The sequence below is a fragment of the Trichosurus vulpecula genome, chromosome 5 (assembly GCF_011100635.1).
Source record: "Trichosurus vulpecula isolate mTriVul1 chromosome 5, mTriVul1.pri, whole genome shotgun sequence".
Taxonomy (NCBI): domain Eukaryota; kingdom Metazoa; phylum Chordata; class Mammalia; order Diprotodontia; family Phalangeridae; genus Trichosurus; species Trichosurus vulpecula.
Genome location: NC_050577.1, coordinates 265,329,432 through 265,473,610, shown reverse-complemented (window position 1 = coordinate 265,473,610; position 144,179 = coordinate 265,329,432). Strand labels below are relative to the sequence as shown.

General features: G+C 42.1%; 4 protein-coding genes and 1 long non-coding RNA gene across 6 annotated transcripts; 2 read left to right on the top strand and 3 right to left on the bottom strand.

Moving 5' to 3' along the window:
* Positions 1-37,361: 37,361 nt before the first annotated feature.
* SDR9C7 (short chain dehydrogenase/reductase family 9C member 7) lies at positions 37,362-60,993 on the bottom strand. The gene is made up of 4 exons (XM_036761180.1): positions 60,693-60,993; positions 54,299-54,557; positions 52,616-52,779; positions 37,362-37,582 (listed from the first exon to the last, which is right to left on the bottom strand). The coding sequence occupies exons 1-4, from the start codon at positions 60,991-60,993 to the stop codon at positions 37,362-37,364; spliced, it is 945 nt and encodes a 314-aa protein (XP_036617075.1).
* Positions 43,310-45,786, top strand: LOC118851668. The gene is made up of 3 exons (XR_005010502.1): positions 43,310-43,393; positions 43,561-43,847; positions 45,582-45,786. It is a non-coding gene; the product is annotated as an uncharacterized LOC118851668 (long non-coding RNA).
* A 21,194-nt stretch (positions 60,994-82,187) lies between the features above and the next one.
* RDH16 (retinol dehydrogenase 16) lies at positions 82,188-96,423 on the bottom strand. Of its 2 annotated transcripts, none has more exons than XM_036759658.1 (5): positions 96,319-96,423; positions 94,099-94,413; positions 85,070-85,328; positions 84,287-84,450; positions 82,188-83,316 (listed from the first exon to the last, which is right to left on the bottom strand). In XM_036759658.1, the coding sequence occupies exons 2-5, from the start codon at positions 94,409-94,411 to the stop codon at positions 83,084-83,086; spliced, it is 969 nt and encodes a 322-aa protein (XP_036615553.1). In that variant the 5' UTR covers positions 94,412-94,413; positions 96,319-96,423; the 3' UTR covers positions 82,188-83,083. The 2 variants fall into 2 exon arrangements, with proteins under 2 accessions (XP_036615553.1, XP_036615554.1); XM_036759659.1 differs by lacking the exon at positions 96,319-96,423 and adding an exon at positions 95,256-95,442.
* Positions 96,424-127,499: 31,076 nt separating this feature from the next.
* On the top strand, positions 127,500-132,384 carry GPR182 (G protein-coupled receptor 182). Its single transcript, XM_036759474.1, has 2 exons — positions 127,500-127,749; positions 128,651-132,384. The coding sequence occupies exon 2, from the start codon at positions 128,666-128,668 to the stop codon at positions 129,782-129,784; it is 1,119 nt and encodes a 372-aa protein (XP_036615369.1). The 5' UTR covers positions 127,500-127,749; positions 128,651-128,665; the 3' UTR covers positions 129,785-132,384.
* On the bottom strand, positions 132,328-140,130 carry ZBTB39 (zinc finger and BTB domain containing 39). The gene is made up of 2 exons (XM_036759473.1): positions 139,968-140,130; positions 132,328-138,601 (listed from the first exon to the last, which is right to left on the bottom strand). Exon 2 carries the CDS (start codon positions 138,503-138,505, stop codon positions 136,361-136,363), a length of 2,145 nt encoding a protein of 714 aa, XP_036615368.1. The 5' UTR covers positions 138,506-138,601; positions 139,968-140,130; the 3' UTR covers positions 132,328-136,360.
* Positions 140,131-144,179: the final 4,049 nt, after the last annotated feature.

Genomic DNA, 144,179 nt, shown 5'->3' with positions numbered 1-144,179 from the left:
TGTGTCGAAAAAAAGCAAGTGAGACCCGGATATAAATTTGGATGTGGATTTATTCAAGCTCGCAACTGTTCGGAGTAAGTACTCAAATTGAACAGCAGCGAGTGGGGGAAGGGAGAGGGTACTTAAGGGAAAGAACACAATTTGATTTCTGTGGAGATGGGAACACAAACATCGGGACAAGCTGAGGCAGTTTTATTTCCGTGGAGAAGGGAACACAAACAGTGGGGTACGTGGAGATGGGAGTAAAAACAGTGGGGTGAGCTGGGGCAAGATGGAGAAACTGGAGGGGGGGAGCAGGGCATAATATTCCCCAATTTTTTTTTCAAAGTGTGTCAATTTCTTGACACATTCTCAGGGGATTTGTCACAAGAATCAGGGGGACTGGGATTTGCCAATGGGTAATGGAGATCCCTAATCAATAGCAGTTTAACAGAGTTTATGCAGGACTTGACAAATTGCAGAAAACGATTAATGAGGCAGGGGCCCACAACCAGAGCTATAATGAAGAGGAGGAGGGGGCCAGCCAGGGTCATCACCAGAGTAGTGAGCCAAGGGGATCTACGGAACAGGGTTTGATACCAGTTCTCAGAGTTTTTCAGCTCCCTTTGTCTATTGGCAATATTTTGGCGTACCAACCTCAGGCTTTCCCACACCACCCCAGAGTTGTTAGCAAAGAAACAAGCCTCTCCCAAGGCCACGCATAGGCCACCCTGCTTGAGAAAAAGAAGGTCAAGGACTCTGCGGTTCTGGAGGGCCACCTCCGCCAATGAGTCCACTTGTTTTTCTAGGACTGAGATGGACTTCTCTATGTGGGAGAGGTCAGTGTTTACCTGTGCACTTAAGGCCTTATAGTTGAGATCCCCTTTGACTAGGGCTGCTGTCCCAGTGGCGGCGGAGACCACAAGCCCCAGGCCCACTAACATGGGGCTGAGGAGTAGTATTACTCACCTTTGACAGTAACTCAGTTGCCCTTTGGGGGAAAAATAGTGCCAGCCTTCCTCGCCAGGGAGGAGGGAAACCTGGGGAATTATGGTCACCAAGATGAACAGGGGGCCTTCTGGATGCTGTTGGTCCCTGAGGAACACAGTAGCAGAGACACACTGGGTAAGGCCATTGTGACATGCCCACCAGGCTCCTGGAGGGGCCGGAAAGTAGTCTGAGCTGGAGGCCTGAATCTCCTGAGTTTGTTTGCAAATGGAGCCATACTGAGAACTGGATAAAGTGGTGTTAGATGATGTAAGGCAAAGGCCTGTTCCCTGCACAACCCCAAGGGTGAACCGTGGTTGGTTCCACTCGAAGTTCTCTGTGTTGCAAGTAGGGGTGACAGAGGCATTTAGTGCCACCACTACATAGTAAGGAGGCTGAGGCTCCAACAATTTTTGCCCGGTATGTGGTTAGAGCTGTTAAGTGTCTTATAGAACAGCCGATAAAAGGGCAAGCAAGGAAACCTGATAGGTGTGGGGTTCCCTGAGTAATAGGTGTTGGGGCAGGGATGGCTAGGTTCCCTAATAGGGCAGGGATGGCCAGGTCCCCTATTGGGCCAATGGGATGGGGACCTGGTAAAAGCTTCTTAGTCACAGTCAGGGTCACCATCTCTCCCGTGTGGCAACCCCATGGTCTCCCAAGGGATAATAATGAGTCCCAGTACCTGAGAGACCGGGCCTCTCCAGGCAGGGTCGAAAGGATTTAGGACAATAAGATTGAGTTTGGGGTGCCAGGGGTCAGACTTGATTGTACGGATATGGAGTAATGGGTCTGAGCATTGGTCTGAGCCCCTAATGCTGCCCAGTGGGACACACAGGGAGTCGCTAAGGTCAGTTGAGGGGAAGTTGTAGGCCATGATAGAAGGGCAGGCACATGTGCTTGTGCATCCTGAAGTAGAACAGAGCAGGTAGCCTGTGTCTGCTGGTGGGCCCTCAAAAAGGGTATTGAGGGGAGATGTATGTCTTCCTGACTTTGGAAAGTCCAGGACTATTTGTTCCCTGTAGTGATTACCCAAGTAGAGCTTGGTTTGGTGGCACGGGGATTGTGAAGGACCATGGAAGGGGTTAATAGGGCGATTAAGAAGGGGGTCAGAACAGTCTTAGCTTTATGGGGTTCTCAAGGGGCTCTGCCTTCCATTGTGCCGATGTAGCTGCTTTCACACGGCTGTGGTGGAGCCAGACAGGAACAGGGTTAACCTTGAATGCAGATGGGGTGATCAAGAGGACAGTATAAGGGCTCGAGATCAGAGGCTGTATGTTTTCGGACTAGGACAGAGTCCCCAGGCTGGAAGTGGCGGAGGTGGTCAGAAGTTGGAGTAGGCAGGGCTTCCCAGACAGATTTATGAAGCTGAGACTGGGTATGTTGCAGACCCTGTAGGAACTTAATGAGGGAAGTGTTAATAGGAGGGGGGCGGCCCAAAAAGAATTTCAGAGGGGTCAAACCTGGTTTATTAGGGGTGCATCGGCTGCAGAGCAGGGCCAGAGGGAGCAGAGTGACCCAGTTCTCCTGAAACTCTTTAAGGGTGTGGTTTACTCGTTCAAACTGACCAGAGCTCTGGCTCTGGCCATACTCTGAGATACTTTGGCAACAAAGCTAGGGCCACCATTATCTGAGCCGATGCTAAGGGGAAGGCCTAGACAGGGGATCAGTTCATTCAAGAGTTTCCCAATGTTCCCTTGGTTGCGCTCTCTGCAACCTTACCCCCAGTGGAGCTGTCTCTTGTCTGTTTTGCGTTCATTTGGGCTCAGGACTCGCATCTGGTGATTATGCTGGTAAGGATGTTATCTAGGTGGGGGATGTAATATCTGTCCATGAGTAGCTCCCCCCTCAGGGGTGTGAGCTGATGGAGTCTTCCCACCCAATCCCTCCCCAAGACCTCAGGAACAAAAGTTTGGCCATCTCCCAAAACCCACCACTCGGACTCCTTCTCCCAGCCCCCTTTTTTTCTTTTGGCCGAGAAGGAATCATCTGAGGGTGAATGGGGCGGGGGAGGAGGGGTGGCAGAGGGAAGGGGGTCTGAAACAAGAAGAAGGGGGGAGGCTTCCGAGAGAGATGCTGCCCGGGCGGGGGCATCAGCTGCGCGGTTGCCAATTGCTTCAGGGGAGTCGCTGAGTTGATGACCCGGGCAGTGGATAAGAAGATGTGAGGGGGCCCCGTTCCTTGTAAATAGACAGAAAAATCATGGAAGGCAGGAAGGAGAGTGGCAGGGTTAAGGGCAGAAGACTTAGAAAGGGTAGAGCGGGGGCTGATCTGCCACAAAAAGATGAATGGGCTTAGTGATGTCAGGGAGAGCAAATGCAGGGGCAGAGGCAAGGGCCCTTTTCAGGGAGTCAGAGGAGTTTTTTTTTTTGTTCCGCCGGGGTCCAGACTAGAGGGCCAGACCCAGCAGCAGCAGAGTAAAGGGGTTTAGCAAGGTCAGCAAACCCAAGGATCCAGAGACGGCAGTTCACGGACCTGCTTCTTGGTAGTAGGAACAGGAATGTTTAGGATGGCCTGGATACAAGCTTAAGAGAGAGAGATTTCTGGCCTCAAGGCAGTACCCAAGGTAGAAAACAGAGGTGCAACAGATCTTCGCAGTAGCCGAGGGAATTGAAAAGAGAGAGTGAGTAGCTTGAAAGCAACCACCCTCAGTGGTTGTAGCTAACAAGAGATCATTAACATACTGGATGAGGGAGCAAGAAGGGTTAGATTCCCTGAAAGGCAAGAGATTCCAGTGGAGGGCTTCATCAAAGAGGGTGGGGGAATTTTTGAAACCCTGGGGCCACCTTGTCCAGGTCAACTGGCCAGAGAAGCCTGAAGAATGTTCGACCCAGGTAAAAGCAAAAAGGGGCTGACTTGCCGGAGCCAAAGGAATGGAGAAGAAAGCATCTTTAAGATCCGAGACAGTGTACACAGTGTGGGTGGGTAGCAAGAGGCTGAGGAGGGTGTAAGGATGCCTTATTGACCTCCCGAAGATCTTGCATTGGCTGAAAGTCAGAAGTGCTGGCTTTCTAACAGGAAGCAGAGGGGTATTCCAGGGGGACTGGCATGGGACAAGGATGTCAGCCTCCTTGAGGCAGGAAATATGGAGAGCTACTGAGGAAAGAGAATGAATCTGTCCGAGGCTAGAAAAGCAGTTTTGGGTCCTGGGGGAGGGTCACTGGAGGAGAGAAAAGCAGAGAGCTATGCCCCTGTGGGCTTCAGAAGGCATGGGAAACTAACGAATGGAAACCAGAGAGGCCATGGCTAGAAGTCAGGAGGGTTAGATTTGTCCCAAACCCCAGGGACCATGGAAAAAGGAGGTGCAGGTGGGGGCCGGCTGAAGCTGACTCAGTCGGGCTCATGAAGCAGGAACTCAGCACAAGAAAGGCAGGTCGGGAGGGGAGGGCATGGGGCGGGGAGGTCGGGGCTAGATTCAGGGAGGCTCAGATAACTCTGTCCTTTTTTTTTTGAGTGGAGGTTATGCCAGAGCCTCAAGATCTCGGTCTTAACACTTCTCAGGCTTTTTTTTCCCTCACATACCCTGTTTTCTCCTGTCTTCAACATAAATCAATCTCCCCCCCACAACTTGACTTTAACTTGTGGGTATTTCTCTTTACGGTGGTAAATTTTTAACCCAACTATGGACTATATAGCCTGCTCTGCTCCCTCCTCAGGAATGCCAGTGTGATAGGGAGGGGCAAGGGGGGAGTTTACTGCCTGCTGCTGCAGCTGACAGGCTACTCTCACTCATTCATGGACACACACACACACACACACACACAGGCACAAACAGGCAGACAAAAACACACAAACACAAAATAGAGAGACATGCGGGACAGATACCAGAAACCAGAAACGGGCAGAGGCCTAGACTTCTCTTTTAGCATGCCTGGGAGAGCGGTACTTTTTCAACCTAGTCTGGCCCAGAATCTCCACCAGAACCAGAAGGGAATTCCCACCAGAAACCAGAAAACAGAAACCTGACTCAACTTACCCTCTGGGGCTCTGGAACATCTCAGAGACCAGTTCCCCTAGAGGTCTGGATCCACAAAAGTCCGAAAAGAGGGCAGGTTGGCGTCGGGATGGGGGGGAGGTTAGTTCTCCCTCTTGAGCTCTTGGGGCTCTGGGACGTCTGGCCTAAAAGCCAATTATTAATGTCTCAGAGGCCGGCTCCCCTTAGAGGTAGGGATGAGATGCCCACTTCCCGAGGACAAAACCCTACCTGGCCCAGGTCTGGGGGGGGGGTGTCACAGGCCACCCCCCAAATCTCGCTGGGGCCTCCAGAAATGTTGTGCCAAAAAAAGCAAGTGAGACCCGGATATAAATTTGGATGTGGATTTATTCAAGCTCGCAACTGTTCAGAGTAAGTACTCAAATTGAACAGCAGCAAGTAGGTGAAGGGAGAGGGTACTTAAGGGAAAGAACACAATTTGATTTCCCTGGAGAAGGGAACACAAACAGTAGGGTCCGTGGAGATGGGAGTACAAACAGTGGGGTGAGCTGGGGCAAGATGGAGAAACTGGAGGGGAGGGCAGGGCATAACAGTGGTACCTTTGAGAAGGATAGGGAAATTCAGCAGAGGAGAGGGTTTGGCGGGAAAAATAATGAATTTGGTTTTGTTTAAGATTAAGTTTAAGATGTCTATTAGACATTTAGTTGGAGATGTTAGGAAGAAAGTTAGATATAAAAGATTGGAGTTTAGTTGAAAGGTTAGGGCAAGACAGGTAGATTTGAGAATAATCAGCATAGTCATGATAATTAAATCCATGGGAGCTGATGAGATCACTAAGTGAAGTAGATTTAGAGGGAGAAGAGAAGAAAGCCCAAGACCATAGACCTGAGGGACAGCCACAATTAGAAAGCAAATGAAACTGAGAAAGATCAGTCAGATAAATAGGAGAAATAGGACAAAATAGTGTCATGAAAACCTAGAGAGAAGGGGGTATTAAGGAGGAGAGAGTGATTGGCAGTGTTAAAAGCTTCAGAGAGGTCAAGGAGAATGAGGATTGAGAAAAGCCATTGGATTTGGCAATTAGGAGATCATTGGTAACCGTGGAAAGAGCAATTTCAGTTGAATGATGAGGTCTGAAGCTGGATTGTAGGGTTTAAGAAGAGATGGTGAAGTACAGGCAACAACCCAGCTGAACTCTCCCAACATTCCCCTCTAAAACATTTAAATAACTCCTCAAATCCAATTTTGGATTGGTAGAGCCAACAAAAGGTCAGAGTGAGACACTTTTCCAGTGTCTTAGGAGGTTGGTAGGAGAGGTCTGTGACACTTTGTTGGGAGCTGGCCTGGAGGATGGCAGGAGCACCAGCAGCAGCCTTGGAGGTAGCAGTGACAGCCACAGCAGCTTTGGGAGCTCTCAGCTCAGACATGGTAATGGGGTCAGAAAACTGGACAGAAAGATTTCAGGGGATCCTTTGCTCACACTGTGTACAGTTAGCAGTGATTGACAAATCTATTGTTCATATGTATTTCTGGACAATAGCTCCAGGGCTAAGAGGAGTGCCAACTCTTGTGACTGCACGAGATCAGGGGCCCTTCTTGGGTAAAGACCAGAGCACAGACTAGGAGAGCAGCAACCACACATCACTCAGTATCCCACCACCTTGGAAGCAGCAAAAATTTTCAGACCTCCAGAACCAACTCTGAAAACAGCAGCATGAAAAAGCCTAAAGTTTTGGACAGTATCTCCTTACCCCCAGGTGAGCAGAGCTCAATATTAACAAAAAGTTCAAAGTCAAGAAATAGGCTGGAATATGAGCAAACGGAAAAGAACCTGACCATTAAAAGCTACTACAGTGGCAGGGAAGACCAAGACAAACTCAGAAGAAGACAACAATGTGAAAACAGCTACAAAAAAAACCTTAAAGAAAAAGATTAATTGTATTCAAGTCCAACAAGAATTCTTGGAAGAGTTAAAGAAAGACAAGAGTAGTAGAGGAAAAATTGGGAAAAGAATTTAGAATAATACAAGAAAATTATGAAAAGAGGGCTAACAGCTTGGTAAAAAGAAGCACAAAAATTCACTGATGAAAAGAACTCCTTAAAAAGCAGAATAAGCAACATGGAAAAAGAGGTATAAAAATTCACTGAAAAAAGAACTCCCTTAAAAGCAGAATAGGTCAAATAGAAAAAGAAGTACAAAATCTCAGTGAAAAAAATAATTCCCTAAAAATTGGAATCGGGCAAGTGGAAGCTAATGATTCCACGAGATATCAAGAAACGATAAAACAAAGTCAAAAGTGTTGAAAAAAATAGAAGAAAATGCGAAGTATCTCATCAGAAAAACAATTGACCTGGAAAATAGTTTGAGGAGAGATAATTTAAGGATTATTGGAGTGCCTGTAAGCCACTACCAAAGAAAGAGCCTCGACATTATATTTCAATAAATTATCAAGGAAAATGACCCTGATATCTTAGATCCACAGGGTAAAATAAAAATTGAAAGAATCCATTGATCACCTCCTGAAAGAGATCCCAAAATGAAAACTTCCAAGATTATTATAGCCAAATTCCTGAGCTCCCAGGTTAAAGAAGAAAATACTTCAAGCAGCCAGAAAGAAACAGTTCAAAGATTATGGAGCCACAGTCAGGATCACACAAGATTTAGCAGCTTCCACATTAAAGAAATGGAGAGCTTGGAATATGACATTCTGGAAGATAAAAGAGCTGGTATTACAACCAAGAATAACCTACCCAGCAAAGCTGAATATAATCCTTCAAGGGAAAAATGGACATTGGAGGTTAGAGTATTTTAGGGAGTGGCAATATGTATGTTGAAATCTCCTAATACAAGGGTAGGAGATAGGGAGGAGAGGAAGATTGTGAGCCAGATGTCAGACTCATTGAGGAAGAAACATACATAAACTGGAGGTTTATAGGCAATAGTTATTAGTATTTTGATTGGGTGGAAGATGTGGATTTTATGGACCTCAAAAAAGGAGAAATTGCTGAGAGAAGGAGGTAGAGAGAGAACCCCGAAGTGGCAATGAGCCATAAGAAATATTCCAACTCCCCTACCTTGACCAATGAGCCAAGGGGATTGAGTAAAAGAGCAGTCAATATCGGAAAGGGTAGCTAAGGAGGCGATGGCATCAGGGGAGAGTTAAGTCTTAGTGATTGCCAGAATTCGGAAGGAGTGGTAAAGGAAAAGATTTGAGATGAAGGTAAGTTCATTGCTTATGGAACAAACATTCCAGAGAGCACAGTGGAAGGAGTGGGAGTGTTTGGTTGGGACTTTGAGGTGGGAGTGTTGAGGAGGTTGGGAATAAGAAGCAAGAAACTGGGATGTTATCAAAGAAATGTATGCCTCTTTGAAATCATCTTTTCCTCATTTTTTACAATGCAATTGTATTCCATCACATTCATGTAGCACAAATTATTTGGTCATTCCTCCATTGATGGGCACCTTTTATGTTTCCAGGTTTTCTGTACCCACAAAAAAGTCATTACAAATATTTTTCTACATATAGAATCTTTTCCAAAACAATATTCTAATTTTCCTTGTTCAAGATTCCTCTAAATGTTATAGCAAATGGAGAATTTTGCTATTTTGAACACCTCTATAGGCTAGAAATGCTTAGATATTAGAATGTTAAATTAACAAAGATCATTTCTCACAGATTTGTGCCTAAAACAGAGTGTAGTGTTGAGTTTTTATCTTCTTTTTTTCCTTTTAAAAAAATTATTTTTAATTTTCAACATTCATTTCCACAAGATTACAAGATTTTGAGTTACAAATTTTCTCCTCATCTCTACCCTCGCCCACCCCAAGATGGCATGTATTTTGATTGCCCCTTTCCCCAGTCTGCCCTCCCTTCTAACACTCCACTCCCCTCCACTCTGCCTTCTCCCCTTTCCTCTTACTTTCTTATAGGGCAAGATAGATTTCTATACCCCATTGCCTGTATATCTTATTTTCCAGCTGCATGTAAAAACAATTTTTAACATTTCTTTTTAGAACTTTGAGTTCCAAATTCTCTCCCTTCTTCCCTCCCCACTCACCCTCCTTGAGAAGGCAAGCAATTCAATGTAGGTTATACATGTATCATTATGCAAAATACTTCCATAATAGTCATGATGTGAAAGACTAACTATATTTCCCTTCATCCTATCCTGTCCCCTTTATTCAATTTTCTCCTTTGACCCTGTCCTTTTTCAAAAGTGTTTGCTTTTGACTATTTCCTTCCCAAATCTGTCCTCCCTTCTGTCATCGTTATCTACTTCCCCCCTACTTTTCTGTAGAGTAAGATACCCAGTTCAATGTGTATGTTATTCCCTCCTTAAACCAAATCTGACAAGAGCAAGGTTCACTCATTCCTTTTTACTTACTCCCTCTTTCCTTCCATTATAACAGCTTTTTCTTGACACTTTTATGGGAGATAATTTACCCCATTCTATCTCTCCCTTTCTCCTTCTCCCAATATATTCCTCTCTCACCCCTTAATTTTATTTTTGTAGGTATCATCCCTTCATATTCAACTCACCCTGTGCCCTCTCCCTCCCTCCCTCTCTCTCTCTCTCTCTCTCCCTCTCTCTCTCTCTCTCTCTCTCTCTCTCTCTCTCTCTCCTTCTATATGTATATATATATATATATATATATATACACACACACATACACATACATACACACACACACACACACACACATATATATATATATATATATATATACACACACACATATATATACATACATATGTTCCCTTCAACTACCCTAATACTGAGAAAGGTCTCATGAGTTACAAATATCATCTTTCCATGCTGGAAGGTAAACAGTTCAACTTTAGTAATTCCCTTACGATTTCTCTTTCCTCTTGATTCTTGTATTTGAAAGTCAAATTTTCTATTCAGCTCTGGTCTTTTCATCAAGAATGCTTGAAAGTCCTCTGTTTCATTGAAAGTCTATATTTTGCTCTGAAGTATTATACTTAGTTTTGCTGGGTAGGTGATTATTGGTTTTAGTCCCAGCTCCATTGACCTCCGGAATATCATATTCCAAGCCCTTTGATCCCTTAATGTGGAAGCTGCTAGAGCTTGGGTTATTCTGATTGTGTCTCCACAATACTCAAATTGTTTCTTTCTGGCTCCTTGCAATATTTTCTCCTTGACCTGGGAACTCTGGAATTTGGCCACAATATTCCTAGGAGTTTTCTTTTTGGGATCTTTTTCAAGAGGTGATGAGTGGATTCTTTCAATTTCTATTTTACCCTCTGGTTCTAGATTATCAGGGCAATTTTCCTTGATAATTTCTTGAAAGATGATGTCTAGGCTCTTTTTTTGATCCTGACTTTCAGATAATTTTTAAATTTTCTCTCCTGGATCTATTCTCCAGGTCAGTGGTTTTTTCCATGAGATATTTCACATTGTCTTCCATTTTGTCATTCTTTTGGTTCTGTTTTATAATTTCTTGATTTCTTATAAAGTCACTAGCTTCCACTTTCTCCATTCTAATTTTTCAGGCATTTTTTAAAAATTAAGATTTGTTATTTTTAGTTTACAACACTCAGTTCCACATGTTTTTGAGTTCCAGATTTTCTTCTCCTCCCTCCTCTTCCCCCTCCCCCTACCCAAGACAGCATGGAATCTAATATATCTTCTACATATACTTTCACATTAAACTTATTTACACAATAGTCAAGTTGTAAAGAAGAATTATGACCAGTGGAATGAATCATGAGAAAGGAGAAACAAAACCAAAAAAAGAGAGCAAATAATTTGCCTCAATTTGCATTCAGACTCTTTATCTGGATGTAGATAGCTCTTTCCATCATGAATCCTTTGGAGTTGTGTTTGAACCTCGTATTGCTGAGAAGAGCCAAGTCTATCAAAGTTAGTCATCACAGAATCAATATATCTGTAGTTGTGTACAATATTCTCCTGGTTCTGCTCCTTCACTCAGCATCATATCATGTAGTTCTTTCCAGGTTATTATGAAGTCCATATCTTCCCCATTTCTTATAGCACAATAGTATTCCATTACATTCATATATCACAACTTGTTTAGCCATTGATGGGTATCCCCTTGATTTCCAATTCTTTGCTACCACAAAAAGAGCTGCTATAAATATTTTTGTACATACAGATTCCTTTCCCACTTGTGTGATCTCTTTGGGATACAGCCCTAGAAGTGGTATTGCTGGGTCAAAGGGTATGCACATTTTTATAGCCCTTTGGGCATAGTTCCAAATTACCCTCCAGAATTGCTGGATCAGTTCACAACTCCACCAACAATGTAACAGTGTTCCAATTTTCCCACATCCTTTCCAGCATTTATCATTTTCCTGTTTTGTCATGTTAGCCAATTTGACAGGAGAGATGTGGTACCTAACAGTTGTTTTGGTTTGCATTTCTCTAATCAATAGTGATTTAGAGCATTTTTTCATATGCCTATAGATATCTTTAATTTCTTCCTCTGAAAATTGCCTGTTCATATCCTTTGACCATTTCTCAATTGGGGAATGACTTTTATTCCTATAAATTTGACTCAGTTCCCTGTGTGTTTTAGATACGAGGCCTTTATCAGAGACACTAGTTGTAAAGATTTTTTCCCAATTTTCTGCTTTTCTCCTAATCTTTGTTGCATTGGCTTTTTTATACAAAAACTTTTCAATTTCACATAATCAAAATTATCCATTTTGCATTTTGTAGTGCTCTCTATCTCTTGTTGTATCATGAATTCTTTCCTTTCCCATAAATCTGATAGGCAAAGTATTCCTTGCTCTCCCAAATTGCTTGTAGCATCAGCCTTTATATCTAAATCATGAACCCATTTTGACTTTATTTCAGTATATGGTTAAGATATTGGTCTATGCCCAGTTTCTGCCATACCATTTTCCAATTTTCCCAGCGGTTTTTGTGAAATAGTGAATTCTTAGCCCAGAAGCTGGATTCTTTGGGTTTATCAAAGAGCAGATTGCTATAGTCATTGACTACTTTGTCTTGTGTACCTAACCTATTCCACTGATCGACCACTCTTTTTCTTAGCCAGTACCAAGTAGTTTTGATGACTGCTGCTTTACAGTACAGTATAATATCTGGCGTGGCTAGGTAAGGCATTATTTTCTTCAGTGATCTTTTGGACTTCCTTTTCCATTTAGCTAATTCTGCCTTTTAAGGCATTCTTCTCCTCATTGGCTTTTCGGACCTCTTTTGCCATTCGAGTTAGTCTATTTTTTTAAGGTGTTATTTTCTTCAGTATTATTTTTGGATTTCCTTTAACAAGCTGTTGACTTGTTTTTCATAGTTTTCTTGCATCACTCTCATTTCTCTTCCCAATTTTTCCTCTACTTCTCTCACTTGATTTTCCAAATCTTTTTAACCTCTTCCATGGCCTAAGAGCAATTCATATTTTTCTTGGAGGCTTTTGATGTAGGATCTCTGACTTTGTTGGCTTCTTCTGGCTGTATGTTTTGATCTTTTTTGTCACCAAAGAAAAATTCTATAGTCTGAGTCCTTTTACATTGCTTGCTCATCTTCCAGTCAGTTACTTTGACTTTTGAGCTCGTTGTCAGGGTATGAGTGCTTTCACAGTGCTGTGCCCCAAGCATCAGGGGTTTTGTGCTGCTGTTTTCAGAGCTACTGTCTATTCTGAGGTGGTATGATACTCCTCTCCTGGCCTGTGCTCTGTTCTGTGAATGCAAGCACTCCTTTCTGCTGTGTAACTACCAGGAGGACTCCCTCTCCACAGGCACAACAAGCTCTGCCACCCCAGCACTCCTCCTCCCCCAGTGATCTCCAACCAGGACTGTGACCCACATCCAAGCAGGGCAAAGCAAGAGAATGCTGCCTCTGCACCAGCAAAGAGATCCCTGGACTCCTGCTCTGATCAGCTGCCTGATTTCCCCCACCATCTGTGGCCCTGGAGCTCTGGAAATAGCTGCTGCCACCACCGCTGCAGCCACCTCTGCTTCCTGGGCGCTGGGGCTGGACCATGCCCCTCTCTCACCCAGGTCCAACAGTTTTCCCACTGACCTGCTACATTGTCTTTGGCATTTGTGGGTTGAGAAGTCTGGAAAGCACCACAGCTGCCAATGATTCAGTGACCTGAGGCATACTCTTCCAGTTCTCCAGCCTGGTCTGTCCTGGCATGGCCCACACTGGGCTGTGCTCCACTCCCAGTACGGTGCGATAGACCCTTCCCAGAGACCATCGAGGTTGTCTTGGGCTGGAAGCTTGTTTCACTCTGTCATTTCGTGCATTCTGTAGCTCTAGAATTTGTTTAGAGTCATTTTTTTACAGGTGTTTGGAGGGATTTGGGGGAAAGTTCAAGCGAGTCCCTGTTTTCATGCTACCATCTCGTCTCCACCCCTCTTAATAACTTTTTTCTTCAACAACTTGATGAGAAGGAGACATAACCAACAGTGTTAGTATCCATTAGTTTCCATGTGATATCAAGGGAATGTGAGGAAGGCCTCCTAGACAATTGTGACCAACCTATAGGAGAAAATGGACAAGACTCACACCAAATGAGCAGGCTTGGATAGATCCGTATCACTAAAGTGAATAGCCACATCACTAAAATCACAAAATTATTGGAATACAGGAGTATTTGGACAAAGAAGTATAAGAAAGACTGGGGAGACAAATTCTGTACTCAAAATATTGTCAGTTTGTAGGGATACAACTGGGGGAACTGCATTTTCCACAGTGTTCTAGCTGGGAGAGCTTGTTTATGAAGGGAAATGTTTTGTGGGCTCCATTTTCTGGAAGGCAATATTTTGAGCTCACAACATGGAGATGCAAAGAAGGGCAAGAGATAGTTCCTGCCCTCAAGGAGCTTAGAGTCTAATAAGGGAGGCTACAGGCAGACTATATATAAACAAGGCATATCCAGGGTAACCTGGAGCAGTGGATAGAGGGTTATCATATAGACCATATATAAATTACTGGTTGCCAAAGAATTAGAAAACAATCCAATAAATTCCACACTTTCTTTACTGAATGGGGCAGCTAGGTGGCACAGTAGATAAAATGCTGAGCCTGGAATCAGAAAGGCTCATCTTCCTGAACTCAAACCTGTCCTCAGACACTTACTAGTTGTGTGACCCTGGGCAAGTAATTTAACCTTGTTTGCCTCAGTTTCCTCATTTGTAAAATGGACTGGAGAAGTCAATAGCAAACTACCCCAGTATCTTTGCCAAGAAAACCCATAATGGGGTCACGTGGAGTAGGACACAGCTGAAAATGACTGAACAACAAGAAACTGGAATTAAAACTAGGGAAGGCATTAGAATTAAGGCGATTTTGGAAAGGCCTCTTATAGAACATAAGCTTTTATCTTGGACTTGCAGGAAGCTAGGGAAGCCAGGAGGTGGAGATAGAGAGAAAGTTTCAGGTATTTCCTATACCTGGCTGTTTTATACAGTCAGTGAAATGCCCAGAACATCACTCCAGAGTGGAGGAGAGACTTAAGGCATGGAGACCAATCAGGAGGCTATTGCAATATTCTTGGTGTGAGAGGATGAGGGCCTGTATTAGGGTGGTCGAGTAGGCAACTTTTAGTATACCTAATTTTAAGAAAAGGATTAGAACTTTTAGAAGGGTCCACAATGTTCTGGGTTCATGCATAGCCTGATATGACATGTACGTTAATAAGAATACTAAAAGCTAGATTGTGGCAGGGGCAAAGGATAAACAAAAAATGCTGGAGAAAAATTTTGAAGAGAGGTTACTTTGAGTTTGGGGAACCAGAGAAGACTTTATGGATGAAGTGGTACCTGAGCCAGGATTTTAAAGCAGAGAGTGATGTGAGAGAATGAATTCCAAGCATGAACGTGTGGGCTCTGAAAATACACAAGCAAGGGAGTTTTCAAGATGAAATAAGAGAACAGTTAATTGTGCAATGGTTAGAAAGGTTAGAAAAACAGGTGGAAGCCAGATGATGGAAGATTGCTCTTTAGGCAATGGGATCCATTGAAGCTTTTTTGGTTTAGATTTTTTAAAGTGGAGTGACCTATGTATTGTAATAGACTGTATTGAAACCTGTATGAAGGATGTATAACTCTTGTGTGATAAGCTCTCCCCTCACACAATAGCCTGGATACATTTTTGTGGGAATTCTCACTTCTTTGGCTCATTGTCCCCACCCATATAATCTTGGAACTTCAATAACTTATGGCTCATTCCCATCTACAGAGTCTGTCACCAACTCTCCTTAATGCATACATGTTCACAAGGGTCAAAGCATTAATAGATTTATAAACAGGACAAAGGAAACAGAGGTCATAACAGTTGAATAAACATTTCTGAAAAGAAGAGTGGTAAATCATTAATGACTATACGAAAAAAATGCTCCAAATCACTAATAGTAAGAGAAATTCAAATAAAAATAACTCTGCAGCTTCACCTAACACCCAGAAAATTGGCAAAGATAGTAAAGGAAAGGAATAATAGAAGTTGGAGGGGTTGTGGAAAGATGGCATTGTTGGTGGATCTGTGATCTGGTACAACCACTCTTAAAAGCAATATAAAATTACACAAAGTGACACATCTTTTGATCCAAAGATTGTACTACTAGATGTATACCCCAAGGACATTAATGATAGAAAGAAAGGCTTTGTGTATACCAAAAGATTTATAGCAGTACTTTTTTATGGTAGCAAAGAACAATAAATGAGAGAATTGTTTTGCTTGACTATGCATATTTGTTATAAGGATTTTGGTCTGTCCCCCCCCCCCCCGCTTCCTGCCCCCGCTCCCGCCTTTTAATTATGGTGCTGAGGAAGAAGGAAATAAATACTTGTTAAGTGAAAAATTAAATTAAATTAAAGAACTGGAAACAAAGTAGATGTCTATTGATTGGTGAAGAGCCAGACAAATGTAGTACATTGTTCTGTAAGAAATGATGAACGTGATGAATACAGAGAAACCCAGAAAGGCTTACATGAACCGATACAGAGTAAAGTAAGCAGAACCAGTGAGGGGATTAGAACAGCAAGTGGTTAATTATGGGAATCCAGTGAATCATACTGCCTCCAGCTTTTGACTCAATTCTGGAGTTAGCTCAGTTCCCTTTCTATTCAATGATGGGTCTAGTCCAACTTCTGTCCTATGAGAAAACTTTGTTCAACTGTGGGAACTGAGAGAAAACTGTTGCATTGTTCAAACCTAGTGGCTTGGAAGCTCTGCCTAACCCTAAAAGCATGCTGCTTAGAGGCCTTTAACCAAGGACACAGGTTATGCTGACTAGAAACCCAGTCAGATGCAAAGATTGATGCAAGGAGTTTTCACACAATTGTACATCTCAAGCAGTCTATGTGTCTTTATCTGAAACCTGGATCCATATGGATTAATCAGTTGTTGTTTCCACGTTCCTTTGATTGTTCACAGACACTTGGGGGGGGGCGGAGTGGGACACCTCTTTTTCTGATTTCAGGGAATTGCACCCTTCCCATCTTGAAAAATCCCTAATCTTTCATCCAATTATAAATCAGATTACCTAATGTTGTACTGTTTCCTTTTAATTAATTGGATTTTTTAAAATTAATTGTCTTTAATGTATAAAAGTCTGTTTTCCCTTGTATTCAGGGTCTAGCCCTAAGCTGAGGAGATCTGATCTCACTCTGTTAGGCAATTGACATGCATTGCTTAATAATTCTATATGCTCAGAAGATCTAACCCTTGTTTGCTCAGTCATTTTTTCTTTCACCTGCCACACCAGGAAACCAATATACACAATGACTACTACAATGAAAATGCATAGAACAACAACATAATCAAAACTAAATGCTCTGAAATTATAATGACCAGGGATAGCCCTGAATAAAAGATATGAAAAGATACCTCTTTCCTCTAAAACTGTCCTTTCTGTAAGTGGAGGACCACGGCTATGAGATATTGCATGTAATCTCAGACTTTTTGATATGTTGTTTAATTTTGTGGAACATTTTTCCTTGTTCTTTCTTCATATTTCTTCCTTTTTAGGATGGCCTTGTGGGAAGGGGTGGGTGGATGGATAATACAGTGGGAAACACGAGTGATATAAGTGCCTATATTTCATAAAGCATAAATATTCATGAAGTATTCATTTCATTTCATAAAGCATATAAATTAATTTTTTTTAAAAACCCTCAGATCGGAGTCCATGGAAATAGTACTCATTAGTGAGCAGCCCTGTCCAGAGGCCTATACCTCACAAATGGGTGTATCTGTCCAATTCCATGTTGGTGCAGGGTGACTTTCTTTCAATCCAATGGCCTCCTCTCAACATAGGGTGTGGGGGAAGGGAATCTGTGAGGGGGGGAGAGAGAGAGAGCGGAAGAGGAGGAGAAGGAGGAGGAGGAGGAGAAGGAGAAGAAGAAGAAGAAGAAGAAGAAGAAGAAGAAGAAGAAGAAGAAGAAGAAGAAGAAGAAGAAGAAGAAGAAGAAGAAGAAGAAAAGAGAGAGGGAGGGAGGAAGAAAGAGAGAGGGAAGGAGGAAGAGAGAGAGAGAGGAGGGAGAAAGGGAGAGAGAAAGAGGGAGGGAGAGAGAAAGAGGGAGAGAGAGACCAAAAGGCGGGGGAGAGACAGAGACAGACAGAGAGACAGAGACAGAGACAGACAGGTCCTGGCTGGTTTGTTGGTCTGCAGAATCAGAAGCGCATCCAGTAGGGGAATGAAGCATAGCCACCCTGGCCTGGTCTCTAAAATAGAGAGCTTTGGAAAGAATTCATCAATGGGAGATGGAGACTAGTATGATGAAGGGGTATTCCAGGGTGAAAAGATTCTAGGCTCTAAGGCAAGTTCTAGGGTAAAAAAGCAGCTGGAGCAGTTTGGAGAATCAGAAAGCCCTCTAGTTCAATTGCAGGAAATATGTACACTTATAAATGCAGTCAAAATAAAAAGAAGTTAATTTGGGACTGAAGGGGAGGGGGACCTAGTTTTGCCCTAATGGCCCAGAGTACAACTTCCCCCTGTTTTTCAGCTCCCTTTTAAATGTAAGCTCCCTGAGGACATGGATCGACTGTCTTTCACCTTGTTTTTGTCTCCCCAGTGTTTAGCCCAGAGTCTGGCACATAATAAGCACCTAATTGGTGCTTGTCACCTGCCAGCCAAGGGCTATTTTCTTTTTGTCCTTGTATCCCTAGCTCCTAAAGCAGTGCCAGGCACTTAGTAGGTATTTGATAAATGCTTGTTGATTGATTGGCTTTAATTTATTGTTCCAGGACGTCAATGGGGGTTTCACAATGAGGAGTAGCAGGGCATACACTCCTAATAATTTCACTCAGGACTGCTATTTGAATGTGATACCTGCTGAGTTCTGTGCAACAAGAGCTGTTCATCTATAAGTGCGCACATATTTCATGTACCGATGATGAGTGGAATCATCTTTGGAGACATTTTTGTACATTTTTTTAATGTTTTGACCACAAAGTGGGATTCCCTGCTTTCTGCGGTAATTGGGCCAGGGTTGAATAAGCAGACAATTTTTAGGGCACCTTTCCTAGCCCCTCCCTCATGCCAGGAGGTGAGCAGTGTGATCTTTAAAAAGCTGCTCAGACATCCAGGGGGCTGCTGAATCCCACTGCTGCTCCTAGTGAGAAGATGACCCTATGGCCTGGGCCACTTCTGTGCAAGTTTGTGACTACAGCTCCTAGTGTATCTGCACCTACTGCTTTGTCACTTGCTTGTTGCCACAGGACTTTGAGGTAGGTAAAATATAACTTCATGGATGCACCCTCGTGGCAAACATTGGTATTTAATAGACTATGTGATTGTAAGGAGATGGAGAGTCAGGATGTGAGAGTGACGAAGGCAATGTATGACACAGAATGCTGGACTGATCATAGACTTATCCTCTCCACACTAAATATTTGCATCAACAAAAGCGGCATCCCCAAGGCAAAATGACTACCAGAAGAATTAATGTCAACATATTAGAGCTCATCTCTCTGTGGGAACAGTTGGTTGCTAACTTGGACGGAAAGTTGAGCCAACACACCCTTGGCAACAGTGGAGCAGAAAAGGAGTGGGAAGCTTTCAGAGATTTGGTGTATAGCACTGCATTTGCTCATCTGGCTCAGAACACTCGCAAACACCAAGACTGGTTTGATGAAAAAGGTGGGGAAATTCAGAAGCTGCTAAATGAAAAATGAGAACTCCATAGGGTTTACCAGTTCATCTATCTCTAAGAAGGCAGCATTTAATTCCATTAAAAGTAAAGTACAAGCAAAGCTTAGAGAGATGCAGGATTCTTAGCTCAGTAAGAAGGCAGATGAAATTCAGTTTTATGCTGTTAGTAACAATACAAAATATTATGCCCAGAAGGCTATTTATAGGCCAAAGACTTATGGTGCATCTCAACTACTCAGTGCTGATGGATTCACATTGATTAGCGATAAGGATATGATCCTGGAGAGATGGGCTGAACACTTCCATAGTGTTCTCAATAGACCATAATCAATCAGTGCTGAGGCCATTGACCATTTACCTCAGGTTGAAGTCAATCCCTCCCTAGCTGAAGTTCCAACTGAAGAAGAGGCTTTGAATGCCATTAGGCTCCTTTCGTGTGGCAAAACACCTGATGCTGATTCTATTACATCTGAGATTTACAAGGTAGGGGGTCCATTGCTCATACAAAAGCTGACCGAAATTTTCCAGGTTACATAGCAAGAGGGGATTATCCCCCAGGAGTTCAAGAATGTCTTCATTGTCCATCTCTATAAAGGCAAAGGAAATAGATTTTCCTATGACAGTCACAGGGTCGGTCTTTCTTTTAGTCATTTCTGGCAAGATTCTTGCCAGAGTCCTCCTTAATAGGCTGATCTTTCACCTGGAAGATGATCATTTACCTGAGAGCCAGTGTGGCTTCAGAAGGGGCCAAGGAACAATCGATATGGTGCATGCTGCCTGACAACTTGAGAAGAAGTGCCAGGAGCAGAACAAAGATCTGTTTACAATGTTTGTAGATCTGACCAAGGCCTTTGATACTGTTAGTCATGAGGGTTTATGGAAAACTATGTCAATATTTGGTTGCCCTGAGAAGTTCATCAGCATTGTACATCAATTTCATGATGGCAGGCTTGCCCGGGTTCTACATAATGGACAATGCGCTCGTGCTTTCCCAGTCACTAATGGAGTGAAACCCGGCTGTGTGCTTGCTCCCATGCTTTATAGCATGATGTTTTCAGCCATGTTGTCAAATGCTTCAATGAGGATGAACACGGCATCAAGGTCCACTACTGCACTGATGGAAAATTCTTCAACTTGAAAAGGCTACAAGCCAAGACCAAAGTGGAGGGGGTGTTGGTGCATGATTTTCTGTTTGCAGATGATTGTGCACTCAGTGCAGCCACTGAAGCTGAGATGCAATGAAGTATGGATCAATTCTCTGCTGCTTGTGCTAATTTTGGCCTAACAATTAACATTAAAAAGCACAGGTGCTCCATCAGCCACCACCACACCATCCATACATGGAACCATTGATTATAGAAAATGGAGAAGTTCTGAATGCTGTGGACGAGCTCACTTACTTTGGTAATGTACTTTCCAGGGATGTACACACTGATAATGAGGTTGATGCATGCATTGCCAGAGCTAGTTCAGTGTTTAGGAGGCTCCAAAGGAAAGTATCGGGGAGAAGAGGTATTAGACTGACTACCAAACTGAAGGTCTACAGAGCCGTTGTGCTGACCTCATTGCTGTAGGCCTGTGAAGCCTGGACAGTCTACCAGAGCCATGCCAGGAAACTGAATTGCTTCCATTTGAATTGTCTTAGGAAGATTCTGAAGATCACCTGGCAGATTAAGATCCCAGACACTGAGGTCTTTTCTCAACTAAACTGCCAAGGATTCCAACTCAGCTCAACTCTGATGGGCTGGCCACCTTGTTCTAATGCAAAATGTACATTTGCCAAAAAGACTATTTTATGGAGAACTCACACAGGCCAAGCATTCACCTGGTGGTCAGAAGAAGCAATACAAGGACACTCTTAAGGTCTCTCTTAAGAACTTTGGAATTGATTGTGTGACATGGGAGACACAGGATCCCTCGGCATGGCGTGCCCACATCAGAGAAGGTCCTGTGCTCTATGAGGGTTTATGGAAAACTATGTCAATATTTGGTTGCCCTGAGAAGTTCATCAGCATTGTACATCAATTTCATGATGGCAGGCTTGCCCGGGTTCTACATAATGGACAATGCGCTCGTGCTTTCCCAGTCACTAATGGAGTGAAACAGCTGAAAGGAAACGCAGGATGTGCAAATTTAGAATATCTACCTCAAATGTTCACACAGAGTATTTGTGTCCATCCTGTGGCAGAGCATTCCGAGCTCATATTGGTCTGATTAGCCACAACTGGGCACACTGAAACTTGATTGTATCATAGTGATGTCCTTTGGGAATGAAGGACAACAACTACATAGATACATATATACACAATACACATATGTGCACACATATTACATAAATACATAGGCATATAAATCAATAAGCATTTATTAAGCATCTGGTATGTGCTAGGCACTGTGCTAAGCACTAGGGATATAAAAAGAGACAAAAAACCATCCTTTCCCTCAAGAAGCTTACAATCTAATGTAGCAGACAACATGCAAACACACACACACACACACACACATATGTCTACATCAAGCTATATAGAGGATAAATAGGAAATACTCAAGATGGAAGGGACTAGAATTAAGAGGAGTTGGGTAAGGCTTCCTCTAAGAGGTAGGATTTTATCTGTGACTTACAGGAAGCCAGAGAAGTCAGTAGTTGCAGCAGAGGACAGAGAAGTGATCCAGGCATGGGAGACAATCTGAGAAAATTTCATTATTGATTACTTGTCTTATTCTTTCCTCTTTCCTCCCAGCCCTCTCTAATGAAGTCTTGCACCTGGAAGAAACAACATGCAGACACTAGGGAAAGGTTATTGGGCCCTGAGGTACTACGTGAGTTGAGTCGGTCATGTGCGTTCCCTACTGTGTGCTTATGAATGTATTCTGTTTGTCTTTACTCTTCCATCTGAAACTGTGTATTTGTGGGACAGAACACCACAGACTTATAGGAGCAATATTGTGTAGCTGCTGATCTTACTAAAACATTTTTGTAAATGCCTTTGCTTTGAGCTAACTGTGCCTAACTATTAAAAGTAAGATCAGTAGTGAGGCTCATGAGTTTAATTTTAGGGTATGGATCCATAGAGTAGCCCTCTGAACATGAGATAGTAGCTGCCTTCTGGGGGACCCAATGAGGATGAGAGCGAGTTGGAGTGCAAGTTTAGTCCCCTGAGGGAGTACTAAAACAAAAGACCAGATAATAAAAAAATCTTCCCATATGGATTTAAAACAGAACTCTTTCTCAACACATAAAAAGCTAATATTGAAAATGACCATAGAAATTTCCTGGTCCAACTTTCTAATTTGAGAGGTGGAGGAACTATAGCCCAGAGAAATGAAGTAAATTGTCCAAGATAAATCATACAGCTAGCTCTAAATGTATTTTGTGATTTTTCCCTTTGCTACATGTTTTGTTTATTACCTCATTTATTCTGACTCAGCAGATGATAAAATATGACTAATAATAAAGGGTGGGGAGGGAAGTAGAAGTGTAGGCTTGGTTCAGGCTGGGCTGGTAGCTCAGGTTCTTAGTTAAAATGAAATAAAACATAGATCATTCAACAGTTAATAGGAGGTTCAAAGCATAGAAAGGAAAAAGCAAGTATTTATTAGGCACAAAGCACGACGCTAAGCACATTACAAATATCATCTCATTTGATTCTCACAATGATGCTGTTATTATCATACCCATTTTATAATTGGGGAAACAGAGGTAGATAGGTTAAGTGACTTGCCTTGAGTCACACAGCTAGTAAGAATCTGAGGGCAGATTTGAACTCATATCTTCTTGACTGGTTTTCCCACAAAAAGTTCATCTAACACCTTTATTTTCTTGCTAAGCTGCATCACCGACTTTGCACACTTGGGCTTAGCGCCCAAAAGACTATGCCCTGCCTGCTATGCATTGAGAGAATAGCTGAAACACAAAACTTGAGTTTTAAAGGCAAACAATGAAAATATACAACGAATGCACAGGGAGCTCTTTACAATAGTAGGGTGACAAGATCAGTGAAGCACCTAGTAGGATATCAGCTGTTCCACAAATTTGCATGCATCACACCTCTTATTTCTTTTTCTCTACTGTGCATAGCCTCAGGTGTGCACAGTTGCCAATGTGAAAATGAAAATGAGGTTGCTAATAAAATAATGCAAAAGTCATGAAAGTTAGATGTGTAACTGTTAAGAGTTTTGAATTTACTTAAAATGTCAGTTGGGAGATGTGCCAGGCAGCCATTTTTACCTTCCCTTTGGCTCTTTGTGGTCTGATGACTTCCTTACAATCCATGTCTTCTCCATGCCATGGCTTGTGCTCATCCTCCTGTTGGTGGACACATTCTCCTCCGAGAATCATCATGGTGTGTATAGGGAGTCCTCCCATATTGTGACTGACACTAAGAGACTCAGGACCCCCCAAATCACAAGGTGGTCTCCAAGACTAGGAATGTCCATCTCAGGATCACTTCTCTGTCACCTTTGCTCAGGAAAGAAAGGCAAAGTAGAATAAGCATCTAGGGCTTTGAGACCTCAGCTTGCTTGAGCTCACCTGAGCCAGTGTGTTGGCTTCTGTGTATGAACAGTTGGCCATTTTTGCTGGCATGAGGGAGGCTTGAAGAGTCCTTGCATGTTCAGCAGAGGGCGAGGGGGGTGGGGTGGAGAGAGAGAGAGAAAGAGAGAGAGAGAGAGACAGACAGAGACAGAGAGAGAGAGACAGAGAGACAGAGAGAGGCAGAGAGACAGAGACAGAGGAAAGAGACAGAGGGAGAAACAGATATAGAGGAGAGAGACAGAGAGGTGAGATAGAGAGACGGGGGGAGAGGAAGAGGGAGAAGAAAGGAGAGGGAAGGAGAGGGAGGGGAAGAGAGAGGAGAGACAGAGACAGAGAGAGGAGAGAGACAGAGAGAGGGAGAGACCGAGAGGAGACAAAGAGAGAGGGGAGAGACAGAGAGAGAGGGGAGAGACAGAGAGAGAGGAGAGAGACAGAGACAGACAGAGAAAGAGAGGGAGACAGAGTCAGAGAGAGGAAAGAGACAGAGAGGGAGAGAGATACGGAGAGGAGAGACAGAGACAGAGGAGAGAGAGACAGAGATAGAGGAGAGACAGAGACAGAGTCATTCAGAGATAAAGTGATTTAGTCATGGTCACACAAAGTATATGTTAGATAGGATCAAGGCCAATGCTTTGTCCACTATGCCACACTCATGTAATTGGCTAAGTCTTTAGATCTGATGGAATAGCCTGTGAGAACCCAGAGTTGTCTCCACCCTGCCATTAGTAAAAGTATTGAATAAATGAAGTATTTTATTTTCTAACTGTTTCATGAAATATCTTGTCTCCCATAATAAAGTCTGAGCTCCTGGAGGTCAGGGGTAGGCCCTTCTTTGTATTCCTCTCAGTGCCTAGCACAGTGATGGGCCCAGAGCAGGGTTCACCTGGCTGATCCTCAGGGTAACTAGTAGAAGTGGAGGCATGGGGAGAAGAGTAGTGAATAATTGCACAAAAGTCAAATCCATTCACTTTGGCCAAAAATATATATGAATAATAAAACTTGCTGAGACTAACATCACCTTGACCTGTGAATAGAGTAGATAAAGTTATGGAGCCTGGGGCTAGCCACCTAAAAATGATTGTGAAAATGGTCCTAGTGGCCAAAGTTTACAAAGGCCTCTGTGAACATTATGTTCCTGGACTTTAACCACTCCCTTTCATGTTCCCTGATAGTTACTGAACCTTGACCTACCTAAAACTCCCATTGGGCCACCCCAAGTCAAAACACATTTGTTCGATAAACTTTGTTGATTGAATTGGAAACTACTATTCTAAAGTTTTTGAGGGATTTCATACAGTTTACTGAGTAATCCATCACCCTCAATGTCATCAGAAAACAAAGCTTGTGAGGTGAAATTAGATCAAGGGAAATTTGAACAAGGGGACCAAGAGAGAATGGAATATCTTCCTTGGAGACCCGAGTTTGGGAAATACCTCCCTTGGTCTCTGTTCTTTCCCGGAGGAGGAAGAAGGGATCTTAGGATCATAGACTTAGACTTGGAAGAGAGTTCAGAATCCATGTAATCCAATCCCCTCATTTTACAAATGAGTCAAAAAGCCCAGAGCATTTGGGCAAGGTCATTCAGTGTCAGAGCAAAGATTCAAATCCAGGCTTTCTAATGCCAAATCTAGCCTACTTTTCACTGTGGCATGGGAAGGGAAGATCTCAAAAATGTTGTATTCTAAGGATTTCACAAATGATTCAGTGAGATGGCATTTTTGGTATGGTCAAGATCTATTTTTTTTTATCCATGTAAGGAATTCCTGTCTGAAAGGTCCATATTTGCATTAACAGTAATTACTTTGGTTCCCACTGCCTTAGAGCCAGGTATGTTATATTTCACTTCTCTTCTAAGTACTTAGAAAAGAAAGACAGGAAGGCAGGAATCTATCCAGTAAACCCCAAGTTAACTGGAGAGCTCCTGGCCATCAAAATTTACCTTCCTTTAGAGAGGAGAAAGAGAGGGAGAGGTTGAGCTGAGCTACCCAACTGGCTGGGTCCCCATTTAGGCAGCCCGTTTTCGAAGAGGACCATGACATCAGGGAAATGATAGCATGATTTGCAATTGACTTTGATTTGAGTGAGGGAGGGCTGTGCAAAGTCACCAGCCTCACTTTCTCCTCCAGAGTCATCTGGGTCCAGTGGCCTGACATTCTCCAGGACAATTGGAGATGACGCAGGATGCAATGGGAGACCCTGGCCCTTTTAAGCTAAGGCCTTTTTAGGTTCTCCTTTTGAGTGAGGTAATGCTTATTTAGTGAATAGGCATCTTTAAGAAGTGAGTCAAGGGATGGCACCTTTAATTAGAAAAAAGAAATTTTAAAAAATCGAACTGGGAGGGGAAGACCCTGGATTGCTTCTCAAAAGAGAAACAGTCACCATTGACATTCACTCTTGAGTCAGGAAGGCCCAAAATATAGCCATTAAGTAGAGTTGGGCAGGGACCCCCCCTTTCTTTCTTTCTTTTTTTTTAATTATAAATTTACTTTTTATTTTTAGTTTAGAACACTCAGTTCCACAAGATTTTAGGTTTCAAATTTTTCTTCCCTCCCTCTCCTCCCCCCTCCCCCCAAGACAGCATGTAATCCAATGTAGGTTCTACATGTACCTTCACATTGAACTTATTTACGTAATAGTTCGGTTGTAAAGAAGAATTATAACCAATGGAATGAATCATGAGAAAGAAGAAATGAAACCAAAAAAGAAGGAAAAAAAGAGCAAATGGTTTGCCTCAATCTGCATTCAGACTCCATAATTCTTTCTCTGGATGTGAATAGCTTTTCCCGTCATGAATCTTTTGGAGCTGTCTTTGAACCTTGCGTTGATGAGAGGAGCCAAGTCCATCAAAGTTAGTCCTTACAGGTACCATGTGTCTGTAATCCTGTATAATGATCTCTTGGTTCTGCTCCCCTCCCTCAGCAGCAGTTCATATAAGTCATTCCAGGTTGTAATGAAGTCCTTCTGCTCCCCATTTCTTATAGCACAATATTATTCCATTACATTCATGTACCACAATTTGTTTAGCCATTCCTCAATTGATGGGCATCCCTTAGATTCATGAGAAAGGGAAGAATTCATGACCCAACAAGAGATAGAGAGCATTACAAAATACAAAATGGATAATTTTGATTATGTTAAATTGAAAAGTTTCTGTACAAACAAAGCCAATGCAACAAAGATTAGGAGGGAAGCAGAAAATTGGGAAAGAATCTTTACAACCAGTGACTCTGATAAAGGCCTCATATCTAAAATACACAGGGAACTGAGTCAAATTTATGGGAATATAAGTCATTCCCCAATTGAGAAATGGTCAAAGGATATGAACAGGCAGTTTTCAGAGGAAGAAATTAAAGATATCTATAGGCATATGAAAAAAATGCTCTAAATCACTATTGATTAGAGAAATGCAAATCAAAACAACTCTTAGGTACCATATTTCTCCTGTCAAATTGGCTAACATGAAAAAACAGGAAAATGATAAATGCTGGAGAGAATGTGGGAGAATTGGAACACTGTTACATTGTTGGTTGAGTAGTGAACTGATCCAGCCATTCTGGAGAGCAATTTGGAACTATGCCCAAAGGGCTATAAAAATGCACAAACCCTTTGACCCAGCAATATAACTTCTAGGGCTATATCCCAAAGAGATCACACAAGTGAAAAATGGACCAGTATGTGCAAAAATATTTATAGCAGCTCTTTTTGTGGCAGCAAAGAATTGGAAATATTTCTTTCTTTCTAAAGCTCCTTGGCTTTTCCAGGCTTCCTTGCTGGGGCTGGCTATAACATCTGGCTTGGAATCCTGCCTCCAATGTTGCCAGGTCTGAGGACCTACTGTCTGCACTTGGACTTAAGAAGGACAAACAAAACAGATCAGAAAATAACCCTAAACCCATTTCTCCGGGCCACAGGGCTTAAAAGTTGGGGAGGAGTGGCAAGTAATCTCTCCCTTCATCCAGGTTCAGTTTATGGTCCCCATGCTGTGAATAGAAAGGACCTTCACCCACTCTGGACATGGTGGGAAAGAGAGAGACAGAGTGTTCCTGCCTAGTCATTTTAAAGATGCACCCTGTTCCAACTATGCAGAACATCAAAAGGCTGTTCCTATCTATGTGGTAGGGCAGCAAAGAAGGTCTTTCCCCAGGAAATAGTTCCTGGCCTCTCCCACGAGGTGCCTCTATGTCAGGTGATCTGGGCATGTGCAAAGCCCAGTTATGTTTGCAAATGCAGTAGCTTCTCCACTTGAAAAGATTCTGCTCCCCACTCGGGTATGTTGACTACTTTCCTTCAGGCTTCCTTCACTAAGAGGAGTAAGCTCAGTGTCCCTTTTATCAGCCTAATCAGCCCAATTAGCCCACTTCACTTTCAGGACCTTCATAAAGTCTGCCCCTCTCTGACATTTTCCCCATCTGAGTGAGCCCTGTACTCTAGATTCTGGAACTGTGCAGGAAAGTGATAGGGAGGGTAAAGCTAAGTCAGAAAAAAACCTCTAAACCCAACAACAACCCAGAATGCTATGTACACACATATCCCTTCACACACACACACACACCCACGCACACACCACAGAGGCTTCTTTCAATTCACTTTCCTATATTCCAGGGACATTGCTTTGGGCTCCAAAGGAGCGGTCATTGCTATTTCCTGGGGTACAGAGGCTGGAAGCTGGAGGTCCACCCTTGGAGAGGATTTTTTGAGGAGCTAAAGAGTGAGAAAACAGATGGATTACTATGCACACACAGGCCCTAATTGGGTATCTATAGGTCTATGTGTGTATCAATGTATATATTTGTGCCATGTAAGTGAATGTAGTACGTATATCTGCGTATTATGTGTACAAGTGTCAATCAATCAGGAAGCATTGATTAAGTACCGGCTGTATGCTGGGCACTATGCCCTGTGCCAAGTAGGCACTGAGAATACAAAGACAACATTGAAATAGTCCTGGCCCTCAAGAAGCTTATATTTCTATGTCTGTGTCAATGTTTGGCTGCTCTCTTTCTCTGCCAAAATGCTTATGGAGTTAAGGTGAGGGGACAGTGAGCAAAGGGCTTTGGGAGACAGCTAAAGGCAGTGAATCTTTCCTGCTTGGCCTTTTCCTACTATATTTTACTATACCAGTGGTATAGTAGAGAGAAGGCTGGCTTTAGAATAAGAAAGACCTACGTTCAAATCATACCTCTGACACACAGGATGCCTTAGAATAGGAAGGAATCTTAAAGGTTATCTTGTCTGACCCTCCTGTTTTATAGATGAGGTATGGGACATATCAGGTGCATTTTTATTTTTATTTTATTGTACTCCATAGAAAACTCGCAGACACAGAGGATTCCCAGGAGCCTGTAAGCATAAACACACAAAGTACTCAAATGGCCCATCGGTCCCATCCATCAGAACTGAACTGGACCATTTGCTATTTGAGCAACACTTGTGACATTCCAATAACATTCCTCTTTCTTGTAGAATCTTACAGAATTTCCTCCAAACTTTTTCCTATTAATGGACCTGATTTTCCTCTCTGGGGAGGAAGTCTGATTCTTTCGCCACTTTTCAATTATTTCACTGAATCAGAGTTGGAAAAGACCTCAGAGGTCAACTGGTTTGCTTGAAAAGAAGTCTCTGATACCGCTACCCAGAATGCCTCTAGTCCCAACCTTGGAATAGTGGTCAGCTCAACCCATGATAGTAAAGTTCTGCACAGAGCCTTTGGCTTTGATCGTGTTCTGGCTTCAACCCCCACCTTTTTCCACTTCTAGCAAGGTCAAAGTCTCTTGTCCTTTCAGTCTCACTGGACTGGCCTATCTTCTATCTCTCCTCCTCATCTATGCTTCCCAGGGTTGGAGTCAGAGTCTTTCTGGGTAGTTTGCCTTCAGTTCAGGTCTGAAATGCTTTGGGATCTCAGGGAAAGTTAGAGAAAGATTGTTTGACACATAGACCTCCTATCCTTCTCCTCCCACCCCCTTTTGCTCCAGAAGGTTGGTTGCATTGCTCCTGAAAAATCATGGAAATGCCGGGGAAGCAAGGATGTTGAAGGGCCTTGAAACTGTCTCATGAGGATTGGTTCAAAGAGCTGAGGATGCTTAGTTTGGAGATGTGAAAATATGAAATGTGGTGATGGGGGGAAAGACTTGATAATAGTCTTCAACTACTTGAAGACTTATCATGTAGGAAAAAGATTCTATTTGCTCTCCTTGTCTTTTTAAAAAAATGATCACAAATATACTAATTTACTCCCCCTAACACATGGGAAGCATAATCCTCCTCTCACCCTTTATCACTTTAATCTCTGAGGAGGGGAAGGGGTTTGGGTTCCACAGAGCACAATCCCAGCTAAAATCCAAATTCCATCTGGGGCTCAATCCTAGGTACCCTAGCTTCTAGGGCTTTTGTGCTGAGATGAGTGACTGCTGAACCAACCCACCTGCAAGTCTGGATCTGAGGTCTCCATGGCTCAAACTACCAGCATCTGAAACTGAGGAGGACAGACAAGACAGAACACAAACAAAAACCACCACCACCCCACCCCACCCTGGCCCATTTCTTGGAGCCAGGGTAAAAGAAAAAGAATGGGGGGGGAAGTCTTTTCCCTCTCACCTATAAGGTTCTTGGCATCCCTGCTGTGGGTGAACTGTGGTCTTTAGCCTCTGGACACAATAGATAAGTGTGACCAAAAACAAGATAGAAAAGAAAAGAGAATGACCAGTTCAGTCTTACCAGTTTTTTTCCCAAATGATTTCATATTCTTTCATCGATGTGTCACAGCAGGATACTTATTAACAGACACAGGAATTATATGGGAGTGCACTTGGTTAAGCCACTATCAATCATATGCTCACAGACCCTAGGATTTTATCTGAGAGATTTTTTGTGATTAATGACATAAAGCAGCCTTTCTTAATGAATCAGTTTTTATGCAATCTATTTTACATAGCCAAGACTTATGATAAAAATGAAAGCAGGGAGTGAATCATATGATTTCATGAGGTTCTTTGTAGAATAAAAGCTTGATACTATCACATTTATTCTTATACCAGGGTAAGGAAACTGTTACAAATCTTTAACTGATTAGAGAGACAAAGGCCCTAATTCTGCACCTATAGAAGGGACACCCACATAGACACATCACATCAGAACTGTCTTCAATCTCCCATCTGCAAAAAATAATTAAACCACTTTAAAAATCTCAGGGACAATATTGGGAAAGCACGTGCATCTTTTGTTTTTAAATTAGATTTCCTTTTATATACAATATTATATAAAAATGAAGTATAGTGTAGAGGAAATAGTGCTGACCTTGGAGTTATAAGACAGTGCAGTAGAGTTCAAATTCTTAAAAAAAAATTTTTTTCTGAATTTTGAGTTCCAGATTCTCTCCTTCCTTCTTTCCCCTCCCCTCTCCTTGAGAAGACAAGTAATTTGATAGGGATTATACATGTGTAGTCATGCAAAACATTCCCACATTAGCCATGTTGCAAATGAAAACACAGACCAAACTACCCCAAAGAATAATAAAGTTTAAAAAATGTGTTTCAGTCTGCATTCAGTTCTCTCTCTGAAGATGGATAGCATTTTTCATCATAAGTCCTTCAGAATCATCTTGGATCATTATATCGTTAAGTCATTCACAGGTGATCATCATACAATATTGCTGTTACTGTGTACAATATTCTCCTGGTTCAACTCATTTCACTTTGCATCAGTTCATTTAAGTCTTCCCAGGTTTTTCTGAAAGCATATGGCTCATCGTTTCTTATAGCATAACAGTATTCCATCACAGTCATATACAACTTGTTCAGCCTTCTCCAATTGATGGACATCCCTTCAGTTTCCAATTCCTTGCCAACCTAAAAAGAGCTGCTATAAATATTTTTGTACATATAGGTTCTTTTCCTTTAAAAAAAAATCTCTTTGGGATATAGACCTAGCAGTAGTATTTCTGGGCCAAAGAGTATATGCAGTTTTATAGCCCTTTGGACACTGTTCCCAATTGCTCTCCAGAATAGTTGGATGAGTTCACAACTCAACCAACAGCGTCCCTATAGTCTCACCAGCTTTAAAGAAGTCAGTTCAGTTAGTCAAAGGAGGTTATATCCACCCATATAGTAGGGGATGCAGAGGCCTCCATGTTAGGCAATCTGGTCATGCTACAAGGGTCCCTCATGGGCACCTCCGCTTTAGGAGAACTGGTCATGCTTAGACTTGCCCAGGTCACACATTTTCCTGTTTGAAATTTGTTGTCTCAGGCAAATGTGCAGGGGTGTGTGTGTGTGTGTGTCTGTGTGTTTTAAACAATCTTCATTCCAAATTCAATTCAGTTTTCTGTGATCTCTGGAGAGGCATAAGCAATATCCATTTACTTGCTTCCCCAGCACCCTACGGAAAAGTCTTAAAATAGCCAATATTGTATCATATGCAATTCTATATGTACAGATGAAAATCACAATTATATCCAAATATTGAGTTTTGTAAATTCACAGAACAAGAAACATTTCACAAAGTTCCCCAAATAAGACAACAAAATCAGAAGGATTTTTATAAAGTTTACCAAATATCTCTGCCTGCTTAGCCTTAGCCTCATAGGATCTTTCTCAACTCCTGAGCAAAAGAAAGAACAAAGACAAAGAAAACTGGCTTCTGTCTTGAACAGAAACCTGGTCCACACTGAATTTTTCAAACTACATGGAGCTTTCCTTACAGGGATTTGGGACCTGGCATCAATTTAGCATTGCCCTTTTCTCAAATGAGAAAACTGACCTAGGTAGAAATTCTTCCAATAATTTCCTCAGTACATAAAGCCAATCAACTGGGATCATCACAAAAAGTGTCCCTTTCTACACAGGGCACACCAAAACACCAAAGTGTGCCTTTCCTAGATAGGGCACACCAAAAATTCTCCAAGGATCCCTCTAGCATAGGCAATCTCATAGAGGTCTAGGCAGTTTCTTCCAGGATCCTTATTCCAAGGGTTACCCAAAATTTCCCCTTGAATCCTTGCAAACTTAGCTCTTAGGACAAGAAGATGAATAAGTTCAGTTACAGAAATAGCAAAGAATGTCAGCTACTCGTGGTCTCTAAGTCTAGGCATTCTTACCCTAAGAAATTATAGGGCATTGTGCTTTCACAAAAAAGCAAGTAGTCTAGGTCTGCTTAAATGTAAAATGAAAAATGTGAATGTTTCTGCTAGACAGTAGCAATCTGGTGATTCCAGATTTCTCACGTTAAACTGAACATTAGTACTTACATAGGACAGGGTGATACAGAACTTATTAGTAACTCAAACCTTATACAGAATTCAATAGCACCAAAGTATCAATTTTTGTTTTCTTATTTTATAATTTTTTGAGGGGGGAAGGCAAGGCAATTGGGGTTAAGCGACTTGCCCAAGGTCACACAGCTAAAAGTATCCATTTTTAAACAACTAAACAATCATTATATGAAAAGTGTGCAAAAATTACATTAATGTAACTGACTTGTGAGGAAACACTCGCCAGAAAAAAAATCAAATGTACATTTATAGCCTAAATCTTTTTTCCCAATTTCTCTAGGATTTTGCAGCATAGGGTATCTCAAAATAACAAAGTCATGGTCCCCCCTAAAAGTCTTTATGGGTTCCCCACAAAGCAAAAGGTCCAATTTTATCCCAGACAAGGCATCACAGGTTAAGTTGGGCTACCGTGGCCCTCACTGTCTAAAGATTAGGTGCTTTTCCATCGGCAAAGCTCAGCCCCCAACACCCTGAGGCCCATTTCTCAGAGCTGGAGTAAAAGAGAGGGAGCAGGGAAAGAAAAGTCCTTCTCACCAATTCAGTGTCATGAACTGAGTTCATGACATCCATGCTGTGGGTGAATTGGGATCTTAACCCTCTGGATGCAGCAGATAAGGATGGTTAAAAAGCCATTGGAAAAGAAAAAAGTGACCAGCTTAGTCTCACCACTCTTAAAGTCATTCAAAGGTCACTCATCCTGTTGTTCATTTTTCATTTTCAAAGAGGACTATTGACATCATGGGGTCATGTCTTGACTCTTGTGTGGATTGGATTTGAGTGAGGCAGAGTTGCACAAGGTCATCGGCCTCACTCATTCTTCCAGAATCATGTAAATCCAGTGGCAAGACAGAAGTCAAGACAACTGGCAATGGGCCAGGATGCAGTGGATGACCTTGGTGTCTTCCATGTATAACCATGCTCTGAGTCCTCCACAGCGTCTACTTCAGCTGCTTTCATGGCTATTGGAACAAATTGTTCTCATCCACCCATTCTGTTGGGGGAAGTCTTCACATGCTTGGGCTAGACATCCCTTAACCCACCCATGCAGTAGGGGATGTAGAGGCTTCCATGTTAGGCTGAAGGACAGGCTGAGGGATTTTCCTCTCTTCCTTCTATAGCAGAGGTTCTTAAACTGCATTCATAGGATAGATTTCAAAGGCATCCTTGAACTTGGATGGGAGGGAAAAAGTCACCTCTTTATTTTCACTATCTTTAACCAAAATTTAGTTTTTCCTTTAATCACTGAGAAGGGCTTCAAACTGCAAACTTACCAGGCTGCTAAAGGGCTCCGTGACACAAGAAAATGAAGAACCTCTGTGTTAAAAAGTCTCTCTTTTCAAATGCAATGCAGTGATGTCCAGAGAGATGACCAGATTCAAGGAGTTTATGGTATTGAGTCATTATTTTCATTTATTTGTTTTGTAGATTCTCTCCATCAGATCATGAGCAGATTGATTCCCAGCAACCTCTTACTCCCATAACCACCCAGGAAGCTTCTGGGCCATCTCTTCATTACTCTTAATCAGCATGTACCCAAGGAATACAAATTTATTTTCACAGAAACCCCTACGGTAAAGTTAGTATGGCAAATCCATACTGAAGACAGTACCATAGTAAAATTAAACCTTTCCAATCTGTTATAAGTGGGTGTGCGTGCTTATGTGTGCACGTGCGTGCGTGCATGCGTGCATGCATGCGTGCATGTGTGCATGTGTGTGTGTGTGTGTGTGTCTGGCGGGTGTCATTCAGCATTAAGATAAGACATAGTGTTAGGAAAATAGGAGGTAATGGTGGTCTCATTGTAACCAGCCCTAGGCAGATCTTCTCTCATGCCCCTCCCTAGGGTACTGTGTTCAATTCCATTCTAGAAAGGACTTTGGCCAGCTTGTGAGAACCCTTAGGAGAGAAAGCAGAAGGATGAGACTACGACATATGAGAACTGGTTAAAGGAACTAGGGTTGTTTATCTTGGGGAAAAGATAAACATGGCAGGAATGAGGAGGGGGGAGGAAAAAGGGCTGATATGAAATTTCTCTTTAAATATTTGTCCTGTTCTGCTTATCCCAGGAAGAACTAGGAGCATAAATTTGCTCAGCACATTTCATTAGGGTGTGTGCCTGTGGGATTTTTTTCAGTTAAATATTTTTTGAATATTCAATCATAAAGGACATTTTTATCCATCCAACAAACTTAATTTTTTAAATCAGCGGCTAAACTTTACTTTTAAAAATGCAGACTTTGCAAAGAGTTCCTTTGAATATAGGGTGGGGTCCAGAGATCTGTAAAGGGTCTGTGGATAGATTTCAGGGTGTCCCTGAACTTGGATGGGAAAAATATATTGTTATTTTCACTAACCTCTAACCAAAATTTATCATTTCCTTCAATTATTTAAAAAAATTATTCTGAGGAATCTATAAGTTCTCCCCAAACATGGACCAAAGTGGCCCATGACCCCCCCAAAAGGTTAGGAACCCCTGTTTTATGTAATCAAATTCTTTCCCTTACCCTAAAAGAGAAAACAATATTTTCAGTCTCACCTTCATGGATTAAAAAAAAGGATCTTCCTAGCTGGACCTTGCTCCTGTATTTGTCCATGCCAAGCTGGCAGTAGAGTTTAACTTCATTTTGGTCTTCCTATCCTATAGCAGCCTGAGCCTCAGGTCACATGCAACAGAAAATAAACTGAGTAGAGGAATCACAGGGGCAAAAAAAAAAGATTTAGTTGATTTTTCCCTGACTTGGCTGTAGCAGAGAAGGGCAAAGAAGAGGAAGTTGGGGACAGGAAAGAGGAGGGCTCTCTGCCTCCCTATCCTTTCTACTGAGCTCCACCAATCACAATCACCATGAATCTGGAAGAGGAGTGTAGAAGGGCAGAGACTCCAGAGAGAATCTAGCCATTAGATCAGCCTCATTTTTTCTTACACCAGCCCTAACTAGAAGTTGGAGAAGGGGAGTAAGTGTGAAGCCATAGGAGGAAGCATATGTTCATAGCTGCACTGCTACATGGGGCTCCAGAGACTGGGAAAACTACCCCTGGTGGGCTCTAGATATAGGGCAACACACCATGGAGAGGGCTGCTGGCACAGTAGGATGTGCCCCCTGCCATTGTCCCAGGAATACCTGGCAAGCCCAACATGGACATGCGTCTGTCTAGGAACAATATATAGACAGTGAAGAGAGGTAGAATAAATTCTGATTAAGAAAAATACCTCCTAATTAGAACTAACCAAAAATACAGTGGGCCCCCCAGGAGGTGATATGATCCCCCTCACTAAAAGTTTTCAGGTTAAGCCTAAAAGACTACTTGTTATTGTATAGGGTCAAATAGTACACTCTCATTATTTTATAGAGGGATTTAGATTAGATGGCTGCAGAAATCTTTTCCAGTGACAAAATTTGGTCCCTAAAGTGTTCATAAGGTAGCCGAGGTGGTGAAATGGAGAGCCGGACTGGAGGTAAGAAGAGCTGAGTTCAAATTCCACTTCAGACACTTACTGCCTCTGGGGTGCAGGCAAATCACTCCATCTCTCTCTCCTTTGGTTTCCTCATTTATAAAATGGGATTGATAACAGACCTACCTCACAGGACAGGTGTGAGAAGCCTTTTCTGAACCTTAAAGTGCTATACAAATGCTAGCGATATGAAGGTCCCTTCTTGCTGGAACACTCTAATTGGTTATTTTTATTAATTCAGTGTGTCTCAACATCCACTCCCCCCGACAATAAGGTCTTCAAAGGCAGAGATTATAAATGTTTATTAATATGCACAGCATTCATCTATGGAGTAAAAGAACGGGAAATTTTAGGGAAATCGCTTCAAGGTTTTTATTTGGATAAGAATCTTGGATACCATGTTTATGGTGTTGTCTCACAACTTCCAACCTGGAGGGTTAGAGGATGAGCTTTTCGTTATATTTAAAGACCGAAAGTAGACATTTAAAAATATATCTTATTGCAAATGACTTCCCATAACTTCCTCACCATTCTTTAGTTTGGAGAATTGGGAACCGATTATATTTGTTGGTTAAATATTTGGAAGGAGCTCCTTGTCCTCTTGCGCGTCAGCCAAAAATTGCTGAGACCTAGTTGCTGTCGGTCCTGGACATGCAATGCGACTGGGTGTAATGGAAAGACTGCTAGTTGTAGAATTTGAAGACCCAGATTTGGATCCTATCTTTGCTACTAACTAAATGTGCAACGTTGTACAAATCACTTCAATTGTCCGAGTCTCAGTTTGCTAGTCTGTAAAATGGGGAGAAGAGTACTTTCCCACCTGCCTCACAGAGTTGTTGTGAAGAAAGTGCTTTGTAAACCAAGAAAATACTATGCAAATGTAGGTGGTTATTATTATTATACACTTGTGGTTTCCCAGCATCATGGTGGGGTTTCTGAACACTACCCTAGGTTTGCATTAAGCATTGGCTTGGTGAGAGAAGCTCATTGTGAAGGGCATAAAGAAAATCCTGGGAAGGCAAGTTTCAGCTGAAGAAAATGGCTCCTCACACTTAGCCCCACTGGGACTCCCATGCACCTTACCAGACCCCAGTACCCCTTCTTGGTATCTCATAGGGCACTGTCTGCTGGCTTTGGGAGGTATCGGCTCAGAATGAAGTCCGTCAGCCATGTGGGGAAGCTGGCCAGTGGGAGGTAGAGGAGTTTGGCGTCCAGGCCAGGATTATAGCGGATCCGAGGACTTCGAGAAGTAAGGGCATGCTCTATACAGTCTGTGACCTCACTGATTTTCGGTTCTGCCAGTCTGGTCAAATTTTTTAAGTTTTTGGTGTCTGCATTCGAGGACAAAGAAAATCAAAAGGTTAGCGATTCTGCATAAAATTGTCTCCCTCTCCTGACATCTTCTTTGATGCCCATCTCTTCTAATTCCTCTATGAGATTCTAAGACTCTCTGCCAATTATTCCCCATGTCTTATTTTTATTTCATTCATTCATTCAATTAAACATTAATTGCATCCCAGATACGTGCAGAGATGCTGAGAACAATACAAAGGGAATAAAAAACCATTGAGATAATTTGCTAGGAGTTCCCTCTTCCTCATCTCCTATCATTTGTTTGTCCTCTTCCACTATATCCTCCTTCATCTCTGTCTCCTATGATGGGGTAACCTTATTCCTTACCAAGGTTAACCTCTCCACCTGTTCAAGTGATCCCATTCTATCCCATCTCCCTTAACACACTGGCCCCTCTGTCATCCCCACTCTTTTGCTTATTTTCAGTCTCTCCCTCTCCACTGGCTCATTTTCTACTGCCTATAAACATATCTCTTCCATCCTGAAAAAAAAACAACAACTCTCATTTGATCCTTCCATTCCCACTAACTATTATCTTATATCTCTTCTGCCCTTTGGAGCTAAAGTCCTCAAAAAGGCTGTCTACAGTAGGAGCCCCCCACTTCCCTCTCAGTCTCTTCTTACCCTTTACAGTCCAGCTTCCGACCTCATTATTCCACCAAGACTGCTCTCTCTGAAGTTACCAATGATCTTTTATTGCCAAATCCAACAGCCTTTTCTCTATCCTCATTCTCCTCGACCTTCCTGCAGCCTTTTACTCTGGTCATCTCTTCTTTGACACTCTTCTCTCAAGGTTTTCATGACACTACTTTATTCTGGTTCTCTTCCCACCCGCCTAACCACACCTTCTTTGTTGCCTTGACTGGATCCTCATCCAGGTCACACCCTCTAACTGTAGGTATCTCACAGGGTTCTGTCCTGGGCCTTCTTCTCTTTTTCCTCTGTACTATTTAACTTGGTGAGCTCATCAATTCCCATGGATTGAATTACAATCTCTATGCCGATGATTCTCAAATTTACCTAACTTCCAATCTGTTGGAATTTCATTGCCTTTCAGAAACCTCAAAGTGGATGTCTAGTAGACATCTTAAACTCAATATGTCCATAATGGAATTCATTATCTTTCCCTCTAAACCTCCCCTTTTCCCCTCTCTCCCAACTCTCTGCCACTTTCCCTATTCCTGCAGAGGGCAAAAATATCCTCCCAGTTCCTCAGGCTTGAAACTAGGCATCATCCTTGACTCCTCACTATCTTTCACTCCCCTCCCCCAACCTCCTGCTCCCCATCCAATCTGTTGCCAAGGTCTGTCAACTTCACCTTTACAACATCTCTTATATATTTCCTTTTTCTCATTTGCCATTGTCACCCTTCTGGTCCAGACTCTCATCACCTCACCCTTAGACTACTGCTATAGCCTGTTGATGGATCTACCTGCCTCAAGTCTTTCTCTACTCCAGTCCACTCTCCATCCAGCCACCAACGTGATTTTTCTAAAGCTTAGGTCCTATCACATCATGCCCCTACTTGATAAACTCCAGTAACTCTCTATTGCTTCCAGGATCATATGCAAAATCCTCTGTTTGGTATTCAAAGCCCCTCATAACCTAGCCTCCTCTAACTTTTCCAGCCTTCTTATACCTTACTCTCCCTATGATCCAGTGACATTGACCTATTTGCCATCCCAAGAACATGACATTCTATCTCCTGGCTCCAGGCATTTTCTCTGCCTGTCTCCTATGCCTGGAATGGACTTCCTCCTTATCTCTGTCTACTGCCTCCTCTGGATTCCTTCAAGTTCCAATTAAAATTCCATCTTCCCAACAGGAAGCCTTTCCCCACCTCTCTTAATTCTAGTTCCTTCCCTCTCCTAGTTATTTCCTATTTGTCATGTATGTAGCTTGTTTGTACATATTTGTTTGCTTGTTGTCTCCCCCATTAGAATGAATTGCTTGTGGGCAGGGATTATCTTTTGCCTCTTTTTGTATCTCCAGTGCTTAGCACAATGCCTGGCACATAGTAGGCACTCAATAAATATTTATTAACTCACTATGAAATGAAGGGCTTGATGCCCTCCAGCCTATCAATGTCCTTCTCACCTCATAGGACAGGGGGAGCTTTGGGATAATTGAGGAAACAATAATATAGGCTGGTAGCCAAAAGACTGAAGATTATATAGAAAGGACAGTTTTATAAAGGACATTGATAAGCTGGAGGACATCCAGAAGAAGATTAGGATGGTAGAGAGTCTCATGATCAAGCCATATGAGGAAGACTTGAAGGAACTGTGGATCTTCTGATAGAAGACAAGACTCAGGGAGGACCTCACAGATGATTTCAAATACATGGAAGAGGAATTAGAATGATTCTACTTGCCTCAGAAGAAAGAAGAAAAGTTGAAAAATTTCCCAACAATTAGACCTATCCAAAAATGGAATGAGCTCCCCCAGGAGGAAGTAGATTCTCAATGGAGTTCTTCCAGCAAAGGCTAGAAGACCATATGTTAGGTACAGTATGTTATAGACAATATTCTCCTTTGGGTATGGATTAAGTGTCCAGGGTCACATAGCTAGTAAGGGATAGGTGTTGAACCACATCTTACTAGTCTTTGGGTTCCTTTCCACTCTAAAAGTCTAGGTTCTATGATGATCTTTATCATAGTAATATGGACTTCCCTCTCTCTTCATAAATCTCCCCACAATGTTCCCTGTTCTTACCTATGAAGCAGCTTCCTGGGTCTTCCAAGTGTCACTAGAAATCTCAGCAATGTCTCCATAGACATTATCCTATCCCCACAGCTTCACATCTTCTCAATGCCCATTTTGTTCCAGTTCACATACTTCTCCTCAGTTCTGATTTTCACATACTCTCCAGAACTCTGTTGCTACCACTTCCCAAGAACCCGAAGGAAGCATTCACCCAACTTCTCTATGTTCAGACTATCTCCAACTCTCAATCACTAAATTTTAGAACTTCCCATGATGATCCAGGAACCAATTAGTCCAAAAACTCTATGCACATCAATATATTTACAGCAGCACTTTTTATAGTAACAAGGAACTAGAAACAAAGTAGATGCCCATTAATTGGGGAATATCTATATAAACAAACTGGAATATTAAGAAGTGATGAATATGAAGAATACAGAGAATCATGAAATGATTTCTATGAAATGATGCAAAGTGAAGTAAGTAGAACCAGGAAAACTATAAATAATTTTATAATTTATTATATATATATATATATACATATATATAAATTCTAAATAAATAAATAAAAAGCATAAAATTATACTCAAAGACTACAACAATGTAAATAGATCATTAATAAAACAGTTGAAACTGAATACTGTAAAATTGTAATGATCAAGCTTGGCACCAAAGAAGAGATATGACATCTCCCCTCCTTGCCCACCCCCTGCTTCTTGGCAAAGGTGGGGGTACTGTCAGTGTAGAATACTAGAATTTTTTTATAACCGGTTAGTTCTGCTGAACTTTTTAAAACCTCCTTTAAGAATTCTTTATTATAAGAGATGAGCCTCTGGGAGGAAAATAGTTGGAAATGTAGGTGATATGAAAACAAAATATATTAATAATTTTTTCCAAAGGAAATCAATGTCCAACCCTTTCATTTTACAGATGAAGAAATTGCAGCCCAGAGTTTTAAAATGACCTGCCAGAAATCACAGGAATGAGTGTGTGGTTTGGGGATTGTTTTTAGACTGGGCTTGTGATTTTATTGGTGAAGAGGATTGTCCATTAAGAAATTCCCTCACCCCCACCCCTACCCTCCTTACTTTGCAATTTATGAACATTGAGGGCTGCCTGGGGTTTGGAGAGGTTAAATAATTTACCCAGGGTCACATAGTACCCATGAGAGGCAGGACTTGCATTTGGGTCTTCCTGACTCCAGATGAGCTCTTTGTTCAAACACCATGCTGGTTTGGTTATCAACAACTAAGGACAACATTAGAAACTATCAGTGGCCGAGGCAACATTGTACAGGCTATAGCTGTCAGCAGTTTACTGCCATCCTGAGATTTACAGAACAAATAAGATTTGATTTTTAAAAATAAGTTACAAAGGTTAAACCAGAAAAAAATATAGTGTTTTTCAGTATAAAAAAAGATGGCATTTGACAGCTAGCTTCATAAAAGGGGTCATCAGATGACCATATCACTGCGTCATTTGAACTATAATATAACTGCAGTGAAAAGCACTCTGGCATAACACATAGAGAACTGACCTTTGAGTCAGGAAGTCCTACTTTCCAGTCCTGTCTAGGACAGTTATTTAGCTGTGATCATGGTCACCAAGTCATTTAACTCCTCAGTGCCCCTAGAAAATTCTGTAAGATGGTAGTTAAAGAGAAGTTGCAGATGTCTTCACCAAAGAAATCCCAGGTTCATACCAATACCCAACAATTTCAACTTTTTTTAAGAAAAAGACTTAAAAAATTATGAATATATTCAAGTCAAATAGTAAATTACTTTCCCATTATTGTTTTAGAGTGAACATTAATGAAAATTGTTGCATCAAGAAGCCTTGCTCCTCCTGCTAGGGTTCCACATATATTCAATGGTAGAATAAAAAGTCATGTGGAAGACTTGCTAAATAGAGGTATTCCAAGCTTGGATAGGAGATTCTAGGAGAAACTGACCTAGCTCATAGCAATAGGTAGGGGCTCACAAGAGACCGCTGGGAAGACTTGTTTGAGCTTACAGGGTAGTGTTGGACTGTGGTCCGTTCTGAATGATCACATATCATTTGGGAAAACTTGTCAATCAACCAATGAGAATTTATTGTGTGTATTATGTGCCAAGCACTGTGCCAAACTATGGAGGTATAAATATTTGGAGCAAAACAATCCTTCCCCCCGAGAAGTTTACATTCTACTAGGGAGGCAATATGAATTTATTTATTTGTGATAGATTGATATATTGATGGATATATATGTATGCATATATAAATGGATATATAGAATAAAATATATATAGAATAGAATTCTATATAAAAATATATAGAATAAAAAACAAAGTATCTTGAGAAAGAAGGCCCTAGCAGATGATGAGATCAAGAAAGACTTCACTAAGAAGAGAAGACTTGAGCTCCATCTTGAAGGAAGAGAGAGATCCTATGAAGTGAAAGTGAAAAGACAGTGCATTGTAGGCATGGGGGCTGGCCAATATGGAAGCCTAGAGATAGGAGATGCAGTGTGGTGTGTGAGAAACAGAGAAAAGTCCAATTTGGCTGGTTTGCAAAACGTGGAAGGGGGATTATTGTACAATAAGGCTGGGAGGATAGGGTGGGGGAAGGTTTAAAAGCTAAACAGAGAAGTTTATATTTTATCCCAAAGGTAGTAGGAAGCCACTAGAATTTATGGAATAGGGGAGTGACATGGTGAGATCTATGCTCAAGGAAAACCACTTTGACTACAGTGAGGAGAGAGCAGTTAGGAGGCTATTTTAACAATTTAGGCAAGATGGGATAAAATTCTAAACTAACTTGCTAGTTGTATAAGTAGCTGTCTCAGAATAATAATGCCAAATATTTGTATGGTTCTTTATACTTCACAAAAGCTTTCACATGCATTATCTAGTCCCTCTGGACTTCAGTGTCCTCATCTATAAAACAAAAGGACTTTTCCAGCTCTATGTCTATGATTCTTGGATTCCATTATCGATACTGTTCTACAGGTGAAGAAACTGATGGATGCACATAGACAGCATGGGATGGTCCTATTAACATAGTACCAGGAGTGCTAAAGCTCAGAATGGGATGAAGTTGACTAGGTAAGTTGAACTCAATAAAGAATTATTTTTTTAGTTTCTATGGAGAGAAAGATAAGAAACAAGAAGGAATAGGACTGTTGCTTGAAGTGGATGGGACCATAATAGCTGGCAATACAGTGAGAGGATGTAGAACTGTCCAGTTCTTTTTTTTTGTTCTGTTTTCTCAGCCAAAGAGACTTTTACATTGGAAATGACAAGACAAGAATGGCTAATGGGGAGTTAAAAAGTGGAGAGAGAATAAGAGAGCACCTAGATACCCTTCGTGAATTCAAGTCACTTGGCCCAGATGAACTCCATCTTTGAGTATTGAAAGAATTCATAGATATGATGGCTAAGCCACTGTCAATGACATCTGAAGAAAGATCACAGAAAACAGAAGAGGTACCAAAGGATGGAAAAAGAATAAATATTGTCTCAACTTTTGGAAGAGGGAAAGTCTGCAATTTATAAACTGGTAAGCTCAACTTCATTTCCTTTGAAAATTCAAAATTAGATTATTAAAGAGATGCTTACGGAACATCTAGTAAGGTGAGGAAGGGCAGCTAGGTGGTGCCACAGAGCATGAAGCTCTGGGCTTGGAATAAGGAAGACTCATCTTCCTGAGTTCAAATCTGGGCTCAAACACTTACTTTCCATATGAGCCTGGAAAAGTCACTTAACCCTGCTTGTCTCAGTTTCCTCATCTGTAAAATAAGCTGGAGAAGGAAATGACAAACTACTCTAGTATCTTTGTCAAGAAATTCCCAAATAGGGTCACGAAGAGTCAGATACAACTGAACAACAAGAAGTAAGGAGAAGTTATACAAAACTAATATTTACTTAAAAAAACACACATTACTGAACTGCAGATCAGTGATGTGCTGTAATTTACCTAATTTACTTAGATTTTAACATTTGATTAAATCATCATGCTATTTTTGTGGGGGAAAAGATAAAGTAAATTAGATGATAGTGTGATTAGATGCATTCTAATCAAGTTGGATGGTCAGATTCAAAGAATAGTTGTTAATGTCGTTTGACAGGAAGTTTCCAGAGGAGTGCCTCAGGGTTTTGTGGTTGGCTTTGTGCTGTTTAATATTTTTATCAGTGACTTGGATAAATAAAGAAAGCTTTGCTCATCAAATTTGCAGATGGGATGACACAAAGCCAGGGGTGAGGTGGGGTGGATGATAACTAGGACCTAAAAAGACCTTGACAGGCTAGAGTATTGGGCTGAATCTAACCAAGAAAACAATATGGATAAATGAAAAATCATGGTCTTGGGTTGAAAAAAAATCAGGTTCACAAGACTGAGGAAGGCATAGATGGATGCCAGAATGTTTGGAAAAGTTTTAGGGATTTTAGTGGCAGTTAGTAAAGTGAATTTAACCTTGGGCTGCATTGAGAGGCAGAGCTTCCAGGGAAAAGGAGGTGATGACAAGGTCAGACCTCATCTGGAATATTGTCCTTGGCTCAGAGCACCATGATTTAAGAAAGATAAGGAGAAACTGGAGAGGAGGCAGAGGAAGACAACTGGGAAGGTGGAGAGGTTGCAGGAATTGGGCCAAAAGAAGAGACAACTGCGGGGAGTGGTGTCAGGGTGGGGAACATTGAAGTTCCCTCTTAATATCTGAAGAGCTCTCATGCTGAAGAAAGATTAGACTTGTTCTGTTTGGCCCCAGAGCAAAGAACTTGAAATCACGGGTGCAAAAAGGCAACTACAGGATTGGTGTCAAGGAAAAACTTCCTAACCATTTGAACTGTCGAAAAGGGGAATAGGCTAAGGGGCAGCCAGGAAGTGCAGTGGATAGAGCACCAGCCCTGGAGTCAGGAGGACCTGAGTTCAAGTTTGGCACTAGATTTTGTGACCCTGGCAAGTCACTTAACCCTGATTGCCTCCCCTGAGAAAGGGGGAGGGGAATAAGCTATCTTAAGAGGCGGTAGGTTCTACCTCACCAGAAGTCTTAAGCAGACTTGGAGTCAAGAAGACTTGAGTTCAAATTTCACTTTACTAGCTATGTGACCTTGGGCAAATCATTTCCCTTCTGCCTGCCTCAGTTTCCACATTTGTAAAATGGGGATAATAATAACACCTACCTCCTAGGGTTGTTGTGAGGGTAGAATGACATCATATTTATAAAGTACTTTATAGAAGTTAGAGCACTATATAAATATTGTTATTATTATGATTATTAAATATTCCTTTTAGTTACAGGTTGGACTAGTAGCCAAAGTTCCTTCCTACTAAAATTCTGTGATTCAATGATTCTGATAGTTAACCTGCCAGACAAAGCGCTTGGACCAGAGACACAGTGTTACAAAGGAGGTCCTGCTTTAGAATAGCCTGGGAGTACATGGACATGGCTTAGAGACGAAGTATCTCCCCTTCATTCAAGAGTGTTTACTGTGCTCCAATTGAACGTGGCACCATGCTAGATGGCTCTCAGAGGAACCCTAAGCTCTAAAAGAATTGCATTCAGATGCTAGTTGAAGAGAATCCAGCAGCCTGTCCTGCTATTAGGACATCTCCATTAGCAATGGAGATGGTGGGAGATTGAGGTAGGTGTATGGCGGGGGGTGGGGGGGGAGAAGGAGATTACCACAAATAGAACAGGTCTTTTTATGAAATAATTTTGTTCTTGCTTCATACTTCTGATTTGTCTGGTGTTCCAATACTGCACCTTTGTCACGTATTGTGGAAAAGTGCTTTTGTGTTGTTGAATTTTAATACAGCACCTCTGATTCTAGCAAGAGTCCCCCTGCCCCCCACCATTTGTTATCAAGACATTCAGATTTGTAACCCATGTCTCATTGCAACTCTGTTCCATAAAGAATAGAGACTATTTCTGTATAATGGAAAAGTGCTTTTGTGTTGTTGAATTTTAATACAGCACCTCTAGTTCTAGTAAGAGTCCCCCCGCCTCCATTTGTTATCAAGACATTAGGATTTGTAACCCGTGTCTCGTTCCAACTCTGTTCCATAAAGAACAGAGACTATTTTTGTATAATGGAAAAGTGCTTTTGTGCTATCAAATCTCCATGACTCATCTCATTTGTTTAAATGGCAATCATCTTCATACTTGGCACAGAGAAAGAGAGAGCGGCGTGGATTGTCTAGGAGAATGTCTTATTAAAATAAATACTTAAGATATGAAATTGCCGGGATTGAGACATGGTGGCACAGTAGGAAGACCTACTAGATTTGGAACCACAGGACCTGGGTTTAAATCCTGACTCTTCCTTATTACCTGTGTGACCTTGGTTTCAGCATGTATAAGATAAGGGGACTGGGTGACATGGCCTCTGAGATTCTCTGACACTATGACATCTGAGGTCTTTATCAGTTCTAAAGGGGTATTGCTGGGTTTCTTTCTCAGAAAAAAAGTCACTTTGGCTTCATCTCAATGGGAAGCTGAGAGCCCCGGAATTTTCCACAGAGGGAGACCGATGAAAGAGAAATGAGGCTGCACCTTGCACTCTCCAGAACAGAGAGATGACAGGGAAGCAGTATTGCCTCAAGTATGCTCTGGACTAGAAAATGAGATCTGGAAGATTCAGGAGGCAGAGCTAAGATGGTGGCTGGAAAGCTGGGACTAGCATGAGCTCCCTGCTGAGCCCCTCCAAAAACCTATAAAAAATGGCTCTGAACCAATTCTAGAACTGCAGAACCCATAAAATAGCAGAGGGATGGTCTCTGGGTGAGGTCTATCCCGCACGGAGCTGGGAGCGGAGCCCAGCATGGGCAGCGTGGACCAACCAGACCAGGAGCCGGTTGGAGCGGGCCCTAGCGCCCTGAATCAGTGAGCTGCAGCAGTTACCAGACTTCTCAACCCACAAATACCAAAGACAACAGAGAAGGTTAGTGGGAAAAGCTGCTGGGGACAGAATTTAAAAAGGAGCCACCGCCCCGGGGGCAGAGGAGGTGGGGCAGCTACAGAACCACAGCTGCAGTTGTTTCCGGCCCCAGGTCCACCTGGTGGGAGGAATTAAGTGGCGGACCAGAGCAGGAGTGAAGAGCCTGCTGAAGATCTAAGTCAAGTCCGGGTTGGGGGTTCTTGGGGAAGGAGGAGTGCTGGTGTGGCAGAGCTGGCACATCCCCCCAGGCTTGGAACATAGTTCTCTTAACTCTACAAGCAGTCATACCCCACTGAAAAACTCAAGGGCCAAGTTAGTTGGCTGGGAATATGGCCAGGCAGTGAAAACACACCCAGATTCAGTCTCAGACTTTGGAATCTTTCTTTGGTGACAAAGAAGACCAAAACATACAGCCAGAAGAAGTCAAAAAAGTCAAAGAGCCTACAAAAAAAGCCTCCAAAAAAAGCTCAAAAAGGATTTGGAAAAGCAAGTTACAGAAGTAGAAGAAAAATTGGGAAGAGAAATGAGAAGGATGCAAGAAAACCATGAAAAACAAGTCAATGACTTCCTAAAGGAGACCCAAAAAATACTGAAAAATATACCGAAGAAAATAACACCTTAAAAATAGACTAACTCAAATGGCAAAAGAGCTCCAAAAAGCCAGTGAGGAGAAGAATGCCTTGAAAGGCAGAATTAGCCAAATGGAAAAGGAGGTCCAAAAGACCACTGAAGAAAATACTACCTTAAAAATTAGACTGGAGCAAGTGGAAGCTAGTGACTTCATGAGAAATCGAGATATTATAAAACAGAACCAAAAGAATGAAAAAATGGAAGACAATGTGAAATATCTCATTGGAAAAACCACTGACCTGGAAAATAGATCCAGGAGAGATAATTTAAAAATTATTGGACTACCTGAAAGCCATGATCAAAAAAAGAGCCTAGATATCATCTTTCAAGAAATTATCAAGGAGAACTGCCCTGATATTCTAGAGCCACAGGGCAAAATAGAAATTGAAAGAATCCATCGATCGCCTCCTCAAATAGATCCCAAAAAGAAATCTCCTAGGAATATTGTCGCCAAATTCCAGAGCTCCCAGATCAAGGAGGAAATATTGCAAGCAGCCAGAAAGAAACAATCTGAGTATTGTGGAAACACAATCAGAATAACCCAAGATGTAGCAGCTTCTACATTAAGAGATCGAAGGGCTTGGAATACAATATTCCGGAGGTCAATGGGGCTAGGATTAAAACCAAGAATCACCTACCCAGAAAAACTGAGTATCATGCTCCAAGGCAAAATATGGATTTTTAATAAAATATATAACTTTCAAGCTTTCTCAGTGAAAAGACCAGAGCTGAATAAAAATTTGACTTTCAAACACAAGAATCAAGAGAAGCATGAAAAGGTAATCAAGAAAAAGAAATTGCAAGGGACTTACTAAAGTTGAACTGTTTTGTTTACATTCCTACATGGAAAGATGATGTGTATGACTCAGGGTAGCTGAAAGGAATATGCATATATATATATATATATATATATATGTATATGTGAGTGTGTATGTACGTATATGTATGTATATATGTATATAGAGGGGAGGGCAGGGTGAGTTGAAGATGAAGGGAAGATATCTAAAAGAAATAAAATCAAATTAAAGCATGAGAGAGGAATATAATGAGAGAGGGAGATAGGGAGAGATAGAATCTCGCATAAAAGTGGCAAGAAAAAGCAGTTCTGTAGGAAGAGAAGAGAAGGCAGGTAAGGGGGAATGAGTGAATCTTGCTGTCATCAAATTTGACCTGAGGAGGGAATACCATACATACTCATTTGGGTATCTTACCCCACAGGAAAAAAGGAGGAAGAAGATTAAAAAAGGGGGGGAATGATAGAAGGGAGGGCAGATGGGGGTGGAGGTAATCAAAAACAAACACTTTCGAAAGGGACAGGGCCAAGGGAGAAAATTCAATAAAGGGGGATAGGTTAGGAAGGAGCAAAATATAGTTAGTCTTTCACAACATGAGTATTGTGGAAGGGTTATACATAATGATATGCATGTTGCCTATGTTGAATTGCTTGACTTCTTAGGGAGGGTAGGTGGGAAGGGAAGAGGGGAGAGAATTTGGAACTCAAAGTTTTAAAAACAGATGTTCAAAAACAAAAAAAAAAATTTGCATGCAACTAGAAAATAAGATACACAGGCAATGGGCCATAGAAATTTATCTTGCCCTACAAGAAAGGGAGAGAAAAGGGGATGGGAGGGGAGTGGGGTGACAGAGGGGAGCGCTGACTGGGGAACAGGGCAACCAGAATATACGCCATCTTGGAGTGGGGGGGGAGGGTAGAAATGGGGAGAAAATTTGTAATTCAAACTCTTGTGAAAATCAATGCTGACAACTAACTAACTAACTAAATAGATAGATAAATAAAAATAAAATAAAATAAAATGAGATCTGTCTGCTGCTGACCAAGGTAGGCTGCCTCCTGCCCTTGGGAATGGGACTCCCTTGTGGCCAGGCAGGTGATGGAGGATGGGCCACTATTGCCCTTGGTTTTGGTTTTGCTGGCTTCTTTGTCATAAGACCAGAACAGCCTGGGGTGTGACAGCTGAAGACAAGCACTATCAAGGTGATCCACGGTGATCCAGCAACCAGGTCTGTAGTAGGTTAATAATTGTAGCTAACACTTATGTAGCACTTACTATGCACCAGACACAGCTCTAAGCTCTTTATAATTATCATCTCATTTGATCCTTATAACAACCCTGGGAAGTAGGGGTTATTTTTATCCCCATTTTTACAAGTGAGGAAACTGAGGCAAACAGAGGTCGAGTGACTTTCCCAGGGTCACACAGCTAGTAAGTGTCTGAGGCTGGATTTGAACTCAGGTCTTCCTGACTCCAAGCCTGGCTTATTTCACTATCCACTTAGTCACTTTGCTAGAAGATTCCAGGTCTTGAGACTGGTAACTATTAGGGATTGGGGAGTGGGGACTGGTTTCTCCCTCTACTTTTCCCCTGCTATAGTCTATGATCCTGAGATGAGGCCCTGGACAGATTCCTTTCCTGGATCCCTTTTGGACTGTGTGTGCCTCAGGGATCTCCTTCCTCCCCATACATATCCCAGGAGTACAATTAGGAAATGTACTGAAAGCAAGGGATGGCTGTAGGCAGATAGCTCCATGTAGGAGTACTTGACCTATTTCCTTCTATTTTTGCTATGTCTGACAAATTGTGCAACCACAATATTTTAAATATCTGAGCCTTGGGGTGTGTGTGTGTGTATGTGTGTGTGTGTGTGTCTTTGGGGGTGGTGATGACATGCCCAGAGAGAATAGATTATCAGTGTTTAATATTGCATACACAGTCAGGAGTAGTTACTATGTCCCCTGGTTTTTGCTTTTGTTTGAGTCCCCAAGGCTCTGTCCTGGGCTTTCTTCTTGTTTCCTCCTTTACTATCTCACTTAGATGATCTCATCAGTTCTTTCATGGATTAAATTATCATCACCATGCAAAAGATTCCCTGATCTACATAGCCAATCCTCATCTCTCTCCTGAGCTATAGTCCTGTATCGCCAGTTGCCTTTTGAACATCTCAAATCGGAAGTCCTATAGAAATATCAAACTCAACAAGTCCAAAACAGAACCCATTATCTTTTCCTCCCAAAACCCTACTCTCTTCCCAACTTTCTTATTACTTTCAATGACTCAGAATGGCAACCTCAGTGTCACTCTCAATGCCTAACTCTCATTAACCACGCATCGCCAATCTGTTGTCAGAAATAGTCATTTCTACCTTTATATCATCTTTCATATATGTCTTTCTCTCATCACTCACACGGTCATCAACTTGGCATAGGTCCTCCATCATCGTTCACTTGGACCATTATAATGACCTTCTAATTGGCCTACCTGCCTCAAATCTCTCCTCACTCTAATTTATCTCCCACTCAATTGCCAAAGTGATTTTTCTAAAGCTCAGATCTGATCACATCATCTTCCTACTCAATAAATTCCAGTGGCTCCCTATTACCTACAGGATCAAATACAAAACCCTTCATTTGACATCTAAAATCCTTCACGACCTGGAGGCCTAAGGTTGGGGAACCTGAGTCCTGACCCCTGGCACCCTTTCTAGCCATCTTACACTTCACTCACCTTCATGCACACTGGCCTATACTCAACTCTCAACTCCACACCTTTGACCTTGATGTCTCATTATTGAAATGCTCTCCCTCCTCACTTCCCTTAGGATTCTGCTCAAATCTCACCTTCTGCAAGAGGCCTTTCCTACTCTTGCCTTCCCCAGATTCCCAGTGCCTTATTTTTTAAATCACCCTCCATATATTCCCATATGTCTTGTATGTACGTAACTATTGGCTTGTTTTTCCCCATTAGATGGTGAGTTCCTTGAGGGTGAGGACTGTTTTTACCTTTCTATCCCCAGGGCCTGGCACTTAGCAGGTGCTCTCTATAAATATTTGCTGACCTGACTTGACTCTGCTTGAGAACTTCCGCAGTAAGTGGTTCCCACCACTTCTGGAGGCAAGAATCCTTTTTCCACATGACATCCTCAATCAATGATTTTGCTAGATTACCAGACTAGCCAGTCAGTCAATAAGCATTTATTAAGCACCTACTAGTTGCTAGGCACAGTGCTAAGCCCTGGGGCACTGTACTATTTCCTAGGGTCCTCATTACAGCCTCTATCTTCATCTTAGATCTAATTCACTTGGGGCACCTAGGTGGCCAGGAGTGAGTAGAGCACCGGCGCTGGAGTCAGGGGGACCTGAGTTCAAATACGACCTTAGACACTTGACACACTTACTAGCTGTGTGCCTTTGAGCAAGTCGCTTAACCCCAATTGCTCTGCCTTACTCCCTCACAAAAAAAAGTAAGTCTAATTCACTTGCAAGTCATGACATCACCTTCCTGATGTCATCGGTCCTCTTCGAATGAAGGACAAGCAACAATAATAAATCTTCATCCCATAACCTAGACCCCCCAGAAGGGGATGGAAGGAGAGGAGAGAAGACAGATAATTAAAGGGACTCCATCATGTTTTCCCTTTCCACGAAGTACAAGGGATCCCCTGGCAGATATAAACAAACCCAAGGTCCAAGTCTATAAGGTCAAGATCACACATGCACACCACAGGCTACCCACTTAGGGTTTCCTTTCCTCTTTAAGGCTATCCCCAAGTTCTTTCCATCCCTCTCCCCTACACTTGTCTAAAAATGCTGAGGGCGAACTGAGTGATTTGTGCTGTCCAGAAGAAATGTCCCTGCTCACCTTTAACCCACTCCTGTCTGCGGTGTTGCTCCCCATCGTTGTCCCTTCTCCTCATCCTGCCCCATCTCCTGCCCCTGCCATGTTGGGTGAGGGTACTTACAAAGGTAGTAGTACTGCTCTCCGTAGCTATCCTTTGTCTCCTGGGGCAGCCGCTCCCATAGCTTTTGCATGTGCTGTTCTATGTCCTCCTTGCCCAAAATGGAGGTCCGGTAGTTTCCAGGCTCAATGAGGCAGACTTTCACTCCAAAATAATAGAGCTCCCTCCTAGTAGGAAAGTTAGGAACTTAGATCAATGTGGCTCCAGTTCCAAAGACTTTCTAGATTTCAGTAGGAACAATTGTGTGTGGGAGGTAGAGTTTCAGCTCATCTACTCCCTGATACCCATGTTCTCCAACCAGCTGGAATTTGTACCTGGAAAACTTCCTAAAACACACACACACACACACACACACACACACACAATGAAATTCATGCAAATTGCCCTTTCTTCCAGTGCTTAACCACTACTAACAATTAGGATGGGCAGGGCCATCAGGAATAGGAATTAGTTACTATGTCCAAGCCACCCACTCTTGACCTCCTACACCCACCTTTCTTCCAGTTTGAGGGTTTAGAAAGGGATGACTGTGAAAAGAAATAGAATTGTGGGAGTATAGTTTCTTCCTTGAGTATATAGGTCCTTGAGGGTGTAAGTGGAGACCTTATATCCTCACCTCCCAAAACATATATTGAAGGGTGAGTGAGGCAATCCTTATCTCCCCCACTTGCTACCACTGCCTGTATCTTGCCTGGATGCCAGGGACATCCAACCAACCAACATCCAGCCAACACAGGCATCTTGGTATCTGTCCCTCAGCTTCATGCCATGGTACCCCACCCCCCCACTCTCTAGCACTTTATCTCTTTCTCAGGGAATGGTAACCAAATCAATATTGTCATTGCTACTGGAAAACACATGAAAAATTACTTCCCTACAGCTCTACTCACTGTCCCCGCAACTTGCCTAATTCCTTTCCCTAGCCACCATCCTCATATGTGTTGTATTGTCCTTATAGAATGTATTCTCTCTCCTTGAAGGCAGGTCCTGTGTCATTTTTTATCTTTGTATCACCAGGGCCTGGCACTAAGTAGTCCCCAAATCCTAGTCACCTGCTAACTGACTGAAACTTGATCTTTTCGATATGGTGGCTGAGCCTTCTATTAAATGGAGTTCTTTTTTGGTTTGTTTGTTTGTTTGTTTCTTGAGGGGGGAAGGCAGGGCAATTGGGGTTAAGTGACTTGCCCTAAGTCACACAGCTAGTAAGTGTGTCGGGTGTCTGAGGCCAGATTTGAACTCAGGTCTTCCTGACTCCAGGGCCGGTGCTCTACTCACTGTGCCACCTAGTTGCCCCGACTACTAGATGGGACATCTATGGGGAAAAAGATAGTCCAGCTCTCCTCAAACTCACGCTCCCTTCCCAGTTCCTGTTTGAACATTAAAAGATCTCTCACTGAGGGTGGGATACAGGGTAAAATCTAGGTGATTAGAGAACAAAATAAAATAAGAGATATCGATAAAGATCTATTTTTAAAAAGAAAGGTCCTTCAAGCTTTCCCCTTCTGATTTGGTCTTGCACAAAGAGAAAACAATGAGCCACACAGTTCCAGAGATGCCCTTTTCAGAGCTTTCCAGACTGGACCAGAATTCCTCCTCGGTTTGGGGCTGATGACCCCAAGGGGAGTCTTCTTTTTCCCACTTAAGGAAGGACAAAGTAGGTGATAAAGTGAGTTGGGGTCCCCTCACCTGATGCTGTCAGAGAAGGCCTCCACACCAAACTTGGAGACGCAGTAACCACCTCCAATGACGGCCACTCGGCCCCCAGAGCTGGACATGTTGATGACCCTGCCCCGGGCCCTCTTGACCATTGGCAGCATGTTCAGGGTCACCTCAATCAATCCCACCAGGTTCACATTTATCACCTTTACAAAGTCCTCTTTGGTCAGCCACTCATTGGGGCCACTGGGCAGGCCAACTCCAGCATTATTCACCAGACCCCAGAGCCCTAAGGGAAGGGAGAAGTAAAAAGAGAAGAAAAATGTTTGTGGGATAGGCCAATAGATCAGTGATTTCATCAGCATAAGGAAATTCTTAGCAATCTATGCTATTACTTAATAGATTAGTCTTAGGGAGTCACCTAATTTGCCTAGTCATACAACTAATGTAAGAGGGAAGATTTGAACTCAGGTCTTCCTGATTCCAAGTCCATATTGCTTCTTAATGCATCACGGAATTATAATATAAAGCTGGAAGGAACCTCCAAGGTCACCGGGTCCAACTTCCCCATTTGACAAATGAGACAACTGATGCCTGGGAATCGAAACCCATATCCCAGCCCCAGAGGCAGTGCTCTTTCTACTAGAGATGAATTTATATGCTAATAAATTAGTACCTTATGACATCCCAATCCCTAGCACCTCCCCACAAAAACTCACATTTCTACTACTTTAGGGTTACAAAAGACTTCCTTAAACATTATCTTATTTGCTCCTTGCCACAACTCTGTGAGATGAATTGTCCAGTCATTTCAGTTGTGTTGACTCTTCATGACCCCATTTGGATTTTCTTGGCAAAGATACTGAAGTACTTTGCCATTTCCTTCTCCAGCTCATTTTACAGATGAGGAAACTGAGGCAAACAGGGTTAAGTGACTTGCCCAGTGTTACACAGCTCGTGTCTGAGGTCAGATTTGAACTGAAGAACATGAATGTTCCTCATTCCAAGCCCAGCGCTCATTCCACGGTGCCCCTAGATGCCTGGAGAGGGGTGCATAGTAAGTATTGTGGGCATCCCACTATAAGTGGTTGCCTATCGGTTGGAGAATAGTTGAATAAATTCTGGCATATGAATGTAATGAAATACTATTTTGCTGTAAGAGATGATGAAAAGGGCAGCTTTAGAGAAACCTGAATGAACTGATGCAGAGTGAACTGAGGGAATCCAGGGGAACAAATTATGCAGTACCAACGACATCGCGGCGGATAGATCGCTGGCCCTGGAGTCAGGAGGACCTGAATTGAAGTTCAGCCTCAGACACTTACTAGCTGTGTGACCCTGGGCAAGTCATTTAACTTGTGACTTCCTCCTAAGAAGCAAACCAAACTAAATCAAACCAAACCAAACCAAACAAACAAATAACAACATTGTTAAGACCAACAACTTTGAGAGATGTAAGAACTCAAATCAATGCAATGAACCGTCATAATTCTAGACGAGGACTAAGGAGAAACCATTCCACCTACCTCCTGACAGAGAAGTGAAGAACTCGGGGTGCAGAATGAGGCACCTACTTTTTGGACATGGCTGATGTGGGGATTTGTTTTGCTTGACTGTGTGTTTTTGCTATAAGGATTTTATTTTTTGTTGTTTTTAATGGAAGGAAGAAGGAAATCATTGTTTTGAAATCTAAAGATAAGTTTAAAAAAATTAAAGCAATGGAGACTAAGCAAACTTTACAGCATAGTAGAAAGAGGATTCAAGTTAGTGTTGGAAGATATAGGTTCGAATCTTGACTTTCCCACATCTTGGCTGTCTGACCAGCAATTCAGCTAACTTCTCTGTGTCTCAGTTTCCTCATCAATAAAATTTAAATTTAAGTTTTAAATAAAATATAAAATAAATATATAAAATAAATAAAATTTAAAATTTATTTATCTCATGATATAAATTTATATTGTCTAACTGGTTATTATAAGGAAAGTTCTTTATTAAGTACTCTAAAAGTCTGAATTACTATTACTATTATTGTAGAGACAGCAGGACTTTTTCGACTGGCCTTTACACCAAACCAAAGGCTACAGTTTTGTTTCAGGGTAGGAGTAAATGGGCCCAAGGTCCCAGCCTTTTTGTTCTTTTCCACCTGGCTCTACCCCTGTTATTGGCAATTAAACCCACTGAGACATAGTAGGACATTGAAAGTCAAATGCTAATTGTGCCACATTATTTAAATGATTTTCTAGCTATCCTTGGGTAGCTGAGTTCTTGAGTTTCGCCAATCAATCAATAAGTAAACATTTATTCATAATGATAATGAGCACTTCGAGGTTTGTAAAATTATTTTTAAAAAGTCACCTTATCCTCACGATAACCTGGGGAGTTCCATACCATTATTATCCCTACTTTATAGATGGGGAAACTGAGGCTGTGAGAGAGGTTCAATGGCTTGCCCAGGGTTCCATGGCTAGCAAGTGCCCAAGGCTGGATTTGAACTCAAGTCCGTCCTGACTTCAGGTCAGGCACTCCAGCCACTGCATCACCTTCACTTAAGTACTTAGCACGTGTCAGAGGTGCTAGACCCTTGAGACTCAAAAGACGAGAATGAAAGAGTCCCTGGCCTCAAGAGGCTTCTATTCTATTGCGAGGGAGTAGCAGACCACTAGGGCTCAAGCCAAGCTATGGTAATTCTAACCAAAAGGTGACAGTTCCTGTGTGGGCATGGTGATGGATTCTAACCAGCCTTGGATAAATTAGAAAAGCCTTTATCACCAGCTGAGGAGCAGAGGGATAATTCACGGTAGCCACAGCTCAGAGGGGTTTGAGATTACAAAGATAATAGCCACCACAAAGGTAATATCTACAAAGAAAATATTTGTAATATTAAAATATTACAAATATTAATATTACAAAATATTATTATAACATATTACAAATAATTAATGTATTACAAAGGTAATACGATGAAATTGTGGATTCTTATGAAGTGGCCCGTGGATAAATAGCAGTCAGATTCATAGACTATATTAGAGCTAAAACAGACCTTGTAGATTGTCTTAATCTAGAGCCCTTCATTTACAGATAAAGAAACCGAGGCCTAGAGAGGGAAACAACTTGTTCAGGACCACACTTGGCAGAACCAAGATTAGACTTTAGGCCTTTTGTTGTTGTTCAGTCATATCTGACCCTTTGAGACTCCTTTTGGGGTTTTCTTGGCAAAGATACTGGAGTGGCTTGCTATTTCCTTCTCCAGGTCATTTTACAGATGAAAAAACTGAGGCAAACAGGGTTAAGTGACTTGCCCAAAGTCACACAGCTAATAAGTGTCTGAGCTCACATTTGAACTCAGGTCTTCCTGACTCCAGGCGCATAATCTATGCCCTATGGGGACTGTTAGGTCTTCATGGATTCTCAATTCAGCACTCTCGCACTGCCGGTGTGAGCTAGGACTTAAACGTTGGTCTCCTGACTTGAAACTACCATTCTTTTCCATTACAAAGAACATTTACTTTGGAGTCAGAGGACACAGGTTTGGAGGTCCAAGCTCTACCACTCACTACCTGCGCAGCTTTGACTAAATCACTTACCTTCTTTGGGCCTCAGTTTCCCTATCTGCAAAATGAGAGGAAGACCCTGAAGATTCCTTCTAGCTCTAAATCTACAGTGCTCTGATCCCCTTTCACCTCAGAGTTCCCATTTGCTCCTGACCTTGAACCTTCAGGAAACTGAATGAGGCCTCCCTCTCCCACTTGGCTACTAAAAACCCCAGTCCACCTATTGAGGAGAAGATAGTCTATGCTTGGGGGACACAGTAGGTGTTCCCACCCGGAATGATTTCTACTGTCTCTACGGGTTAGGCAGAGAGGTGGCTAGGACTCCTCCTAGGTCCCTTTAAGGATGCAGATATCATCATTATTGTTAATGTTATTGATAATAATGGTCTTGTTAATGACAGACTGTGGCAGAGTTGAATAGACAACTGGTCTTGGAGCCAAGAAGACTCTGGCCCCTACTGTCTCTGTCACCTTAGGCATGACACTTAATCTCTCAGTATCACGGATAGTTTTCTAAGACTCTTGAGTTGCAGAGTAGGTGCGGGTCTGCTTTGAGAGAAGACAATTCCTCACCGGAAATCCTTCGCATCAACAAAGTTATAGGCAAAACCCACAAAAACAAAACAATTTATCCTAAAAACACATCTTGTTCAATCATGTCTTCATGGACCCCATGAACCATTACTGTCCATGGGGTTTTCTTGGCAAAGATATTGAAGTGGTTTCCATTTCTTTTTCCAAGGGATTAAGGCAAACAGAAATTAAATGTCTTACCCAGGGTCATACAGCTAGTGAGTATCTGAAGCTAGATTTGAACTCAGGTCTTCCTGACTCCAGGCCTAGTGCTCTAACCAGTGAGCCACCTAACTGTCTCCTAAAAAGAAATCCATTTTAGGTGATGCCTTAACATTGGCTAAATGCTTTCCTCACAACCCTGTGAGGTCAATAGCACAAGGATGATGATCCTTGTTTTACAGGTGAGGAAACTAAGAGCTTTGAGAAGTGTATTAGCTGGTCTGTGATCATAGAGTTAATGGGGTTGATACCAGTTCCCACACAAACTTCCTTCCTCCCACCCTATCCCACTCCTGGCACATGCCTCTCTCTCTGGAGAGCCCTCCAGCCATAAAGAGACCCTCCAGAGACCCCTCTTCCCCAAGGGGAAGAGTCCTTGAAAGACCAGACTGATAGAGCTGACTCCATATCTTTTGGCTGGTTTGTTTCAAGTCATAGGGATACAGGCACAGGATAGCTACCATTTCTCAGCCACCCTCTCCTAATCCCTGGAGGCTGTCACCAACGAGACTATATTCTCCTCCACACTGATAAAGAGAAAGTTTGGTGAGACTCAGGAGCTGCATGATACAACTCAGACTCGACAGAGTTAATCATTACCATGAGTGCCAGGAGGCAGGGTGGGAACAGAGTGACAACACTTTATGCAATCTGGAGGAGACAGAGGAAGGAAAAAGAGGTTTGTCCAGGCGTGAGTCACAAGCAGAGGTAGGAGCAGCACCCAGAAATCTAGGCTTCCACGTCCTGCTGATTGGTCATTTGATCCTGGTGCTAACCACCAGCAGAGACATATGTGTACAGGTGGATATCAGCACCTTGGAGGTGCAAAGATGAGGTCATGACACACGGCCAACTCCCCCCTTAGCCTCTCAGCTTTTGAAACTTGGACGTTTGTCATCCCTCCCCTGCCCCTGCCTCCACACAGGATGTCTCCTTCTTGGGCAACGCAGACCTGGTACTAGCTTCCCTGGTTCCTCCTTGTTATAACCCTGGGACAGAAAGGAAGGGAGGAAACAAATATGCCTTTACTAAATGCATATTATGTACCAAGCACTGCTAAGCACTTTATAGATGTTATCTCATTTCATCCTCACAACTCTGGGAGGTAGATGCTATTCTGATCTCCATTTTACAAGTGAGGAAACAGAGGCATATAAAGGTCAAGTGACTTGCCCAGGGTCACCCAACTAGTAAGTGTCTGAGGCTGGATGTGAACCGAGATCTTCCTGACTCCAGACCTAGAGCTCTATCCACTGCCCTCAATACTAAGACACTTCTAAGCCTGGCCAAGTATCTGTTTCTTTTGACCTACATACAGGACAAGGCTTTCCTTCTCTCTTCTGTATGCATAGGAAGAAACAAAACTCCTCCACCTATCAGCCTTCTCATCTGAGGCTCATAGAACTTACCCCTCTGACTGCTGCTCAACCCCACCAGACAAAGAATTACATTTTTGACTGTACTAAGAAAGACTAGGATTGGCTACCAGGAAGAATTTCATGATCAGGGCTTTCAGAGTGTCTGAGAGGCATCATATTCATGTGATACAATGGAGAGGACATCTCCTCTGAAACTTAAAAGGATTTGACTTGGATAAGACCCTTCAACTCTTTGGGCCTCAGTGTCCTCATTTGTAAAATGAGGTGGTTGGACATGATATCTAAGGTCCTTTCCAGCTCCGAAATGCTCTCATTCTAGAAACAGCCCTGCCCCACACAGCACCTCTCTTACTCCTGCCCTTACGAGTGAACCAGAGGCCAGCCAGAAAGCACAGGGAGGAGTGATTTGTTCCCTCCAGCTCCCCCTCTGCTTCTGCTACCAAGAACATAACTAAAAATCTATATACCTTAAAAAATACATGCCTTAAAAAACCAGCCCCCGACAGCTCTAGAAATATTCCCATCAGAACCAAAGTTTGAAGATCCATACTGATTCTGCCCTTCACTTGATGACCCTCCCTTTTCCAACAGAGATGCTAAAAGGATCCTAATGTGAGGAGAAGGCGGGGGGGAGATGGAGAGGAGGGAAAATGAGGAAGGAAGAAGAGAATAAATCAAAGAAGTTGTATTGTTCCACACCTCGATCTCCCACTTGGGCATCTACCCACTGGGCTGCTGCCTTGATGCTCTCTGTCTTGGTGACATCTAAAAAGGTGATCTGTAGCCGGTGGGAGCATGCCCTTCGGAGTTCCTGGGCTCCCTCCTCAGTGAAGCAGGTAGCCAGCACCCGCATCCCTCGATCGTCCAGTTTCCGAGCCAGAAGGTTTCCGAAGCCAGAGTCACAGCCAGTGATGAATACATACTTGTCAGAGAGGTTTGGGACCAGGTTAAAGTTCTTTAACCATCGGTACATGAAAGAGAGGTCCATGATGCCACCCATGGTGCCAGGGTTCAGGGAGGAGGGAGCACCAGGGTCTGGAGACAACTGGAGGTTCTGGCCCAGGGAGGTTCACCCCAGGCTCTCTGGAACACACCAAAGAGACAAAAAGATTACCCTCCCTTTCAACAACTTGCAACAGATACTACTGGGCAGGACCCAAACGTAGGTTTTTTTTTACTAGGCGGGTACCATTGGCAATTAACTTTGATGCAAGAAATTCAAGTCTGACTTGAAACCCTGTCACCTTTAATGGCATCTCCCTCCTTATCTCCCCATTCCTGATGCTGGTGGCTGCTGTTTTTGAGAATCCTTGGGACATCAGTGGTGACAGACAGCTTGGGTTAGGTCATGAATGTGTGGGCTCTCTTCCCTTGTGAAGTGACTAGGGCAAAAGTGCGCATAAAATTCAGACTGTCTGCTATGTCCAGTTGACCTACACTACTTAGTGTGAGCTCAGGGGCATCATTATGAGCAAGCAATTATGAAGGTAAATCTGTCAGTGAAAATAAGATTCAAATTGTACATCCCAAGGTCCAGTGAAAATATTTTTGGATCATCTACTCTCTGGGCTTATCTATGCTTTAGCTCTCCTCCATTATAAAATAATGGAAGACTGATTATGTTTATTCCATTCTGGCTCACTCTTCTGGTCCACTTGGAAATAGAAGCTGTGGGGCTGAGGGATAGGGGTTCATCCTGATTGGGGGGAATTGGCCTTATTCCTGTTAAAGGAAAAAGAGCTAATGATAAGATATGGGGTCTCAGTGGGCCTGTATCAGATCTCTGCAGCCACACTCTGGACAGGCTAAGACTCTCCAAGGAGACCAAGACTGAATCATTTTTTCAGAAAGTCAGGCCACTACTGCTCCCTTTTCCCATTAGCTTGGAGTTAGGCTTTCTTTTGTCAGTAGAGGAGATTGGCATATAGTTGGTTGTTAAATAATTTTTGATTAATGAGTTAATTAGGGTGGTGGCAAGTTGGAGTTTGCTACCAATTGAAAATGGTAGGGGAGAGTGGGGAAGGGAGGTTTGATAAAGGAAAGAGCCAAAGGAGACTCAGGTTTCTAGCCTAGGTGACTGGGAGAAGGACAGTCCACTGATGAAAAGAGGGAAATCAGGAAAGGGATCCCCATTAGGGGAAAGATAATGATTACAGAACTGGAGAGTCAGAAGAGGGTTCAGCGGCCATAAGTTCAACATACGTGTGAATAAGAGTCTTCTCTACAACATAGCTAGCAAGTACTTATATGTAATCCAGCCTTCCAAAGGCAAGCCATTCCCTTTTTGCCCAGCTCTAATTGTTAGGAAGTTTTTCTTTCTGTCAAGTCGAAAGCAATCAGCCCCCAAGCATTTATTAGACAGGTGTATGGGGTGTTCAGGCAGGACTAGTACCTCTAGTGTGAGTGCTTGCTGAGCCTCTATCCACCTTTGGTGTCCACCTCTTGCTCAGCTCTTACCTGTGGCTCTAGAAGCTTTAGCGTACGCAGCAGCCGCACCCTGGTAAAACTGTCATGGCAGATGGGCTAAACCAGGTTGAGGGTAACCAACAGGCCTTAAACCCACTCGTGAATTAAAGGGATGTCTACCCCAAGCATGGGAAGAATTATCCCAGTGGAATAGGTGGATGGGAACAGTTTGTTCCAAAAGTCACAACACTGTGGAGTGCGGAGAGCTTGGTCGGATGCCAAAGACATCAAGGTCGTCCACTGCATTCTGGGCCTTCACCAATCTCTTGACTTTTTTTTTCTGCCACTGGACTTTGATGACTCTGCGGGATTTGATGACAATAGGGGATTGGCTTAATTCAGACCCAAACCAGAATGCCTGCCATCCAAGAGCTTACTCTAGGGGGGAAAGATGGACAACATGGGAAAACTCAGTTATGTACAAGTTATGTACAACTGGGTAGGTGATTTGGGGGTAATTTCTCTTCCTGGCATACTTACCTCTTGTCCTCAAGTTTACCTCGTGGCTATGACAGACACCTTTGGGAGGGTAGGCTCTGAGAGCAAGAGCAGTGATTGATAATTAAGAATCCTGCTTCCCCCCTTTCTATTTTGGGTGGCATGAGTGAGTTGCACAGGATGAGCCGGTATGGATGGACCGCAATCTTCATGACAGATCTCACTACGTTATCTTTCCTCCTAAACTCACCACTCTTCTAAACTTCCTGATTACTATAAAGGACACCACCATCCCTCCTGTCACACGGGTTCACAAACTCAGTGTTATCTTCCACTCCACTCTCTCGCCCCACCTCTACAAGCAGTTGTGAAGTCTTGTCTCGTCTTCTTACACCACATCTCTCACATCTATCTCCTCTCTATTCACAAAGCTACCACCCTAGTTTAAGCCTTTATCACATCTTGTGGTAACTATTTCAATAGCTTCTTAATTCATCTCCTTCCCTCAAGTTTCCCCCCTCTCTTCAATACATTTCTACAGTAAAAGTCTGACCATGTCACCATGCCTCTTCTTGATAAATGCCAAAAGCTTCCAATCAATTCAAGGATAAATATTACTTTATCAATAACTCATTTCTTTAAGCTACATGCAGAAGTGGATAGAGTGCTGGCCCTGGACCTAAGTTCAAATGCAGCCTCAGACACTTACTAGCTACGTAACCCTGGGAAAGTAATTTAATACTATTTGTCTCAGTTTCCCCATCTGTAAAATGAGGTAGAGAAGGAAATAGCAAAGCACTCCATTATCTTTGCCAAGAAAATCCCAGATGGATCATGGAAAGTCAGAGGCAACTGAAATGACTCAACAATCACAACATCTCTTTAAAAATTGCAATTTTTGATAAGTTTTCTGATGTACATAATTATTAGTACAGTCATTCCTGTGTACCACTTATAAATAATTATGTAAACATAAGTATACTGGGGGGAGGTTTGGGGCTCGAAAACATTTTTAATTGGCAGAAGTACATAAGTTTGGAGATCCCACTGCCATATCTGACACTGACCGTATAAATGTGGGCAAGTCATTTATATTTTCTAACCCTCAGTTCCCTTTCTCATAAAATGGGGAACATAAAGCCTGCAGTACCTCTCTAGCCTCTATCCTATTTGTCTAGAGGGTTATTTGGGGGTTCAAATGAGAAAACATTTTAAATGTTTTGCAAAATTTAAATTGTTTTATGTAACAAAAACACCCATAACTGCTACTAGGCCCAGCTAGAATGCTCTCCCTGTCTACTAAGGGGTCCCTCTCAATGCTGGACTAACACACTAGAAGATAAGGTTCATACTTGGGAAAGTCTGTAACTCAGAGATTGAGGCCAAAATCTTTTTTCTCTCTGGCTTTTTATGCCCTAACCCTAGAGCTCTAGGGAAAATTACTTAAAGCTTAGGTTTAATTCACGTCTAGAGTTTCCCCAAAAAAGGAATGTAGAAAGAGACTCAGTGTGCAGTTATCTCTTCCATATAGTGACTTTCCTCATAGTGGTTTTGATATATCTCTGGTCAACATAAGAAATTAAATGGGAATTTTTTGCAGAAGCCATAAACGACACTTGAAGGCTAACAGATGATGCAGAAAAAGTTTAGGAACTCAGAAATGCATAAAATATATGTATAGCATTGTGTAATACCAACATATTTTATCTTTTAATACCGTAATAATGGTATTAATGACATTATTATGGCATTATTAAAAATAACCTTCACCTCAGTTCTGCACTGTCCACATGGTTCCCCCCAGGTTCATATCTTCTAGCATCCTAGGCCGGGGATTGAGCTCATCTTTTTGAATGAGGAAATTCTTCCTGCTGCCAGGCAAGGAAGTCAGGATTTCTTGACCTCTCAGACTCAGAAGGTTGCCTGCAAGGCTAGAAATGTCTGTCTTGGGATCACTGTTCAGTTACATATACTCAGCCAAGAAAAATAAATTAGAAAAGGTAGTCGCGGATCCAAGGCCCAGGCAAAGCCAAAACACATGTGTTAGCAACAGCTAAGTGTGCTTACAATACAACATTTCCACTGGCAGGGAGAGGGCTCTGGGCCCTACCTTATCCCTACAGGGAGAGGTTTGAAGAACCTTGACACTTTCCAACTATGAGAAGAGAGAGTTGATTTACTCCAAAGTTCACAAATTCCTCCTCTGGTCAAGAAGGGTGGGGAGGAGACCAAGGTCATCTCTGATCTTCTTATGCAAAACCCACAGGGCCATAACCAAGTCCCTCAATCTGTCTCAACAGATGAAAGTCTCCAGTCCGTACAATAGCCTTCGAGGACTTCTGAACTGATCAAGCCTAAAGCCAGAGGGTGATTGATACAAAAGAGAAATGTACAGGCCTTGTTCACAACTAGTTCAAACTTCTGATTGATTGATTCAATCTACATGTGTTCTTACCAGATAAAGATATCAGTGCAAAGTGAGATGGGGTAATTGACTCAATTGACCCACATCCTTACATGTAAGTACCAGTTATAATGACTGGATGACTCTGAGATGTCTTCCAACTCTGAGATTCTATGATTTTAGGTGACCATTGGAACTAGGAATATGGATAAGATCTTTGAGGAAGAGAAGATAGAGACAGAAGAACAGAGGGCCAACTACCGAGCTAACAAAGAACTAGCAAAGGAGACAAAGAAAAAGTGGTCAGAAAGATAGTAGGTGGACCAGTATGATGTGGAAATATTCTCATGTCAATTGAGCAGAGGCATTTTGTGGAATTGTTAACTTAGTCCTCAGAATTTAAATATCCATAAGAGCAAGGATTCCTGGGGTAGCAGCATGCTTTTTAACAATTATTTTTTAAAATTATGAAACACAAATACCTCTTAAAAATAGAAATAGATTGCATATGCACCACAAATCTCTAGTACATATAGCTTTTTAAAAGAGGATATATTAAATTTAGCATAGTATTTCCACTACAGCCATGCTTGTCTGTGTCCCCTTCTGAACCACCCTTTGGTGGATTTTAAAATGTTTCATTAACATTCTTTTCTTCTTTTCTCCCTTCCTTCCTTCCTTCCTTCCTTTCTTTTTCTTTCTTTCTTTCTTTCTTTCTTTCTTTCTTTCTTTCTTTCTTTCTTTTTTTCTTTCTTTCTTTCTTTGTTTCTTTCTTTCTTTCTTTCTTTCTTTCTTTCTTTCTCTTTCTTTCTTCTTTCCTTTCTTTCTTGGTGCCTTCCTTCCTTCCTTCCTTGCTTGCTTACTTGCTGGCTTTCTTTCTTTCTTTCTTTCTTTCTTTCTTTCTTTCTTTCTTATCACAATCATTATCCACCCTAGACTGTCTCTTCCATAAGATTTCCCCACCCCCTACAATAAAATAAATTAGAACTTTTCCTCATAATAAATTTAAGCAAGCAAAACAAATCCACACGTTGACTGTGTCTGAAAATGTATCTTATTCTGCACTTCTGTTTCATCTGCCAAAAGGGGCAAAGCAAGAATCTTCATCAGTCTTGTGGAGTCATAATTGATCATTGCATGGATCAGATTTCTTAAGTCTTTCCTTTTCAATGTTGCAGTCATTATGATATAAATTGTTCTCCCTGTTCTCTTCATTTTCACTCTGTACCAGTTCATGGGAGTCCTCCCAGGTTTCTCTGAATCCACCCCTTTCCTTGTTTCTTACAACACAATAATATTCCATTATATTCATATACCATAATTTATTCATTTACCATTTGATTAGTTTCTACTTCATTTCTTCTTCTTTGCTATAAAGTACTACTATATTACTTAAATTATTTTTATTTCTATTATATATTTTGATATAATTAGATACAATATATAATTATATCTAATTTATGTGTTTTATATCATACTATTATTTACATCTATATTACTATAACAATTTTCGTATGTATGAGTCCTTTTCTTTTTTTTTTATCACATTGGAGCATTTGCCTAAAAGCAACATTGCTGAGTCAGAGGGTAAGCACAGTTCAGTCACCTTTGGGGTGTAATTCCAAATTGCTTTCCACCAGCATTGCATTAATGTGCCTTAGTTCCCACAGGCCCTCCAACAGTCATTTTCTTATTTTGTCATTTTGCCAATCTGACACATGACATAGAACCTCAGAGTGGCTTAAATTTGAATGTCTGTTATCATGATTATAATTGGATTGGGGCAATTTTCATATGATTGTTGATACCTTGTTTTTCTTTTGTCCATTCATATTCTTTGAGCATTTATGTATTAGAAAAAGGCTATTGTTCTGTGCATTTATGTCAATTCCCAAAATATCTTGGAATCAGACCTTTATCAGGTAATTTACAGTAATTTTCCCCCCAGCGAACAGCTAGCTGGTTCAGATGACTGAACTAGTGATGAACAAGGCTTGTACATTCCTCTTTTGAATCAATCAACCTCTGGCTTTAGGAAATTCTCCATCAGTTTAAAAGTCCTTGAAGGCCATTATATGAACTGGAGTGACATAATAGAAAGTCTGTTGAGACTGATTGAGGGACTTGGTTGTGCCCTGTGGATTTTTTATAACAAAACAATTTATCTATCAGAAAATGGCTATCATTCTTATGCATTTATATCAATTCCTGATATATCTTGGGATCAGACCTTTATCAGGTAATTTATAGCAATTTTTCCCCTGGTTACCAGTTTTACATCCTTTTGTGTGGAAAAAAAATTCAATTTTATATAATCAAAATTGTCCATTTTATCTCCTGGGATTTTCCTTATTTGGTCAAGCTTTCTTTTACTATCTAGAGTTGTGAAAAGTATCTTCTTCCTTGCTCCCAATTAGTTTATAATATAACCTTTTATATCCAGGTCCTGCCTGGATTTGAAGCTTATGGTGGTACATTGTATGAAATGTCAGCCTAACCCAGTTTCTGCCAGATTGCTTTCCAGTTTCCCAGAAGGTTTGGTCAAATAATGATTCTTTACCCGATGAGTTTTAATAAAGGCTTATACTTGACTAATTGAATGACTGACTAGTTGGAATCTCTGTTTTTATCATACATTATTACTACTATGTTTGACCGGGGCCTTGTGTAACTAATCTATTCCACTGATTTCTTCCATTTTTTGATTTTCCTAAACGAGCACCAGAGTTTTAATGATTGTGCTTTGTAGTGAAGTCCTAGTACTGCTGGGCTATGCTTCCTTCCCACTTGTTTTTCAGTAGTTCCCTTGATGTTCTTGACTTTTTGTTCAGGGCTAGAGAAAAGGGCAGCTAGGTGGCTCAGTGGATAGAGCTCTGGGCTTAGAGTCAGTTCAAATCCAGCCTCAGACACTTACTAGCTGAGTGACTCTGGGCAAGTCAAATCACTTAACCTTTCTAAAATGAAGATAACAATAAAACCCACTTCCCAGGGTTGCTGTGAGGATCCAACGAGATAATATTTCTAAAACTCTGAGCACAGTGCCTGGAACATAGTAGGATTCCCTTTATAGGTTCTGAGCTCTTATGCCCTATGTTCCTGTGCTGGGACAGTGTTACCAAAGGCCTGAGCTGGGCTGCCATTGCTGACTCCCCTTCCCCAATCCCTATGGTAGGTTTGATTCTGTGCCGCCACCATATACAGAGGCTTGATGCAGGGCCTGTGCTGCTATTGCCCTCCTGTGCCCAGTTAGAGTACTGTGGTTGCTGCCATGACTGCTCTCCTTGGATGGGGCTGGATGCTTTAGGATAGAGTAACCTTGCTCCTGGCTGGTTCTCCATAGTTGATGAGGTCAGGAAATGCCACACAGGATGGCTCAGGAAGCTCCAAAGGATTCTAGCCGGTCACACCAGGACTTGGGTTCTCTTCCTGTAAGTGGTCATCCTCTCCAGTGCAGTAAATTCCTCCTGCTGCCAGTCAGTCCTCACTGAGGAACCCAGGAGTTCCTGACATCTCAAATTCACAAGGCTGCCACTGAAGCTAGGAGCTCCCAGATCAGGATCACCCACCTGTGTTCAAAAGCAAAGCAACACAAACACCAACAAAACCAGGGACTCCTCTGGGCTGGTGAATGGATTCTATTTGCCATGTGTAAATAGTAGATACTCCTTGGAGAAATGAACTCGGGGCTTGAGCTCCCAGGTGGGCATGGAAGCCTTCCTGTCCAGAGAGAGATAGAGACAGAGACAGAGAGAGACAGAGGCAGAGAGAGAGAGAGAGAGAGAGAGAGAGAGAGAGAGAGAGAGAGAGAGAGAGAGAGACAGAGACAGAGACAGATAGACAGAGACAAGGACACAGAGACAGACAGAGACAGATACAGAGAAAGAGACACAAAGACAGAGGAAGAAGGAAGAGGAAGAGGAGGAAGAGGAGGAGGAGGAGAGAGAGAAAGAAAGACAGAGAAAGAGAGACAGAGAGAGACAGAGAAGTACAGTGTCCCAAGTTCATGACTTGGAATGAGATCTGGGGCAGAGTTAAGCATTGTTCTTTCAAGGGCCTTCCCCAATGACTTGTACCTAATAATTATAATAAAGTCTATCTGGCAAAATTCTGGTTGGCCTCTCAAATATTAAACTAAAATAAACAAATAATACTCAAAAGATTCCTTCAGCAAAGTTGTTAGACAATCCTAAAATTCCAGGGATTTGTCTTGGTTTGCATTCTGTCACTGTTGGGGTCACTCAGACCTCGTTGGCTCGCTTTGTTCAGCACAATTGTAGGACCAAAGAGTGCTTGATCCTGCTATCACCCACAAATGCACGACTTCCATGTTTGTGAACTCTGAAATTCATTTTCTGATCACAATCTTTTATCATTTCATCTCTCCCTCTGCTTTGCAATACCTAACCCCTGTTCATCCTTTCCACGACTTCCATTCTGTCTGTCCCTTAGTTCTTTCCTGTACCAGTTACTTTCTCCTCCCTTGCCCATCTTAACCCCTTGGTAAACCATTTCTACTTGACTCTATCATCTTCTCTTGAGTCCCCTGCTCCCTTATCATATTGTTGATCTTGCCCTGCCTGAGCCTCAGCCTTGGGTTACTTCCACCATCCCTTGATTCTCTCCTACTCTTGTACTTCTGGGTGAGCTAGAGAAAATCACAAAACCATACTGATTGGATTCACTACAAATCTATGTTACATACCTCAACTGGGCCCTCACTGCAACAAGACAAACCTATTACACCTCCCTAAATGACTCACTATCCCACTCATCACAGAGACTTTTCCAAACCTTTTCATCTCTCTGGAAACCTCTCACATCTCCTCCCATGCCCAACTTGCCTCACATTTCACTGAAAAAAAAATGTGGCCATTCACTGAGAGCTCCCTTTTCTCCCATTTTCCTCATCTTATATTGCCCAGATGCCCTCTGGCACTGTCTGTGCCTTCACCCTCAACTCATATAAAGAGGTGTCCTTTCTCCTCACCAAGGCAAACTCCTCTCCATGCAGAAATGATCCCCTTTCATTCCATCTTCTCCAGCAGATTGCCCCCTCTGTCATTCCTGCCTACTGGCTTCTTCTCTGTTGCCAGGTGGTGCTGTGGATAGAAAGCTGGAGTCAGGAAGACCCAAGTTCAAATTTGGTCTCAGACACTCACCAGCTATGTGACCGTGGGCAAATCACGTAACCACTGACTGTCTCAGTTTCATCATCTATGAAATGAAGATAATAATAGCACTTATCTTCTAGGGTTACTGTGAGAATCAAATAAGACAATAATTATAAAGTGCCCAGCACATAAGTAGGCACTTTATAAATGTTAGCTATAATTGTTATTATCCTCCAACTTGATCCATCCATCCCCACTAGCTATCTTCCTATATCTCTCCTTACTTCTGTGGTTGAACTCCTTGAGGAGGCCATCTACAATCAATGCATTCATTTCCTTTTTTTTCTCACTGTTTTCTTAATTCCCTGTAGTCTGCCTTCTGACCTCATTATTCGATTGAAACGCCTCTCCAAAGTTACCAGCGATCTCTCAGTTGCCAAATCTAATGACCTTTTTTCAATCTTCATCCTTCTTGACATCTCTGAAGACTTTGACATTATCATTCCTTCTCTTCTCCTTATACTCTCTTCTCCACATTTTTCAGACACTACTCTATACTAATTCTCCTGCTTCTCTGTTTCTTCTCTGTCTCCTTTGCTGGATCTTCATCCTGGTCATGCCTTCTACAGGGAGGTATGCTAAAGGCTCTTTCCTCTTCTCTCTCTCTGCTATTTCACTTGGTGATCTCATCACTTTTTGTGGATTCAATTATCATCTCTATGAAGATAATTCTCAAATTTTACTTATCCAGCCCTAATTTCTCTGCCTACCTCCAGTCTTCCATCTCAGTCAATTAGACATATGATCTGAATGTCACCTGTTATAGGCACAGTCGTTTCAGTCATATCTGACTCTTTGTGACTCCATTTGGGGTTTTCTTAGCAAAGATACTGCAGTGGTTTGCCATTTCCTTCTCCAGTTCATTTTACAGATGAGGAAACTGAGGCAAACAAGGTTAAGTGACTTGCCCAGGTCACAGAGCTAGTAAGTATTTGAAGCCAAATTTGAACTCAGGTCTTCCTGACTCCAGGCCCGGTGCTCAATCCACTGTGACTCCCAGCTGCCCAAATGTCCTATAGACATCTTAAACACAACATCTCCAAAACTTCCTTCACTCTAAGCCCTCCTTTCTTGCTAACTTCTTTATGATTGTCAAGGTTACCACTATCCTCCCATTTGCCCAGGCTCCCAGTCTAGAAGACATTGTGGGAGAAATTCTCAACCAAGAGGGTCTAAAATCCTGCTGGAGAGCAATTCCTCCTACCTTTATTCTGAATTCCATTTGTTGTTCAGTTGTGCTTGACTCTTTGTAATCCCATGTACCATAGCACCCCAGGCCCTTCCATCGTCCACTATCTCTCAAGGTCTGACCAAGTCCATGGCACTTTGTTGTGTCCATGACACTATCTATTCATCTCATCCTAGGCCGTCCCCTTTTCCTTTTGCCTTCAATCTTTTCCAATGTCAGGGTTTGCATACCTTAGATTATTGCTATTTCTCCCTGCAACCTTAATTAACTTTTGAGTAATCCAGCCTGGCATTTCACATGATGTACTCTGTATGTAAATTAAATAAATAAGGTGACAATACAAAGCCTTGCCATACTCCTTTTCCGATTGGTTTAAACCAATAAATTGTTTCATGTTTGGTTCTAACTGTTGCTTTTTTGAAAAAATTATTTATTTTTAGTTTTCAACATTCATTCCCACAAGATTTTGAGTTCCAAATTTTCTCCCCATCTCTCCCCTCACCCCCACCCCAAGATGGCATGCATTCTGATTACCCCTTCACACAGTCTGCCCTCCCTTCTATCACCCTACCTCCCTCTTATCCCCTCCCCCCTTACTTTCTTGTAGGGCAAGATAGATTTCTATACCCCATTGTTTGTATATCTTATTTCCCAGTTGCATCTAAAAACAATTTTTAACATTTGTTTTTAAAACTTTGAGTTCCAAATTCTCTCCCTTCTTCCCTCCCTACCCACCCTTGTTGAAAAGGCAAGCAATTCAATACAGGTTATACACATGTACTAACTGTTGCTTTTTGGCCCATATACAGGCTCCTCAGAAGACAAGTAAGATGATCTGGTACTCCTATCTCTTTGAAGACTTGACACATTTTGTTGTGACCACACAATAAAGGCTTTAGTGTACTCAATGAAACAGGAGGAGATGTTTTTCTTAAATTGAAGAAAGTAGGGAAAACCATCAGACCATAAAGATATGACCTAAATAATATCCCTTACACATATGAAGTAGAGAATTCCATTTGACTGGAGATCAGTAAATCAAGACACAAGGCTAGAAGATCAAAAGTTTAATTAGCATTAACTGATGGGTAGAGAACAACTCAAAGAACAATATAAACCATATATATATATATATATATATATATATATTACATATTACATATATAACGTGATATGTTATATAGTATATATAGAATGTAATGTAATGTGTTTTTATTTATATGTGTGTATATATACACACATATGCATATACATACATATACATACACGTGTGCCTGTATATATACATATATGTATATGTGTATACATACACACACAAACACACATATATATATATGGTTTTAGAATGACATTACAGGCAACAGCCTAGATGAGGCTACTTAGCCACTTCCTTTTTTGGGAAGATTGAATGATAGAGACATCAAGTGATTTGTGGTAGAATGTGTTAGGGTCTCAGAAGTTGCCAAAGATTGCGTTTGCTCCAGTGTGGGGTGTTTTCTCTATAGTTAATCTTATCAGATATCTTGGCAGGAAATCTTTAAGATAATGGAGGCCTCCTTCAAGACAGAAATCAGTAGGGCTCATTCTATCCTTGCCAGCCCGAGGCTCTGTCTACATTTACACCTTGGTAGTTCTTTCTTTGATTTCTAAGGTTACCTTTTCTCTGGGGAGATGTTTCCCCCAAACTCACAAGTCTATAACATTCTAGACTTCTAACTTTCTCTCACCCCACAGCATATCCAATCTGTTGCCAAGTCCTATAGGTTTTATGTTTATAATATCTCTTGGATATGCCTCTTTCTCTCTTCTGATACTGCTACCACTGCAGCACAAGCCCTCATGACCTCATTCTTGGGCTACTGCAATAGCCTGCTGTTGGATCTACCTATCTCAAGTCTTCCTATTCCAGTCCATCCTCCATTCAGCTACCTAAACCATTTTCCTGAAGTGTAAATCTGATCATGTCACCTCCTACTCAATAAACTCCAGTGGTTCCCTATCACTTCCAAGATCAAATATAAAATCCTATTTGACATTCCAAGCCCTTCATAATTTGCCCCACCCCCTCACCTTTCCAGTCTTCTTACATCTCACACCCAGTACTTTGCAATCCAGTGACATTCTTGCTATTCCTCAAACAAGACATTCCATCTCCAGACTTTGGGCATTTTCATTGACTGTCCTCCATTCCTGGAATGTTCTCCCTTCCCATCTCAGTCTTCTGGCTTTCCTCATGACCTGGCTAAAAGCCCACCTTTTACGGGAAGCCTTACTGATCCCCCTTTATGTTAGCACCTTCCCTTGGTTGATTGCCTCTAATTTATTCTGTCTATAGTTTGTTTGTATATAGTTGTTTGCATGTTGTCTTCACTATTAGATCACAAGAGCAGCAACTGTTTCCTTAAAAGCAGGGATTGTCTTTTGCCTTTTTTTGTATTCCTAGGGCTTTGTACGGGGTAGGAGCTCAATAAATGTTTATTGAGTGACATTTCGGCTACTTTTTCTTTTCCAAAAAAACATTCAAAGGCAATTGGTTGATGCTGTCCATTAGCAATAGAAAAGCAACCATTCTCAGCAAGGACAGAGTAAAACCAGTTTTTCTAAATTTGTCTTTTTCTAAAAGACTTATATGTACAGGAGTATTTATATAGCAGCTTTTTGTGGCATCAAAAATGGAAATTGAGGAGATTCCCATCAATTGGAGAATGGCTGAAGAAGTTGGGGTATATAATTGTGATGGAATACTATTGTGCTATAAGGAATAATGAACAGGATGCTCTCAGAAAAACCTGGAAAGACTTAACATGAATTGATGTAAAGTGAAATGATCAGCTACGAATGACTTAATTATTCTCAGCAATTCAATGATCCAAGACAATTCCAAAGGACTTATCATGAAAATGCTATCCACTTCCAGGGAAAGAACTGAATGCAGATTGAAGGAAACTTTAAAAAACTTTATTTTTCATTTTTGTCTGTTTTCTTTCACAATATGACTAATATGGAAATGAATTTTGCATAACTGCCCATGTATAACCTATATCAAATTGTTTGCTTTCTCAAGGAGAAGGGAAGGGAGAGAGAGAATTTGGACCTCCAAATTAAAAAAAAACCCTCTTAAAAATAGGGTAACTAGGTGGTCCAATGGATAGAGTGTTGGGCCTGAAATTAGGAAGACCTGAGTTCAAATATAACTTAGACATTTACTAATTGTGTGACCCTGGATAGTCATTGAATCCTGTTTGTCTCAGTTTCCCCATCTGTAAAATGAGCTGGAGAAGGAAATGGCAAAGCGCTTCAGTATCTTTGCCATGAAAACCCCAAATGGGGTCACGAAGAGTTGGACATGACTGATATGACTGAACAATAAAAATGATAAAAATGGTTTTTACATGTAATTGGAAAAAATAAAATATATTTTAAAGAAGTTTTAAAAAGCCAAATAAAAAAATTTGCCCTTTTTTTAATCAGGAAAAAAATCTCAATCTCAAAAAATTTAATCCCTTCAAGGTTCTTTGAAGGCAAACTGAATTCTGATGAAATCTATCCCCAAAGAATAAGCATATCAGTTTCTCCTTCTTGATAGCTATAGGCAGTTTACTCTCTAATGTACTAGGAGTTTGGGAGTGTGTTAGGGGTGGGCCTGATGCCAGCACCCTGGGAGCTGAGGTTTGATGTTGGGAAGAAATGAGGCACTCACATGTCATCGAGCAGTTAACAAAAGATTTATTTGCCTCACACAGTAAGGACATGTGACCAGGACATAGTGGGATTAATTTAGTTTCTCTGGATTTGTCCATTCCCCCTGTTCCTAATCTCCATATGAAAATGTGTCTGGTCAGCAAGGCAAAGTATGGAGGCTCTAAAGGCTTTCAAAAATCTCCCAAGTCATAGGGACCCCTGACTTCAGGTAGGTAGGACTTTGTATGCCTTTAGGTAACTTTTTTTTAATGCCTTAAGCTCTGGAAGAGAAGTAGGGGCCAATCTGGTCCCAGGGACAGCTTTGTTGCCTTTTAGGCAAAATAATCTGTATTGAGGGGTAGGGGAACCCTGGTCCTATCACAGGGTACATCAGAATAAGCAATCACCATCACCAAAGCACCACTTGAAGTATGAAGGCCAATCCAGACTCATCTTCTCCTGCACTGTCCACTTCAGCCCTAAAAGACTAGACCAACTGGTAAGGGAAGACCTCACTCAGGCCAGTTACTTGGTAGTTTAGATGTTGACATTAGAATAAAACGAAACTTGTAGGTTGTTCAACCACTAACAAAAGATTTACTTAACTAGAACAGAAGAAGGATATTCGACAATAATACTTATTGAGGACACTTTGAGTTGCTTCAGCTGAGTGATGCTAGCTTGCCTGAGCTGCCTGTGGTGGCGTCAAGCATCTGATAGGGGACCCACAGCTACTCCTTGTTGCTTATTGCAAAAGATAAGAAAGTGATGGCAACACCCTGATCCAACCAAGTCTTCAGGATAATCTCTTTCATGGGGGTAAAGGTTAGGATATTGTTCTTATCACAATTTGTTAATTAATTTAGATAGTAATTATTATTTTATTATATTGGCTTGACCCAACAATGAAAAACTAATGTATTTAATTATTTGTCTATTTTTGTAAAGAATGTTTGTAGTAGTATTGATGTAATTCCTATACATGTCTTGGTAAATGTACTGCCGGATATTTTAAATATGCTTTAGTGTTGTTTTTTTAACGTAATTAATTTTTAAAAAATCTTTTCTTCCTGGGCTTTGTTGGTAATATATAGGAAAGCTGATGATTTTGTATGCTTATCTTGTATCCTGTTACTTTCTGGAAATTATTCATTGTTTCATTTAATTTTAATTGGATGGTTAAGGTTCTTTAGGTAAACCATTATATCATCTGCAAAAATCTATAATTTTGTTTTCTCTTTGCCTGTCCCTATTTGCTCAATTTCTTTATCTAGCCTTTTTGCAATAACTAGCATTTCTAGAACTGTATCTGATAATAGTGGTAACAATGGACATTCCTGCTACCCCTGCATTTTTTAAGATTGGGCCTCCTCATCTAGCCCTGACTGGAAGCGTAGGGGCTACTCATGGCATGGTCCCATTGCTGATTAGCTCAGGAACTCTGACTAGCTTCATTTCTCAACTAGGTCATTTTGCTCCTCCTTAGACAGCCTGGTTCCCCCCACATACACACACACATTCCTGGGGGGCTCTCCTTCTAGGTGTCAAACTTAGTGTGGACACAGACTGGCTTAGCCCACTGCAGTCCAGAACTCCTGAGCTCAAGAGAGCTACCAGCTTCAAGCCTCCTCCATAACTGGGATTATAGGTGCAGGCCACCACACCTCAGTAAAACTGCATTTTCTAGCTGGCACTATTAAGTGGACAAGTTTAGTACATAAATATCTCATAGTATGTGGACACCAAAGCTTTTTGCAAGTATATATATATATAATATATACATATATGTGTGTATACACATACAAATATAAACACATGTATATATGTTATATATACATGTGTGTACACATGCATATATTTGTGCATATATATTATGTAAACACATATGCGTGTGTATGAGCATATGCCTATACACAGGTTTGCATTTTATAATTATATGCATGCAACATTGCATAATGTGCATGTTTCTGTTAGTTTCCTCTTTCTTTTAGTACAGCACTTTGTAAGATCTCAAAAGGCAGCTGGTATCTTATCTGGGCTCTTGAGCAGCTAGGTATTATCAACCAGAGCAACAGGGGCCGAAGCAGACCAAGACGTAGGCCAGCCTTCAGGGGAAAAAAAGCAACAAAAACGTACCTACTGGGGGAAAAACCACTTGAAAGAAAAGAGTCCACATGACATTCAGAGCTCAGAGAGACATCTTTATACCTCAAGGCCAACAGGAAGGAGAGGACGGAGAGGCAGGGGATTGCCTCTTGTGTGTATACACACAGAGTTCTGACTCAGCAGCCAATTAGAAATGTCCTCGTGGAAGACATGGAGTAGTCAATGGATATCTGTGCTTGTTCTGAAGTGGGGAGCAGGGAGCAGAAGGACCTCTCCAGCATGGATCCACAAGGGGATGTTATACAATACTTTATGTAACATAACCCCAAAAAAAACTCATAAAGGAAAATCAATTTTGAGGAACATGCTAGTTCCTCTTTCAAAGCCTCTCTTCTTTGCCTTGGCAAACTCCCTCACCTGGAAATCCTTCAGACCCATTCTGTTAAGACAACCTGGTTCCCCCCACATACACACATACACATTCCCGGAGGGCTCTCCTTGTAGGTATCAAATTTAGTGTGGACACAGACTAGCTTAGCCCACTGCAGCCCAATCAATCTTCAGTACTATTCTGTTGAAGGGCAGCTGAGTATAGTAGAAAGAGTGTTGGAGTCAGAAGAGATCTGCCTCTGATACTTTACTAGCTGTGTGACCCTAAGCAAATCATTTAATATTTTGGGGCCTCAATTTCCACATTTGTAAATAGGAATAGTAATACTTAGAATATATGTGAACAGGCACAGCCCTGAGGTTTCACCAAATTGCAGAAGGTAGCTGAGTTTTGAAGGAAGCCAGGGAAGCCAGGAGGTGGAATTGAGTAGAGAGAGCATTCCAGACATGGAGGATAGCCAGTGAAAATGCCCAGAGTCAAGAGATGGCATATCTTGTGCAAGATCAGTGTCACTGAATTAAAGAGTATATGTAAGAAGATTGGAAAGGCAAGGGGCTGGGGAGGATGTTATGAAGGGCTTTGAACACCAAAGAGAGGATTTGACATTTGATCTTAGGAGTTGTAGATTGGAGTTGATTGAATAGAAAGGTGACATGGCCAAGAATGAGAAGGGCCAAGGCTAAGAGAGGAAACAATAAGGAGATGGAAGAAGAGAGAAAAACGGATGGCATCATACTTTGAGTTGTGTCTCATTCCTGCCTTAGCATTGTAATTGCCGATTTTTTCCCAGGCCCAACTACGAAACTAAAGAGTTGACTGGTAGCCTATTGTGAGGCTTAGACGCTCCTACTGACATCAAGTGTGATGTTAGTGCCTCAATGATACCACCCAGGACTAGAGATCTGCCTTTCATGTAAATGCAGGGTCCCTGGGAGACACCATTAACCCAGGCATTAAGATGAATGAAATGTGGCAATAGAGCTAGCCTTGTCCCTATAGTTTGAAACTGCATGAAAGCAAAAATAGATCAAATAATATGAAACACATGATAGGTGATCACAGTCACCATCTCAAATCTCTTCCACTCATGATTCCCACCCTGACTCTTAGCACTTAAGTAATACATAGGGCTACAAGCTCTTGGTCTCCAGCTATAATACTATAACTATACTATTTTTGGTATCATGGTGCTTTCTAGTACAAGTAAATTGTTTTCGTTCTCACTATAATATGAGGTCATGGGATAAATTTTGACTAATCTAAAAGAGGAGATTCACACAGATGAGCAGGATAGCTTTGAAAGTTATAAGTTGAATTTGTTATAGATGTTAAAAAGAAAAGCAAGCTTTGCATAAGAGATTTGCAGGTTCATATACTATCTTCTGTATTCCACCGTGTATATGGAAATACCCATTTTATTTGGTGTTTAAATTCAAAATTGAAATATTCTAAAAAGAGGATAAAGGGAGATAATTGGTGGCTGGGGGTTTGAAGCATTTTTGTTAGTAGTTTGGAATTCCAAACTGGAAAGATTCCAAAGGCAGCTATTTGGGACCCTATGCCAATCTTAAGTCTTAAAAATGCCAGTTATTTATAAATGCCTACTATCATGATCCCTCTTTAGTCCTTGCCACAGAGGATAACACAGGCTACAATATTTTTTGAGTGGTGACTAGATGCAGTGCCATTTGGGGTTAATTTGATTAAAAGTTGCATATCATTTGGTCAAAACAAATAAGTAATAATGGCTTATACCATTAACAGGGTAGTATAGCAAATAGAATGAATAAAGGACATGGGATCAGAAAGACCATCTCTAAGAATAGCTGTGTGGCCACAGGCCAGTCACTTAACCTCTCTGGAGGCTCAGTTTTCTTATCTGTTAAATGGGAATAATTAAACCTCACTGGATTGTGGTGAGTTCCTTCAATAAACTTGACGAAATTATAGGATATGGTGCCCTTTGTTTGGAAGTATCTGAGGAGCATACCTCCTCTACCCCCACTCCCATGGTAGGCATATGCACTGGTTCCTTGCTAAAGCCCTAGGGACCAGGGCTTACCTCAAGGTAATTGGTGATTGAAGAGAAAGATAAGTTCTATTTTAGACATGTAGGATTTGAGATACCTACAGGACAGATGGGGTGAATGTCAGAGGGATATTGGACAAGGGAGAAGGGGCAAAAGGAGAGATCTCGGTGATAGCTTCAGGGGTTTTTTTGTTGTTGAACTATGAGGCAAAGTCCTCAGGTGCATGGATGAAAGGATTGCTATGTTGGGAGAGGGGTGGTGAGAAGAAGAGAGGTTTGTCGAAGCTTTTGTAGTAGTGGAATGAACAGAGAATTTATTAGGAAGGAGTAAAAAGATTTCTTTGCTATAGTGAGGACACATTTGAGAATACGTAACAAATTTTAGTGGACCTCAATTAACATGGTTTTGTCATTTTTTGTAAGCTCCATCCAACGGCATTTGAATAGAAGAGAAAGTGGTGGATGTTCAAGGTGAGGGTTTGGGAAGGCGTGATCAGTGATAGGACAAGAGGGCAAAGAATTCAAGTGTAGAGAATAATGTAAAGTCAAACTCACGACCTTTGGGTCTAGGGGCTGGGATAAGGAAAGAATTCAAGTGTAGAGAATAATGTAAAGTCAAACTGATGACCTGATTTCACCGAGGGGCTAGGATGAGGAAAGGATGAGAGCATAGCCAACACAGAGGTGATGGACTGGGAAAGAAATGAGGGACAGAGGGATTTAAGGTCGCAGGAAAGATGAAGAGCAGAGTTAGGGGTCTTAAGGCATAGGGAAAGATGCAAACCTGGGGTTGGAGGGTGAAAAAAAGACTTGGTAACTGCCTGGAGGGAAACTAGGAATGATAAAAGATTATGAGCAGATAAAGGAATGTGGAGCTCATGAACATGGAAGTGGAACATTTGTGGGTGACAGCAGAATTAAGGGTGTTTCTGTGTATAGCTGAGGTAGAGCAGAAGAGTAGGTCATGAGATGGAAGGACTTGGAAATTAAGGGGAGTTGAGGGCAGCATCAACATGTATGCTAAAGTCTCCTAGTGTGGGCATAGGTGAGTACAGAAAGACTGGGAGCCAGGAAGGAAGGACAATATCCTGGGTGGGGGTGGGGAGTGGTCAGTGTATAAAGGCTGCTAGAGTCTGACAAATTTGGGCAGTATGAACCTCAGAGGAGGGGAGGTTGATGAGGAATTGTGGTAAAGGGAGAATCTGAAAGAGGCACTGGGGAGCAAGGAGTATTGCAACTATCCAACCAATGAGTCAGGGGACATTAGTCAAAGTGAAACCAGTATTGGCAAGGGTGGGCAAGGATTGATTTCCATCAGAAGGGCTAAGTCTCAATGATTGCCAGAAGATAGAGTGAGAAAGGAACAGGTTTAAGATGTAAGGAAGTTTGCTAATTATGGAGCAGGGATCCCAGAGGACTCAGTAAGGTCCAGGAAGGTCTGGAGTGAGATGTTATATAATTGTGGAGAGAGAGGGGGAGAACAGAACAGAGGGAGGAGAGGAATAAAGAAGTAGGTAGTGGGAGATGGGGAAAAGTTTATACATAGGCAGTCCAGGATTTAGAATCACTGTGCTGTGTGAAGCACAGAGAAAGAGTCCAGAAAGAGTATCTGCAGTTCAGGAGTGGGGAACCTGTGGCCTCGAGGCTGCATGTGGCCCTCTAGGTCCTCAAGTCAGGTCCTTTTACTGAACAAACCCTGTTCTTTGAAGTCTGGATTCAGTCAAAGGACTGCAGTGGAGGACCTAGAGGGCCACATGTGGCCTCAAGGCCGAAGGTTCCTCACCCCTGCTGTAGTCAGAGAGAGATCTACTAAAGGAGGCAGATGATTAGACTGTTCAAGGTCCTCCCTTAAGGCTCAAATCTCCAGGTAGTTGTCGAGGCCTGGGTCTGGTTAGGTGCTTGTGGTCTCTGCCAGGACTGAGGAAGGGCTGGAGCAGAAGTCCTGGAGGTGGGTGGACTGAATATCAATGAGCTCTCAAGCGCTGGGGAAGGTGTTAGGGTGAAGAGAGAATCACCATGTTCTTCGTGGTGGGGGTGGGGGTGGGGGGGGTGGGCCTGGGGCTAACTCCCATGAACAAATCCAGTCTGTCTGAGTTCAAGGTTATAGGGGTCCCTGAGCCGTGGGCTAAATAATACCAGTAAGTAAAATGCTTTGCAAACCTTAAAGGATAATATAAATTCTGTCATTTATGTCACAAAGGGTCACACACTACTGAAGAACAGCGAACAACAGCACGGGACGCTCAGATCTAGAATCTGATTGAGGTTTGGAGCTAGGGTGGTGGTGGCACAATCACACAGTCAGGGAAGTCCCAAAAAATCAGTCAATCATTCAACATTTATTAAGCACCTACTATGTGCACGGTACCACGCTAAGTTCAGAGATCTGGCTTCAGGGAGCGAGATGATTTGTTCCATTTTAGATAAGATGAATTGGAGATGCCAGTGGACCACCCCGGTGAATTGTAATGTGAGCAGTCGGTGGAGAGATCAGAGGTAGTCACCGAGGCCTATAAGTGAGCTGTGTAGAGATGACCACGGCCCCTCTGAGTGGGTGACGTCCTCGAGGGACAGAGTAGAGAGAGAGAAGGAAAAAGGGAAACCTCTTTCTTCAGGGGAAGGACCGGCAATGGCCGGTGGGCCATCCCATCCTGCTGGGCCAAGGCTTCTCTGGATGCCTGTGCTTATTCTCTGCGTACATCCATCTGCCTTCTCCTGCTCTGTGACTCCACCACAACCATTCTGCCTTATTTCACAATCATTTGTGTGCATGCCTTTTCTGTTCCACTAAGCTCCTCAGCGGATCAAGTGCTGGGCCTCGAGTCGTGAATACCTGAATTCAAATCCAGCCTCAGACATTTGTTAGTTGTGTGGTCCTGGGCAAATCACCTAACCTCAGCTTCATCATCTGTAAAATAGAGTTAATAATAAAATCTACCTCCCAGGGTTGTTGCAAGGATCAAATATGATAATGTTTGTATTTTACAAACCTTAGAGTGTTACTTCATTATTATTACTGAAGGTAGGAATGAGGTCTTACTCATCTTCAGATTCCCACCAGTACCTAGCACAGAACCTTGTACATACAGGTGCTCAATAAATGTTTATTGGATTTGATTTTCTCTAGGACCCCTTCTCTGCTCTATGTTCTCTGTCTCCACTACACACCAAATTCCTCACTATATAAACTGCCTTATCTCTTCCCTTATCATTGGCTACTCTTTCCCTCTCCCCATGGTATTACAAGGTTTGGGACAATTCCTCAAAAAAATGGCATCTGCTAGTCTAGTGGGCAAATAGGACATGGGAATATAAAACAGCTTGGCATCCCAGCCAGCTGAATAACGGGTACGTGGATGACAAGAGGTCAAGGCATGCTCCATGCAGTTGGTCACCAAGGAGAGGTCTGGTTGGCAGCGATCTTCCATATCACGAGTATTTTGGATAACTGCGGGAGCAGGGTGATGAAAGGGAGAAGGTTAACTCTGCTTGGACCATACTGCCCACCCCCCGGCACCCTCTCCCACTACGGTAGCAAAGTCCTAGTAGTTCTTTGTATTGGCATAGGTCATAGCTTGTTTGACTCTGTCCATCCCTTCCCACAGCCCAAGCTCAGAAATGAACCCCGCACCCCCCAGAGTCCAAGTGGGGGGGGGGTGGGAATCTGCAGCCTCAAGGCCATACGTGGCCCTTTAGGTCCTTGGGTGCGGCCCTTTGACTGAATCCAAACTTCACAGAACAAACCCCCTTAAAAGGATTTGTTCTGTAAAATAACCTCTAGGTCCCCAAGTGGGGCCTCTGTCTGCCACGGCGGCACCCACCTCCCAGGGCTGTTGTAAGGATGCAATGAGGTAATAGTGATAAAATACTTAGCACAGTACCTGGCACATGGTAAATGATATATAGACGTTAGCTATTCACTAGTGCCTTGCAGGGCCTGTTGTGAGGATCAAGTATTTGTAAAAACACAAAACTCCTTAGCACAGAGCTGGTAAATAGTAGTGCTGTAGACATGCTTATTCTCTTCTCCGCTCCCTGGCACAATAATCGCTTGTTGACTAACTGAGGCAGTTCTGATTGGTATACAAGAGAGGTCACAGGTCCTGTATTCTAATCCTAGCTCTGTCCATAACTAGTGGTGTGGCCTTGGGTGAGTTCCCTAATCTCTTAGGGCCTCAATTTCCCCATGTGTAAAATGGATGTGGTTAGATTCCAGTGTGTCTATGATGCCTCTGATATTCCTAATTTAGGTCCTCCTGTCTTATTTCTTCTGACTTCATCTGGTCCAGTTCTTTTAGACCCCGAGTACATGGGACTTATTGGCATGGAAGAGGGTAATCTCTGTTTCAGATCAGAGCTCTCTCTCTCTCCCACTTCTCCAAATAGACCAGGGGAGTTAATGAGAAGGTACAACTCACTGTCATCCAAGAACTTCTGGCCATAGACTCGCCTGACTTCAGGGTCCATTCGATCCCACAACTCATGGAAGCTCTGGCAAAAAACATCCTTGTTGGTGATGGTGGTCTTGAAGAAACCAGGCTCAATCATGGCAACCTTCACTCCAAAGGGGTAGAATTCCCTCCTATGGTACAGACAGAATTGGAGCATGCATTGAAAGGGCCTGGAAAAACAGGCTGGGAGTTGGACAATCAAGAAAGAGCCTTGGGATAGAATGGGAGGGGATGGATTGGAGCAGAAGTTAAGCGGCGATGTAACAGTAACGCCCTTGCCCTGCCCTGGACAGCACATGGATGCTTCAGGCTCTTGTGCGTACGTGATCTTTCTAGTTTCCTCCCCACAGCCCTTGGAGGCAGTATAAGGGGTATGTGAGCCTGGGAAAGTCACACCTCTCAGAGCCTCAAATGTATCATCTGTAAATGAGGGCCACAATCCCTGTAATGCCTGCCTTACACGGATGTTATGAGGAAAGTACTTTGAAAATGTTAAAGAGACGTAAAACTAGGATTATGAACATTATCATTATTTTTATGGAGACAAATAGGAAAAAGCAGCTGAAGGGTGACGAGGACAAAGGGGGTGGTAAGAGGGCTTGAGGTGGAAGCATAGAGGAGGAAACAATAAAGAAGTGTTCACTGTAACCTCAGCAGGCCGTATGGCTCAGCTAACACTGGCCTGGGAAGCGGTGAGAGTCTTCATGAATGTTACAAGTGGGAGAAGGGGCCCGAGGGTGGTCCCATTACCTGAGACTGTCAGAGAAAGCCTCCACACCATACTTAGAAATGCAGTAGCCACCACCAAATAAAGACAGCCGGCCCATGACGCTGGAGACGTTGACAATCCTGCCCTTGGCCTTCCTCACCAGGGACAGCAGACTCAGTGTCACCTCAATCAGTCCAATGAGGTCCACGTTGATCACTTTCAGGAAGTCCTCTTTGTTCAGCCACTCGTTGGGGGCAGAGGGCAAGGAGATGCCAGCATTATTCACAAGGCCCCAGAGCCCTGGGAGGAGTGAGAAGCTCTGAGTAGGGCTCTACTGAGGTTTTAGCAAATACAATCACTGTCTTGATTCAAATTCGATTCAGTTCACATTGGCATTTTTCTAGGTTTTTAGTGGGAGGAGAACATTCTCTTACCTTCTAGGAGCTTATATTCGAGGTGGGAAAGACAAAACTTGAAATCATAAGCCTGAAAGAACATTTGGGGATCATCATCTGTAACCTCATTTTACAGAAAAAGAAATTGAGACCCAGAGAAGTATAGAGACTTGTTCATGGTCATGTAACTGATTGGTTGCCTCTCCTTAAACATGCTTCCACACAAATTAGTTCTGAGGCGAGTACGTGGTAGTATGGAACGGGATCTACTCAGAAGTACTATGGAAATTTGGAAGCAAGAACAAAATCATGAAGGGGAGGGGTTAATTAGGGGAGACTTCCATAGAGAAGGTGAGTCCATTGAGGTCCTGATTGATAGTCAAATTTCATGTCAGAGAAGAATAGGGACAGCATGAGTGACCAAAAAACCCAAGTAGAACACGTCTGGGTTAGGGTTGAGGGAGAACACTAACCCCAGGGCTGAAGACATAAAATGTATGAGCTAAGTATGATTAGAATTGGTGAGCAAATTACTTTTACACATAAATCTGGCTTTTTACTTCCTAGGATGCCTCTAAACTCTCTTCTCTAGCCTGGTCAGGCCCTCCTAAACTTATCATACTTCATGATCAATATAGCTCCAGAGAAGAGATGAACTATATCTCCCTCCTCTCAGCAGAGAGGTGGTAAAGTAGGAATACAGAATGTCACCCATACTGTCTAACATGGTTATTATGTCAGCTACTTTTGCTTAATTTTTTTTGGTTGTTTTTGTTTTAAGGGAGGGTTCTCTACTGTGCTATAAGAAATGATGAACTCAATGATCTTAGAAAAACACGGAAAGACTTGCAAGAAATAATGAAGAGCAAAACGAGCAGAACCAAGAGAACACTGTATCCAGTAAGATTAATACTGTTTTAAGAACAACTTTGAGTGAATTAATTATTTTGACTGTTGTAAATACCCAAATTAACTATAAAGGACATATGAAGGAAGATGCTATCTGTGTCCAAAGAAAGAACCAATAAGTATATATAGAACAATTTTACATAGATATACCTATGTGTGTCTAATAGTAGACGTCTCTAAGGTGGGGAGGAGAGAAGAAAAAAGGAAATAAAAGAGATTTACATGACAATTTTGTTGTATATTTGAAAGGAATAGCAAGTTGTGCATAGGAGATTTGCAGTTTCATGTGCAATCATCTTTTGACTGTGCTTTGTTACAGAAATGCTTGCTTATTGCATAAATTAAAAATTAAGTTACTGTTGTTTGCTCTTCATTCTCGAAAGAGGACCATAACATCAGGAAGGTGATGCCATGACTGGCAAGTGAATCAGATTTAAGTGAGGGAGGGCTGTGCAAAGTCACTAGCCTTACTTTCTCATCCAGAGCCACCTGGGCTCAGTGGCAAGATCTAGATCAGAACGACTGGAGATGGCCCCTGATGAATAATGTGTCTTTCCCACAAAAAGGCTACATCAGGACTTGGAATGAGTTCAAGTTGTAGCTGTGTAGTTCTGACTTTTCTTAAATTTTTTTTAAAAGGAGGGTTCTATAGTTGGGGGTGCTATATTGGGAAATGACTGGTATTAAAAAAAGAAATTTCAATAAAACTTGTCTAGAATAAATACATAATTATTTAACAAAAAAGTGTTATATGGCTTTCTCTCTTCTGCCCCACACAGACAAGATCCTTTAAAGAGGACACAGCAGAAAGGCCATATGACAGTACAGAGAGTCCCAACTCAGAACTTAGATGAGTTGTCCCTATCCCATCTGTGACACTTTTTAACTATGTGACATTAGTTAGGTAAGTTACTTAACATCTCTAGGTCTCTTTTTCCTCTCTCTAATCTTCAACCTCTCCAGATTATGTTCAAACACATGCAAATCTCTTCCATCTTTTAAAAGACACACACACACACACACACACACACACACACACACACACACCAGACTAGACCTTACTTCAAGCTATCATCCTATATTTCTCCTTTTCTCATCCAAACTCCTAGAAAAAGATGTCTATACTCACTGACTCCACTTCTGCTCTCAATCACTACACAACTCTTTGCAAGTTTCTCTCCAAAGCTACCAGCAACCTCTAATTGCCAAATCCATAGGACTTTTCTCAGCCCTTATTCTGCTTGGCTTCTCTGTATACTGTTATACTGTATACTGTTAACCCAGCACCGTTGATTCCTCCCACTACACAGCTGCTCCTCTGGGGGTTTTAGTAACACTGTTTGTTTCCTTTGTTGATTCATCACCCATATCATTCTGATTGTGACCGTACCCCAAGGCTCTGTCTTGGGTTCTCCTCTCCTCTTTTCTTTCCTTCTCTCTTCTCTTTTCTCCCTCATCTCCTCCTCTTTCCTTCCCTCTTTTTAAAAATTCAAATGAAAGTATTAAGAAATAAATATTTCCCCAGTCTAAACTACTTCCAGATTCACTTGAAGGAAGGAAACTTTATCAGTAAGTAATCAAACTTCATCCTTTTTTATAGCACAATAGTATTCCATCACATTCACATGCTATAGCTTGTTCAGCCCTTCCCCATTTGGTGGGCAACCTTCAAAACACAATTCTTTGCTGTTTCTAGAAGAGTTGCTCTAAATATTTTTGTAAATTCTTAGTTTGTTTTGTTTAGGACTAATACCTCTCTCAATCTACCCTCCCTCCCCTTCTCCCTTTTCCCTCTTATTTCCCTGTTGAGTAAAATATATTTCTGTACCCAATTCTGTGTATCTCTCTCTCTCTCTCTCTCTCTCTCTCTCTCTCACACACACACACACACACACACACACACACACACACACCACAGATACAATGCTTAAATTTAGAATAATGACAAATTAATAAAAAATTGTTTCTGGCAGCTTTGTGCCTAAAACTCAGAGTATAGTATTAATATTTGGTAGATTGGATGTCCCAGAGCAATCTCAAACTCATTATCCCCACTTCTGGTGAAGGCACCATTGGTATTCCAATACCTGAGATAAGTTCCTTATCAACTTGGACTTTTCACTCTCCCTTCATTGCATTTATGCAACCTTTTTTCTTAAGGACCATGCCTTAAATCCAAATCACTCAGGCTCTCATTGATTGACCAACAATAGGTCCCAGGCCAAGCCCCACTTGGTCACTGTTTGGGCTGTGATTGACTCAGAGTGAATGTACATAGCAATTGTTTTAGGTTTTGCCCAGAAACACTGAGGGTCTTGCACTCCCAGATTGATTTTTTTAACTAGGTAAAAAAGGCCATTCTCTCCCTCATTTCTTACTAGCTTTAATCACTGAAGGGGCTTTGTCTCACTCAAACTGAGACCTGTTAAAGTCCTTAGCTTAAAAAGGCCAAGGTCGGGGGCGGAGCCAAGATGGCGGCTGGAAAGCAGGGACCAGCCTGAGCTCCCTGCCGAGCCCCTCCAAAAACCTATAAAAATGGCTCTGAACCAATTCTAGAACGGCAGAACCCACAGAACAGCAGAGGGAAGCAGGGCTCCAGCCCAGGACAGCCTGGATGGTCTGTGGGTGAGGTCTATCCCGCACGGAGCTGGGAGCTGGGAGCTGGGAACGGAGTGGAGCAGAGCCCAGCCTGAGCGGTGTGGACCAACAAGACGAGCAACCCGGGCAGAGCATGCCCTAGCGCCCTGATTCAGTGAGCTGCGGCAGTTACGAGACTTCTCAACCCACAAACACCAAAGACTGCTGAGAAGGTTAGTGGGAAAAGCTGCGGCAGTGGAAGGAGTTCGAGGTTCGGCTTCCAGGCCCGGGGGCAGCAGAGGTGGGGCAGCTACCGCTGCTGCTGCTTCCGGCTCCAGGCCCACCTGGTGGGAGGAATTAAGTGGCGGATCAGAGCAGGGGTGCACAGCCTGCCGAAGATCTGAGCCCAGTTCGGGTTGGGGGTCCTTGGGGAAGGAGCAGTGCTGGTGCGGCAGAGCTGGCACCTCCCCCCCAAACGTGGAACATAGAACTCTGTAATCTACAAGCAGTCATACCCCACTGAAAAACTCAAAGGTCAAGTTAGTTGGCTGGGATTATGGCCAGGCAGCGAAAACGCACCAAGATTCAGTCTCAGACTCTGCATTCTTTCTTTGCTGACAAAGAAGACCAAAACATACAGACAGAAGAAATTAATAAAGTCAAAGAGCCTACAACAGAAACCTCCAAGAAAAACATGAACTGGTCCCAGGCCATGGAAGAGCTCAAAAAGGATTTGGAAAAGCAAGTTAGAGAAGTAGAGGAAAAATTGGGAAGAGAAATGAGAAGGATGCGAGAAAACCATGAAAAACAAGTCAATGACTTGCTAAAGGAGACCCAAAAAATACTGAAAAATACACTGAAGAAAACAACACCTTAAAAAATAGATTAACTCAAATGGCAAAAGAGCTCCAAAAAGCCAATGAGGAGAAGAATGCCTTGAAAGGCAGAATTAGCCAAATGGAAAAGGAGGTCCAAAAGACCACTGAAGAAAATACTACTTTAAAAATTAGACTGGAGCAAGTGGAAGCTAGTGACTTTATGAGAAATCAGGATATTATAAAACAGAACCAAAGGAATGAAAAAATGGAAGACAATGTGAAATATCTCCTTGGAAAAACCACTGACCTGGAAAATAGATCCAGGAGAGATAATTTAAAAATTATTGGACTACCTGAGAGCCATGATCAGAAAAAGAGCCTAGATCTCATCTTTCAAGAAATTATGAAGGAGAACTGCCCTGATATTCTAGAGCCACGGGGCAAAATAGAAATTGAAAGAATCCATCGATTGCCTCCTCAAATAGATCCAAAAAAGAAATCTCCTAGGAATATTGTCGCCAAATTCACGAGCTCCCAGATCAAGGAGAAAATACTGCAAGCAGCCAGAAAGAAACAATTTGAGTATTGTGGAAACCCAATCAGAATAACCCAAGATCTGGCAGCTTCTACATTAAGAGATCGAAGGGCTTGGAATGCGATATTCCGGAGGTCAATGGAGCTAGGATTAAAACCTAGAATCACCTACCCAGCAAAACTGAGTATCATGCTCCAAGGCAAAATATGGATTTTCAATAAAATAGAGGACTTTCAAGCTTTCTCAGTGAAAAGACCAGAACTGAATAGAAAATTTGACTTTCAAACATAAGAATCAAGAGAAGCATGAAAAGGTAATCAAGAAACAGAAATTTCAAGGGACTTCCTAAAGTTGAACTGTTTTGTTTACATTCCTACATGGAAAGAGGACATGTATGATTCATGAGACCTCAGTATTAGGGTAGCTGAAGGGAATATGCATATATATTTATATATATATATATATGTTTATGTATATATATGTGAATGTGTATGTATGTATATATCTATGTGTATATATATGTGTGACACAGGGTGAGTTGAAGATGAAGGGAAGATATCTAAAAGAAATAAAATGAAATTAAGGGATGAGAGAGCATCATACTGAGAGAGGGAGATAGGGAGAGATAGAATGGGGTGGATTATCTCACATAAAGGTGGAAAGAGGAAGCAGTTCTGTGGGAGGAGGGGAGAGGGCAGGTGAGGGGGGAATGAGTGAACCTAGCTCTCATCAGATTTGGCCTGAGGAGGGAATACCATACATACTCAGTTGGGTATCTTACCCCACAGGAAAGAAGAGGGAGGAAGATAAAAAAAAATAAAAGGGGGGGGGATGATGGAGGGGAGGGCAGATGGGGGTGGAGGTAATCAAAAACAAACACTTTGGAAAGGGGACAGGGTCAAGGGAGAAAATTCAATAAAGCGGGATGGATTGGGAAGGAGCAAAATGTAGTTAGTCTTTCACAACATGAGTATTGTGGAAGGGTTATACATAATGATACACATGTGGCCTAGGTTGAATTGCTCGACTTCTTAGGGAGGGTGGGTGGGAAGGGAAGAGGGGAGAGAATTTGGAACTCAAAGGTTTAAAATCAGATGTTCAAAAACAAAAAAAAAGTTTTTGCATGCAATTAAAAAATAAGATACGTAGGCAATGGGGCGTAGAAATTTATCTTGCCCTACAAGAAAGGAAGGGAAAAGGGGATGAGAGGGGAGGGGGGTGATAGAGGGGAGGGCTGACTGGGGAACAAGGCAACCAGAATATACGCCATCTTGGAGTGGGGGGGGGAGGGTAGAAATGGGGAGAAAATTTGTAATTCAAACTGTTGTGAAAATCAATGCTGAAAACTAAATATGTCAAATAAATAAATTTAAATTAATAAAAAAAAACAGAAAAAAAAAAGGCCAAGGTCCCCCACTGTAGCCTGGACCACCTCCAGTTGTCCTGATTTATATCTTGCCACTGGACCCAGATGGTTCTAGAGGAGAAAGTGAGGCTGGTGACTCTGCACAGCCCTCCCTCACTTAAATCCAATTCACTTGCATGTCACAGCATCACCTCCCTGACATGATAGTCCTCTTCAAGAATGAGGACAAACAACAACACATGCGATAGTTACCGAATCTTGCCGTATCTGTCTCCACTACATTTCTCACCTCCAACTCCTTCTCTGTCTGTCTGTCTGTCTCTCTCTCTCTGTCTGTGTCTGTCTGTCTCTCTCTCTCTCTCTCTCTCTCTCTCTCTCTTTCTCTTTCTCTCTCTCCTTATACAGACACGGTCTTAGCTCAAGCCCTCATCTCACCCATACTATTACAACTGCCTCCTTAATGGTTTCCTTGCCTTGTCTCTCCCCACTGTAGTCCACACATAATCAAGGTACAAAAGTAGAAGTCTATACAAACAAGGAGAAATGTATTTGAACCTACCTCCCTCTTATCTGAACTAGTCAAAGAAGGGAAGAATACACATACACTCACAGAGTTGGGTATAGAAATACACTTCACTCAACAGGGAAATAACATAGAAATGGGAGAAGAAGAAAGGGGGAATTAGATGGAAGGTAGATTAAGAGAGAGATTAATCCTAAGCAAAACAAATTTTAAGGAATTGAAAAAAATATTTATAGCAGCTCTTTTTCTGAGACAGAAAAGAGCTGAATCTGAAGAGGAACACACCAATTGGGAAAGGGATAACAAGTAGTGGTATAAACATGTGATGGAATGCTATTGTGCTGTAAGAAATGATAAAATGAATGGTTTCAGATAAACATCGAAAGACTTACGTGAACTCAGGCACAGTGAAGTGGGCAGAACCAGGAGAACAAGTTTGTAACTGTGACAATATTATAATGACAAACAGCCTTGAAAGACTTGGAAACTCAGATCAGTTTAATGATCAAACATGATTCCAGAGAACTAATGATGAAACATGCTACCCATCTCTGAATAAAGAGATGAAGATTATTGTTATTGAGGTACAGTTAAAGGCTAACTGTTGGGAGACAGTAGTTGTGTTAACTCCCTTCCTTGACACCTCCTCCACCCCTCCCCATTCTGAGTTGGCTGAAAGGGAGGAGGCTGGGGTAGAGAAGCTCATTTCATTCATCCAGTAATTGATATGGAAGGGACAGTTTGCAGGGAGCAGGGGGATGACTGGGGAAAGGAGCTATTTAAAATCGGTCAGAGAAGGAATCCTTGAGGGAAATTTGTACATGTTTGTTTGCTTTACATATCTGTACATATTTGTTTTCTCTCCCACTAGATTGGAAGTTCCTTGAGGGTACATGTGACAGCAGAACAATTTTCTGCAGGAGTGAAGTATCAAAAGGACAAATCATAGTGTAAATGCAAGCTTCTAAGGTCTGGGTTCAAAAAAGAAACAGGCCCAAGCTAGGATTAAACAGTAGGCACTCAGGCATTTGCCAGATGGTAAATTTACTAAATTTACTAAAGATTTATTTACTAGTACTATTTACTAGTAAATTTGCTAAATTTACTAAAGATACTAAAATTTCTATCAGTTCAGGAACAGGCTTAATGTGATCTGGTTTTCTGTTTTTTGACTTGCTACCATTGCCCAAATTCAGGAATAACTTGAATTTCCTGTACTTTCCAATTTCTAGAAGTAAATAAATGCAGAAAGCAAAGTGAAAATTCAGAACATAATGGAAATCATCCCAGTTATCTGAATATATATGTATGCACATCTCTTGGATATGTTTCCTCTTTTCCTCTGCTACCACTTCTAGTTCAAAAACATCCTCTCTTACATGGACTATCAAAATAGCCTCAAAAGAAGTCTCCCTTCGATTTTTCCCTCCCTAAAGCAATGTGTTACTCCTCCGCTTAAAAATATTCAGTGGCTCCCCCACTGCCTACAAAATAATTATAAATGCTAATTCTGGCATTCAAGCTCCTATGCAGTTCTGGCCCCCACATTTCTACCTTGGGCACTCAACTTTTCTCCCTCACCTTGACTACTGAGAGTTCCCATTCATGTGCTCAACTCATAGAACTGCTCCCCCATCCATATCCGAAATGGACTCCCTTCCCCACGTCTGCCTGTTGAAATCTCTCTTTTTCTATGAATATTTATTTGCAGCCTCCTAAAAATTTCCCATCGAGATTTTGATTTCTCCTTTGAATTTACCTCATTGTCCTTCATATTATAAGTTATCTGAGTACATGTAATCTCCATATGAGATTGTAAAAGCTCATTAAAAGTAAAAACTGTCTTATTTTACTTAGTACAGTACTTTGCACATAGCAGGTGCTTTACAAATGCCAAGCTAAATTCCTCTCCAGAAACAAACTTGAATGAAGAAATCTGGATTATACCTTTATTTCCCACACGTTCCTTCACCCACTGGGCCGCTGCAGTGATGCTCTCAGTCTTGGTCACATCCAGGATCACTGTCTCTACCCTGTCTGAAGTCTCACGCCTCAGCTGCTCAGCCCCTTTCTCTGTCAGACAGGCCGCTAGCACTCTCAGGCCTCGAAGGTCCAGCTGCTTAGCCAGCAGGTTCCCAAATCCGGAGTCACAGCCGGTGATAAAAACATATTTGTCTCTAAGGTTACTCACCACCTGCCTCTCCTGGTACCAGCGAAAGAGATGGTAAATGCCAATGAGACAGACCAGGTAGAGCCACATGTCTATAAGACAGAAAGCAGGAGAGCCAGGAGAACATTATACACAACCACAGATATATGGATTCTTTAAGGACTAACCCTGACAGACTTTGCTCTTCTCAGCAACACGAGGTGCAAAGACAACTCCAAAGGACTCATGATGGAGAATGCTATCTACATCCAGAGAAAGAACTATGAAGTATGAATGCAGATTGAGGCACACTTCATGCTTGCCTTCCCCCCCCCTTTTTTTCCTCTCTTTTGTTTTTGGGTTGGTTTTTTTTTTGGTTCTGTTTCTTCTTTCTCATGATTCATTCCATCGGTCATAATTCTTCTCCACAACTTGACTAGTGTGTAAATTAATTCAATGCGACATTATACCTGGAAGTTATATGGGATTCCATGCCATCTTGGGGAGGGAGGGGGGAGGGAGGGAAGAAAATGTGGAACTCAAAATTATGTAGAACCGATGTTGTAAACTAAAAATTTAAAAAAATTAAAAAAATAAAAAGACAGAAAGCAGAACAGGATAGGGCAGAATCAGTGAAGGAGATGATTGTGTTCTTTGGCATGAGACACTAATGTTTCCATAAATGAGGCAGCTGGCTTGGTTGGTAATACCATATCAACATGTGACCCGATTTTCTCTTCTTTAACTTGGTACCACTACTCAAAGCCAAGCCTCTCAAATGCCACCCAGAGACTGCTCTTATAGAAAACTCCACCCTCCCGTCTGTTCACACACAGGAACCTCTGTTAACTAAAATCATTATTGGGAAAGAGTTGCCCCAGACCCACATCTCCCTGAAAATTCATTCCTACCACATAAGTTAACCTAAGCAGACTTTCTGCGCACATCTCCTTACTTGTTAGTTTGAAGTTTTCTTCAGGGAGGCGACTGTATTTCTTAGCTTTGAATCTCCAGCACTCTGCACTGTGGGGCTTGATAAATCTTTGTTAAACAGCAAATGAATTTTCAGCGGCAAGGCATAAATATCCTTTACCCAGATCCAGGGCAAAAAAAAGGAAAATGAACTGGTTGCCCTTTCTCCTTTGGACACGGTCTCCCTGTAGGCTGGTGTAACAGTGCCAAAAATCAGAGGGCCTTGATCTTCAACCATATCAGGTCATTGGCTTCCTTATGTATAAAATCAATACGCTGGTCTAAATGAATTCTTTTATTGTTGTTCTTGCGGAAGACTATATTTTCCTCTATCCTATGCCCCGCCCCCATTCTAAATGAATTCTGAGGTCCCTTCTCACTCTGACTAGGATCCTGTGATTCACTCCTTCCCAATTTAACTCAGTCCCCTTAAACTTTCCATAGAACCACCCCTCAACTTTAGGTAGGAATTCTCCCACTTTTAGTCCATCAAAACTTCCGGGAGAGGGGGAGGGAAAAGGGAAAAGGGAAAGAAGAAAAGGAGTGCGGAGGGCAACTTTCCCGGGTTCCTTCGAGAACAGGTTTTATTGAAGACGACACAGAGCTATGTGAAACGACCCCAGCTGCTGCTGTTACTGCTCCTACCAATTTTCTCATTCTCCTCTTATACTTGTTGAAATTCGGATAGAAACAGTCACTATTGTTGTTGATAAAAGAAGGCGGTACGGAATTAGCAATAAAAAAAAAAAAGCTTTAGTGCCCCTTCCTATTTCTTGCTGGGGCTGCAGAAGAGGCAGCATTTGTCGGGCGCAAGGGAGAGATAGGGGGAAGTTACTCAGTAGCAGGCTCTGCTTTGGCTAGCGATCCTCGCTCGGTTCTCTAGAGCCGTATACTGTGTGAAAGATGGATCGTAAGAGGGAAAAAGGCCTTTCTATTCCAGATCAAAGACCTAGGCTCGTCCCTCCCCAGGCTGGGGGATGACCAGGGCACAGAGGTGGGGATGAGGAACGGAAGAGACCCTGACAGCCCCAGGGAAGATACGTTACCTGACTTAAAGCGTCTTGGTCCAGTTCTGCAGTTGTCTGAACTTCAGGTCCTCCCGAAAGAGCTGAGGCCCCTCCTTTCTTCCTGGGGCAATTGCCTGATCTCTACCTTGAACTTTGGGGAAAAGTCGTGCAATAGTAACTGAATGATTGCGAAAGAGATTTCAGAGATTGGCGGGGAGGCGGAGGGGTTGGGAGGGGAGGGTGAGTAGTGAGTTCTGCATTGGAGAGAGACAGTAATTCCTGCTCAATGTCACATTTTGAGTTGGCTGAAGGGGAAGTAGCCTGGGGGTGCAACAGTTCATTTTTTTTAAGTGAAAAATGTCACATTTTATTTTTTCCAATTACATGAAATAACCAATTTTTAAAATTTTTATTATTTATTTTACAATCCTTTCTTTTTAAATGTTGAGTTTCAAATTCTTTTCTCCCTTCCGTTTCCTCTCCCGCCCACTGAGAAGCAAGCAATATGGTATCATTTATTCATATGAAATCATGCAAAATATATTTTCATTATTAGTCATATTGCAAAAAAAAAAGCAAGAAAATTGTACTTCAATTCGAACTCAGAGTTGATCAGTTCTGTCTCTGGAGGTGGATAGCATTTTTTTTTAATCATGAGTGCTGTTAAACCTGAAAGTTTGGTTGAAGGGGGCAAACAAACTAGGTGATAGAAAAATACGTGTTGTTTATTATTAGCCCTTAACGCATAGCTAAACTAGCTTACTTGTACGTGCAAGGAGCCAGAGCATTTAAGCTATGGCTTTCTGAACAAAGGAATGAGAAAACTTATATACATTATTTTTAGTGGACTCAACAAGCCTGTGTTACCTCACTTTTATGATCCCCATGTATGTTTAACCAGGATACAAGAAAAGGGTTTTCCTCAATGGAATAGATTTGTAAATACAGTAAGATAAGAGTGTTGACAAGGGTCAGTTGAAGTATATACCCGTAGAATATTAACTGAAGTAGTCTCGCATAATTAGGGTCTCATCCCTTAATGGTTAACAGGGAAAAGAATGTTCTTCGGTCCTCAGGATCTGGCTTTGTTGACAGAGAAAAGATAATATCTGAGCAAACTTGAGAGAACAAAGAAGTCCAGGTCCAGATGATCATTGATTCAGAAGCTGTCCCTTGATTGAAATTACAAAAATTATATAAAATGGTATAAAATGTTCCACAGTCCTTTGGAATGGCCTTGGATCATTGTAGTGATGGGAGTAGCCAAACCTTTCAGAGTTGATCATTATTACATAATGATCTGCTGGCTGTTTTCACTTCACTTTGCATAAGTTCACAATGGTCTTGCCATGTTTTTCTGAAACTGCTCCTCTCTTCAATTCCCAAAGCACAATAGTTCTCCATCACAATCATATGCCATAACTTGTTCAGTCTTTCCCCAGCTGATGAGCATCCTCTTGATTTCCAATTCTTTGCCACCACAAAAAGAGCTGCTATAAATACTTTGTATATATAGGTCCTTTTTCTTTGATCTTTTTGGGATATAGACCTCGTGGTGGTATTGTTGAGCCAGAAGGTCAAAGGTCATAGTTTTATAGCCCTTTGATCGTAGTTCCAAGTCGTTTCCCAGAAAGGTTAAACCAGTTCAAAACTCCACCAACAATTCATTAATGTATCTATTAGGTATGAGGGAGTATCCCAGAGTTGTTTTAATTTGCATTTCTCTAATCAATAGTGGTTTAGAGTATTTTTTCCATATGACTATATGTAGCTTTCATTTCTTCTTCTAAAAACTGCCTGTTCGTATCTTTTGACTATTTATCAATTGGAGAATGGCTCTTGGTTTTTATAAATTTGGCTCATTTCTACACTCAGTATGTATTTGAGAAATGAGGTCTTCATCAAAGAAACTTAACTGTAAATTTTTTTGATATTACTTCATTGTCTATGGTACCTTTTAGTAAAATGTAGTTTCCCTTTCAATAAGAATTTAATTAGGATTATCACTTTTAATTTGGTCTATTTTTGCTTTTTCTTCATCTGAGATCATTATTGCTATCCCTGGGTTTTGTTGTTGTTGTTGTTGTTCATCTAAAGCATATTAGATTCTGCTCTAGCCCATTATTTTAACTCTGTGTGTATATCTTTCTGTTTCAAGTATGTCTCCTGTAAACAACACATTGTTGGATTCTGGCTTCTAATCCATTCTGCCATCTGCTTCTATTTTATGAGTGAGATCATCCCATTCACATTCAGTTATGATTAATGTGTATTTCTCTTCATCCCATTTTCTTGTCTCTTCCTCTCTCTTTCTTTCTTTTTATCCTTCTTAAAAGTCTATTTTGCTTCTAACCACTCGATTCCCTTTATCATTTCTCCCTTTCTCTTATGACCTTCCCCTCCAATTTCCCTATTGGGTAAGCTACATTTCTATACCCATCTGAGTATGTATGTTATTACCTCTTTGAGTCAATTCCAATGAGTGAGGTTCAGGTATTGCCTGCCATTACCCTGCCCCCACTTCTCCTCCATTGTCAAAAGTTCTTCCTTGCATGCCTCTTTTATATGAGAAAAATTGCCCCATTTTACCTCTCCCTTCTCCCTTCTTCCAGTACCATCCCTCTCTCTCCCCCCATCATACTCATACCCAGGCCCACTGTCTATTTAAACCCTCTTTAACTGTCCTAATAATGGTAAAGTTCTTAGGAGTTACCTGTACCATTTTCCCATATATGAATGTAGGTTAACTTCCAGAAATTCTCATTAGGCTTGGGTTCAATTAGAATTTTTCTTTGGGGGCTTTTTTAAATAGCTGTTTTCACATTGTTGTGTCCTTCTGAGTTTATCTTGATCTTCCCTGCCACCATAGCAGCTTTTTTATGGTCAAATTCTTTTTTTTTAATTGTTGTTTGCTCATTTTGTCTCAGTCTATTTCTTGACTTTGACCTTATGTTAGTATTGGGCTCTGCTCACCTGGGAGTGGGGAGGTACTGTCCCAAACTTCAGGCTTTTTCATGCTGCTACTTTCAGAGCTAGTTCTGGGAGTCTGCAAGTTTTTGGAGCTTCCAAGGTGGTGTGATCCTGGGAGAGGTGTGGTCACTACTCTCCTTGTCTGCCCTCTGATCTTTACCAAGGAAGGGACCCTGGTCTGGAAGCTATACTCACTAGCACTCCTCTTTGCTTTGGCACTGTGACCGGAGCCCCTGCTCCCTTGTGACCAAACCTTAGTGCTATTTTCCACTCTGAAACTGTGACCCAGAACCATGTATGAGCAATTGAGTTGCCAGTCAGCACCAGCTGTACCCAGTGCCAGCAAAGGGTCCCCTATAAGATCTTTCTAAGCAGTTGTCCAACTTCCTTAGCATCTCTGGGCAGAGAGGTCCTGAAGCAGCAGCTGCTGCTGCTGCGGCTACTGTTACCACAGCTGCATGTGTGGGCTCCAGATAGACCTCCACTAGATCTCTACCCTATATTACAGATTTCTCCTGCTTACTTCTTAAGTTTTCTTAGGCTGGAAAAATATCTCACTTTGACTTTTTGTTGGCTCTGCCATTTCAAAATTTGATTTCAGACATTATTTTAAAGTTGTTTGGAGGAGAATGTTGGGAGAATTTGGCTGGGTGGCTGCCCCTAATCCATCTTGGCTCCACCTCCTAATGACAATTTTTAACATTCATTTTTTAAAATTTTGAGTTCCAAGTTCTCTCCCTCCCTCACTTCCCCCTCCTTGAGAGGGCAAACAATTTGATACAGATTATACATGTACAGTCATGCAAAGCACATTTCTATATTAGCGATGTTTAGAAACAGACCAAAAAAAAAACCCTGCAAAAAAAAGTCTAAAAAAAAGTATTCTTCAATATAGATTTAGATTCTAGTAGTTCTTTCTCTGAAAGTTGAAATTATTTTTCATCATAAGTCCTTTGTAATTGTCTTGGATCACTGTATTGCTGAGAATAACTAAGTTCAGAAGCTTATTTCTTTCACCCAGTATTGGATACAGAGGTGAAAGTTTGTTGGGGTATGGAATTGAGAAGGATTGAGGAAAGGAACTATAGAAAATGGAATTTTTTATCCTCTTCTTAAAGTCAGAATCTTATAGCACTTGAGAAGTACAATTCTGGGAAATCTGGAGATAGGCCACAAAGAGAGTATTCATAAATGTATACAAATGTATAAAATAATTTTTGAGCTGGAAGAAATCTTATAGATCAGTTCATTTATGCCTCACCCCTCCTTTCATTCACAGCATTTAAAAAAAAAGTTTTATGGATATTTTGGATTTTTTTCATTACCAGTATTTGTAAATTATTTCATGAGAAGGCCAGCATAACAAAGAAAAAAAATTATATGAACTCATTTGAAAGTACATGCAACACTTCATCTATAGCATCCTCTCCCCAACTCTCTATTTTAAGAAAAAAATGTTTTTAATTAACAGAACTCTATTTTCCCTTTCTCTCATTCCACCGGGAAAATAAAAAGAGGAAATAAAAACTAATTCATTGTAACAAATATGCACAATCAAGTAAAGCAAATTCCTTCACTGTATGTCTACAGAAATATATATGCCTGTACCCTGGTGTCAGGAAATGTTAGCATGTTTCCTTGGGCCTCTGGAATTATGGATGGTCACTGGATTCATCAGAGTTCTTTCAGCTTTCAAAGTTGTCTTATAGTGTTGTTACTGTATAAATTATTTTGATTCAGCTTATTTCATTCTTTATCAATTTATAAAAGTTTTTAAATTTGTTTGTTTTTGTAACATTGATGCTATAATAGAAATTGTTCTCCTGTGGGAAATAATAAGGGGAATTCTCTGAAAGCCCTTCTTTAATAGTGAAGGATCAGGAAGGAGCTCTCTCTAATCAGAAGGAGGGAGGGGTTCCAGGGGCAGAGGGTGCTGTGGAGATGAGATATGATAATGGTTGAATATTGTGGTAATTGATGTAATGGGATGTTACTACACCATAACAAACAATGAATTTAAACATAGTGTTTGGAGGTAAAAAGTTGTCCACTATAAGGGGCAGTATGTCTGGGTCTGAGCATCAGTTCTTAAGGAGAATAAAAGGTCTTTGAGTGCCAAGGGCAAAGCTAGAAGCTGAAACTGCCACAGCATATATCAAAAGATACCCTTAGTTAAATTACACTGAGATGCCATTATTCAGTTTCCCCATATTGGATTCAAAAGGAAAAGTTTCAGAGTTGTGCATCTATTTGCATGTGTTCTTCACAAACACTTTGGGAGATTATTAACCTTAACAAATATTCTCTGTCTCTCTGTCTCTGTATCTCTCAGAGATTTCAGAGTTCTGTTTCCCACCTTCAGTCTCTGTTTAGAAAAAAAAACTACCAAAAGTTATTTTATAGAGCTAAAAAAATAATAACAAAATTCATCTGGAAGAACAAAAGATCCAAGATATTAAGGGAATTAATGTAAAGAAACGATAGGGAAGGTGGCCTTGCCATACCAGATCTTAAATTGTATTATAAAGCAGTAATCATCAAAACTACTTGGTAATGCCTAAGAAATGGAGTGGTGGATCACTGGAATAGGTTAGGTACACAAGATTCAGTAGTCAATGACTATAGTAATCTACTACTTGATAAACCCAAAAACTCCAGCCTCTGGGATAAGAACTCACTATTTGACAAAAACTGCTGGGAAAACTGGAAAATAGTGTGGCAGAAATTAGGCATAGACCAACACCGTATACCAAAATAAAGTCCAAATGAGTACATGATTTAAATATGAAGACTGATACTATAAGCAAATTAGGAGAGCAAGGAATAGTTTACTTATCAGATTTATGGAGAACAGAGGAATCTGTGACCAAACAAGTCTTAGAGAACATTATGAAATGCAAAACAGATAACCTTGATTACATTACATTGAAAAGTGTTTGTACAAACAAAGTCAATGTAACCAAGATTAGGAGAGAAGCAGAAAACTGGGAAAGAATTTATCAGAGAAGGTATCTCTGATAAAGGCCTCATTTCTAAAACATACAGAGACCTGAGTCAAATTTATAAGAATACAAGTCATTCCCCAATTGATAAATGGTTAAAGGCTATGAAAAGGCAGTTTTCAGAGGAAGAAATTAAAGCTATCTATAGTCATATGAAAAAAATGCTCTAAATCACTACTAATTAGAGAAATGCAAATCAAAACAACTCTAAGGTATCACATCACACCCGTCAGATTGGCTAACATGACAAAACGGGAAAATTATAAATGCTGAAGAAGATGTGGGGAAATTGGAACACTAATGCATTGTTGGTAGAGTTGTGAACTGATCCAACCATTTTGGAGAGCAATTTGGAACTATGCCCAAAGGGCTATAAAAATGTGCATACCCTTTGACCAAGCAATACCACTTCCAGGGCTGTATTCCAAAGAGATCATACAAATGGGAAAAGAAACCACATGTACAAAAATATTTATAGCAGTTCTTTTTGTGGTGGCAAAGAACTAGAAATTGAGGGGATGCCCATCAATTGGGGAATGGCTGAACAAGTTGTGATATATGAATGTAATGGAATACTATTATGCTATAAGAAATGATGAGTAGGAGGATTTCAGAGAAACCTGGAAAGACTTGTATGAACTGATGCTGAGTGAGGAGAGCAGAATCAGGAGCCACATTGGATGATGACTAACTGTTTACACTTGGCTCCTCTCAGCAATGCAAGGTTTTAAGACAATTCCAAAAGGCTCATAATGGAAAATGCTATCTACATAAAGAGAAAGAATTACAGAGTCTGAAAGCAGATTGAAGCATACTATTTGCTCTCTCCCTTTCTCATTTTGTTTTGTTTTGTTTCTTATTTCTTGTGGATCATTCCATTGGTTATAATTCTTCTTTGCTACATGACTAATGTGAAAATACGTTTAATGTGAATGTATATGTAGAGTCTATATTGGACTGCATGCCGTCTTGGTGAGGGGGGGAGGTGAAAGAGGGGGAGAAAATTTGGAACTCAAAAGCTTGTGTAACCAAATGTTGTAAACTAAAAATAAATTAATTTAAAAAAAGAAAAAGAAAAAAGAAATTAAAAAAAAGGTATGATTTGCCCTTTCACTCTCAAACCTCATGAGTAAAGAAATGACACTGAGGCCCTGCAGTGCTGGAGAAGTGAGTTGCCTTCCCCACATGTCTTCCCTACACATGTGCTTCATGACTAATGTACTCTAAATTTCTGACCACTTTCCAAAGATGTGTGAAAGCATATTAAAAAAATTTTTCCTTTTTTAGTTTCTCCAGAAATATTAAGAATTGTTTTTCTCTAACCAAAACTCAATTCCAGACCTTTACCTTTAGGAAAGTGGGAAGAACAAAATCTGAGACCTTCTTTTGAAATGGAGTAAGGGTGGGGTGGAGCCAAGATGGCCGCATGAAAACAGCGTCTTACCGGAGCTCTCTCACAAGGTCTGTCAGATTACTATAAAAAAGTGAATTTGAGCATATTTGAGAGAGTTAGAAACCGCGAGCAGTCTGCGTGGGGCAAATTTCCAAGCTGGGAGAGTCTGAAAGGCTAAAGGCATGAATCTGTAGGATCGGAGAGTGCTCGGCGTGCGGAGCTGCTCCAGACCAAAGCGGAAGCAGTGTGCCGGGAAATCCACATGGGAGACAGGCTGGGAGAAAGCTGGGCGCCTGAAACCAGTGAAGATCCCCAGGCCTCCCAACACAGGACGGCAGTCTGTGGAGGCTACAAGAGGCAGCGCAAAGCCACTGGACGACTCGTGAGGCTTGCAGCCCGAAAGAAAGAAACGCAGGTCCTTGAACCTCCGGGAGACATAATGGCCAGGTAAACGACTCTAATCCCTCCCCCCCTCACCCAGAGAATTTCTCGGGGGGAGAAAAAGAACGCTGGAACAGAGGAGAAAAAAGTGGGGCTTCAGTGGTCAAATAGTAGAAGTTCATTAGTCCTGGAGGGGCAGAGCTGGCAGGGATCAACACCAGGAACCCAGACGTAATCTTGCTCCCCCAGGGGAAGTGCCAGACATCAGATCAAACAACAAACAGCTGAGACCATTGCAAAGAGCAACAGTGCTGGAGAGCACCCAAAGGGAGTGAGACGTCAAGGAGCCAGACCCCTCCCCCCACACCTCAGGAAACTGAAGGAAAGCTGGGACAGAGAGCCCTGAGCCCCACAGGCAGAAATTTGTTGTAAAGCCAGAAAAAGGCAAACCAACATGAAGAAGAACACAAAAAAAACCGAGGACAATAGATTCTTTTTATGGAGACAGGCAGGATCAAAATACCAATATAGAAGTGGGCAGCAATGACATTGTAGATACATCAGATACCTCAAAAGGTAATGTGAACTGGTCTCCAGCCCAAAAAGCAATGCTGGAAGAGCTAAAGGAGGATTTTAAAAACCAAATTAGGGAGCTAAAAGAAAATATGGAAAAAAAAAAGACTGGCAAAATGGCTACGGAGATTCAGAATCTAGAGAGAGAAAATGACACACTGAGAGGCAAAATCAACCAATTGGAAAAGGAGACTCAAAAGCAAAATGAAAACACTAACTCATTAAAAATTAGAGTTGAGGGAGCTGGGAGCTGGAAACGGAGTGGAGCAGAGCCCAGCCTGAGTGACGTGGACGATCCAGATCAGAAGTCGGGCGGAGGGGGCCCTAGCGCCCTGAGTATGTGAGCTGCGGCAGTTACCACACCCCTCGACCCACAAACACCAAAGACTGCGGAGAAGGTTAGTGGGAAAAGCTACGGAAGTGGAAGGAGTTCGCGGTTCGGCTTCCAGCCCCGGGGGCAGTGGAGGTGGGGCAGCTACAGCTGTTGTTACTTCCGGCTCCAGGCCCACCTGGTGGGAGGAATTAAGTGGCGGATCAGAGCAGGAGTGCAACAGCCCGCTGAAGATCTAAGCACAGTCTGGACTGGGGGTCCTTGGGGAAGGAGGAGTGTGGCTCTGACAGAGCTGGCACCTCCCCCCCAAACGTAGAACATAGAACTCTGTAATCTACAAGCAATCATACCCCACTGAAAAACTCAAGGGTCAAGTTAGTTGGGTGGGAATATGGCCAGGCAGCGAAAACGCACCGAGATTCAGTCTCAGACTTTGCATTCTTTCTTTGGTGACAAAGAAACCAAAACATACAGCCTAAAGAAGACAACAAAGTCATAGAGCCTACAACCAAAGCCTCCAAGAAAAACATGAACTGTCCCCAGGCCATAGAAGAACTCAAAAAGGATTTGGAAAAGCAAGTTAGAGAAGTAGAGGAAAAATTGGGAAGAGAAATAAGAAGGATGCGAGAAAACCATGAAAAACAAGTCACTGACTTGCTAAAGGAGACCCAAAAAAATACTGAAAAATACACTGAAGAAAACAACACCTTAAAAAATAGACTAACTCAAATGGCAAAAGAGCTCCAAAAAGCCAATGAGGAGAAGAATGTCTTGAAAGGCAGAATTAGCCAAATGGAAAAGGAGGTCCGAAAGACCACTGAAGAAAATACTACTTTAAAAATTAGATTGGAGCAAGTGGAAGCTAGTGACTTTATGAGAAATCAGGATATTATAAAACAGAACCAGAGGAATGAAAAAATGGAAGACAATGTGAAATATCTCCTTGGAAAAACCACTGACCTGGAAAATAGATCCAGGAGAGATAATTTAAAAATTATTGGACTACCTGAAAGCCATGATCAAAAAAAGAGCCTAGATACCATCTTTCAGGAAATTATCAAGGAGAACTGCCCTGATATTCTAGAGCCACAGGGCAAAATAGAAATTGAAAGAATCCATTGATCGCCTCCTCAAATAGATCCCAAAAAGAAAACTCCTAGGAATATTGTCACCAAATTCCAGAGCTCCCAGATCAAGGAGAAAATACTGCAAGCAGCCAGAAAGAAACAATCTGAGTATTGTGGAAACATAATCAGAATAACCCAAGATCTGGCAGCTTCTACATTAAGAGATCGAAGGGCTTGGAATGCGATATTCCGGAGGTCAATGGAGCTAGGATTAAAACCTCGAATCACCTACCCAGCAAAACTGAGTATCATGTTCCAAGGCAAAATATGGAGTTTCAATAAAATAGAGGACTTTCAAGCTTTCTCAGTGAAAACACCAGAACTGAATAGAAAATCTGACTTTCAAACACAAGAATCAAGAGAAGCATGAAAAGGTAATCAAGAAACGGAAATTACAAGGGACTTACTAAAGTTGAACTGTTTTCTTTACATTCCTACATGGAAAGATGATGAGTATGATTCATGAGACCTCAGTATTAGGGTAGTTGAAGGGAATATGCATATATATATATATATATATATATGTTTATGTATATATATAAGTGAATGTGTATGTATGTATATATTTATGTGTATATGTATGTACATGTATGTATGTGTATATATATATATGTGTGTGTTTATATATATATGTAAAAGAGAGAGCAGACACAGGGTGAGTTGAAGATGAAGGGAAGATATCTAAAAGAAATAAAATGAAATTAAGGAATGAGAGAGCAACATACTGAGAGAGGGAGATAGGGAGAGATAGAATGGGGTGGATTATCTCGCATAAAGGTGGCAAGAGGAAGCAGTTCTACAGGAGGAGGGGAGAGGGCAGGTGAGGGGGGAATGAGTGAACCTTGCTCTCATCAGATTTGGCCTGAGGGGGAATACCATACATACTCAGTTGGGTATCTTACCCCACAGGAAAGAAGAGGGAGGAAGATAAAAAAAAAATAAAAGGCGGGGGGATGATGGAGTGGAGGGCAGATGGGGGTGGAGGTAATCAAAACAAACACTTTGGAAAGGGGACAGGGTCAAGGGAGAAAATTCAATAAAGCCGGATGGGTTGGGAAGGAGCAAAATGTAGTTAGCCTTTCACAACATGAGTATTGTGGAAGGGTTATACATAATAATACATGTGTGGCCTAGGTTGAATTGCTCAACTTCTTAGGGAGGGTGGGTGGGAAGGGAAGAGGGAAGGGAATTTGGAACTCAAAGTTTTAAAATTAGATGTTCAAAAACAAAAAAAGTTTTTGTATGCAACTAAAAAATAAGATACACAGGCAATGGGGCGTAGAAATTTATCTTGCCCTACAAGAAAGGAAGGGAAAAGGGGATGAGAGGGGAGGGGGGTGATAGAGGGGAGGGCTGACTGGGGAACAGGGCAACCAGAATATAAGCCATCTTGGAGTGGGGGGGGGAGGGTAGAAATGGGGAGAAAATTTGTAATTCAAACTGTTGTGAAAATCAATGCTGAAAACCAAATATGTTAAATAAATAAATTGCATTTAAAAAAAAAATTAGAGTTGAGAATTTGGATGCTGGGGCGGAGCCAAGATGGCGGCTGGTAAGCAGGGAATAATGTGAGCTCCCTACGGAGACCCTCCAAAAACTTATAAAAAATGGCTCTGAACCAATTATAGAACGGCTGAACCCACAAAACAGCAGAGGGAAGCAGGGCTCCAGCCCAGGACAGCCTGGATGGTCTCTGGGTGAGGTCTATCCCACACGGAGCTCGGAGCTGGGAGCTGGGAGCTGGGAACGGAGTGGAGCACAGCCTAGCCTGAGCGGCGTGGACCATCCAGACTAGAAGCTGGGCGGAGGGGGCCCTAGCGCCCTGATTCAGTGAGCTGCGGCAGTTACGAGACTTCTCAACCCACAAACACCAAAGACTGCAGAGAAGGTTAGTGGGAAAAGCTGCGGGAGTAGAAGGAGTTCGCGGTTCGGCTTCCAGCCCCGGGGGCAGCGGAGGTGGGGCAGCTACAGCTGTTGTTACTTCCGGCTCCAGGCCCACCTGGTGGGAGGAATTAAGTGGCGGATCAGAGCAGGGGTGCACAGCCTGCCGAAGATCTAAGCCCAGTTCGGGCTGGGGGCTGGGGAAGGAGCAGTGCTGGGGTGGCAGAGCTGGCACCTCCCCCCCAAACGTGGAACATAGAACTCTGTAATCTACAAGCAGTCATACCCCACTGAAAAACTCAAGGGTCAAGTTAGTTGGCTGGGAATATGGCCAGGCAGCGAAAACGCACCGAGATTCAGTCTCAGACTTTGCATTCTTTCTTTGCTGACAAAGAAGACCAAAACATACAGACAGAAGAAATTAATAAAGTCAAAGAGCCTACAACAGAAACCTCCAAGAAAAACAGGAACTGGTCCCAGGCCATGGAAGAGCTCAAAAAGGAGTTGGAAAAGCAAGTTAGAGAAGTAGAGGAAAAATTGGGAAGAGAAATGAGAAGGATGCAAGAAAACCATGAAAAACAAGTCAATGACTTGCTAAAGGAGACCCAAAAAAATACTGAAAAATATGCTGAAGAAAACAACACCTTAAAAAACAGACTAACTCAAATGGCAAAAGAGCTCCAAAAAGCCAATGAGGAGAAGAATGCCTTGAAAGGCAGAATTAGCCAAATGGAAAAGGAGGTCCGAAAGACCACTGAAGAAAATACTACTTTAAAAATTAGATTGGAGCAAGTGGAAGCTAGTGACTTTATGAGAAATCAGGATATTATAAAACAGAACCAAGGAATGAAAAAATGGAAGACAATGTGAAATATCTCCTTGGAAAAACCACTGACCTGGAAAATAGATCCAGGAGAGATAATTTAAAAATTATTGGACTACCTGAAAGCCATGATCAAAAAAAGAGCCTAGATACCATCTTTCAGGAAATTATCAAGGAGAACTGCCCTGATATTCTAGAGCCACAGGGCAAAATAGAAATTGAAAGAATCGATCGATCACCTCCTCAAATAGATCCCAAAAAGAAATCTCCTAGGAATATTGTCACCAAATTCCAGAGCTCCCAGATCAAGGAGAAAGTACTGCAAGCAGCCAGAAAGAAACAATCTGAGTATTGTGGAAACACAATCAGAATAATCCAAGATCTGGCAGCTTCTACATTAAGAGATCGAAGGGCTTGGAATGCGATATTCCGGAGGTCAATGGAGCTAGGATTAAAACCTAGAATCACCTACCCAGCAAAACTGAGTATCATGTTCCAAGGCAAAATATGGAGTTTCAATAAAATAGAGGACTTTCAAGCTTTCTCAGTGAAAAGACCAGAACTGAATAGAAAATTTGACTTTCAAACACAAGAATCAAGAGAAGCATGAAAAGGTAATCAAGAAACAGAAATGGCAAGGGACTTACTAAAGTTGAACTGTTTTCTTTACATTCCTACATGGAAAGATGATGTGTATGATTCATGAGACCTCAGTATTAGAGTAGTTGAAGGGAATATGCATATATATATGTTTATGTATATATATATATATAGGTGAATGTGTATGTATGTATGTAACTATGTGTATATGTATGCATGTGTATGTAGGTATATGTGTGCTTTTATATATGTATATACATATATATATATATATATACATATGTAAAAGAGAGAGAACAGACACAGGGTGAGTTGAAGATGAAGGGAAGATATCTAAAAGAAATAAAATGAAATTAAGGAATGAGAGAGCAACATACTGAGAGAGGGAGATAGGGAGAGATAGAATGGGGTGGATTATCTTGCATAAAGGTGGCAAGAGGAAGCAGTTCTACAGGAGGAGGGGAGAGGGCAGGTGAGGGGGGAATGAGTGAACCTTGCTCTCATCAGATTTGGCCTGAGGGGGAATACCATACATACTCAGTTGGGTATCTTACCCCACAGGAAAGAAGAGGGAGGAAGATAAAAAAAAAAATAAAAGGCGGGGGGATGATGGAGTGGAGGGCAGATGGGGGTGGAGGTAATCAAAACAAACACTTTGGAAAGGGGACAGGGTCAAGGGAGAAAATTCAATAAAGCCGGATGGGTTGGGAAGGAGCAAAATGTAGTTAGCCTTTCACAACATGAGTATTGTGGAAGGGTTATACATAATGATACATGTGTGGCCTAGGTTGAATTGCTCAACTTCTTAGGGAGGGTGGGTGGGAAGGGAAGAGGGAAGGGAATTTGGAACTCAAAGTTTTAAAATTAGATGTTCAAAAACAAAAAAAGTTTTTGTATGCAACTAAAAAATAAGATACACAGGCAATGGGGCGTAGAAATTTATCTTGCCCTACAAGAAAGGAAGGGAAAAGGGGATGAGAGGGGAGGGGGGTGATAGAGGGGAGGGCTGACTGGGGAACAGGGCAACCAGAATATAAGCCATCTTGGAGTGGGGGGGGAGGGTAGAAATGGGGAGAAAATTTGTAATTCAAACTGTTGTGAAAATCAATGCTGAAAACCAAATATGTTAAATAAATAAATTGCATTTAAAAAAAAAAATTAGAGTTGAGAATTTGGATGCTGGGGCGGAGCCAAGATGGCGGCTGGTAAGCAGGGAATAATGTGAGCTCCCTACGGAGACCCTCCAAAAACTTATAAAAAATGGCTCTGAACCAATTATAGAACGGCTGAACCCACAAAACAGCAGAGGGAAGCAGGGCTCCAGCCCAGGACAGCCTGGATGGTCTCTGGGTGAGGTCTATCCCACACGGAGCTCGGAGCTGGGAGCTGGGAGCTGGGAACGGAGTGGAGCACAGCCTAGCCTGAGCGGCGTGGACCATCCAGACTAGAAGCTGGGCGGAGGGGGCCCTAGCGCCCTGATTCAGTGAGCTGCGGCAGTTACGAGACTTCTCAACCCACAAACACCAAAGACTGCAGAGAAGGTTAGTGGGAAAAGCTGCGGGAGTAGAAGGAGTTCGCGGTTCGGCTTCCAGCCCCGGGGGCAGCGGAGGTGGGGCAGCTACAGCTGTTGTTACTTCCGGCTCCAGGCCCACCTGGTGGGAGGAATTAAGTGGCGGATCAGAGCAGGGGTGCACAGCCTGCCGAAGATCTAAGCCCAGTTCGGGCTGGGGGCTGGGGAAGGAGCAGTGCTGGGGTGGCAGAGCTGGCACCTCCCCCCCAAACGTGGAACATAGAACTCTGTAATCTACAAGCAGTCATACCCCACTGAAAAACTCAAGGGTCAAGCTAGTTGGCTGGGAATATGGCCAGGCAGCGAAAACGCACCGAGATTCAGTCTCAGACTTTGCATTCTTTCTTTGCTGACAAAGAAGACCAAAATATACAGACAGAAGAAATTAATAAAGTCAAAGAGCCTACAACAGAAACCTCCAAGAAAAACAGGAACTGGTCCCAGGCCATGGAAGAGCTCAAAAAGGAGTTGGAAAAGCAAGTTAGAGAAGTAGAGGAAAAATTGGGAAGAGAAATGAGAAGGATGCGAGAAAACCATGAAAAACAAGTCAATGACTTGCTAAAGGAGACCCAAAAAAATACTGAAAAATATGCTGAAGAAAACAACACCTTAAAAAACAGACTAACTCAAATGGCAAAAGAGCTCCAAAAAGCCAATGAGGAGAAGAATGCCTTGAAAGGCAGAATTAGCCAAATGGAAAAGGAGGTCCGAAAGACCACTGAAGAAAATACTACTTTAAAAATTAGATTGGAGCAAGTGGAAGCTAGTGACTTTATGAGAAATCAGGATATTATAAAACAGAACCAAAGGAATGAAAAAATGGAAGACAATGTGAAATATCTCCTTGGAAAAACCACTGACCTGGAAAATAGATCCAGGAGAGATAATTTAAAAATTATTGGACTACCTGAAAGCCATGATCAAAAAAAGAGCCTAGATACCATCTTTCAGGAAATTATCAAGGAGAACTGCCCTGATATTCTAGAGCCACAGGGCAAAATAGAAATTGAAAGAATCGATCGATCACCTCCTCAAATAGATCCCAAAAAGAAATCTCCTAGGAATATTGTCACCAAATTCCAGAGCTCCCAGATCAAGGAGAAAGTACTGCAAGCAGCCAGAAAGAAACAATCTGAGTATTGTGGAAACACAATCAGAATAACCCAAGATCTGGCAGCTTCTACATTAAGAGATCGAAGGGCTTGGAATGCGATATTCCGGAGGTCAATGGAGCTAGGATTAAAACCTAGAATCACCTACCCAGCAAAACTGAGTATCATGTTCCAAGGCAAAATATGGAGTTTCAATAAAATAGAGGACTTTCAAGCTTTCTCAGTGAAAAGACCAGAACTGAATAGAAAATTTGACTTTCAAACACAAGAATCAAGAGAAGCATGAAAAGGTAATCAAGAAACAGAAATGGCAAGGGACTTACTAAAGCTGAACTGTTTTCTTTACATTCCTACATGGAAAGATGATGTGTATGATTCATGAGACCTCAGTATTAGAGTAGTTGAAGGGAATATGCATATATATATATGTTTATGTATATATATATAGGTGAATGTGTATTATGTATGTAACTATGTGTATATGTATGCATGTGTATGTAGGTATATGTGTGCTTTTATATATGTATACATATATATATATATATATATATATATATATATATATATATATATATATGTAAAAGAGAGAGAACAGACACAGGGTGAGTTGAAGATGAAGGGAAGATATCTAAAAGAAATAAAATGAAATTAAGGAATGAGAGAGCAACATACTGAGAGAGGGAGATAGGGAGAGATAGAATGGGGTGGATTATCTTGCATAAAGGTGGCAAGAGGAAGCAGTTCTACAGGAGGAGGGGAGAGGGCGGGTGAGGGGGGAATGAGTGAACCTTGCTCTCATCAGATTCGGCCTGAGGAGGGAATACCATACATACTCAGTTGGGTATCTTACCCCACAGGAAAGAAGAGGGAGGAAGATTAAAAAAAAAATAAAAGGGGGGGGGATGATGGAGGGGAGGGCAGATGGGGGTGGAGGTAATCAAAACAAACACTTTGGAAAGGGGACAGGGTCAAGGGAGAAAATTCAATAAAGCCGGATGGGTTGGGAAGGAGCAAAATGTAGTTAGCCTTTCACAACATGAGTATTGTGGAAGGGTTATACATAATGATACATGTGTTGCCTAGGTTGAAGTGCTCGACTTCTTAGGGAGGGTGGGTGGGAAGGGAAGAGGGGAGAGAATTTGGAACTCAAAGTTTTAAAAACAGATGTTCAAAAACAAAAAAAAGTTTTTGCATGCAAGTAAAAAATAAGATACACAGGCAATGGGGCATAGAAATTTATCTTGCCCTACAAGAAAGGAAGGGAAAAGGGGATGAGAGGGGAGGGGGGTGATAGAGGGGAGGGCTGACTGGGGAACAGGGCAACCAGAATATAAGCCATCTTGGAGTGGGGGGGAGGGTAGAAATGGGGAGAAAATTTGTAATTCAAACTGTTGTGAAAATCAATGCTGAAAACCAAATATGTTAAATAAATAAATTATTTAAAAAAAAAATTAGAGTTGAGCAAGTGGAAGCTAATGAATCTCTGAGGCACCAAGAAGTAGTAAAACAAAATGTAAAGAATGAAAAAATAGAGAAAAATGTGAAATATCTGATTGGGAAAACAACTGACCTGGAAAATAGATCCAGGAGAGACAATTTAAGAGTTATTGGTCTACCGGAAATCCATGATGAAAAAAGAGCCTTGACAGTATCTTCGAAGAAATTATCAAAGACAACTGCCCAGAGGTCCTAGAACCAGAGGGCAAAATAGTCATTGAAAGAATTCACCGATCACCCCCTAAAAGAGATCCCAAACTGAAAACACCAAGAAATATTGTAGCCAAATTTCAGAATTATAAACTCAAGGAGAAAATACTGCAAGCAGCCAAAAAGAAGCAATTCAAATATCGTGGAACTACAGTCAGGATCACGCAGGATCTCTCAGCTTCCACATAAAAAGACAGGAGAAATTGGAATATGATATTCCGAAGGGCAAAGGAGCTGGGACTACAACCATGGATCAACTACCCAGCAAAACTAAGCATAATTTTTCAGGCAAGGAGATGGACATTCAACAAAATAAAGGAATTCCAGACCTTCCTGATTAAAAGGCCAGAACTCAATGGAAAATTTGATCTCCAAAGACAAAACTGAAGAGAGACATAAAAAGGTAACCAGGGTTTTTTTTTTTTTTGGTTCTGTTTCTTCTTTCTCATGATTCATTCCACTGGTCATAATTCTTCTCCACAACTTGACTAGTGTATAAATTAATTCAATGCAAAGTTATACATGATAGTTATATGAGATTCCATGCCGTCTTGGGGAGGGAGGGGGGAGGGAGGGGAGAAAATCTGGAACTCAAAATTATGTAGAACCGTGTGTGGTAAACTAAAAATAAATTAATTAATTAATTTTTTTAAAAAAGGTAACCAGGGGGAAAACCCCCCACAAACCTTATTAACCAGTAAGGGCAGGCTGTCTGCATCTTTATGTGGGATTATATCATCATATGTATGTTTTTTATATATATATACACATATATATGTCAGTCTTGAGAATGGTACAGTTATTATGACAATTGAAAGGGATACACATAGATTGTGAATGCCTGTATAAATTAACTGTTGTAAAGATAAAAAACATAAGTAAGAGATGTAAAGGGAGGGCTATGAGAGAAGAGGTAAGGAGGTAGTAGAAAAGGGTAAATTACACCAAATGAAGAGGCACAAGAACATATTATAGTAGAGGGAAAGAAGGGAGGGAGAAGAGCAGTATTTGAGCTTTACTGTCATCTGATCTGGTTCAAGAAGGGAATAACATACCCTGATAAGTTTAGAAATCTAACTTGACCTACGGGAAGTAGGAGGGGAAGGGGGGGAAATGGAGGGGGGTGGTCAGAAGGGAGGGGAGAAGTAGCAAGTGGGAAACGGTAAGATAAGGGAGGGGAATAAAGAGGGAGGATAAACTGAGGAAGGCGGTGGTCAAAAGCAAAACTTTGTTGAGGAGGAGAAGGGGAAAGGGAGAAATAAAAGCATAAACAGGGGGAAATAGGATAGAGAAAAAGACACAGATAGAAGTCATAACTCTGAACGTGAAGGGGATGAACTCTCTCATAAAACAGAAGGTGACAGCAGAATGGATTAAAAACCATAATCCTACAACATGCTGTTTACAAGAAACACATCTGAAACAGAGGGATACACACAGGGTAAAGGTAAAAGGCTGGAGTAAAATATATTGCGCCTCAGGTAAAGTAAAAAAAGCAGGTGTAGCAATCCTAATCTCAGACAAAGCAACAGTAAAGATAGATTTAATTAAAAAAGATAAGGAAGGACATTATATCCTGCTAAAAGGCACCATAAACAATGAAGCAATATCATTGTTTAACATATATGCACCAAGTGATAAGGCATACAGATTCTTAGAGGAGAGGTTAAGGGAGTTACAGGAAGAAATAGACAGCAAAACTATAATATTGGGAGACCTCAACCTCCCCCTTTCTGAACTTGATAAATCTAACCTCAAAATAAATAAGAAAGAAGTTAAGGAGGTAAACAGAATTTTAGAAAAGGCAGATATGATAGACCTCTGGAGAAAACTGAATGGGGAAAAAAAGGAATATACTTTCTTCTCAGCGGTACATGGCACATACTCAAAAATCGACCATGTACTAGGGCATAAAAACCTCACAATCCAGTGCAGAAAGGCAGAAGTAGTCAAAGCATCCTTTTTAGATCATGATGCAATAAGAATTATTTGTAATAAAGAACCATGGAAAAATAAGCTAAAAACTAATTGGAAACTAAATAATCTAATTCTAAAGAATGAGTGGGCCAAAGAACAAATCAGAGAAACAATTAATAACTTCCTTCAAGAGAGTGACAATAATGAAACAACATACCAAAACTTATGGGATGCAGCAAAAGCAGTTCTTAGGGGAAGTTTTATATCCCTAAACGCTTACATGAATAAAATAGGGAAAAAGGAGATCAATGATCTGGGCATACAGCTGAAAAAGCTAGAAAAAGAGCAAATTGAAAATCCCTGATTAAATACCAAATTAGAAATTCTGAAAATCAAAGGAGAGATTAATAAAGTTGAAACCAAGAAAACTATTGAATTAATAATTAAAACAAAGAGCTGGTTTTATTAAAAAACCAATAAAATTGATAAACCTTTGGTCAATTTAATTAAAAAAAAGAAAGAAGAAAATCAAATTACCAGTATCAAAAATGAAAAGGGTGAGTTCACCTCTAATGAAGAGGAAATCAAAACAATAATTAGGAATTATTTTGCCCAATTGTATGCCCATAAATTTGACAACCTTAGAAACATGGATGAATATCTACAAAAACATAAACTGCCCAGGTTAACAGAAAAGGAAGTAAAATTTCTAAATAACCCCATCTCAGAAAAAGAAATTGAGCATGCCATCAATGAACTCCCTAGGAAAAAATCTCCAGGGCCAGATGGTTTTACATATGAATTCTATCAAACATTTAAAGAACAACTAATCCCAATACTTTGTAGACTATTTGGGAAAATAGGTGAAGAAGGAGTCCTACCAAATTCTTTTTATGACACAAATATGGTACTAATACCCAAACCAGGTAGAGTCAAAACAGAGAAAGAAAATTATAGACCAATTTCCCTAATGAATATTGATGCAAAAATTTTAAATAAAATATTAGCAAAAAGATTGCAGCAATTCATCACGAGAATCATACACTATGACCAGGTAGGATTTATTCCAGGAATGCAAGGCTGGTTCAATATTAGGAAAACTATTAGCATAATTGACCATATCAACAACAAAACTAGCAGAAACCATATGATCATCTCAGCAGACACAGAAAAAGCCTTTGACAAAATACAACACCCATTCCTATTAAAAACACTAGAAAGTATAGGAATAAATGGAAGCTTCCTCAAAATTATAAATAGCATCTACCTAAAGCCATCAACAAGCATTATTTGTAATGGGGATAAGCTAGATGCATTCCCAATAAGAAACAAGGATGTCCATTATCACCCCTACTATTCAATTTGGTACTAGAAACATTATCTGTAGCAATAAGAGAAGAAAAAGAAATTGAAGGAATTAGTATAGGAAAAGAAGAAACTAAATTATCACTTTTTGCAGATGATATGATGATTTATTTAGCGAACCCTAGAGAATTAAGTAAAAAACTACTTGAAATAATAAACAACTTTAGCAAATTTGCAGGATATAAAATAAACCCACATAAATCCTCAGCATTCCTATGCATTACTGACAAAGCCCAACAGCAAGAGATAGAAAGAGAAACTCCATTCAAAGTTACTGTAGACACTATAAAATATTTGGAAGTCTATTTGCCAAGACAAACCCAGGGCCTATATGAACATAACTATGAAACACTTTTCACACGAATAAAGTCAGGTCTAAATAAATGAAAAATATCAGTTGCTCATGGTTAGGCCAAGCTAATATAATAAAAATGTCAATTTTACCTAAATTAATCTATCTATTCAGTGCCATACCAATCGAACTACCAAAAAATTATTTTACTGAGCTGGACAAAATTATAACAAAATTCATCTGGAAAAAGAAGAGGTCTAGATTATCTAGGATATTAATGAAAAGAAATGCTACAGAAGGTGGCCTAGCCATACTAGATATTAAACTGTACTACAGAGCACCAGTCATCAAAACTACCTGGTACTGGCTAAGAAACAGAGATGTGGATCAGTGGAATAGGATAGGAATACAAGATAGAGAAGTCAACAACTAAAGCAATCTACTCTTTGATAAACCCAAAGAGGCCAGCGTCTGGGCTAATAATTCACTATTTCACAAAAACTGTTGGGAAAATTGGAAAATGGTAGGGCAGAAACTGGGCATAGACCAATATCTTACACCATATACCAGAATAAAGTCAAAATGGGTTCATGATTTAGGAGTAAAGGCTGATACTATAAGTAATTTGGGAGAGCAAGGAATAGTTTACTTATCAGATTTATGGAAAAGAAAAGAATTCATGACCCAACAAGAGATAGAGAGCATTACAAAATGCAAAATGGATAATTTTGATTATGTTAAATCAAAATGTTCTGTACAAAAAAATCCAATGCAACAAAAATTAGGAGGGAAGCAGAAAACTGGGAGAAAATCTTTACAACTAGTATCTCTGATAAAGGCCTCATTTCTAAAATATACAGGGAACTGAGCCAAATATATAGGAATACAAGCCATTCCCCAATTGAGAAATGATCAAAGGATATGAACAGGCAGTTTTCAGAGGAAGAAATTAAAGCTATCTATAGGCATATGAAAAAATGCTCTGGATCACTACTGATTAGAGAAATGCAAATCAAAACAACTCTTAGATACCACATCTCTCCTGTCAGATTGGCTAAAATAACAAAACAGGAAAATGATAAATGCTGGAGAGGATGTGGGAAAATTGGAACATTGTTACATTGCTGGTGGAGTTGTGAGATGATCCAGCCATTTTGGAGAGTAATTTGGAACTACGCCCAAAGGGCCATAGGAATGTTCGTACCCTTTGACCCAGCAATACCACTTCTGGGGTTGTATCCCAAAGAAATCACACAAGAGGGAAAGGGACCCATATGTACAAAAATATTTATAGCGGCTCTTTTTGTGGTAGCCAAGAATTGGAAATCAAAGGGATGCCCATCAATTGGGGAATGGCTGAACAAGCTGTGGTATATGAAGGTAATGGAACACTATTGTGCCATAAAAAATGGGGATGATATGGACTTCATAACAACCTGGAAAAACCTACATGACATAATGCTGAGTGCGCGGAGCAGAGCCAGGAGAACATTGTACACAACCACAGATATATGGATTCCGTGAGGACCAACCCTGACAGACTTCGCTCTTCTCAGCAACACAAGGTGCAGGCACAACTCCAAAGGACTCACGATGGAGAATGCTATATACATCCAGCGAAAGAACTATGAAGTTTGAATGCAGATTGATGCACACTACATGCTCACCTTTTTTTCTTCTCTTTTGTTTTTGTTTTTGGGGGGATTTTTTGGTTCTGTTTCTTCTTTCTCATGATTCATTCCATTGGTCATAATTCTTCTCCACAACTTGACTAGTGTATAAATTAATTCAATGTGAAGTTATACATGGTAGTTATATGCGATTCCATGCCGTCTTGGGGAGGGAGGGAGGAGGGAAGGGAGAAAATGTGGAACTCAAAATTATGTAGAACCGTGTGTTGTAAACTAAAAATAAAAAATAAATAAAAAAAACAAAAAAACAAAAAAAAAGAAAAAAATAATAACAAAGTTCATCTGGAAGAACAAAAGGACAGGAACTTCCAAGAAACCTGGGGAAACCAATGTAAAGGAAGTAGATTTAGCAGTATCAGACATTAAATTATATTATAAGGCAAGAGCATCGTAAAGGATAATTTTGATTATTTTAAATTAAAATTTTTTACAAATAAAATTATGTAGCCAAGAATAGAAGGAATGCAGAAAATTGGGGGAAAAGCTTTTGTAGACAATCTCTCAGATAGGATGTGATTGAGTTGTGGTGTAGGAAATGATGAGCTGGTTGATTTAGAAAAACACGGAAAGACTTGGATTTACGAAGGAAGATGCTGTCCACCTTCAGAGAAACAGCTTATAGGAGAAAAGAGACATAGTATAGTCTTACATATATGTGTATGAGTGCATATGTGTATATGTGCGTATGTTTATAGACATCTATGTGTATGTATCCACGCTTAATTGTAGCCTTCTTGGTGGGGGGAGAGGGGAAAAATTTAAAAATGAAGTAAAAAGTGCACAGCAGAGAGCAAAAGAAAAGCAATGGTGCTTTGAAAACAATGTGTGGTATTTATCATACAGATTTTCTTGAAATGGAAATTTATTGTTTTATATTGAATCCTCTCTTATGGTCTGCTGTGTACATGCCATTTTTTTTTCTTTTCTCGTTTTGTATTTAAGTTTAAAATTAAAAAAAAAAATTACAAAAAAAGAAAGAAAGAAAAGAAACCTGGTAGCGGTGAATGAAACCAAAATAAAGGATAATTAGGAAGAGTGAATCAGTGCATCTCCTAGTGGCCAGTTCGGGTCGTGGCAGAATATCAGAACACTGCTAAAACCTGAAAACATCCATGGGATTGAATCATATAAAGAACAGGAAAATCCAGAAAGGACAGCTAGGACCAGCAGAAAAGTATCACTTCTTACTGCCTGAATCTATCTTTCACAAAGGAGCAGAAAGGAGAGAGGTTCGGGGTCTTTGGAGACCGAGGGGGAGAGGGACAGGGGGATTTTGTTGTGGGAGCTCACTCAGCTCAGTTTCTCTGTGGGAGGGAAGACCACAAGCACGACAAGGCAATCCAATCCCCTCCCCCCTCCCCACAGGTCATCATTTTCCTTCCCCCGGCTCCTCCCTCTATGCTGTTAAGAGATTTTCCAGAATAGAGGAACAGATGTCTCCTGCTTCTTTTATTTATCCCATTCCTGCCTTCCATAGAGCTGTGGTGGATAGAGTACTGGGCCTGGAATCAGGAAAGGCTGAGTTCAAATCCAGCCTCAGACACTTACTCCTGTGGGACTCTGGGCAAGTTACTTAATCTCTGCCTCAGGTTTCTCAACTGTGAAACAGGATAATAATGGCACCTACTTCTCAGGAGTGTGAGGACCAAATGAGAATATTGGTAACATATTTAGCACAGCACCTGGCCTTTCTCCCTTCCCCTCGAGTAACTCCTCAGTGAGATATTCTCTTGGAGGACTAGTGGTCTGAATGTATCTGGATGTCCTCATTCTTCACAAGTACATAACATAACCATATAAAATGTCAAAGAGAGGAAAGGAGTTTAGCCATGAGGATTTAGACCCGAGAAGATGCTAGGTGCCTAGGGACAGGATGAAGGGACATAAGGTTTTGGGGCTGAGAAGACCTGAGGAGATGGCGTCTATAGCATGTTCCTTACTGGACACTGGAGAAACCCTTATTGTGCGGGTTGGGGATTCAGACTGGGAGGGACAGAATGACCCGGAGTAGTATCTTTGGTGCTGACACATTTGGGCATCCTCATGTCAGAACTGACCCAGATTCTCTAGCCAGTGGCCATCTGGATGGATCTGAGCTGTTGGTGGGGGAGGGGTGTCAGGAATCACTGTCAAACCCCTATGTGTTTCCTCTCCCGTTGGGTTAACTCTCCTATGTGATAGTAGAGGGGGAAGTCTCCTCAGATGTCCTTTCTGTCTCTTGGGATCCTCCAGAGCCCAAGAACAAGGATTTCCCATTCCCTTCCCCCACTCCCTAAAACTGACTGCCTTTATCTGTATCTCTCACTCCCTCCTCCCTAGTACCTTCCTTCCTTTGTAATTGTTGATCAGAATGTCTTGTCCAGTTTGACAAAAAGGGAAAAAAGATGGGAGAGTTCCAGGAATTGTTTTGCAGGCACTGCTTGGGGCAAAGTTGCTTGCCCCTCCTGGTTGGTGAGGAGCCAATGCACTCTTCCTCCAACCCCTCCCCCTCTTCCTACATTTCCCCCCATCCCTCCACAAAGAAAAAAAGAGAAAGAAAAACTGCAGTGCCATCACTTATCTTCTGCTGATGGAGCAACCTCTGTAGCTGCCTGTTTAAAGGCGTCCATGGGGCACCTCTCTTGCTGTTATATGCAGGCAGGACTATGGGTGCAGTGGGTTTCAAAATAGAAGGGAAATAGCCCCAGGAGAGGTCTGAAGACTCAGAAGTTGTAAGCAACTAAAATGTGCTGGAGGGACGGAGGATCTTCCCTTTAGGAATAGCACTGCCAGGATTCAAACTCATGTCCTTTCCCTCCACACCATGCCAGGCTCCCTCAGTAATCCTCTGTGTAATGGGGCCGGCCAGTGGGGACCAAGTCCTTCCAGCATTTGCAGTGTGCTCTCATGCCAACCCAAGTGGGCGCCTGGTGAGCTTACTTACGGAGGTGTGTGGTGCCGTCATGGAGGGGCCCTATCCCTAGTTCAGATCACGTACAAGTATTCTGGGACTGTTTCTGTTCACTGTGTGGTGAAGAATTGGCTGCTGAGCCAGAACTGAGAGATCATGGGAAAGGTCTACTAAGAAGTTTTCACTCTTCTTTCTCTTCCAGCTGACCAGGGGATGACTCTCTGTGCTCCAGGAGGTTAGTGGAGGTAGGGGGAGGGAAGGTCATCCTACCCCAGGCAGGAAAGTGTGCGAGTTCATGGTCTTTTAAGAGGCAAGCCTGGGTCTAGAACGGGGCCACTTTATGGTGAGGTCTTCTTTCCTTCTGAGACCCCAAAAAGTTGATAGAGCCACCAGAGGTCCAGTGGGCAAGTCTGGGAAGGAGCCAACCCTGAGGCCAAGCCAGCTTGATTCACCCCACCAGCGGACTGAGCTGACCTTTTAAGTTCTAGGCAGCTGAAAGTCCCAGTGGATAGAGTGCTAGACTTGTAGTCAGGAAGACCTAGGTTCACGTCCTACACCAGACACTTAATCCCTGTGTGGCTGAGGGCAGGTCACTTAATCTCCATGAATTTCAATATCCTCATCTAAAACTGAAAATGTAAAATGAGGATAAAAATAGCACCTACCTCACAGGGTTTAGATAACGTGTGAAGTGTTTTGCAAACCTTAAAACTACAGAAATGCTTCCAGAAGCAGGCTCACCAAGTTCCTCACTTGGGTTGGCAGCAGGCAGAGCACACCACATACACTAGGAAGCCTGGGCCTTCGTTGTCCAGTCCTCCATTCCACTTGTACTGTGGAACACGGAATACAAAGTACTGGATGTGGAATGCACCCCCACCCCCACCCCAGACCAGCCAATACATGGAATACAAACGGCTGGGTGTGGAATGCGCACCCCTACAGACCAGTCAATCCAACCCAGAGAGTCGAAGTGATTTAACTTTTTGTCCATGATTTCAGCTCATCCTTATGATAACTTCGAGATGGGAGTACAGAGGTTACTATCCCTATTTGGCTGATGAGGAAACTTAAGAACCACAGAACTTCACTGCCGTGCACAAGGTGACACACACAAAGCACACCTGAAGGTTGCTAGTTTTGATTCTGGGATTGCTTAAACCTCCCCACTCTCCCTCTAGCTCCAGATAAGCCCTTAGTGATGAAAGGTGATTATCTTTGACTGTTCATACAGATTCTCACTGCAACCTTGTGCCATATTGCCAGGGGGCTGGAAGATGGATATCTCTTTAAGCCTCCCCATCCCTCCATGTCCCCAACCCTACACAATCTTCTGTACCTAAGATTCTTCATGAGAAACCTTAACTCCGGCTTTCCTTGGTCCTTCCTACCCCATCCATCCCAGGGGAGGGCCATAAAGTGGCCCCATTCTAGACACAGGCTTGCCTCTTAAGAGACCATGAGCTCACACACTTTCCCGACTGGGGTAGGATGACCTTCCCTCCCCCTACCTCCACTAACCTCCTGGAGCACAGAGAGTCATCCCCTGGTCAGCTGGAAGAGAAAGAGGAGGGAAAACTTCTTAGTAGACCTTTCCCATGATCTCCCAGTTCTGGCTCAGCAGCCAATTCTTCACCACACAGTGAACAGACAGGAAACAGTCCCAGAATACTTGTACATGATCTGAACTAGGGACAGGGCCCCTCCATGACGGCACCACGCACCTCTGTAAGTAAGCTCACCAGGCTCCCACTTGGGTTGACATGAGAGCACACTGCAAATGCTGGAAGGACTTGGTCCCCATTGGCTGGCCCCATTACACAGAGGATTACTGAGGGAGCCTGGCATGGTGTGGAGGGAAAGGACATGAGTTTGAATCCTGGCAGTGCTATTCCTAGCTGTGTGACATTCAGCAAGCCTCTTCCTCTTACTGGGCCTCAGTTTTCTCATTGTTAAAATGGCAGGAGGTAGGGAGAGATGGTGTTAGACTAGAGGATCTTAGGATTAGAGTGGGCCTCACCTACCATGTAGTCTAATCCAAATCTGACCAGGCATTCCTTCTATAATATCTAAGAGGGTACAATGGAAAAAAGCCAAGCTAGCTCTGGAATTAGATAGCCAGGTTCAAATCCTGCCTCTGCTTGGTAAAGCACCAGGTCCCTGCCAGCTTTAGATCCATGATGTCAGGCAAGTAAGTGTTCCTCCAGTCTTTGTTTTACGTCACTCACTACCAACCAAGGTGGCCCATTCACTTATGGACAGCTATCACTGATGGAAAGATGTTCTTTACGTTAAATCTATTTACCCGAAACATTGTTCCACCCCTCACTAAGCTACCAATCTTCCTAAAGCATGTCTGGCCATGTGACATCCCCTCCCTCCCCACTCTCCTACCTTATTCAATATACTCCAGTGGCTGCAGGATCAAATGTAAAATGCTCTGTTCAGTATTTAAAGCCTTATATAACCTGGCCCCTTCCTCTTTCCAGCCTTCTTACATCTTACTCCCTTGCACATACTCTGAGATGCAGTGACACCATCAGTCCTTCTCATCTGGAATACTTTCCCTCCTTACCTTCACTGGCTTCCTAAGCTAAAATCCCACCTTCTGCAAGAAGCATTTCCCATTCTCCCTTAATGCCAGAGCCTTCCCATTGAGATAACTGCATCTTGTCTCTGCCATTACAATATGAGGACAGGGACTGGTTTTGCTTTTCTTGGTGGTTAGCACAGTACTTGGCACATAGCAAATACTTAATAAATGCTTATTGACTGCCCTTTAGGTATATCCTAAATTCTAATGATTCTTCCAGATGATAACAATTCAAATACTTGCAAACAGCTATCTGTTTGTTTTTTCCTCCTCCAGGTACAACATCCCCAGTTCCTGCAGCCCTTCTTCATATAGGCTGGTTTCTAGTCTCCTCTCAGTTCTGTTCAGCCTTCTCTAGAAATGTTCCAGCTTGTCTATGCCTATCCTTAAGTGCAGCATCCAGATCTCTGCACCTCTAGATAAAATTTGACTAGGGCAGAACAAAACATTGATATTACTTCCCTTATTCTGGGTACTCTGGCTCTCAATGAAGCTTTTCTTTCTCCCATGTCATACAGTCAACTCACATTGAATTTACAGTCCGTTAACATCCCCTACATACATCTCTTTCACTCAAACCTTTGCCTAGCCATTGCTTCTCCATTCCAGGTTTGCAAAATTGATTTCTTAAATCCAAGAATAGGACTTTACATTTAACCCTATTAACTGAACCAATGTTGTATCCTTGAGAATCTTTTTAGGTTATTGTTAAGTAAACTGCTTTTTGTTAAGTGTTGAATGTCCTATAAAGTGCCATCTTTATACTGCTTATACTAAGTATGGAATGCTTGCACATAATGTCAAAATTGGTCGATGTGGTGTTTAGTTTTTTCTTCTTTGTTATAAGAAATGGCTCTCTTTGAGGGGGAAGAAGGGAGAAATATAATAATGAATAGAATTGATGTTAAAAAACAAAGATATCTGTAATTTTTCTTAAAAAAAGATACAAATAGATTATTTCAAAATAGCAAAGGATTAAAGGGTTCTCCATTAGAACTTTCTCCACAAAATGACAGTGACCTATTAATAACTACTCTTTAGGTCCAATCATTGAACCAGTTCTAAATCTACTTAACCATACTACAATCTGGCCCACATCTTTCTAACTTGTCCACAAGAAGAGCATCAGAGATCTTGTCAAAAGCTTTGTTAGTCATTTTTGGTGGCTACCCACTGCCTCTAGAGGAAAAAAAAAACAACTTCTCAGACTAACATATATTCACCATCTGGCTCCAAACTACCTTCTTAGACTCATTTCCTATTATTCTCCTTTGTGAATGCTACATTCCAGCCAAACCGTACCACTAGCTATTCCTTGATCTTGGTGTACAATCTTTGTGGATTTTTAACAAGCTGTTGCCCCATGCACTTCCTCCTCCTCTCCTCCCTGAATCTTTACTTCTCTATGTAATACCCCATCTGGGGCTACTAACTCAATCTTCACTCACTTTCAGAGTATGGAGATCCCAAAGGGGCAGTTGCTGCTTACTCCCCATTCTGGGTTCAAAGGCAACCTTGAGGGGCTAGGATTTCTAGTACTGTCACTCAGGAGCTCCCACTAGTGAGCTAACCATTGGCGATCCATTAGTAGTGTCAATACTATTATAAAAGGTATTTACGATGCAGGTATAGAAAGACAGGTGGTACAAATATCCCTCCCAAATCAGAGCACATTTTCTTTCTGAACACACAAGTCACTGGGAAGAGGGGACTCAAACCTGAAGTAGAAATGTAGTGAGGTACACATATAGAGACCATGTGGCAAAAACAGATCACAGCTCTTGGTTACTGGGGTCCTCTTCTTCCTTCATAGGGTCCTTAGGATGCTCTACTTAGGTACGGGTGCAGCTTTCTGCTAGGCTCCAAAGGGTCTGGATCCTTGTAGCTGACATTTTTCCATTCCCCAAAGTGTTAGACTCCCCAAATCTGCCTTTTCTCGGTGTGTCTACTTTGTCTTTGTTGTGTCTCTTTTTTCCAATCCTGCTAAATGGGAGAATGTTAAGGTCAATAAAGGTACTTCATAGTTTCCTTAATACATCTTCTGTTCTTATAAAATTCAGTTAATTTTCCATATGCAATATATGTCCAAGACCAGCTCTATTTTCTGCCAATACATCTGATCATCAAAGTCTGGGCAATAGGCATTCTTAAACCACTTGGTTCTTCCAGTGTAGATATTTAGGACAAATTCTTTTGAGTAATTATGACTTTAGATCACTTGGCAATATTTAGGAGCTCATAGCATTCAGTTATTATAGTGGCAAACCTCTTTGGCAAGCGGAATACATCTTTTTATAATATACCTTGCTTGATACTTATAACCACGATGGCATCAAAGTAATTTTCATTCTTGTACTTTTCAAGTGATTTTTGGATGTGACACATAAAATAAACATTTGATAAATGTTTGTTGAATTGGATTATGCCAAGGATCAAAAGGAAAGCTCACAAGACAGTGGTTTACAGACTTCATCCTCTTCTCTTTTTGAAAACTGTGAGGGACATTTGGCTTTTTCCAGGCCTATTGCAACTAAGGTTCCTCCCAGTTCTAAATCCTATGATCCTAACGTAAGTTCAAGTCCTCAGTTCACTCCTGGTATGCAGACAGCCTAAAGAGAAGTGCTGAAAAAGCAGATCATAGACATCTGGGCTATCCTATCAAATACTCTTCCTCCATACCACAATGCTAAGAGATCTCCAGGGAAAAAAGACATCCTGCGGCCACCCATAGGTCTGAAGTCCTTCTTGCCCTGTTTCCTGCCGCAGCTGCGGCCCTTTCCCCATCCTCAGATCAGAAGGCAAAGTTTATGCTTTGGCAGAAAGAGAGAGAAGAGCGGTCATCCCTATTCTCACAGTTCTGGGAGACTCTATAGAGCAAATGTGAAGGGGGAGAGAGAGAAATATTAGAGAGGGACTTTCCCACAATCTGATTTCTTTCCAGCCTCCGTGTTATCAAGCAGTGAAGAATGGGGTCCCAAGCAAGCTTGTGAGGAAGGCTTAGGGGAGGGAAGGAAGCAGCAGAAAGGCCTGATCCTTTTGCCATTTTTTGTCCATCTCTTGCAGGAAAGCCCCTGGCCCCCTCCCACAGAATGTCAGCCAGTGAGGTCTGTTTCCTGAATAAGGAGGGCGGCCCTGAGAAGAGAAGCACAGCGGCTAAGCCCACACCCCCATTGCCATAACCTCTCTGGCTCTTCTCGGACTCTCAGAACAGGACACACCCTTGCAGCCCCAGATAAACAAGCTGAGCTTTAGGTAAGTGTTCCCCAAAATGAAGCCCTGCTTCTGGAGGAGGGAGAAAGAGGAAAGAGTCCTGAACTGGAGGGGATTCTAGCTCATTTTGGGGAAGTCATTTCCCTGATCTGGGCCTCAGTTGTTTTACCTGTAAAATGAGGGAGTTAAACCAGATGATCTTTAGACTCTAATATTCTGGGATTCTACTGGACCAGGGGTTTTAAAACCTGGGGTCCACAGATAGATTTCAAGAAGTCTATGAACTTTGATAGAAAAAATTAGCCTTTTATTTTTATTAAGCTGTAACTGAAATTTAGCACTTCCTTCAATTATGATTTTTAAAAAACAAAACATTATTCTGAGAAGGGGCTGATAGGCTTCACCAGACTACCAAACATGTTGATGACACACAAAAAGGTTCCATTTTCTAGGCTTTTTAACAGTTCTGCTTTCATGCAATGATTCATATTTGTCCTGGGATGGATCAGAGATAGGATGCTATGTATATTTCCATACCTGTAAATCAGAGGTTTGAGAGGCCAGCAGTATGTAAGGGGCACTTCAGATTGATAGCAGGAACCCAGGGAGGCTAGAGGAGTGTTGAAAGGAGAGGGGTATGGGGAGAGTACACTGGTTTACAGTAAGAAATTCTTTGGGACACATACAATCCTTAGGAACTCCTAGGAACTATAGGACTATTCATTAAAGCATCTTGGCTTTTGAGTCAAAATCAAAACACAATTGTTATGCATTTAAAGTAATAGCCTGTAGTCTCTGACTGTTTCCTTCTCCCGGTTCCTCCTTCCCTTGTCTTCTCTCAGACTCTGAAATCCTACCAACAGCTATCTTCTACATCCCAGCCCCTTTTATCATCTGCATGATTTTATCTGTCTCCCTTCTCTCTCCATCACGCTTCTTATAGGTACTTGCCACCCCCATGTCAACCAGTCCCAGTTCCATGATGGGGCCCAGTCCTTCTGACACACCCTCTTCGATGCTCTTCAGTGACTTGGATGACCTCCATAACTGGACAGAACTGATACATTTCTTCAATCATACCTTTTCCGAGTGTGAAGTCAAGCTCAGTGAAAATGCCAAGCGTGTGGTCCTCTTTGTACTCTACTTAGCCATCTTTGTGGTTGGGCTAGTGGAGAACCTGCTAGTTATCTACATCAACTGGAAAACCCTGGGCCAAGGGAAACTGCTCAATCTCTATGTCTTCAACATGTCTGTGGCTGACTTGGGTATCATCCTGTCTCTGCCTGTGTGGATGCTGGAAGTCACCCTGGACTACACATGGTTGTGGGGCAGCTTCTTCTGCCGTTTCACACACTACTTTTACTTTGCCAACATGTATAGCAGTATCTTTTTCCTAACCTGCCTCAGCATAGACCGGTATGTCACACTCGCCTACTCCTCCCCTTTCTGGCAGCAAAATCAGCACCGGGTTCGGAAAGGCATATGTGCAGGTGTTTGGATCCTGTCTGCCCTCATCCCACTGCCAGAGGTAGTTCATATCCATCTGATAGAAGCCACAGATCCGATGTGCCTGTTCTTGGCACCATTTGAAACATATAGCACGTGGGCACTGGCTGTGACCTTCTCCACCATAGTCCTGGGCTTCTTACTGCCTTTTCCACTAATGGTAATCTTTAATGCACTGACTGTTTACCAGCTACATCGGGTGGGACGGCCAGAGGCTCGGCGCCACGGACTATTGGTTTGTGCCTATGTGGCTGTTTTTGTGGTCTGCTGGGTGCCCTACCATGTAACGTTGCTGCTGCTCACGCTACATGGGAACCATATCATCCTCCACTGCTACATGGTCCATGTCCTCTACTTCTTCTATGATGTCATTGACTGTTTATCAATGCTGCACTGTGTTGCTAACCCTATCCTCTACAACTTTCTTAGTCCTAGCTTTCGTAGCCGACTGATGGGAGCTGTGGTCCATTATATTCCCAAGGACCAGGCCAGGAAAGGCAGGGGTTCTTCCTCCTCCTCCACTACCAAGCATTCAATTGTCATTACTAAGGAGGGAGCCCAAACCAACTAGGTAAGACCCTCTCGACCCTCTACTCCCAACCCCCTGACATATCTGGGCCTACACTTTCAGGAATGTGCCTCATCCTTCCTTAATTCTAAACACCTCATCTTGCCCCATCCCTCAATCTGATATGCCCAACTCTGATGGATTCCTGTTTTAAACTTTCCTGCTGAGGAGTGTCAGTTTTCCAGACTTAAAAGGAATTCAAAAAAGCAAGTGGAGTCACAAAGAGTTGGACACAACTGAAATGATCAAACAATAACAAAAAGCAAGGGAGGAGGAAGAACCTGAAGGCAAGAGATGGGGTATTTATGTACAGTAATTAGCACAGAGTGCTAATTCTTGTACATATTGAAATTGGGACCAGGCCCACAGAATTGTTATGACCATTTGTCCAATTCAATTTCTCTCTCTATGGGTTTGGAATCAGGCAAAATTCTTCAGAAGTATCTGTAATATGGGCAGGGAGAAGGGAACAAAAGTGAGAATCATCTGGACCCCGGAATAACTGGTACTTCAAAGTGGTAGGGGAGGGAGGGAAGGGCAGGGAGATGGAAAGAGACTTGGCAAAGGAAGCTGGAAACACACCATAAATCACCCTAACCAGGACAAACCTGGCAGTAGCCTCAGACCTTTTTTTTTGCTTATATATTGAATTCACTGAACTATCCTGGATCTGAGGACAGGATGCTAGAGGCCAAGGAGCTGGGAGGCCACAAGCAGGATATCCCCAAGGTCCCACTGTTTTGAACTAAGAGTAGATATCTTTAGTGTTAAGGATAAGTAAGGCAGAGGTAGGGGAGACAAGAGAGAGGAAGCTGCCCAAATGTCTGGAGTTTAATGCAAGTGTCATGAAGCTGGGCCAAGATGACACTTCTACCCCCAAGACTGCTAGAAATAGCTCAGCTTGGTCTTCATCACTCCCCAGTGTTCCCCTGGCATGGGCTGGAAAGTTCAGTATTGGGACCTACAAACCAGTTATAACATTCATTTCAATTCTGTTCTCCTTTTTGTATTTCTTTTAAGGCAAATGTGCACTTCACTTTTCTGTGTAGATGTATCAACAACTTACCTACACATTTAGCCTGGAGAAAGGGCAAGTTAATTTGAAGAATTGTATTACTATTAATGAGAGGTTTTTAGGCTAGCCAAACTAGTCTCTGTTGCCTTTGGCAATTCCTGGCTTCATAATTCTCCCCAAGGATAAGCAATCATGAACTCAATGTCTGGTACACACCCTCTTTACCCACCAGTTACTCCCCCTGATGAAAGCAATTGGTAGGCACAGAATCTCTCCCAGAACAGGAGTTTGTAACCTGAAGTCCATGAATTTGTTTTCTAAAGTATTTTGATAAATGTATTTCAATATCATTGATTTCCTTTGTAACCCTATATTTTATTTTGTGCATTTAAAAACATTATTCTGAGAGGGAGTCCAGAGGTTTCACTAGATTGCCAACAAAAACGGTTTAAGAATCTGTGATCTAGAATAACCATCCTTGTACTTTGGATTTTTATCCTTTACTCCTAGAAAGTCGAACCCATTCACCAGATATATTAAACATGTACTCCAATGCGATTAAATGTAGAGTGTCTCCATGGAAGGATGGTTGGTAATCTATAGCCAGGACTTCATGGTTAATTCTCCTCAGTGCTTACCAGGTCCACCCCTAAAATGATCTTGAGCTATATAGGCCAAATGCTCAGGGTTGATCATATTTCCAGGAAAAGACTTAAAAAAATCTTTTTTCCTATATGAAAACGCAAGATCTGGTCCCTTGGAAAATGTCATTACTTCTCTAAGCTGGGGTGCTGCTGGCTATCCCAGTAAACACTTCCCAATCCTAGACTGCTGGTCACATCCTAAGTTATCACACAGACCACTTCTCCCAAGACCTTGCTAGTCTCACAGCACCAATAATGTAGTGGCCAGCTGCCATTCAGATAGCACAATTCAGTACAGGAATCTTTCTATTTTATGGGATAACAGAATAGAGACTAGAAGGGCTCATTTGATCTATCTTTCTCCAGTACTGACCCAAAGTCCTCCAAGATGAACTTTAACACTGAAAGGAGGTGCAAGTTTCTGTTCATGGGAATACATTTTTAATAACTTCGTAGAATTTTACACCAAACCTCTATTGCTCCCTAAACTCCTTTCAGTGTTCCTCTGTTTAATCTCTATTTCCCCATACAACCTAGAAACCATAAGGAATTGAATGGTACTAGTTGTCTCCTAGTCAATACTTGTTCTGGTCTAATATGCAGCTAACTTTCTAGATACAAATTCCACCTATGGGCAGGTGAAAGATGTAATTAAGGATTCCTCCAGGGCAAAACTGGTTCACTTATTTCATTTTTCATTTGGTTAAGATAACAAGTTCATCTCAATCTTGAATAGGAAATCCTCAAGACTGGAAAAGGAAACATGGGACTTGAAAGCACTTTGGTTTTTTGTCTGGGGAAGTTTGACAGCAGCAGTGAGGTGCCCAGCCCACAAAATCCAAGTTCAGAAGCATGGGAATATTCTCAAACATTAAGGGAAAGACACAAGTACACCTCAAATTTCCTTTTTTTTATTCTAAATAAAAACCACACTTTGTGCTGAACAATGGAGTATAAAAGAATCAGATGTACAACGATTTTAGACATCTACTATTTGGGAAAAGAAGTTTACAAAATATACAAAACTTTACAGCAATAGATAGTAAACACTTAAATATTAGGAGGTCAGTACCTACAATTAATTTAATGAAAGGGGTTAGATGTCAATGACAACTCTTCTCTGCTTTATGAAAGAGCCTTCAGATATAGGAGCAAGGAAGGATGGACTGGGAAGGGGAAGGATTTTAAGGAAACATCAAAATCAAAAATTCACTTTCATTTTCATCCTGATGTTGACTTTAAAATGGGTAATCACATGGAAACTAACACTGAGTTGCTATTTCCTATCTGTGCTCCTCTCAGTACATGATTTAGGGACAGAGCCAGAAGAGCTGTGTAGGGGTTTCCATGTCATTCGAGACCCCTTGCCCCCATCTAGAAAATTCAGTGTGTCCATCTACATAAATAGCTTTAAATAACATTTTTTCACTTCCAAAGCTGAGCAGCCCATGGAATAGGGAACCAGAGGCCAGGTGAAATGGCTGGGGGAGAATTCATCAGTAGCAAAAAAAAAGAAAAGAAAAAAAAAATCTGTTGAGAAGGTACCTGGTACATTTTAGGAGAGGAAGTCAGGAAGAATGCTGACCCTCTTCCAAACCCTCCAGGAGCCTTTCTCCCAGAAAAGGGCCTCACTTGACCAGGTCTCTATTCCTAACCACCTACGGGAACTGAGGAGACTTCTTAAATTCTGAACCCAGACCCTGGGTTGGCAGGACAGGAATAAGGAAGAACAGAGGAGACTCATCGTCAAGGAGAGACTAGACAGCACATAAGGGCAGAATACTGTGTTCTAAGAAGGGGGAAAGGGTGGGTTAAAAAACCAAATGAATTCGAAAGCTCTAAACAAGACTCCAGATTAAAAAAAAATTCTACTACAGTATCGCTTGCTACGAGACTATGGTGTTAAAAGAGAACCAGTTCAGAATAAGGTGAGCTGGCAGGGAGAGGAAATAGAAAGCCCCAAACATAAAAGAAGAGGTCCAAAAATGAATATGGGTGAGTACAGAGCATAGTGATTTGGTTAAGAAGCCTCACTAGTTACTGGTGCTGCTACATGTCTGACTGGGACTGAGCACACATATATCACCCTTTCAGTAGGGGAGGAATGCCGTGGGGGTGGTTTTTCCTCCTGGCTTTGGGCCAGGAATAAGGGACTACAGTCTTTTGCTTAGTGTTTTAGGGGAAAAGTTTCTGGGGTGTGTTTTTATTTGGTTTACTAAAAGAAAACAAAAACTTCACAGCTTCAGTTAAAATTCACAGACCACTCAGCACCCAAAAAGCTCTTGGATACAAAAAAGGGATTTCTCTAGCATGCCCCTTTGACTAGGCCCTAATTAATATTGCTTCTTCTAAATCCTGCCATCTAAGAATCACCTACTTTTCCAACTGCAGCTTGGAGTTGGGAGTGGGGGTCAGGGGAGAGGTAGGGCATACCAGGGAGAGAAACTTACTCAGGTTAGGCAAGTTTGGTGGATGCCTGACCATCTGTAACTTTTATATCAAGTTAACCTTTTATATTTATAATGATGAAGGGGAAGGGGAAAAGGAAGGGCCTGTCAACAAGAAAGAGGCACCAGTACAATTTTCATAGTGAGTCTTTCAAGTAAGACTCAAACAGGTTGGTGGTAGATGGTAGAAAGTGGACCTACAATGGCTCCTGTTCATGTCCCCTCACCACCACATCCCATCTGCCTGAACAGACACTATAGAGAAAAGAGTTGTTCTGCTTCTGAGTAAGATACCGCTTTCACTGTTTCAGCACTAGAAAAGGGGCTCCAGTTAAGAGACAACAGCACCTTGAGGCAAAGCATCAGCAAGTCAATAGATGGGGAACTTTGGCTTGCCCATCTTGCTATTTATTAAGAAGAAAAGGACAATTTCCTAATTTAGGAAGGGGTTCAAAGCTGTCCACCAAGAAATCCTGGCCTATTGAACCTGGTCCCCTGCCTTCCTTAGAAACCTCTCAGATAACTCTGCCTGGGAATTTGGGAAGAGGGATGAAAGAATTAGGAAGTTCACAAGTTTCCATTATTAGGGTGTTCTTTGTTCCCAGACTCCTAGGAGGTTAGGCCATTCTTGAAAGTGCACTCTAGGATTATTACCCTAGTAAGGAATCTGTTTGGGGAAAGGGAAATGATTCCCCCATCTGTGAGAGGAGGGCACCTCTCAGTACAGATTAGCTAGGTTAAGGTCTATTTGGCTTGTTCTTGGCTAGATTGTGCCCATCACCAAAATCCCTGGTTCAGAATTATCTCCTGGGACACTCACTGCTGGGAACCTCATTTTCCAGAAATCTGTCATACAAAGTGGATGCTGGATGATCTGCATACAAAAATAATAAATATTATAGTTTCAAAAGGCTTTGAGGGTTAATTAAAATCACTTGCTTGTGAAATGGCACTGGGCATTGCCAAATTCACACAGGTGGCAGTGTGTGGGGCTGTGGCTGTGAGCTCCCAGCGCATTTGCTCTGGGTGAGGTAGTATGAGTTACTGAGGGCAACTCTGGTTGAGGGTGCTACCTTGTGATCTAGATCTAGTTCAGAGGGATCCCTCTCTCCCTCCCTCCTTCTTTGGGCATGACCCTTTCATAAACAAAGTAAAAAGAGGATCAGCCAGTTCCTGTGGACTGGTTAGGTCCATCCAATAGTACCCCCTAGGGGTGACACACAGACAAACCAGGATGAATTCCAGCAAGTAAAAGGTGGGCTATTAAAGCACGGCTTGCCTCCTGCCTGTTAGTGCATGTAAAAAGAAACAGAACAAAAAAACCGTTACCTGATTAAAACAGACAGTAAAAACTCACACCCCACCAATGAAATGCCACTATTATTAACTGGTCCCATCAACTCTGAAGGACTCCCAGGACCAACCACTCCATCACAACAGGGTTTTTTTTCCCATCTTAACTATGGGCCAAGACATACACTTTTTGGGTGGGAGACTGGGTGAAAATTAAGGCAAGATTACTGCTGAAAGAAATGTTACAACCTCTCCCCCAGGGTGTCCAAGGTTCACCCTCTAATACCCATGGATGGATAGAGGGGAACAGAGTGACAGATGTTTACATTAGGGTGGTTCACTACCCCTGTCCCCTTGGGGAAGTCCTCAAAGCCTTGGCTGGCACACCCTAAAACCATTTTTCTTTGGAAATGAGGAGGAAAGAAATCCACCTTACTGCCCACACCTACACCCAGTTTCAAATGACTCTACAGGTTAACTCCTTCTGGGCTAGGCTTCATCATCTCTAAACTTTCTGTCTTACTCCTTTTTCTAGATACAAAGCCCTCACTTCAATTCAAAGGTTCTTCATCCTGTCCAACTACTTTTAACAGTTAAAGGGACTTTCGGTAAGTCTGTGTGGTAGGCTAGCACCAACACCTTAAAGGCCAAAACTATGAGGTGGGCTGTCTAGACTAGTTGGACTCTCTGAATGATCACAATTCTGGGATCATCTTTGGAACTGGTTAATCCTGCTGGAGGCCACAGAGCTGTCGTAATGCCTACAGTGAAACTAAAAAGCAGTTTGAAGACTTCTTCTCACCTCCCCTTTTCATTGAGGCTGTGGGTTGGATTCTTAGCAGCATAAAACCTAACAGTGAACTAAAACTAGGGAGTCTGGGGAGTAAGGACCTAGTTGAAATCAATTCCAGTCTCTGTTACTAGATCACAATCCCAGCTCCCCAAAGAACCAAAAACGTGGCCTCTGCCAGCCACGAGCAGGTGTGGAGGTAAACATGGTAGGGTCATTGCTTTTCAAAAATGATTTCTCAGTTTGTGTGCTATTTCTTTCCTTTCTTTCTTTAACACAACGTGAATTGGAATTCCTAGCAAGGCAAATTGTAACTTCAGTCAGGCCATTGGAAAAGCAACATCCTGGCTACTTTTTTGGGACCAGGCCCTCAGGTCTAATGTAGCCCAATCAGCTGTCCAGGTTCTTCTCCGCCTCTTTGGAATGGATAATGTACATGAATGTCTGTTCAATGGTGAAGTCAGGTGGAAGGCTGCCCTTATGCACAGTTATGTGCTTGCTCATGAGATTGAGGGTGGAGCTGTAGTGGCCACAGACTGTACAGCGGTACATGAGGGCACCCGAGTGTGTCTTCAGGTGGCATTTAATGGTCGACCGGCCACGGAAGAACTTATGGCACACCTTGCACTGGTAGGGCTTTTCTCCTGTGTGTATTCGCCGATGGTAGTTGAACTCACTTGTGTGAGCAAACCTCTTGCCACATACTTTGCAGCTATATTTGCTATTCCCAGATTGGCTCTGCAGGGCCAGCTCCTCACTCAGGAACTCATCTGATGGCAATTTCCGCTTCTGAAAAGCCGGATGCTGTAATCGATCTCCAAAACCAGATCTTGAGTCAAGGCTGCTTCCTCCACTGCACTTGTGCTGGCTGACGTGGTATCGGTATGCAGCCTCTGACTTGAAGCTCTGGCTGCAGTAGTGGCAATGGAAGAGTGTATCTTCCAGGCTCTGGTGAACAGCCATGTGCTTCTCCAAGAGGTGCCGGTCTACAAAGCTATTGGCACAGACAGAGCATGAGAAGACAGAAATGCCCAGGTGGGAAAGAGTGTGCCACATGAGGCTGCAGAGACTGAGGTGGCGCTGGTCACAAACACTACAGGCTTGGCCCTTCAAGTTTAAGTGGTCTAGAATGTGACCCCGTACCATGTGGAAATCTCTGACCATTACCTTCCCACAAGCAGCACACTTTAGCTCTGGGCTAGTTCCCCCCACAAAAAGACCAAGCTTCCCAGGTAGTGGATCACTGGGATGAACAATAATATTGTTGTCGAATACTCCATCCCTTCGGTGAAGGGTCAGCTGCCACTGGGTGAAGAATTTGGTTTCACACATATCACAGGAAAAGAGAAAAATGCCAATGTGAGACAGGACATGGGTAACCCTTGAGTTTCGGTCCTGGAAGTGGGTCTCACAGACCTTGCAGTTGCCCGTCAGCAGGTCCACATGGTCCCGAGCATGCTGCCGGATCAGCTGAATGTTGGGCTCTAGCACTTTCTTACACACCTGGCAGGGCATGGCCTTACTCTCTCGGTTTTCATTTTCTCCAAATGTTAGCTCCTCCTCACTGTCGTCACTCAACTCTATCACTTCATCTGTTGGAACTAGGTCTTCTCCAGGATCTTCAAACTGCAAGTCATCTTCCCCAAGCTCCTCCAACTGCAGTTCATCCATTTGCCCAAACCCCTGATCTTTGGAGTGGTCACTGTTGCTTGGACAGGAGTTACTCCCTGTGGAGATATCCAATGGGTTATCAGGGGTAAAGTAGCTATTTTTGCCAAAGTCCCCATTGCTCTGAACCTTGAAAGGCTGGAAGGAGCTCGAATTAGCTGGTGTGCCTATACTGAGGGTACCAAGGCCTGGCTGAGCTACCATGCTTGTAACTGAAGTGAACGAGACAGGGGCGTCATGCTCTTCTGTCTTAGATAGTGGTGGCTGGTGTAACAGAGGCAGGCTGTGGTTGCTGTCACCGGAAGGGTTTCTCTCCTCTTTATAGTTTATCCCAACATCACTGTGCAAGATGTAATTCCTGTCAGGACCAAACTGGTCTCCAACACTTCGGAGTTCTCCAAGGGAATGAGCTGGTTCGGCTGAAGTGCTGCTTTGGGTGCTAGAACGGCCTTCACTGGAGCTGGTGGGTGGCTTAGTCACAACTGTGCTCTCTAGGTCAGGGAAAGTGGAGTGGCAAGCCTTGAGGAGATCTTCCATGCCCAAGCGCTCAGCTACCTCATAGATGACACCCACATTGATCAAGTCAGTGAAGAGTTCTGATGTGTAGACAAAGCTCAAGATTTTCTCAAAGTTGGCTGGGGTGATAAAGTCCACTACATAGGTCCTGGCAGCATCTAGTCCGGCATTCAGGAAAAGGTTCTGGAAGTAACCTGCTGCACAGGCAAGCACAGCCTTGTGAGCCGGGAACGAGCGGCTTCCTACCACAATGGTAACATCACACATGGTCTCTGAGAGCCTGCACTTGTTGAGCTCCTTCAGTAGGTTGTTGGGGTGATTGGTGCTGTGTAGTTTGATCCTCATGCCCATTTTAGCAGATCCTATAAAGTTTCGACCTTATCAGCACCATTAATCTGTGGATGACATGAGGAGATAGATTTCCAAACGTCTGCAGGACAATGGGCTCTGGAGAAGAAAATATCACAAATCAATCTCATCACTTCAAAGCTTCAGTCAGAGAAAGAGAGAGAGAGAGAGAGAGAGAGAGAGAGAGAGAGTGTATAGAGTGTTGGCAGGGTGATGGAAGGGACTTCAGTATGCTACAGAGAAAATGTTGGTAGAAATTCAAAAGCACGGCCACTGACCATGACAAAAACCCAACAGTTGTCAGCAAATACACAGCAGGTATACCTTATAGAGTTGTTAAGGCAGGGTAAAGGTAAGGCAAAAAGTTCTCCTGTAACTATCCCATAAGAATCAGTCAAGAATACTCTTTCTAATACAGTATTTAGTTTCACTCCTAGATCAGTAAGTTCAACTTTTCCTTTTTCTCTTATCTCATTCTCCTAAATAGGTTCTTTTGTCTCACTAAATTGTTTTTTCCCCTACTGCCTTCAAAATACCTCAGCAAAATTAGTTATTACTTAAGGAAAACTACAGGCATGTTCTTCTATTGGATCTGCCTCACAGCTCTGTCCCTTCAGCTCCTACTATTTTCCTGAATTCCTTCCACTCCCCGCACTATTCTAAGCTTCTAACAACTATTTAAACTTCCGTCTACCTCCACCATCTGGACACTACACTTCTTGCCTTCGGGGGATGTTGTTAAAACATTTAAAGATGCAATATTGGTTAAAAAAGCAAATAAAACGCAGAATGGAATTGGGTGTTTCACAGGATTTCAGTATAAAATAGATACCTATCTGCCCTTTCACAGCCTTATTCTTAAGCTGGTTTCTTCTCAGCTGCCCTAACACAATACAGACCTCGCTCTAACAGAAGAGACGGTCTTGAAAAAACTTTTCCAACATCGCTCCCTTCCTCCTCCGTGAATTCTGCCTGGCCCTGAAGGATGCGCTCCTTATTATGTGTTCAAGCTTAATCTCACTTTGCTATTGACTTCTCGGAGCAACCTGACCTCTCCTAGGGAAGCGCTCCCCAAGAATATTCCCCGCGCGAGCAGCTGGGGGGGGCTCCCAACTTTTCCTGGGGCCCAAGCATCGTGCTGCGGCCGTCTCACCGAGCATCCTCCTTGGGAGCCCCGTGCATCCCTGGGGGGAGGGGGAGGGAGACGGCGACGGGGGGGGGGGGGCACCTCCTCTAAAGGACACTAACAAAATGAACCGTGGCTGCAAACTGGTTCTGAGCTTGCAGCAGAGCCACAAAGCAGCCGGGGGGCGGGGGCAGGGTCCTGGCTTGGGGGGGGGAGGTCGGCCGTTCTCAGGATTTGGGGAGCTGGGCACGGATGGGGGGGCTCAGCGGGAGGGGGAGGGCGAAGGGAGGCCCCGGCGGGCCCGGGGGCGGGGGTTGGGCCTTGGCCCGGACTCCTTACCCGGCTCCGCGGGGTCCAGAGCACCATCGCCGCCTCCGTCGCCGCCGCCGCCTCCTCCTCCTCACACAAAGGCCTCGGCCCGCCGTCCCCAGCCCGACGAGGAGGCGGCACCGCCGGCCTCGGCCAGACTCTCCATCCGCCTCGCCGAGCTCGGTGCCGGCCCGGGCCACCCCCGCCGCCCGGCCCGCAGCGCCCCCCGCCGCTCCGGAGGAGGCAGCGCCCCCCTCTGCTCAGCCCCCGCGGCCGCGGCGACCACAGCAGCAACAGCAGCCGCCCGCCGCCAGGCCCGCAGCGCCCCCAGCTGTACGGGAGGAGGGAGCGCCCCCCTCCACCCCGATGGCCTGGCCTGAGGCGTAGAGGGAGGGGGCTAGAGACGCTCCAACACCTCCCACCCCCTCCACCGCGCCCCTCCCCGGAAGTCCAAGGACTGAGCGCCTCCGCTACTCCCGCCCTCCAGGCCCGGCCCGAGGCGACGGCCTTTTCTGGCGCTAGCATCCTCGCCCCTCGCGCATGCGCTAACTGAACCACTCCCGGGTTCTGTGCTTCGCTAAGCAGACCCTCTTAAAAAGCGTTGCCTCTGTATTTGCGAGCTTTCTTGCCGCTATAAAATCATTACGAGAATGGTCTATGCCTGCATTGAGGGTATCCTTGATGAAAATATGAGGAGGGATCAAGTAGCGTTTTTCCACAGCAAACCACATCTTTAAAGTTTAATTGAGACGTGGAGAAAAATTAAGAGCCAAACCGCCCCTGGGACTAATTTTATTTTATTTTTGCTTTTATTTAATTCAATTTTAATTTACTTTCTGGCCGGCATTCTCCCCTCCCTCCCATCAACTGCCTCGCCTCTCCTTGAGAAATCAAGAAAAACAAAACTGTTACAACCATGTATATGGTCAAGCAAAAAAAAAAAAATTCTCTCATTGGCCTTATCATATATATGTGTGTGTTTCTAAATATAGATATATACATGTAATATGCATATATGTATATGTGTGTAGATATCAACATCTATATATGACTCAATCTGCACTGTCTGTTTAGAGGTGGATGTTGTGCCTCGTCTTGGGTCCTCTGGAATTGTGGTTGGTTATTGCATTGATCCTGAATCTTTCAAAGTTTTTTGTGTTGATTGATTTTAAAACAGCATTTGATGCAGTGGGGGAAAAAAGTCCACTGCATTTAAAAGTTAACATGATAGTTTTATTATAATCGATACAATTATGTTCTAGCCAAAGGTGACTCCTATCAGAAAGTAAGCTCCTGGAGGGCATGGACTGCTTATTTTTTTGCTCCAGATCCCAGTACGGTATCTGGCACAAAAGCACAGTAGGTGCTTAATAGAATTATCTAGTTGTTATTGGCATAATTATTATTCAGTTGAATGAATGAATGACTTACAAGTTAGAAGTGTCCTAAAGACATCATCATGAATACGTATACTCTGCACTGTGCAAATAAAGAGATGCTCAGATCCATTAACCTCCCTGAGTCTCAGTTTCATCAGCTATAAAATAAAGGGATTGGAATAAATGATCTCTGAACTTCTCCCAGCCCTACATCTATGATCCTACAAACTATACATATAATTATAGAAATAATTCGTGTCTAGGAACCAACACATATTGACATTGAGCCATGTGTAAAACTGAAAACTGCTTATCAAGACTTTCTGTCAATGTCACGAAAGCTGCCTTATTCAGGGTTCAAAAAAAAAGATTCCTTATTGATAGCAAGGTTCCTTAAATGTTCCCACTGACAGATGGCATTTTTCTAACTGTATTCGGTTTCAAGTAAAATACATACCAATGTGCAAGAGATTGGCTTCACCATCCACGCTGAAAACTTAAAATGTATGAAAAACATATATTGCTGAGACTATGGCATGCAGCTAGCAGAGCAGCCCCCCGGGGTTGGTCCGTCAGTATATCTTTCTTTCCAAGGGCATGATGACTTAGGTCCAGAATTGAGGAGAGCCTTGCCCCAAAAGCTCCAACCTCAAAGAATCATAGAACTGGAAGGGATCTTAGAAGCCATCTATTATTTTACAACTGAGGAAACAGAACCAGAAAGCTTAAATGATTTGCCCAAGGCAACAGAGGTAGCAAGTAGAAGGGCTGAGATTCAAACCAAAATCTAGTATTCTGTCTGTAATTTTAAATGGCTATAAATCGTGGAACTTCACCGTCTCAGAAGAATTTAAATTACAAGTAACCCAAAGGACAATAGAAAAATTTGTGGTGGGTGTAACTTGTGATGTATTATGGAAATGATTTGCATATGAGAAACATTACAAATCATCCACACTTAGCACAGTACCTGACACACAGTAGGAACCTAATAAATGCTTGTTGATCAAGTGAGTGATTGGGCTGGTCAAGAGTGAGTGATAACAGTTGAAAATCTTAATCCAATTTCTTTAGATACTAAAAGAGGCAGAGGGAGACCTCCAAGCAACCATAATGCTCTATGGAAGCTCTATGGATAAAAAACCACACCGAAAAGGCACGGAGGCATTACATAGGCACCCACTAAAGAAGGGCCTATACTGATAAAACCACTCATCTACCAAGTTACCTCCCCCGCCCCTTAATGACTTAGGCATTTGTGGGGTCTATGGCGTGTTCAGGGAGGACTAGCAGCTCTGGTATTCTCAGGGCTGCTCATCCACCTTTGGTGTCTGCCTTCACCCAAAGCTCAACCTGTGGCTCCAAGAAGCTGTAGCACGGGCAGCCGCCACATCCCATTAAAACTATCTCGGTGATGGGGCTAAACCAGGTCAAGGTTAATGACAGGCCTCAAACCCATTGGTGAGTTAGGGGAGTGTTCACTCCAAGCATGTGAACACTTTCTCTGGCCAAATGGAAGGATGAGAAGGATTTGTTCCAATGGCCATGAAGTTGACTGAAGCAGGTGTTGTGGAGCACTCAGAATTTGATTGGGCATCGAAGCCAAGGTCATCCAAACTGCATCTCCCACTGGACTTCGATGACTCAGGATGAGAGACAACTTTGTGCAATTCTGCCTCACTTAAATCTAATTCGCAAGCAAGTCAAGACATCATCCTGTGATGTCATTGGTTTTCTTTGGAAAAAAGGAAGGGCAAATATAGACTTCATTTGTGCTCCTCCCAATTTTGCACATTTACCTTGACTTCATTAGTCCCTGCTTCTTTCCTCCCACTCTTATTCCTTCATTCAATTAATTCTGAATTTAATAAACAAACACACACACCCCCAAAATCATCAGCATCTCCCTACACAAAAACAGATCACAGGAAGAGGATTGATTTTACATGAAATAATGAATCTTTTAGATAATCTTCTCATACTCCTTATACCTTTCCCTTCTTTCCTCCAACCCCCCTTTCCCCAAATTCCTCTTTTCGAATATCTTTCCCTGTCCTTCCCCATCCCTATGCCCACTCCCACACTTGGGAAAGAAGGGGGAAATGGATGATGAGAAGATATGAAATAATTCTGTCCCTGACCTTGCTGCCTGCCATGGATGTGGTCCCCTAACTGTCCTCCTATAGGACAAGCCCTAAAACTTCTTGGTCTCCCACTTCACTCTCTATCCCATGTGCCTACCCTACAATTTGACTATAACCTTCACAAAGGACCATATCTTAGCTGAACTTTGTATCCCCGCCAGTGCCAAGGAGGCCTGTACACAGATTTTTACGTTTATTGCTCAGTTTGAAGACCACAGCTAACTGCCAAACTCTCATTGTGCCAACATGTGGCACAAGGCAATGCACATAGGGTGGTCAAATAAATACTTTTAAAATGAAGGAATAAATTCCAATTTGTCCTCCAAGGAGAGAAAACATCGAGAATTAAACCCAGAATCTAGTAATTTCTGAGATCAGAACTGACTTGGTTTCCTCAACTACTAAGCATTTGCGGTAGGAAGAGGGTAACTGAGAAATATAGCAATATTAGAGGGAGGTGGAGGGAACTTTGTCCCAGGGCCCAAATTTAGAGGCAAGCACCAACAGCATCTGCAGTACTTTAGCAGAATAGAGAGCATATCTAGTTAGCATTTAGTTAGCAAGCGCATTTGTTAGAATAAGAAGCTATTCAATGGGTTGTAGGGTAAGTTCCTTCTTCCCTTATCCTGCTCCCCTACCTCGCCTCTAAGGCTGGTTAAAACTAAGTCCTGGTGCCAACAGACTGGTGGTATTCTGTCCCCTCCCCCATCTTTCCCACC

Coding starts and splice junctions, on each gene's coding strand:
- GPR182 (XM_036759474.1), top strand. CDS start 128,666: ATGTCAACCAGTCCCAGTTCCATGATGGGGCCCAGTCCTTCTGACACA.
- RDH16 (XM_036759658.1), bottom strand. CDS start 94,411: ATGTGGCTCTACCTGGTCTGTCTCATTGGCATTTACCATCTCTTTCGC. Junction 84,451..85,069: donor GCTTTCTCTGACAGTCTCAG/GTAATGGGACCA, acceptor TCTGTACCATAG/GAGGGAATTCTACCCCTTTG. Junction 83,317..84,286: donor CCAGAAGTTCTTGGATGACA/GTGAGTTGTACC, acceptor CTGCTCCCGCAG/TTATCCAAAATACTCGTGAT.
- SDR9C7 (XM_036761180.1), bottom strand. CDS start 60,993: ATGGGTGGCATCATGGACCTCTCTTTCATGTACCGATGGTTAAAGAAC. Junction 54,558..60,692: donor TGCCCAAGTGGGAGATCGAG/GTGTGGAACAAT, acceptor CCCTTCCCTTAG/GGCTCTGGGGTCTGGTGAAT. Junction 37,583..52,615: donor AGAGCAGTACTACTACCTTT/GTAAGTACCCTC, acceptor CCTCGAATGCAG/ACACCAAAAACTTAAAAAAT.
- ZBTB39 (XM_036759473.1), bottom strand. CDS start 138,505: ATGGGCATGAGGATCAAACTACACAGCACCAATCACCCCAACAACCTA.